Below are 144,179 nucleotides of genomic sequence, written 5' to 3'. Positions count from 1 at the left end.
CAGCAAGCAGGATCAAGGAGGAACTTACTCCAACAGCCTGTCAGCAGTGCTCCATAAGAATTTCTTTGACAATGTATGAGTTACTGCATTTGTTTTCCGTGATAATTCAGGTAGTTACTCACTCTGAATTCTCTCTGGCATCTCTGATAAGCTTCTTGCAGAATAGTTTTCCTTTTCTTGATTTGAGACTTATAATTAGGACCTATTGTTTATTTTTCTGGTTAAATTAACTTTAAGATTATTTGAGGAAACATTATTTTGGCATATCCTTAAAGTAAAATTTAATGCACTTCCTGAAAGTTTTTATTTTTGCTATTTAAATAAAACATTCTCTATAATAAAGTTTGTAGAACACTATCTTTGCTGCTATTGATTTAGATAATTTTTGTCATAGGTATAATTCTCCTGCAGACAGGAGCTAAATGATTCCTCTTTTCCATGTGTAGTCTTTTCAGGCTATTAAATTACTATTTAGTGTTCTGAAATATAATTTTCTGAATGACACCCTGGTGGCCTAGAAATGTTAGTGCAGATTCCAGAATTTCCACTGAATAACGTGTGCACTGGATTGAGAAAACCTTTTCCAATATATATCTAAGATAAACCCAACCTAAACGAAATAATGTATATTTACTAATATTCTTAATTTTCTTTTTTTCTAAAACTCTATCCTCAGGCTAAAGCTCTTTGAGAGCAATTCAGCAAGTTTAACATGTACATTATGAAATAGTACTTAAAATCTTTCAAAATGTATGTCAAGTTTCTTCCTTGTTAAATCACTTCAAATTGATTTTGAAGTGAGCTAAGTACATAGATTAAAAACAAGTTGAAGGTCATAGAAAAGATAATGCAGCTGTCATTTATTAATATTAATGAAACATTCCCAAAAATAATCCCCATAGGCTCATACTTGGTTCAATGTCTATATTATAAATCTAAAGAGTGAAAACCCATAATGTCATAAAGAAGTAATTAAACTCTAGGTTGTTGAATCATCAATGAGGTTAAAATCAAAGTACTTGAAAAGTCCAAAGAAGAAAATAGGCATTAAAAAGGAAGGAGAAAGACAGTTATAAAATATTTGCCCTAGCCGGTTTGGCTCAGTGGATAGAGCGTCAGCCTGCAGACCAAAGGGTACTGGGTTTGATTCCAGTCAAGGTCACTTACTTTGGTTGCAGGCTCCTTCCGGCCCAATCCCTAGCTGGGGCCTGTGCAGGAGGCAACCAATCGATGTGTTTCTCTCACATTGATGTTTCTCTGTGTTTTTCCCTCTCTCTTCCACTCTCTCAAAAAAATTAAATGGAAAAATATCCGCGGGTGAGGATTAACGAAAATTAAAAAATTTTCAACCTGAATAGTTTTGTGTGTGCAGTGTAATCTATTAACTGTACTGAAAGAAGCAGAAAAGCCTGGGTTGAAATGTGGGATCAGCTCCTAATTAGGTTATTTTTGGATAATACCTTTTATAACAATGGTCTATTGCTAATAGTAATACTTATAATAACAAACAATAGTTAATCACTTATTAAGTGCTTTTTGTTGGCCAGACATTGTATTAGTGGTGTCCATGTATTATCTCATAATTATCCTAACATTCTATTTATAATATTATCATTTTATAGAAGAGGAAATCAAGTTATTGAAAGTTAAAGTAACTTGCCCAAGTGCATAGAGCTTGATAGTGGTAGAACAAGAATTTAACTTCAGATTGTATAATTCCAGAAACATTCTGAACTTCTAGATCATGCTATCTCCTAGTTATGTAACTTCTCTGAAGATCAATTTCTTGACTTGTAAGTAAGAATTATAAATTAAAGTGTGTAGGAGTGTTGTGAAGTTCGGTTTTCAATTTTAAAAATATTTGATGAATTCCAACTATGCACTGGTAGTATATTATGTCTGGGGATACAATTGTTCCTTACTTTTATGTGATTTGTGGTATGTGAGCAATAATGATAAGCAAAAATGTAATTAAGATGAAATGTGATAAACCACATTTATAGTGTTCCTCTCTTCACACCCTTATCCAATTAACAGCATTTTTTTTTTTTTTTGGTTCTACTTCACCAGATAATAAATCTAATCACTTACAATCTCTATTCTAAAATCCTAGGTCAAGACAAAATCAATGTATTCTCCAGGGTACATAAAAAAGATTTTTATCCAGCCTACTTGCTTTCCTATTTCTTGGAAACAGGTCAAACTAATATAGAAATGAGTGTAAGGAGAGGAGAGCCCAGCATTAGCAAGTCAATACCTAAGAGAGTCTACAATAGCACCCTCTGCCTGTGTGAGATTTAACTATGACAAAGGATTCAGGAGGGTCACTGTTTCAGGAAACGTAAAACTTAACTTAAAGTGAGAAAGAAAATGTGGCATCTTAGTAAAACTAAAGCATTTCACTTTGTTGGAAGAGAACATCACAGGAGATATACGCAAAATGAAAGAGATTGGGTCAGATCATACAAACTCTTATAGCAGATATTGATGATTTTGTAAATTATCTTTAAAGTTATGGAATTTATTTAAAGTTTTAAACAAGAAGGAATGTGATAAATCTGAAATATTTCATTATATTAATTTTTATAATATTTGGGGTAATCAGAACATTTGCATGCGATATGAGTTTTGATATTATTAGGCTTCCATCTGCTGTGTACTATTTGTTTCTATTTTTTCAATCCTATCTTTGTTCCCCTATCCTTATCAAGAATTTAGCTATGCTACACTAGGGTATTTTTGCTTCCACATCCATTTTGTTTAGCCAAGGTTGACTGTGGGATCCTTAAACTGACTTTAATCCCTCATATAAGTAGATAACCCAGATAATAGCCCAGCAATGAATTAGAGTTCCTTTTTCCCCCACAATCTCTCCAACACCTATTATTATGTACTTGCCTTGTTTATAATAGTTATTGTAAAAGGGTGAGGTAGTATCTCATTGTAGTTTTGATTTGCAATTCCTTAATAGCCAGTGAAGTTTAGTATCCTCTTATATAACTGTTTGCCATTTGTATATCTTCTTGGGAGAAGTATCTGGTGAGGTCCTCTGCCCATTTTTTAATTGAATTGTTTGTTGTTTAATTGTATGAGTTCTTTACTTATTTTGGATATTAACCCTTTATCAGAGGTGTTCTTTGCAAATATCTTCTCCCATTTGTTGTTACTTTTTTTGTTTTGTTGATGATTTCTTTTGCTGTGCAGACATTTTAGTTTGATATAGTCCCATCCATTTATTTTTGCTTTTACTTCCCTGTCTTTGCAGTCAAATTCATAACATCCTCTCTAAGACTAAGGTCCATAAGTTTTACTACCTATGTTTTCTTTTATGTAATTTATTTCTTCATATCTTATATTTTGGTATTTAATCTATTTTGAATTAATTTTTGTATGTGATGACAAATAATAGTCTAGCTTTATTCTTTTGCATGTGGCTTTCCAATTTCCTCAGCACTATTTATTGAAGGGGCTTCCTTTTCTCCAATATATGTTTTTGGCTCCTTTGTCATAAATTATTTGTTCATATACATGTGGGTTTATTTCTGTGCTCTCAATTCTGTTCCATTAGTCTCTGTGTCTGTTTTTCTGCTAATACCATGCTGTTTTGATTATTGTGGCTTTGTAGTATAATTTTTTGCTGCTCCAGCATGGCCAAGGGTGAACCTGAGTGGGGGCGGTGAAGGAGTTAGAAAAGACAGACGAGAAGAAAGCTGGGTCTGGGTGGGACGCTGCCCTCTCTGATGGAGAGAGACAGCGCCACAGCCTGTAAGCCGAGTCTTTATTTTATAGCCAGATTCCACGAGGCAAAGTAAGGACATGGTTACAACATTCTTGTGAGTTTTGAATCTACTCAATTACATGCACCTGAACTCTATCAAGCCCACATCACTCAGGCACGTGGGGCCACGTGTTCAGACCATAGCTTCAAGCTTACAACTATAGCCTCTGGCTATAATTGTGCTGGGAGGGCTCTGACCTTCAAGCTGGGACTTGCAGGTGGCAATGAGAGGACTGTGCCCTCTCATTAGTCCCAGGCTTGAGCCTGTCCAAACACTGTAGCCGCTCTCCACATAATTTGAAGTCAGGGAGTGTGATACAGTCGACTTTGTTCTTTTTCCTCAGGATTGCTTTAGCTATTTGTGTGTGTGTGTGTGTGTGTGTGTGTGTGTGTGTGTGTGTGTGTGTGTGTTTCTATACAAATCTGATTATTTTTTGTAATGGTGACTACCAGACCTCTGCTCTGTGTCTCCAGGATTAGCCACAAGGTGTGCCTGCCTCTCAGGGAAAAATGCTCTGCCTTCCCAGTTCACTCAGTGCTACAGCTTATTCTGGGGCCCATTGCTCGCTCTGAAAGGGTGAGGGGAGGCAGCCAGTCTCCGTGGCTTTGTTTTTCTGCCTGACAGTTGTGGCCACCAGATAGCTGTGGCTACAGCTCTGCTATCCACTGGGTTCGATGGCAGCACCTATGGACCACTCAGGAACATTCACAGTGTCTCTTTGTTCCTCCAGGCAGCAGGGAGTACTGCTGGCAACCTGACTCTTCCCCTCTCCCAGTACCTACAGTGAACTATCAGCTACCTCTGTATTCCACATGTTTTTGAGACCTATTTTTACCAGGTAAATAATTCTAGGTTGACAGCATTTTCTTTCAGTACTTCAAAGATGTTATTCTGTTGTCCTCTCACTTGCATATTTTTTTATGAGGAATGAATTATCTTTATTTTTGTATATATAAAACATATTGTGTTAAATACATAATTTGGTAAAAGAAGATGTATTTTCCTCAGGCTGCTTGAAGGTTTTCTTTCACTAACTTTGAGAAAGTGGCTGTGTTGTTCCTAGAGTATTTTTCTTGATGTTTCCTGTGCTTGCGAGTTATTGAGATGCAAGTACTATGGGTTTCTAATTTCATCCATTTTGGAAAACTATTGGCCATCAATTCTTGAATATTTTTTCTGTCTTTCTTTCCTCCCATTTGATATTTCCTAATCTTTAGGGACTCCAATTGCACAGACATGAGGCCACTTGAAGTTATCTCGCAGCTCACTCATACTCTCTTAACTATTATATTCTCCTCTGCTCTTCTGTTTTTATTTGTTTTGGATACTTCCTCTGTTGTATCCTCGGAGTTTACTAATTCTTTTATCTGTAATGTCTAATCAGTTGCTAAGTATATTCAGTGTGTTTTTCATCTCACTCTTTGTAGTTTGCATTTTTAAAAGTTCAATTTGGAAGCCAGTCAGAGAAAGATAAGTTTCACACGATCTCACTGATATGTGGAATCTAATGAACAAAATAAACTGATGAACAAAATATCCAGAGACATAGAAGCATGGAACAGACTGTCAAACCTCAGAGAGAAAGTGGGGGAGGCTGGGTGGGTGGGAAGAGATCAACAAAATGTATGCATATATGCATAACTCATGGACACAGACAATAGGGTAGTGAAGGCGGGGGTTGGGGGGCCGGGATGGGAGGTGTGGAGGCGGGCTAGAAAAGGTCAATGGGTGAAAACAGGGAACATATGTAATACTTTCAACAATAAAGATTTAATAATAAATGGGAGTGTACATTTTTTAAAAATGTTCAATTTAGTTCTTTTTAAATAATATTTGATGTCTCTACTTAACTTTTGAAACACATGGAATACAGTTATAATAACTGTTTAAGTGTATTTGCCTGCTAATTCTAACATTTGTGTCAATTTAGGGTCACTGTTGGTTAATTTTTTTTCCTCATAATGATTTTTTTCTTTCACACCTTATCATTTTTCTATTGGATCTGAGACATTGAGACTTTCAAGTACTTATGCGTTGGAGTTTTTTTTTAAACCTAACATGTTTTTAAGCTTTTTTTCTGGGATGCAGCTAAATTACTGGCGTTGACCTTAAACAAATAAACAGCCAGATACATTTTGCAGAAATATAGTTTATTCAAGAATAATAAAGAATTACAGTTTAGGACATGTGGTCCAATGACAAATCACATAAACTATGTGCAAATCCTGAGAAACAGAGGAGAGGAATGTTTTTATATAGAGGAGAAGAGGAAGATGGGAGAGCTGTTATAAACAAGAGTATTTCTTTGGGTACTGTGATTGTTGTAGTTCACGAGAGTTCCCCCTTCTGGCCTTCTGGCTTTATTTTATACTAGAGACCCGATGCACAAAATTCGTGCAAGAGTAAGCCTTCGCAGCCATGGCGGCTGCCTTGATCCTGCGGCTGCAGCCGGGCTTCGTCCAGAAAGACATCTGATCTAATTAGCACATTACGCTTTTATTATTATAGATGAGGCTTCTGTTTATTAATTTTTACATTTGAAAACAATTTTATCCTTTGAGATCCTGTTTTTAACATTTTAAAAGTAACTGGAGTTGTGCTAAGTATCGTTCATGGCTAAGGAGAGCTAGATTTTACAGGGAAGATTATTAGAGAATATAGCATGGCATATTAGCCATATTAGCCATGAACGATACTTAGCACAACTCCAGTTACTTTTAAAATGACCCTCTGTATACTAATTCTCCATGTCTGAGGCATGACCCTCTGTATACTATACCCAATGCTCTGTGAGGCATAAGGTTTTCTAGCCCAGCTGATAGGAACAGGCACAATTCCTGACCTCTGTGAGCACTAGCCACTGTTACCTTCAATCCTTTCACTTGGTTCATTCACAAGTCCAGGGCCGTTTCTACATATGTGTACATATATTTGTATGTTAATTACAACAAGGGTATCCTTTGAAGCCCTCCATTGTTGTATCTTTATGCCATGCTATATTCTCTAATAATCTTCCCTGTAAAATCTAGCTGCCTAGAAAATTCTAGTCTCACGTTTCTCTCAGGTCCACCTTTTCAAATCAGGGCATCCTCCTGGGTCTGGATAGGTTACCCCTCCAGCTCTGTGAAATGGAATCTCTGACAAGACAGTCAGCTGGGGAAGTTGTCTGGCTGACTTCACATGATTTGCATCTCTTAGGTCCTTCATTCAGCATCTTAAAACTTGCCTCATATATTTTGTCAGTTTGCTGCTTTTATTGCTGTTGTAGTTATTATTTTAGGCAGGAGGATAACACCCATCCCTGTTACTCCTTTTTGTTCAGATTTAGAAGTTCTTTCCTCCTGATTTTAACCAGCTACATGGTATCTAGCTAAAGACTGCACATCTCTTTGCTGTTATAGACTGGTGTGACCATAAAATAACTGACCGAAGGGATACAAGCAGAATGTGTGCGCATTCTGAGCACTGCTCGTTAAGATGCCCTTAGACGTCCTTCATCCTTTCCCCTAGGTGGCTGATTGTAATAATGAGAATAAGAGAAGATACCTGGAGGTAAAGAAGAGCAGAGCTTCTCAGACTCAAGACTGAGAGAGAAAATCTTATATTTTAATAAAGCCACTGAAGTCTTGAGTCTTATTTCTGTAGCACAATAGTCTATATACTAAATAAGAGCAAACAGACATTTTGAAGGTAAACTATAAATTCAATCTGAGGATTATTGAGTTTAATGCTCCTATAAAGATAGATGTCAGTGTAGAAGCTTCTGAAGCCGGAGGCAGGTGGTGATGGGGACTGATTATGAAATTACAATGTGTGATTGAATGTAGAGAGGTTAAGATAGTCTTAAATTAGTTGCACTTTGGGAGAAACTAGAGAGCTTAAGGAAAATATATGCAGGGTGCTGGCAAAAGTATGTTTACAGTTGTGACTACACGAAATAATTTATTCTTTCATTATTATTTATTAACTATTATATTATTTACTTGTATTACAACAACTGTAAACCTACTTTTGACCATCCCTATATTTTTTTAGGTTTTATTTACATTTTTAAAATTTTATTTTATTTTATTGTTGACATTATTACAGATGACCCCACATTTTCCCCTCTTTGCCCTCCTCCTTCCAGCTCTGCTCCATCCCAAGCCTTCCCCATACTATTATTTATCTTGGTTATGTATATATGTATATGAGTTCTCTGATAAAACTCTTCCCATCTCCACCCCACTCCTCTCTGAGATATGTTAGTCTGTTCTATGCTTCTGTGTCTCTGGACCTATTAAGTTCGTCAGCTCATTATGTTCATTAGATTCCACTTATAAGTGAAATCATATTATATTTGTCTTTCTCTGACTGGCTTCTTTCATGCAGCATGATACTCTCTAGGTCCCATCCATGTTGTCGCAAAAGGTAAGAAATCCTTCTTTTTTTTACAGCTGCATAGTATTATATTGTGTAAATGTACCACAGTTATTTTATCCACTCATATACTGAAGGGCACTTGGGTTATTTTCAGATATTAGCTGTTGTGAATAATGCTGCTATGAACATAGGGATGCATATATTCTTTCTGAATGTCCATTTAAATTAAAGGTTAATAATGGTAGGTACTTACTTATTGCCTTTTTTTTTAACAACTTTGTCCTCTCTCTCTCTCTCTCTTTCTCTCTCTATTTTCTTCTACTTAAAGCAATTCCTTTAGCACTTCTTGCAATGCTGGTTTGGTGGTAATGTATTTCTTTAGCCTATTTTTATCTTGGAAACTATTTCACCTTCAATTTTAAATGATAACCTTGCTGGATAGAGTAGTCTTGGGGCTACCCCCTTGATTTTTATTATTTTGCATACTTTATGCCACTCCCTTCTGGCCTGAAGTATTTCTATTGAGAAGTCTGCTGACAGTCTGATGGAAACTCCTTTGTAGGTAACTTTCTGTCTCTCTCTTGCTGCCTTTAAGAGTCTTTGTCTTTAATGTTTGCCATTTTAATTATGATGTATCTGTGGGGGCCTTAGTTTATCTTGATTGAGACTTTCTGTGTTTCTTGAACTTGTGTGACATTTTCCATCACCAGGTTAGGGAAGTTTTCTGTTATTTCTTCAAACAGGTTCTCTATTCCTTGCTCAGATTCTTCTGCTTCTGGTACTCCTATGATGCAGATATTGTTAAGTTTCATGTTGTCCCAAAGCTCCCTTAAACTATCCTCCAGGTTTTTAATTTTTTCCCCCTTAATTACTGCTATCACCAAGTGTTTTTTTTTTCTACCTTGTATTCTAATTTTCTGACTTGGTACTCAGTTCTGCTAGTCTACTGTCAATCACTTCCAGGCTATTCTTTATTTTAGCTATGTCATTCTTCATTTCAAATTGATTCTTATTCATGGTTTTTACATCTTTTTTTATGCTGATATAGTTCCCACAGTTCCTTGTAGTTCTCATTAAGTTACTTGTGGTTCTTACTAAGTTGTTTAAGTATCTCTATAACCATTATTTTTAACTCTATATCTGATAAATTGCTTGCCTCAATTCTATTTACATCCTTTCCTGGCAATTCCACTGTTTATTTTATTTAAGGGTTGATTCTTTGTTTCCCCATTTTAGTTACCTGTTTGTGTTTGTTTTATGTTGTTGGGGCTGGTATTGGAGCACAAGATTGCAGCAGTGGGTCATATCTTCTAGGGGTGCCAGGTCAAGTGCATTGTGTGATGGGTGGCATCAGCTCTGTGAGTTTGGGGGCTTTGGGTTGTGGCAATAGGATCAGGGGCACAGGGGCACTATGGCTGGTCCATACATCTTGGCGCTGCTGGATTGCAACTTGGATCTGGGGTGCAAATTTGTAGTGGTGGGGCAGGGGATGCTGTTTTTGGATGTAGGCTGGTTGTCCAGGGGTGCCTGGTCAGGCACACCAGGTGGCAGTGGCAGGTCTGTGCATCTGGAGGCTTTGTTGTCACAGTGGTGGGGCTGGGCATGTGGACTTGGAAGGGCTGATCCACCATCTGGGCACGACAGGTCATGGTTCGGGGCATTGGGTCAAGGCTGCTCCCCACAGCATCTTCCCAAGGAGGATCCTGTGGATCTGCCAAAATAGTGCACTCACAACTCCCAAGTGGCAAGCACCACCCAGCTTAGCAGTTGGCCATGGGGGCTCCCCTGCCAGGACTGCCCCATTGGCCCACCCTTAGTCCTCGCATCTACAGTCAAATGCCCACTCACACCCACATTCACGCACGTTCACTCTCACACATGAGGTGACCCACTCACACTCTCACCCTCACTCAGGACTTGCCCACCACCATGTTCTCCCCTCTCCCTGTACATTAAATCCCGGGTCTCTCCTCCGGGTATTCTTGTTTAATTACTGTAGAGTATGATTTGGTTGTCATGATATCTAAAATTCTAAAAGGTGATTCAAATATGTAGCTAAAATTGATAACTGCTGCTCTACAACATATAGAAGATAGAAGATATGCTGACAAAGAAGACTGGAAAGGAATAGAGAATGTGATAGTAGGAAATCTAGGAGAGTGCAGTGCTTTGAACCAATTTTGCATATAATAGGCACCAGCAAACAAATGTCTGTGTTCCAATTCTATATTTCATCATCATATATTATAAGAAAAACTTGGTTTGACAATGTGTTTACTTGAGTAATCTAAAGCAACTCACTGAATCAGAACCTCAACACAATCATTTATAAAATGTAGATAATAATCCATCCTATTTCACCTTATCAATGTAAGTATAATAAGATATTTGACAGTACCTTGCAAACAATGTTATACAATTCCCAAGTGAAATATTTGAAGTCAAATTATACTTCACTCCTGACTTCCTATATTTTTTTACTTTTATAGGAAAATTAGGCATTTGTTGAAGAATAGTGACTCAGGAAAGGGAAATTCATGGTGAATATAAATAACAGGTAGTTGTTTGGGTTTCCTCCTTGTGGCATAACTTCATCACCACTATAACTGCTATAACAGACGTGTTAATCATGTTTCTGATGAAATTGGCAGTTAGTAGCAAGGGAAGGCAATGTTAGCAGAAGCAGTAGGTTTCCCTTTCATCATTGAATTGAAACTAGAAATTGAGAAAACTTTCAAAAGGAACCATCATGGTTCATGCTTGGGACATACTGGATACTGATAAGAGTATATGATTTCCATTCCTTACAGAGAGGTTGTGCCAGGTTCAGTCCTAGAGTGGAAGTGTTATCAGACACTCCTATTGAACCCCTTTAAAGTTCAGATTGATGCACAAAAAAAGAAAAATATACCAAGAGGAATAACATGCCCAGTGAAAACATTAGAGGGGTGACTTAGCAGTTTATTTGTACTCAGGTTTCAAATTTCTGTCCTATAGGACAGAAACAAAAAATATATTTAATATTAAAAAATAAGATATAAATTGATGCAGATAGCATAATCTATATTATAAAAGGCCCGTGGCCCTAACGCCGTAATGACCAAAGATCAATGCGGGTGGGCGGGGCTGCGTGATTTCACGTGCTGGGCTTCTAGTGTATGAACAAAATTATATAGGTTGGAGATACTATTTACAAACCATGCATATAACAAGTAAAACATCCATATCTACAGTATGTAAAGAACTCTCAAACTCAGAAATATAAGCCAAGCAATACAGTTAGAAACTGGGCAAAAGTCATGAACAGATAATTCAATGAAGAGGATGTACAGATGGCATATAAGCACAGGAAAAGATGTTCAGCATTATTAGCCATTAGGAAAATACAAATTAAAACTATGTGATATCACTACATACTAATCAGAATTTCTAAGTTAAAAATAGTGACAACACCAAATGCTAGTGAAGATGCAAAACAACTAGATCACTCATACATTACTGGTTAGAATGGAAAATGGTACAGCTCTCTGGGAAACAGTTTGTCAGTATGTTACAAAACTAAATGTGCACTTAGTATATGACCCAACAATCACACTCGTATCCATCTTTTCCAAAGAGATAAAAATTCATGTTCACACAAAAACCAATACATAAAGTTTCATACTAGCTTTTACTGTAATACTCCAAACTGGAAATAACCTAAATATCCTTCAATGTAGGAATAGTTAAACTATAATATATAATATAATATACCACTATGCAATAAAAAATGAATTATTGATACACACAACTGGAAGTGATCTCAAAGCAATTAAGCTGATTTTTTAAAAAGCCAATGTCGAATGGTTAACACAGCATGTTTCCAACTATATAATATTAATTAAGTATCAAAATTATTGAGATAGTGAACAGGTTAGTATTATCCAGTTATTAGGGATGGGTAGGGGAGAAGGGTATGTGATATAAAGATGTAACATGAGGGAAACTCTGGTTAGTGAAGGAGCAGTTGTGTATCTTAAATGTGGTTATGCTTACAGACTAGTAAATCTGCACATGTGATAAAATTACACAGGACTTTACACATATCTGTACAACAAACAAATGAGTGAGTATAAAACTAGTGAAATCTGAATAAGCTCTGTGAATTACACCAAATTTATAGTTTGATACTGTACCATATTTTTGCAAGAAGTTACCATTTGGGGGAAACTGGATAAAGGGAGCATGGGATTACAGTTTTATTTTTGCTACTTCCTGTGAATCTCTAATTATTTTTAAATAAAAAAATAAATGTATGAGTATTCAGATTGAAGAAACTAGAGGTAATCCTATCTAATAAAAGAGTAATATGCAAATTGATCATCACTTCAACACACAAGATGGCCACCCCCATGTGGTCAAAGATGGCTGCCCCCATGTGGACACAAGATGGCTGCCACAAGATGGCTGGCAGGAGAGGGGAGTTGTGGGCGATCAGGCCAGCAGGGGAGGGCAGTTGGGGGTGATCAGGCCTGCAGTGGAGGGCAGTTGGTGGGGACCAGGCCTGCAGGGCATGGAAGTTCGGTAAATAGTGCCAGCAGGGGAGCAGTTAGGTGTCGATCAGGCTGGCAGAGGAGTGGTTAGGGGGTGTTCAGGCTGGCAGGCAGAAGCAGTTAAGGGCAACCAGGCAGGCAGGCAGGTGAGCAGTTGGGAGCTAGCAGTCCTGGATTGTGAAAGGGATGTATGACTGCCCATCAGTTAGAAACTGGGCAAAAGGATCGGGCCTAAACGGGCAGTCGGACATCCTTCGAGTGGTCCCAGATTGGAGAGGGTGCAGGCTGAGGGACACACCCCCCCCCTTACACAAATTTTGTGCACTGGGCCTCTAGTTTCATATAAAAAATGGAAAGGAACTTTAAGAATAAAAAGGATTTAGCTTTTTTAAAGTGTTAAGGGCTCCACATTTAAGATAGAGAGGCCTAATAAAGAATGTATTTAAGTGCAAGTGTTTATAACATAGAGATTACATGGAGGAGTAATTCTATGGGAATTAGTGAGAGGTAAGTTTGGAATGTAGGTATGGCTTAGACCAGTGATTTTCAACTGGTGTGCAGCAAGCATTTTTAAAACATGCAATGCCTGACTATTTAGTCAAGGACACTGACCTCTTTTCCCTTAGATTGTCAAATTTAAAAAGTGACAACGGCCAACATATACCTATTTTTTGTCAGATCAGCAAAAAGATATCTTTTTTTCTTGTGCCACAGAATTTTAGTAATTACTTTATATGTGCCATTAGATGAACATGATTGAAATTCACTGACTTAAACAATACATAGGGTTTCAAATGTTAGACTAAGGAGTCTGATATCAATAACTTTGAAGCCGGTAGTCATAGAAGATTTGTTAGATATTAAGTAAAATGATGAAAGCTATGCTAAATGGATTCAATATAAAGTAAATAGAGGCAGAATTGTGTAAAGGCTGTTTCTATAGCACAGGTAACAGATAATGAGGTTATACTGAATCAGAATATAGTATTTGGTGAAAATGAAATCTATTATTTATAAGAATTAATTGGCTGTAGAGTAGATAGAAAAGGGGATTCAGTTTGTGATTCTCGAGTAAGTAGATGAGGATGTTGATGAGTATAAAAGCTTCTTTGTTCTGTAAATAGTTTGTATTTGCTCTTCTAGAAGTAGTTTCTAAAGGTTCATATAATTTCACCTTTTAGGAGAAGGCATTTACTGAACCAACATAAACAAATATATATCAGTATGATCTTGAATGAAAGTATCATTATTTCAAAGAGGAAAAGATAAAAAGGAAATGAAGAAAAGCACATATTTATTTTTAACTTATGCTTTGAAAATATACCAGAGAATAATGAAATTTTACTCACTTTATATTCAGATGTAATCTATTAGAAAGGGTATTAGAATATGTTAATATTATGAACTTTTAATATGTGCATTTTGTCATATTTAAGTATTAATTATTTGCCTTTGAAAGCAGTGTGAAAACTATCTAAACATGTATTCTAAAATGCCATTTTGGTATGTATGTTTTTGTTGGAGGTAGAGGAAGAGGAATAGTGGTTTTTCAGAAATAGATACTAATATCCTATTCATCTTTAGGTTGTTTAGATAACACACTCTATTTTCACAATATTATGTACAATAAATGTTAGTTTACTGTTTTTGAAGAACTCTTAAACAAGCTTCTTCTTGTTACAGATTAATATTTGATGTAACCACTATGTTTTACATATCTGTACCTTTATTATATTTATGATAATTCATTCTCTTTTCCCAAATCTTAAGGTCTACATGCAGGCTTCTGCAGACCACTCAACATAATCTATGTTATTTCCCAAAGCAACTACTTGAGGAGAAATCGTAAAACTCAAAACCACAATTTTTTCCACAATTGAAAGCATAGGTTAAAATAAATGAAAACCTTTCATAAAATCAATGCAGTCTAAGCAGTATATAAAGGTCTGCTGTATTTTTATTTTCATGGATAATCTGCCAGTTCTCACACATTCAAGATAAACGTAAACAACTATGGCTCAGAAAAATCACATACAGTGGTCCCCCCTTATCTCCAAGGCGTTCTTTCCAAGACTCCCAAGTGGATGCCTAAAGCCATAGATAGTACTTGAATCACCTAATATATACATTTTTTTCCTATACACACATACCTATGATAAAGTTTAATTTATAAATCAGGCACATAAGAGATTAACAACAATATCTAATAATAAGAGAGAACAATTATAACAATATGCTGTAATGAAATTTATGTGAAAGGTCAGGGATTCATTATTAAGTATAATGAAGGTTACTTGGACACAAGCACTAGAGTACTGAGAGAGTTGATCTGGTAACCAAGAAGGCTACTAAGTGACTAATGGGCAGGTAGCATATACATCAGGGATGTGCTGATAAAAGGGACAATTCACATTCTGGGTGAGACAGAGCCAGAGAGAGTGCATGGCGGGAGATTATGCTACTTAGAATGACGTGGCAATTTAAAATTTAAGAATTATTTATTTCTGCAACTTTCCATTTAATATTTTGGACTGCAGTTTACAATGTGTAACTGAAACAGTGAAAAGACAAATTTCAGATAAAGTTTTTTTTTTTTGGGGGGGGGCTGTTGTATACAGTTGTGCAGAATATTGAGTAAGTATTACTGCTTCGTTCATGACATATCATCTTAATCAGTTTGCACAAGTTCCTCCTCTTGCTTTTAAAATTATTTATTTTGTTTTATTTCCATATCTATCACATTTCCTTCTCCTGTGGCCCATAATTCTAATGTACTCTTTGGCCTGTCCTGTCTCAAACTTCAGACTTTTCTAAAATATCTCAAACAAGCTGCAGCTGGCATCAGCATGCCCCAAATCTATCAGTAAGAGGCCCAAGACCTGGCACTAGCACCAGTCTGCCTTGCTTCACAGCTTGGCCTCTCCTGGGCACTTCCAAGCCCAATACAAGTAGCAATCATCTATAGATCTCTCTGTAGCTCTTGCTGGGTGGCCCCAGGCTATGGCTAACTTTGCACCTTCCAGGAGGCCCCAGAGCCAGTGCACCTGTTGGACAGCTTCAAACCATACCAGATTACAACTCTACACATCTACAAGTGACACATTCAAGGGGAGACTCAGGAAGCACAAAAGCCCCAACTGAAACAATTCCTGCTCCATAGGGGTGTCTTCTGCACAGCAATTCTTCCACTGTAGTCGTAGGTGGTCCTCACAGCCAATTGGCCTGGCATTCAATTACTCCCAGTGACAATGACAGCAATCAAGGCTCAACTACAACAAGACTGTGCACACAGTCCACACAGGGGCGCACTAAGAGAGCACATCTGAGGTGACTGGGGAGGCTGAACTACTGGGCCCTACAGGACACCTAATACACAAGACTGCTCTATCAATTCCATGAGACACAATAGCTCTATCTAATACATAAAAACAAATACAGGGAAGCAGCAAAAATGTGGAGACAAAGAAACGTGTCACAAATGAAACAAAAGGAAGAAAGCAAACTACTGGATACAGAGTTCAAAACTACTGGATAGGCTAATTAAGGACTTTAATGAGAGATTCAAGAGACTTATGAGAACTTCAAGGGACTTAGTGAGACTTTCAAGGATCTTAGTGAGAATTTCAAAGACATAAAAAAGGACCAGTCAGAAAGTAAGCATATACTAACTGAAATAAAGAATCATTTATAGGGATTCAACAGTAGAGTAGAAAATTCTGAGAATCAAATCAATGATTTGGAATATGAGGAAGCAAAAAACACCCACTCAGAAGAGCAAAAAGAAAAAAGAATCCAAAAATATGAAGATAGTGTAAGGAGTCTCTGGGACAACTTCAAGTGTACCAACATTCGTATTATAGGGGTTCCAGAAGGAGAAGAGAGAGCAAGATATTGAAAACCTATTTGAAGAAATAATGACAGAAAACTCCCACTACTTGATGAAAGAAATAGACTTATGAGTCCAGAAAGCACAGAGAGTCCCAAATAAGAGGAAACCAAAGAGACCCACCTCAAGAAAAGTCATAATTAAAATTCCAAGGGTTAAAGAAAAAGAGAGAATCTTAAAAGCAGCAAGAGAAAATCAGTTAGTTACCTACAAGGTAGTGCCCATGCAACTATAAGCTGATTTCTCAACAAAAACTTTTGCCAGAAGGGAATGTCAAGAAATATTCAAAATGATGAATAGCAAATACCTACAACCAAGATTACTCTACCCAGTAATGCTATCATTTAGAATTGAAGGTCAGATAAAGAGCTTCACAGACAAGAAAAAGCTAAGGGAGTTCATCACCACCAAATCAGTATTACATGAAATGTTGAAGAGTAAGAAGAATAAAAAATATGAACAATAAAATGGCAATAAATACATATCTACAACATTTGAATCTAAAAATCAAAATAAATGAACAAGAAATCTAATTAAAAAAATAAATTGATGGATAAAATACAATCAGTGCCATGGAAACATGGAACAGAATGAGGAATCTCAGAAGGAAGGGAGTGGGGTAGAAGAGATTAATGAAGATCTTATATGCATACTAGAGGCCTGGTGCATGAAATTCACCTGCCAGCCTGGTCACCCCCAACTGCCCCCACTGCTGCCTGGTCACCCCCAACTGCCTCCCCTGTCAGCCTGGCCGCCCCTCATGGCCCCCCTGCCGGTCTGGTCACCCTGCACAGCCACTTGTTCAATCGTTTGGTCGTCCCTCACTAACCCCCCAGCTGGCCTGGTCGCCCCACATATCCCGCTTGTTAAGTTGTTCGGTCGTCCCTCACTAACCCCCCTGCAGGCCTGGTCATAGGCAGCCATCTTGTGAGGGTGTGATAGTCAATTTGCATATTACCTATTTATTATATAGGATATGCATTATCTATGGACATAGAAAATAGGTTGGTAAATGCCTTGAGCATGGGAGAAACTGGGTGGAGGGGGCAATGGGGGAAAAAGAGGGACTCTGTAATACTCTCAACAGTAGAGATTACAAATAAAAGGAGAAAGCAGACAAGATAGGACCCCAGAAACAAAGAATAGTGTGATGATGAGTAACCTGAGTTTTGTTTTTTGTCTCATATATATCAGTCTTCAAACAGAAGAAGTCACAAAACTGAAAATGTTAATGAGTACAGACAAAAAAAAAGCTCCAACAAATGGCTTTCTTTGTCAAAAATACTTGGTAAAGAGCAACCTAGCAAGACATAAAACTTTTATACAATAATCACCCTAATCCATACAAACATTACAGATATATAATAGTACTCTAGATGTTACGTAATATATACATAATAAGTGAAATATATATAGTTTGTTTGTTTACATCTTTACCCTCCCCAATTAATAATTTCCTTAACTATTCTATATAAATTGGAATAAAATCAATCAGTATTATAATTTTTTTATGCAATGTCAATAATTCAGAGAACTTATGAGAAACAAAAGTTATATTTTATTTGCCGACTTTTTGCTGACTCTTTTCTTTCTTCCTCCCCAATAGTACATGTTTTCTTCATCTTTTGCTTGGTTTCTTTTTAGAGAAATTTCTTTATCCATTTTTTTTTTTTTTTGGATAAAGGTGAGGTATTTTTCTTTAGAAATAATGGAGGCCAGAAGGAAGTACACAGTATTTTTCAAATACTGGAAGAAAAAAAAACTGTCAACTCAAAATCCTATACTCAGTAAAATATCCTCTGGAATGGAAGGGAAATCAAGGCATTCTCACATTATTGAAAACTAAGCGAATGTGTCACCAGAAGACTTAATCCAAAAAAAAAAAAAAAAATGGATAAAGAAATTTCTCTAAAAAGAAACCAAGCAAAAGATGAAGAAAACATACTATTGGGGAGGAAGAAAGAAGAGTCAGCAAAAAGTCAGCAAATAAAATATAACTTTTGTTTCTCATAAGTTCTCTGAATTATTGACATTGCATAAAAAATTATAATACTGATTGATTTTATTCCAATTTATATAGAATAGTTAAGGAAAATCCATGGGGAGGGGTATGGGATGGGAATGAGGGGATGAGGACAAATATGTGACACCTTAATCAATAAAGAAATTAAAAAAGAAAAAAAGAAGAAAAAAAAAGAAAAATACCTCTCCTCCCAACCATCTTTCCTCTATGTCATTTAGGATATCATTTCTGAAGTTTAATGATAATATATATTGGTAGCATGGATATCTTGAGATTTGTTGTTTATTCAGCTTCTTAAATGTGTATGTTCATGTCTCTTGCCAAATTTGACTTTTCCTCTACTTTACTTGAAGTAAAATTTATGTCCCAGTCTTTTTTCTTGTTCTCCCAGGATTCTGATTACACAGAATTTAGATTGTTTGATGTAGTCTCACAATGGCAATAAAATTGAGAAACATCGAGCAAGGCTAAAAAACAGAAAGAAAAAAAATTCTCAATACCAGATATGAACATGGATAGCAATACAGACACTGAAGAAGTTAAAAAGATAGAAACAAATACTAAGAACAGCTTTAACACATGAATTTGATACTAGACAAAATAGACCTGTTCTTTGGAAAACTCTACCATGACTTACCTAAAATAAAATAGATTATTTGAATAACTATAGTGATAAAGGGAAAAGATTTATAATTTGAAACGTTCTGAAAAATAAATCACCAGGTCCAGATGGCTGCTATGAAGAATTCTAGCAAACTTTTAGGAAATAATTAATACAAATTCTACTCTAAGATTTTTCAGCTTTTTAAAGATGAAGAAACATGTCTTAATTCATTTTTGAAACTATTATCCTAATACATTATACCACACAAAGAAGGCCCTCCTACAAAGCTTTACTAAGTAATATCACTTCTTAATATAGGAACAAAAATCTTTTACAGAATATTAAATATAATTCAGCATTATATAAAAATTATACACCACGACCCAGTAGGGTTATTTTAGGGATGCATGGCTGGTTTAGTATTTAAAAATTATTTAATTTTATCTACCTTAATAATAGGGATAAAAAAGAAAATTACATGGTTATATTGATCTAGGAAGAAAAATGTGAAAAAAATTCAATACCCATTTATGATAAAACTTTCAGAAAAATAGGGATAGAAGTGAATTCCCTCAACTTGATAAACAGCTTCCACAAAAACCCTACAGTTTATAGTATATTTAACAGTGAAAGACTGACCAATTGACCAGTAATTTCAACATAACCAGGAGAAGCACAAAGATTACCAGGGATATAGGAACCACTGATCCTGAACAGTTTTGAGGTCCCCTTTAACTCTATGGTTTAAAAACACTGTAAATGACCCTCTCTCTCTATTTTTTTTCTTTATTGATTAAGGTATTACATATGTGTCCTTATGCCCCCATTGCCCCCCATCTCCCAGCTTATGTCCTCACCCCCCCTCAGTGTCTGTGTCCATTGTTAAGGCTTATTTTCACGCATACAAGTTCTTTGGTTGATCTCTCCCCTTTCCTCCCACCCTCCCCTACCTTCCCTCTGAGGTTTGGTGGTTTGATGGATGCTTCACTATCTCTGGATCTGTTTTTGTTCATCAGTTTATTTGTTCATTATATTCCACAAATGAGTGAGATCATGTGATATTTATCTTTCTCTGACTGGCTTATTTCACTTAGCATAATGCTCTCCAGTTCTATCCATGCTGTTGGAAATGGTAGGAGCTCCTTCCTTTTTACAGCAGCGTAATATCCCATTGCGTTGTGGATTTTCTAATCCACTCATCTGCTGATGGGCACTTAGGCTGTTTCCAAACCATAGCTATATTTTGAGACTAAGAAGGGTGATGCCGGATTTTGAGACACTGAACCCTTCACCAGTAGAAACTCTGAAGTCATGCAAAAGAAAATTTAATTAGTTGTGGGAGAGAGTTGTAATAGTGTCCTATAGCTGCTGTAACAACTTGAAAACAGCTCAGTTTTATTACCTTATGGTTCTGGAGGTCAGAAATGCAACCTGAGTCTTACTAGGCTAAAATCAAGGCAGTAGTGGAGCTATGTTGTTCCTGAAGGCTACAGGAGATGATTTATTCTTGCCCTTTTTAGCTTCTAGAGGCAACTTCATTTGTTGCCTCAGGGCCCCTTCCTTCATCTTAAAATCTAACAGAGTAAAACAGCTTTAAGTCTCTCTCACTCTAGCCTTCTGCCTCCCTTTTGTATGGATCCTTGTGATTTCATAGGATTCACTGGGAAAAAAAAACACAGGATAATCTCTCCCAGGCAAGATGTTTAATTTAATACATATGCAAAGTCCCTTTTGACATGTAAAATAACATTGTTACAGGTTATAGAAATTGAAATATATTTGAAGGAAGGGCATTATAATGCTACCACAAGAGTTGAAGTTGAAATAAATCAAATATATACAAAGGATAAAATTTATCACATTGGACCAAAATTTCACATTACTTGCTTATTTTCCATTTTATCAAAGAGGAGGCAAATGTTTTAGAATAGAGAAACTACATATTTCTCAGCATATCTGAGGATACCAATTTTCTCATTCTGTTGCAAGTTTACTAAAAAGCAAAAAAACAAAAAAATAACAACAACAAAGGTCCATTATTTTCTGTTTTGTACAATATCCCTGGCTTATATAATGTCACTAAAATATGATAATTACACACACACTCACACACACACCATGAGACTGAAGATTATTCTAGATGGAGTTTAGGGTTGAAGTTATTTTTCAGACAAATTTCCCTAAGCATTACAAGGTTACAGAATAAAGAGGACATTGGTTTTCATCAGATTCATTCATTCTACAATTATATGTTAGCAACCTACTTTGTTGAAAATTGGCTAGATGATACAGAGATACATGAGTAACGAAAGCACATGTCTGATATTATAGTGCATTTAAATCAACAAGAAATCTTCTCAATAAATATATCACCTGGAAACAATAGTTTAGCGCATCAGGGGAAGTTAAAAGTTTTAGGCAAAGGATAGATTACTTTGTAGGAGTAGTAATTGTCAATATTATGCAAGACGATCATCTACACCAAGATTATATGATTATTGCAAGGATGTGAGTCAGAGTTGATTAAAACCCCAGGCTCCTCTTACATTTTCTGATAGTTATGTGTGCACAGTGTTGTGAAATAGAAATCACAAAGTTTTCCCCAGTACTGTTTGCTAAAATTTCTTGGAGCCCTAGCTGGTTTTGCTCAGTGGTTGGAGCATCAGCCTGCAGACTGAAGGGTCCCAGGTTCAATTCCAATTAAGGGAATGTACCTCGTTGCAGGCTGGATCCCCGGCCCTGGTCAGGGCACATGTGGGAGGCAACCAATTGATGTGTCTCTTTCACATAGATGTTTCTCTCTGTGTGTCTCTCCCTCTCCCTTCCACTCTCTCTAAAAATCACTGGAGGAAATATTCTTGGGTAAGTATTAACCAAAAAAAATTATTTTTCTTTTAAAAACTACTGGGTAATTAATTTTCTTTTATTGAACAAAGCAAACTTTTAATCTAATGGTGGCAATTTAACAACCATATGATTTCTAGAAACATATAGTTGTTGCTATATTAATTTCAGATAGATAACCAACTCCAATACAATATCTATTGTCCTATTTTTTTCTCATAAAATGATCTCAGTTGAAGTAGCTAGGTGCACAGCTCAAAACATATAGCCTTTTTACATTATCCAGCAGCAAAGTCTGATCATGTGATAGAGTTGTAACCAATAATATGAAAGTGGAATTCTGTAAGAGGCTTCAGGAGGAGTTTTAATGCCTCACTGATAATAAGTTACACAAAATTCTCCCATTTTCCTTCTTCTGTCTGCTTGCAATACAGGCTGCTAGCTATAGAAGCATCTCTCCACTAGAGGAAAGATTAAACCCTCTTTTCTAATGAAGCCACTGATATCTGGACTTTTTGTTATTTGGAACACAGGTATTCCTAATGCAATACTTGCAAGTTGTGTTTTAAGTTGTGAAATTTTTTGTATATTTAAAAAAATCTAGTGCTGGTGTACTCAATTTTTGAAATAAGTTCATCACTACTGTTGTGTTTAGTAGATAACATGCAACTGTTGTTTTTCCTATTAATTCTCTATATTTAAAAAAATATTGAATCTTCTGAACTGTTGCTCTGGGCATCCTTTAGGCATTTGTTTTAAAATAGGGGTAAGACTCTGTCTGGATAATCTTCTGATAGTTCAAGAGAGTTTGGGGAAACCATCATTAATTATGATACATTATACCAGTTATTATTTCAGAGAAAATCCTGAATTAAAAATCTTAAATAAAAATTTTAGATAGACTTTAGTCCTAAAGAAATGGAGAAATAATGGAAGACCTTTACTACAATATGTGCAATTCTAGGTTTGTTTCTCAATGAAGAAAAATGATTATATAGATGAATAATTGACTTTAACCACCCAATCTTGATCCCTGAGTTGCTCTTTTATTCTCGGGAATGTCATCTTGCCTTCTTCCACATTTTCCAAGATTTAAAAAAAAAAAACTTGTTACTGTTTCCTCTACTGCAAGGTATTTTTAGCTTCTCTTCCTGAGTGCTTTACGAATCTCTTTATTACAAACAAATTGGATAATACTTAGCAACGGGTTGTTTTTAAAAAGATGGTTCAAGGATGGAATTAACAGGTTCCCAATTAATTTTAGAATAAAAAATGTTGAATCAAGATTTATGATCCTAAAATCCTTATGAAAATGGATAGAAGTTATGATGGTATGCAGACATAAGAACAGAGTAATACAAAAGGTCAGTTTACAAATAAGATACACATGACTCTGGGATCTCATTCAATATCAAATTTTACTGATAATTTCAAAGACATGGAAAACTGTGAAGCACAGAAGAGGCTTGAAGTAATCCAAGACTGACAAGAACACTCCTCACATCCCACCTTTTTTTATTTTGCACTGTGTCTGATATAGATTTAAAGTATGCATCCTAAACTATTCTTGGGGGGTACCACTTACACAACAGGGAAATTTTTTAAAAATATATTTTATTGATTTTTTACAGAGAGGAAGGGAGAGGGATAGAGAGCCAGAAACATCAATGAGAGAGAAACATCGAACAGCTGCCTCCTGCACACCCCCTACTGGGGATGTGCCCGCAACCAATGTACATGCCCTTGACCAGAATCGAACCTGGGACCTTTCAGTCCACAGACCGACGCTCTATCCACTGAGCCAAACCGGTCTCGGCAACAGGGAAATTTTTATTTTTATTTTATTTTATTGATTTTTTACAGAGAGGAAGAGAGAGGGATAGAGAGTTAGAAACATCGATGAGAGAGAAACATCGATCAGCTGCCTCTTGCACACCCCCTACTGGGGATATGCCCGCAACCAAGGTACATGCCCTTGACCGGAATCGAACCTGGGACCCTTGAGTCCGCAGGCCGACGCTCTATCCACTGAGCCAAACCGGTTTCGGCACAACAGGGAAATTTGCGAGTTATGAGATATTTCCATTTATACCCTGAGCATTATTTATCCTACATGACATTTTCTAAAGAGATATACCATGTTTAATTAATTGAGATGGGGCAGGTACAGCATGTGTTTGGGCTAAAATGTGTTCCCCAATTTTATGCTTTCAAACCTTAACCCCCAGTATCTTTGAATGTGATTATATTTGGAGATAGTGCCTTTAAAATGCTACTTAATTAAAAATGAAATTAAGAGAAAATCGACACCACTAAGGTAGCTTTAATGCAATCTGATGTGTTCTCATAAGAAGAGGAAATTTGGACACACAAAGAGACACCAGGCATGCAGGAAAACATAGCAATGGCAATGCAGAGAAAAGGCAGCCATCTGCAGGCTGAGGAGAGAAGCCTTGTGAGAAACCAAACCTGCACAACCTTGATCTTGGACTTCTAGTCTCCAGACCTCTGAAAAAAAATAAATCTCTGTTAAGCCACCCAGTCTGTGTTATTTTGTTATGGCAGTCCTAGAAAATCGGTAAAGCCTTCCAAAATATTCTAAACGTAAGGGCTTGCCCACTAGAAAATTTCAGTATGTATTTTGCAGAAGGCCAGGCATTCATGTATTTATAAGATAATTTGAGTAGAACATCTTTCTGTAACACACGTCTAGATAGATGGGAAAAATAGATTGTAGGTCTGTTCTTAACCCTATCCTTCCATAAACAGTGAAGTTCCACTTGGTGTATCCAAAGACATTATCACATAGGCATGCATGAGGGAATTTGTTCAAGTAAGATTTTTGCAGTGAGATTTGTTGTAGCAGATTGTAGATCATTAGACAAGTATACAGTTAGCTTTGATGGACATGCATCATGGAACACTAGGCAGCAGTTAAAGTAACAGACTAAATATGGGTACGGTGACATGTATATTATCTTCAAAACCTAATGTATAAAGGGGAAAATAATTATTTTGAAATTAGTTATGTTTCCATTATGTAAATTAAAACACAAGTACTGAACATAAATTCCAGTTTTAAAAAAATACACACCAAAAAAATGCTTCCATATTCAACATTATAGAGTTGTTTTCATGTAGGGTATGGTAGAGGGAAATGCAAGTGGGCAATACAAATAAAGTGAATAATAATAATAATAATAATAATAATAATAAATAGGAGAGTTTTCTGACAGACCAGTGATGATGATGTGCCATGAACTGAGGAGAGAGTATTATTTACTCAACACACTGCACCTGAATTCCAACTTTAAAATCAAATTCAATAATAAAATTCATACAGAGAAAATCCCAAATTAAAAATCTTAAATAAAAAATTTAGGTAGTCACAAGTATAAAGACATATTGTACACACTATACTAAAGTGAAGCAACCTAAAAAATAGGACAGAAGATGTAGTTCATTTCAGAAAGCTCATTATATAAAAAGAAAAGAAAACCAATAAAATAATTTGAATAAATATAAAATAAAATAAAGACTCAGAACTGCTATTCATTAAAAAATATGTATTAAACATGACGTTAGTGGTTGAAAATCTCATAGCAATGGAAAGGAAGAAAACAATGAGGAAATTGCCTCAAATTTCATATATAAAATTTAAAGATTTTAGTGACTTACCTGTTATTTATACAGGGTGGACCAAAAGTAGGTTTACAGTTTATATGAAAAATAATACAATAATTAATAAATAACAATACAAGAATAAACTCTGTGTTTTGAATACTCACAACTGTAAACCTACATTTACCCCACCTGGAGAGGAATATAAGAGAAGTCAGAGATGGCACTGAGGTAAAAAGAAGAAAAGCATAAAAAGTATAACGAGTAAAAATAAGCAATTCTTATTCTGGCCAGTATGGGGCACTGGTTTGAGTGTGGGCCAGCACATTGAAGGATTGCGGGTACAATTCCCAGTCAAGGGCATGTACCTGGCTTGCAGGTTCCATCCCTGGACCTGGTGGAGGTGCATGCAGGAGGCAACCAATCGATGTGTCTCTCTCACATTGAATGTTTCTCTCTCTCTCTCTCTCTCTCCCTCCCTCCCTCCCTCCCTCCCTCCCTCCCTCCCCCCCCTTCCTTCATCTCTCCCTTTCACTCCTCTCTAAAAATCAATGGAAAAAAAATATCCTGCAGGAAGGATTAACAACAGTAAAAAAGAGCAATTCTTTAAATTACCTACTTATAAATTTACTAGGGACCCAGTGCAGGAATTCGTGCACCTTGAAAGAAACTGTGGGTTGGGCCGCGAGGCTGCAGTGGGCACAGGGGCAGGTCTTGGCCCATCCTCTGCGCCCCTGCCTGGCCCCTCCCGCCATGGCCTCCAGTCCCCTGTTTGCTGGTAGCCCTGCTCACATCACCGCCGCTCCCACGCGCTGATGGCACTGGCCCTGCTCGCACCTGCTGATGGTGCAGTGATCGGGGCCGGCGCCAGCAATGGGTGTGAGTAGTGGCTGCTGTTCCAATCGCCCCTCAGGAGCAGGGGGAGGTGGAGAAGCCCTTAAGGGCGATTGGGGCCGGCAGCTGCCGCTCACACCTGCTGACAGTGCCAAGCGATCAGACCAGCACTGGGCACCGGCAGTGGGTGTGAGCGGTGGCTCCAGCACCGGCAGTGGGTGCGAGTAGGGCCGGCCCAGGCAGCAGGTGCTAGTGCTGAGCGGGACCGTGGCGCGCAGAAGCAAAGAATTTTCAGTAACCACCAGAGGCTCGCCCCGATGACAGCGACCGGCACCCCGCCTTGGTCTGGCACCCCTGCTCACCTGCTTCACCATCCTGCCGCGGCCAATGCCTGCCATGTTCCATGCACGCCCCCTGGTGCTCAGCGCATGTCATAGTGACCAGTTTTTCGGTTGTTTGGTTGTTCTGTTGTTCTGCCGTTTGGTCTATTTGCATATTAGGGTTTTATATATATAGATTCCTTATCTTGCCCACAAAGCTACATACACTATGAAGGCAGAGATCTTGTCTACCTCATTCATCCCAGTACCCAAGCATGGAGCCCAGTGTTGATCTGTGCCTGAAACAATGGGTACCTAATAATGGAGGTATGTTTTGGGATGGAGAGCAATATAAAGAGGACAGTTTCACAAACTGGCATGGAAATTCTCTGCAGGCAAGTAGAACTATGGGGTGTTAGAAGAGCTGCATCTTCTTCCTAAACCACTTGTTTAACTTACTCTTTTAAATGTGACCAGGGGAGAATATGATTAACACATTCTAGTTCCTTATCTTCTCTGATTAATAGAAAGCATGGTCTCCACTCTTGTGTTTTCCTCATGCCGAAGACTAATGTATGCAATTAGACATATTATAATTTTAAAATCACCTTAATCTGTATAACCTTTCATGGTTGATTCAGAATGCATGACCTTTTAGATTCTAAATTTTCTGTTGAAATACTCACAATATGAGTGGCGATGAAAGGTGATGATATGTACATACACATGAGTGCAATCCTTCCAGTTATTTGGAATTAAACTTCTTTCCCACGCAGTGTTCCTCCCTGTCTATTTAAGATTGACAAGGGCATCTTTACTCATGTGGAGATAGATGCCCGTAACTCACTTCCACAGTATTGTGGTTTTAACACAAAAGATCAACTTTTGTGGATTTCTTTTTCATTTCCCCTATGATGGCTGCTTGGAGAGAATAGGGAGAATGTGGAGAGTAGCATTAATTCACAACATAAAATAAATTATTTCTGCATAATTATTCTGTGTTAGAATATTTAAAAAACCTCCAGTTACAATGACAAATTCACCAATATACAGTTATCAGCCTCTGGCCATTACCTAGTTTTGTTACCACGGCTATGGTTTTCTCTGGTGTATGCCAGATGCACACACATGCACACACGCACACACACATGTATTATGAGACAGCGTGTCTACTGGTTAGAGACTAGGCACTGCGATCACAGCTTTTTTGGATTAGAATCTGAGTACTATTATTTATTCACTATTTCATCTGTGAGTATAACTAACTTTTCTGTTCTTCATATTTCTCTGTAAATATTAATAAAATATGTATAGAAAAAATATATTTATAAAGACCAATATAATTCATATGTGTAAAGTCCTGCCACAAGTTTCTGACATAGTGTAAGAACTAAATAATGTATGCTAATATCGTGTGTGTGTTTTGTGTATGCATATATCTGTCTATATCTATCCATCTATATATATATACATAAAGATGATATAATTGCATATTGCTAACTTTGCATTTGGCAAAATTAAGTGGAAGCCTTGAGTTAAATTTCACTGAGGTTTAAACTGAAACATTTCCTTCATTCTATTTAATTACACACATCGGCTTCTCTTTGTAAATTTTACTTTCAATATATGAAAGTGTACAGATAAACATATATTATAAGCAAATAAAAGCTTTAGGTAAAAAATTTCTTTAGCCACTGAGAGAAAATGCTCCTGGCTCCATATACCTTATAACGAGGGCAACCATATCATCCAAACTAGGGCAGTTTAATAGGAAAAGGCATGTGCTTTTCGTAATCCCTCAGGCAAACCAGGAAGGATTATTACTCTACACACAACCTAAGAAAATGCAGTAAATGAGAAGCACACCTTTTGCATGTTCCAAGGACAGAAGGATTAAAAACAGTGGCACCAACTTCTCTTGGTGAAATAGTGTCATCTATTTATGCTATGTGTACAGCTCGGGTTGAATTTGTAACTCGGGTTGAATTGTCAATTTTTCATTTTCAGATTTTTGTTATTATTATACATAATGCCTTGTGTCTCACAGTTAAAAACAATTGCTCTAAAGTTCCAAGTGCTGCTCAAGTACAGCTGCCAGGATTTAGTGTGGATCACATTGTTGGAGGCTTTTTTTCAGCTGTCTGTTGAGTCCCCTGAAACTAATGCTCAGTCTATATTAATGTCTCGGTCCCGTGAAACCTCAGCCTATTCTCTCCTATAATTAATCTTGCAGGTACTGCCTTGACATTATTGGTTCACCAACAGAGCAGAACTGCCTCAGCCATCAATAATAATTCAACACATTAGAATGAGGCCTACGTAGGGGCCACAGAGGTAGCCAGATCTGCACAATCTCCTGCACTCTCCTCCAGTTGACAGGAAATTCTGCAATTGAAACTAGTTGTTTTGGTGGCTGGATAATTTGTAATAGAGGGGTCTTGGTGTTACTAATTGTTTTGCTTTATGCTTTTCTCCAAATGTAGCCACTGCTTGGCACAATGGGAGTGATTGTCTGTTTACTGAATCTTAATATTGAGGCTGTTACAAATTGTCTTTCACAGATGGTGGGAGCTTTTCAGATCGAGAGAGGCAGGGAATTTATTACTCAATATTTCTGTATTACTGATTGGGACGTGAGGAGCATAGGCAATCTGTCCTACTGCAGGGTTTGCCGCGTGGTTTTTTCCCTCTGCAAAATTATGGCTGGCTCTAGACGTTTTTCTCATTTTGTATAGATAGCAGCTGTGTAATTTCAAGCAGAATGTTTGCTTTGATCCCCCTTCCTTTAATTGAAATCCACAATTATGAGATTTGTGTTTTTTTATGTTTGCAAGTTTATTGGTTTAATCTGCAAAATGTGCTGTCTTGCTGTCTTATACAGTTAAAGGCTACAGCACATTTGGGACTTAAATGACAAACATTGTAAGGAGGGGCTTTCTTTTTCTCTTTTTGTTGGCTGTGGAAAGAAACCAATAGTTATTTCTCCCCTCAGATAGCAGGCTATACGACAACTGAATAAACTGTCATTCTGTAGAATTTGGAGTGGTCTCTGATATATAATTTCTAAAAATGTTTCAGAAATATTTCTAAAAATGTGTAGTATATGCGTGTATGTATGCATGTGTGTTTAGAATGGAAGGGTAGCCCACAGACATACCGGTAGAAACAGCTCTTTGATTACAGTAACTATAGATGGTCCCTGACTTATGATGGTTTGCCTTACAATTTTTCAGCTTTACGATGGTGGGAAAGTGATCTGCATTTAGTAGAAACTGAACTTCAAGTTTTGAATTTTAATCTTTCCTGGGACTCCTGGAATATAGTAAAAAATTCTCTCATGATGTTTGGCAGCATCAATGAGATGATTTTGTCCAACTATAGGCCAGTGTGAGTGTTCTGAGCACATTTAAAGTAGGCTAAGCTAAGTTGTTTGGTGAGTTAGGCATATTAAGTGCATTTCCAACATTAAAAAAAAAAAAGGTTTATTGGTATGTAATCATACCATAAACGTAGTATCATTTACAGAAGGTCAGCCTTATCAGTACATTTTAGAGGAGAGTGAAAGAATTATAATGTAGATATAAGAACAGGATTGCTTGGTCTCTGAGATAGTTTTACAACAAATAACTTCAATGATTATATGTCAATATGCTCTACCAAGGGGATGAGTCACAGTTTTCTAAATAATATATTAAGAGATGTTTGGAGTTACTTCTGATTAAAATATAAGGAAAAGAAAAGATTAAATAGAAAAGATCCTACTTAATCAAATATTTTAAGCTTTTATATTTTTTAAAACTTCCTAAAAATCAAATTCTAAGTAAAATCAGTTGACCTTGGACTAACTTGGTATTTTTTAGAGGGTCAATGAAACATTTTAAATATTTGGGGGGTTTCTCCTTATAAAATAGATATATTAAGCTAATTATTCTTATTTGATATATTAAAATACATGGGAAGTATTATCAAATTAAAAAAATGCTAAACTTAAAATATATATATATATATATATATATATATATACTAGAGGCCCGTTGCACAGAGATTCGTGCAATAGGCGCTCTTTCCCTTGGCTTCCAGCAACCAGTTTTCCTCCGGCACCCAGGACCCAGGCCTTCGCTCCGGCCAGAGTCTGTCTTCTTCATCTTTGATGCAGACTCAGGCCGGAGTCTGCCATCTTAGTCTTCACTGCAGACTCCAGAGTCTGCAGTCTTGTCTTTGCTGTGCCCATCCCTCTCATAGCAGGCATCCTGCCCCACCTGGCCACTCCACACCTGGAGCAGATGGGTCGTGGCCATCTTTGGCCTTCTAATTTGCATAGTTACTCTGATTGGCTGTGGGCATAGCAGAGGTAAAGTCAATTTACATGTTTGTCTATTATTAGGTAAGATATGAAAGTCACTAATATAATGTTTTTTTAGATTTATATATAAATTCCTGAAAATCTGATATGTCCTAATATAATGTTACCAGTCATATTTTATTTTTTTACTAGAGGCCCGGTGCACGAAATTCGTGCACGGAGGGGGGTTGTCCCTCAGCCCAGCCTGTACCCTCTCCAATATGGGACCCCTCAAGGGATGTCCGACTGCCCGTTTAGGCCCGATGGGATCGGGCCTAAACGGGCAGTCGAACATCCCTCTCACAATCCAGGACTGCTGGCTCCCAACTGCTTGCCTGCCTGCCTTCCTGATTGCCCCTAACCACTCTGCTGCCAGCCTGTTTGCCCCCAACTTCCCTCCTCTGCCGGCCTGGTCACCCCTAACTGCCCTCTCCTGCAGGGTTGATCACCTCCAACTGCCCTCCCTTGCAGGCCTAGTCCTTCTCAACTGCCCTCCCTTGCAGGCTGGGTGCCTCCCAACTGCCCTCTCCTGCTGGCCATCTTGTGGTGGCCATCTTGTGTCCACATGGGGGCAGGATCTTTGACCACATGGGGGCAGCTATATTGTGTGTTGCAGTGATGATCAATCTGTATATTACTCTTTCATTAGATAGGATACCTCCAAAGCACAATGAGTAAGAATCTGAAGGTTTATGTGGCTTCTATTTGGTTTCTAGGACAAAGTTCTTTCCTTTACCCACCACTCACTTCTCTCCTTTTACTCTTGAATGTTAATTTCAACATAATTTTTGTAACACCTCTTGAAAAGGATCCCACCAAGTTTTTGATAGTCCACATGATAAAACTTACAGAATAATACAGCATGAGACTTTCATTCTCTCACTAACTTCTTCATATAACTGTAATTCCTCAGCCTCTAAAGAATGAAAAAGGAAAATAAAAGTGCCTTCTCTCATTCCAAGGCCTTTCTCAGTCAGGCAACCACAAAAAGAAAGAATGAGCCTACAATTCATGTCATGAAATCTCTATCAGGCATAATTCAAATCAAATCCCATCATGCAAAGTCTGGGATACTTAAAATGTATAAGAGAACAGTGGTGACCTGGGGGAGAACTTATGAAACCTTGTCTCCTGCTTTTGCTGACTATTCTTTTCCTTATGCTAGACTCCAAGTCCCTATCGGGGACTTGGTCAGGCGGCTGTGGGTGCTAACCCACGCCACCTGGATCCGTGATCCGGTACCTGGGCAGGCCTCTGCGGGTGCTAACCCATGACGCCTGCCATGGTCTGTGATCCATGATCGTGGACCTGGGCAGCCTGCTGCAGGCTTTAACCCACGCTGCCTGCCCTGCTCTGAGATCGGTGATCACGGACCTGGGCAGCCGGCTGTGGGCTTTAACCCACGCTGCCTGACCTGGTCCATGATCCCTGATAGGGGCTTTAAGTCAGCTGCCACTGGCAATGGCTGACTCGAAGCCCTTATCCAGGACCTGGTCAGGCGGCTGTGGGCGCTAACCCAAGCTGCCTGCCCTCGTCCGAGATCGGTGATGGCGGACCTGGGCAGGCAGCTACGGGCGCTAACCCTCGCCGCCTTCCCTGGTCCGTGATCCCTCATCATGGACCTGGGCAGGCGGCTGCCGGCGTGAACCCACGCCGCCTGCCCAGGTCCGCGATCGGGGATGGCGGACCTGGGCAGGCGGCTGCCGGCGTGAACCCACGCCGCCTGCCCAGGTCCGCGATCGGGGATGGCGGACCTGGGCAGGCGGCTGCCGGCGTGAACCCACGCCGCCTGCCCAGGTCCGCGATCGGGGATGGCGGACCTGGGCAGGCGGCTGCCGGCGTGAACCCACGCCGCCTGCCCAGGTCCGCGATCGGGGATGGCGGACCTGGGCAGGCGGCTGCCGGCGTGAACCCACGCCGCCTGCCCAGGTCCGCGATCGGGGATGGCGGACCTGGGCAGGCGGCTGCCGGCCTTAACCCACGCCGCCTGCCCAGGTCCGCGATCGGGGATGGCGGACCTGGGCAGGCGGCTGCCGGCCTTAACCCACGCCGCCTGCCCAGGTCCACCATCATGGCTTGGATCTCACTGACATGGGTGCTGCCCTTTCCCCCGCCATCTTTGCTGGTTTAATGTGTATATTTGCTCCTGGTTGGCCGGTGGGCGTGGCCGGTGGGCGTGGCCGGTGGGCGTGGCTTATGGGTGTAGCGAAGGTGCGGTCAATTTGCATATTACCCTTTTATTAGATAAGATTTATTCTTTTTTAATTGAATTTATTGGGGTGACATTGGTTAATTATATGGGTTTGGTGTATATCACCTGTATATTGTATTGTGTGTTCACATCCCAAGTCAAGTCTCCTATCACCATTTATCCCCCTTTATCTTCTTCTACCTATTCCCACCCTCCTTTCCCTCTGGTCATCATCATACTATTGTCTGTGTCTTTCTTTTTTAGGCAGATTACATAAAAGGTAAAGAAAAATATTTGTTTATAATTTTTTATTAAGAGGAGACCATTGATCTAAGAAAATGTTGTCTTTTTAATGAGAGAAAACCAAATTATAATTTTGTATCAGTGTATTTTTTATATTAAATGCTATTAGAATAAAAAATACATGAAAAAAATGAGATTTTGTTTCCAGGTTTGCATTCTTTGACTCATAAAATGTCATGCATTCTAACTATGTATTTTTAAAAAATATATTGCTACCGTATTTTCCGGCGTATAAGATGACTTTTTAACCCAGGAAAATCTTCTATATGCCCAGTCGTCTTATACGCCGGAAAATACAATAATTTTTTTTTTCTAGCATAGTATGATGAATTTTAATTTGGAACCCTAGGCAATCTCTATAGAAAAGAAATCCCATATTTATTGGTGTTAGTTTGTAACTGAATTCAACTTTCTATGAAGCACCCTCATCTCACTTCAGCTCATTGAATTGGTTTCATAGCTCTGGTATGATTTGGGCATATCTCTTAAATGCTCATGAATAATTAATTCACATCAGCATTACAAAAACAAGGGATTCTTCACTTAATCCTTCAATTTGTTAATTTTTGTGGGGAGGGGGCAAACAAAACAGGTGATTGTATGGATATCTATATATATAAAAGCCCAGCAACTTTTATGGCGGAACAACCAGAATGACTGGTGGCTATGACGCGCACTGTGGCAACCAACCGGCCTGATCTGGGCCTGGATCGGCTCCCAACACCTTTGTTGTGAGCCTTTTAGTGAGCCAAATTAATAAATGCCCACTGATTTGATTAGTGAGTCAACATTCAGGTTCAGTCACCTACTGACTCAGTAAATCTGGCCGGAGGAAAGGAAGGGAAGGAAAAAAGGGGTGGGAAGGAGGAAGGGGTGGGGGAAGGAGGCGATAATCGACACAGCATCTCAAAGACAGGAGCCCTAAACATCTGAGTGAGGGTACCACGCCCAAGTCAAAAGCACATGAATGAAGTCAAGGAGTGACAGGAAAACCCAGGTTCAGTCTCAGAAAGTAGAGGTCAAATTAAGAGAATCACACCAACCACAAAGGGAGCTGCCCTCACCACAGCCAGCCCCACCCCTGATTGGCCCCCAACACCCCAATTGGGGGTGGGGCAGCCCGTGACCCCTCCCCCCAGCTGGCCCCGCCCCCAATCACCCCCACCCCGTCAGAGGCAGAGCTGGCCGGCCAACCTCCCGTGGCCCCTTCCCTAGCCAGCCTGGCCTGATGGGCTCCCATCAGGGTAGGCTGGCCGGACCCCATCCGTGTATGAATTTGTGTACCGGGCCTCTAGTTTTAAAATATTTAGAATATTAGAACATATTATAAATTAGATGTATCTCCAATTTACTGTGTGGCATTCTCATTATTATATAGTGAGGTCTAAGATCATGTAACTCTAATTACATACAGTATGTTCGTTAAACTGTATCTGTGTGGGTTAAGTATTTAGCATTCAAAGATATTTGAATATTTCATTATGTCCCAGGGAAATTGGATTCTAGGAAGAAAAAATATTCTAAAAATAAGCCATTTAATAGACTACTGCAAAGTCCTAATACAAAAGTATAAAAATTTCTTGGTCTTCTTTTTCTTGTCTTCTTTTATTGTTTAAAGTATTTCAAATAGTTGTACATGTGTCTCCTTTTCCCCCCATTGACATCCCCTGGTCTCCTCTACCCCCCGGCACATGCCCTCCTTCCTTCCCCCCAGTGTTTGTGTCCATTGGTTATGCTTATATGCATGCATATAAGTCCTTTGGTTGATCTCTTACTGCCCCTCCCCCCCCTGCAACACTCCTCTGCCTTCCCACTGTAGTTTGACAGTCTGTTCAATGCCTCTTTGACTCTGTATCTATTTTTGTTCATCAGTTTATGATGTTCTTTATATTCCGCAAATGAGTGAGATCATATGATATTTATCTTTCTCTGACTGGCTTATTTTGTTTAGCATAATGCTCTCCAGTTCCATCCATGCTGTTGCAAATGGTAAGAATTTCTTCTTTTTTACAGCAGCGTAATATTCCATTGTGTAGATGTACCACAGTTTTCTAATCTACTCATCTGCTGATGGGCATTTAGGCTGTTTCCAAATCTTAGCTATTGTAAATTGTGCTGCTAAGATGTCAAAATTCTCAACAAAATTCTAGCAAATCGAATCCAGCATTACATTAGAAAGATCATACAGCATGACCAAGTGAGATTTATTCTGGGATACAAGGATGGTCCAATATCCACAAATCAATAAACATGATACACCACATAAACAAATTGAGAGATTAAAAACCATATAATCATATCCATTGATGCAGAAAAAGCATTTGACAAAATCCAACACCCTTTCTTGACAAAAACTCTCACCAAGGTGGGAATAGAAGGATCATACCTCAACATAATAACAGCCATATATGACAAACCTACAGCCAACATCATTCTCAATGGGTCTCCTTCTTTTTTAATGCTTTTAATGATTTAATGGTTTAATTAAGTTTCCTCTCTTCCAAGAGTATTTGTAACAAAAAACATGGTGGTTTTATATATTTGCATTTTACACATAAAACATGAGGCTAATAGATCTTAAGTGACCTGCTCAAGATCATCTAGAAAACTAAGGGGAGAAAAAGCCCACAGAATTCAAACCCTGGTCTTTGGATCTTTCTATAAACTCTGCGTGTTAACTAACATGGCCCTGTTTTCCTAGGGCAGGTGGTGCCTTCATATTATGCAGTGAGGGTCTGTGAAACTTAAGGACACGGGTCGCCTAAAGATGCATGGAAAGGTGGTGAGAGAAAAGTGGGCTCTGGAAACAGAAAGGTAAAAATACAAAAGGAGACTTAAAAGTGAAGAAGGGTCAAGAAAAACTATCTCGTTCACAATGATTTTATGGACAAATTCAGTCCTAGGTATCCTTAAGGATAAAAAGTGTCTTTATGGATAAAGTATTCATTTTTTTCTGAGTCGTGCTCCTTTTTTCCTACATACAAGTAGGGTTTTACTTATTAGGTGGATCAACTCTTATGAGAATTTAAGCAGTAACATGCTCCAAACATGTTCACATTATTAGAGTAAATATTTTCTCTTGTTGTTTATAACTGTGGCTGATAGAGTCAGAAACTTCCACGCATTCCTCCAGAGAGTGCAGTGAGGAAGATAACTTTGTCATTTCTGCCCTCTTACTTCCTCTCCCCCAGAATGAGACAAAAAAGGTCCAAATATGTGCCTCAGCCACTGCTTCTTTGGGGAGCAGACTGTGTTCTGATTTCTGTGTTCCTCAAATGAGTGAGTTTACCTGGCAGGCTCTGTCACCTACCATGTAGAGTCCTTTGTTAGGAAATGGATATGTTTATTTCTGGGAATAAAGTGATTAATCTGGCCAGAGCCATGCTGTATTGTTTGATTCACCTTTGTTGCTAATAAAGCTGTGTTTGTTTATGACCTTTGCATTTATTTCTTTAGAATATGACTCTTAACTTGTATTACCCCCAAACACAGAAAGATATACTGGTATATCTCAGTTTGCATATTTTTCCAGGCCACTAGTTATATACATCCTGGTTGTTTCCAATGTGTTATAAATTGGAAATTTGATACTAAACAAGTAAAGTTACAATAAAACACCTTGTCAATGAGTTGTTATGCTTTAGAAGTGTTTTTGATTAAATTTTGAGATTAATGGTTGAGTCAAGTTACGTGTGTACACTCAATTTTGCTGAATATTACCACATTCCAATTACAAAGGTCATGCCAATTTATAAGGCTACAAATAAGAATAAAAAAGTGCTTATTTGTCCATACTCTCACCAAACCTTGTTTTAATAAAATGCTTTCAATTTTTTCATTGTAATAGACTCTTAACTCTTCTACCCTTTGCCATTTCTAATTTTCTTGTTATTTTTAACAGTATTATTTTGGCCACAGATATATGTCTTTGGCTGTAGAATTTCTCATTTAATTTTAATATTATTTTTGTCTCATTTATGCATTCTTATTTTACTGAATTATTGTTCTCATTGCATTTTTCTATCATATTATTCATGGGGCATTTTGTCATTTGTTTGATTATGTTATAGAATGAATTCTTAATATGCTGCTTGCATGTTCTTTTATTGCCTACTCTTCTTACTGTAAAATGACTTTACACTTAACATGATATTCAGGCTTCTATGTAAGAGAGACAGCTCTTTTATGCTGTTGTATTGTGGGTGAATTTGTCTCCACATTTTTACATTGAGCTACAATTTGAGGACTGGGTTTTGAAATGTGTCCATCTAGCCAGGCTGTGTGGGAAACAGGCAGGTGAACTGACTGGTATGCAGCTTTGGTTAAAGAGCCTGGACTCTTGTTCTCGCATCTAAAATTTTATTAAAGCCCCAATAGAAGGGCTTGCTCCATCTTTTTAGGAAGAAGTTTTATTTCCCTGGAGAAATAGCCCTGCTTTTAAATCACTTCCTGTATTTAGCATGGAGCCACAAGTCTTGGCCTGTATCAACAAGTCATCTCAGACATTTCCACCTCCCCATTTCGCCAGTCTCTTCTCAGCATTTTCTTCTTCTGCTTTCCATTAGAAGCCTTATGGGGAATAAATATTTGTTTGAAAAAGGCGACATATGTAATACTTAAAACAATAAAGATTGAAAAAGAAGGAAAGATAACCTTCCAAAGCATATTTCCCCCAAAAACATTTGTCATGTTTCCTCCCAGGGGGCCAGGGAGGGCAGGGAGAAAAGGAGTATGGTTCCTTATCTCCTGTGCCAGGACATGTTCATTCCCAGTTTTATGTCCTTTTTGCTCTCTTCATTATGCCAGAAACATGGGTTCTGATGGGTGTTTATGATGGTGCCTCATTTTCTTTCTGCTTTCTAACTTGAAGACATCAAAATGATAAGCTATAACTACTTTCTGTTTGTGATTAGAAATAGAAGTTAGTTTTTCATGGAAATTATCAGGTGTCTCTCTACCTATGTAAATCCTCATTTTACTAGTCTTTATAGAGGCATTCATGAGGTGTTTCCTGAGTTTTGTCTAATAAGATGGAAATGAATGCCATATGCTCTCTCAAAAGTACATCCTCCATCACTATTTCTAATATATGGGTTTGAGAATTAAAGCCCTACTTGTACACTGGTTTGATTGGAGGCATAGTTCTTTATATACCTTTTTAACATTTTTCCTTTCTTTTATTATTTTTCTGTCACCATTTACCCCTCTGTACAATATTTTGTTATCCATCTCCTAGTCCTCTTTAAGGTGAGACCAAAGCTGCCATTCTCTCCCCTCTCTGCTTCCCACTAAAGTCCATCCTCCAATAGAATTGCACATACCTTACCGGAGTACATTGAAAACAAAACTCACAAAAACACAGCTATCAGAATCATTCAGAACTAGTTTCAAATCCTTGTTTGTCACCTGCTTATTGTCTGAAATGGAGCAGATTACTGAACAACTCTGAGAATGCCAAATGGGCATAAAGGTATGCACTTCGCCCTAACCAGTTTGGCTCAATGGATAGAGCATTGGCCTATCCAGTCAAGGGCATGTACCTTGGTTGTGGACACATCCCCAGTAGGAGGTGTGCAGGAGGCAGCTGATCAATGTTTCTCTTTCATTGATGTTTCTAACTCTCTATCCCTCTCCCTTCCTCTCTGTAAAAAATCAGTAAAATATATTTTTTTAAAAAGATATGTACTTCACAGAAATATTGTGATGCATAATTGAGATATTTTATCAAGGTAGTGATAAACACTTGAACAAGAAACACACTTTACTATATTTTCCATGTTTCTAAGCTAATTAATTTTTTAAATTAAATTTAATTTTATATATATATTTTTTATTGATTTCAGAGAGGAAGGAAGAGGGAGGGAGAGAGAGATAGAATCATTGATTGGCTGCCTCCTGCACGCCCGCAACCTGGGCATGTGCCCTTGTCCAGAATCAAACCGGGGACCCTTCAGTCCACAGGCTGATGCTCTATCTACTGAGCCAAACCAGCTAGGGCTCCAAACTAATTAATTTTAAGTACTGTGTTTTATTTTTTATAGTACTACTTTCATATTATATAAACACTAGAGGCCCGGTGCACACTTCTGCCTGCCAGCCTGATAACCCCCTAACCACTCCCCTGCCAGCCTGATTGATGCCTAACTGCTCCCCTACCAGCCCGATTGCCCCTAACTGCCCTCCCCTGCCAGCCTGGTCACCACTAACTGCCCTCCCCTGCTGGCCTGGTTGCCCCTAACTGCCCTCCCCTGCAGGCCTGGTTCCCCCCAACTGCCCTCCTCTCCAGGCCTGGTTCCCCCCAACCTCCCCTGCAGGCCTGGTCCCCCCCAACTGCCCTCCCTTGCAGGCCTGGGCCCTCCCAACTTCCCTCCCCTGCTGGCCATCTTGTGGCGGCCATCTTGTGTCCACATGGGGGCAGCCATCTTGTGTGTTGGAGTGACGGTCAATTTTCATATTACCTCTTTATTATATAGGATTTGTATACACACTATACAATCTGAAATGTGATATTTAAAACTTCTTTAAGAATTTAGAGATATATACTCTTTGCTTTTATTCTTATAATTTAGCTGATATGAATAAAAGTTTTAGATAGATGGAAATGAATTTTGCTGTAATCCATCTTTGGAAAAACATCTACAGTTTAGTAGAAGGCAAGTCTCTAGAAGGGTGAATTGCTCTGCCAAATACTTAAGAGAATAGATACTTTGATTGCAGACATTGACAGAACACTGACATTATCTGAGGCCTCAAGCATTTGATATCCAAGCAAATGTCACTTTAAGTTAGGTTTCTTAATGTTTCTGAGAATATTGTCAGGAGGGACTAACATTTTGTAGCAGATGTTTAAACTTTATTATTTTATTACACTAAGCTGATTTGATTTCTATGTATTTTAATTTAATTCATACCACGGTTATATGTTTGCTTCCATCAAGGAGGGAACATTGGAAATTAGAATTTTCACTGTAATGTTTCTCTTTAATATTTCAATTTTGTTTACATTTCCAGAAATTGCTTTAGAAAACAAACTTACTAACTTTTTGAATTTTATTCTGTATTTTTTGTCGTATATGCTTGGTCTACCCTCCAAAATTTCTCAAAATAGTTTGAATGGTGCCATAAAAATTTTAGATGAAAAAAATAATTCTTGAAGTAATTTTTTTGTTAATCCTCACCCAAAGATATTTTTTCCCAATTGAATTCTAAAGATAGTGGAAAGGAGGGTGGAGAGGGGGAGAGAGGAGAAAGAGTGTGAAACACTGATGTGAGAGAGACACATCGACTGGTTGCCTCCTGCACCAGCTCTAACCAGGCCAGGGATTGCACCTACAACCCAAGTACCTGTCCTTGATCAGGAATCAAACCTGTAACACTTCAGTGCTTGGGAAAAATACTCTAACCATGAGTCATGCCATCCAGGGCAATTTTGTAATCTTTAAAAGATTATTTTGAAAGCTGAATTAGGTGAGTTTCTGCAATTAGCATTTTTCCCCAAGAAAACAATCTACTGTTATTCTGCTAATATCCACTTTCACAATGGCTGAATGAAACTGTATCTCACAGAGGTCCAGGGGCTATTCATGGAAATCTGGTTTTAGATAACATTTAGCCATTTTAAATTTTTAAGTTTTGTGTTTTTTTTATTTTATTAGCATATAGTTATTTAAAACACACACACAATTTTGAGTTTCATTTGTTTTTAATATGAATATTGAAACCATTTAAAATATTGTCATGAAGGATAAGTTTGATTTTGGTTTTCTCATCTTTCTTATATGTTCTTTCTGTATTCTTCCTTTTGCTGTATATATTTTTTATGTCTTCTGTTATGACCTCCATTCATTTTACTATTTCTTGTATTTGTTAATTACTCTTAATATATGCAAATCAATGATATTTTGGCAAATAATTTAACACTATTTTCCCATTTCTCCTCATTTCTCCACTTTCTATTACATTTTAGAGTTTGTAACCAGACATTTCATTAATTTTTATACAAATGGTTTCTATTTCATGACCCATATATTATATAATATTTCTACATTATTTTTACCAATTAAAAAGGGCCTTTATATTCCCTTTACTTTCCCATTTACTTACACAGGAGCAAGGCATTTTGCATTTACTTTACCATTAGAGTATTTTCAGTAGAACCATCATTACATTTATTTCACACTAGAGGCCCAGTGCATGAAATTAGTGCACAGGGGAGGGGTGTCCCTCAGCCCGGCCTGCACCCTTTCCAATCTGGGAACCCTTGGGGGATGTTCGACTGCCGGTTTAGGCACGATCCCGGGCATCGGGCCTAAACCGGCAGTTGGACATCCCTCTCACAATCCTGGACTGCTGGCTCCTAACCGCTCGCCTGCCTGCCTGCCTGATCACTGCCCTAACCACTTCTGCCTGCCTACCTGATCACCCCCTAACCACTCCCCTGCTAGCCTGATTGACACCTAACTGCTCCCCTGCTGGCCCTATCACCCCCAACTGCCCTCCCCTTCTGGCCTGATCTCCCTCAACTGCCCTCCCCTGCTGCAACCCACCTCCTCTGCCGGGACCCACCTCCTGCTCGCAAGATGGTGGAGATGCCGGGACCGGCCTCCTCCATGCCACACAGTGCCATGGTACCCCAGGCCTCACCGTGTGGATTGGCCGCTGGGCCCTGCCTCCACTGTGCATGTGGCCATCTTGTGGCGGTCATCTTATAACTATGTCACGCGAGGGCGTGATGCCACCTAGGCTTTTATTATACAGGATTTCTAATTCTAATATGACATTGTTGTATTTCTTGAAATTGTGATGTCATTCACACCCTTTTCTAATTCATTCTGTTGTTCATTCTTCTTATCTTACACTTTTCTTATGTCTACTTTAAGTTTATTGAGGCCATATATTTAATTATTAAACAATTTCCTGTCCTGGCCAGTATCTCTCAGCAACTAGAGTGTTGGCCCACACACCAAAGTGTAAAGAGTTTGATATCCGGTCAAGGGTATGTACCTGGGTTTCAGGTTCAATCCCAGCCTGGGGGAAATGAAATCATGCCATTTGCGACAACAAATGCTAAGTGAAGATATTATGCTAAGTGAAATAAGTCAGACAGAAAAAATATCACATGGTATTATCTATATGTGGAATATTTTTAAAAAGTCAAACTAATAGAAAAAAAAAAAAAGAGTGTAGAAAAGTGGTTGCCAGGCTCTGAGGGGTGAAAGAAATAGGGAGGGGTTAGTAAAATGGTGCAAACTTTTAGTTATAAGATTAATGAAATCTGAGGATCTAATGTATAACATGATGACTTATAGTTGATAATGGAAATAGAGATATAATACACAGTACAGTGAATATAGACAACAATCCTACCTAATAATAGAGTAATATGCAAATTGACCGTACCTTTGCTGCACCCACAAGCCATGCCCACCAGCCACGCCCACCAGGAAACCGTTGCAGGGACGCTGGGGTTCGGCTGAGCCCAAGGCTGGGAAAGCCTTGGTTGGAGGCTTTCCGGCCTTGGGCACCAGCGGGGAGCCTGCACGGATCGCAGGAAACCACTGGGGGTCAGCTCCTGGATCCTTAGCAGGGAGTCTGGGTGCAGAGGAGCCCAAGGCCGCCGCCCGGACCCTGAAAGAAGGCAGAAGGCGGTGGCCACAGCCAAGGCCTGAGTCCCTGGTGCCGGCAGAAAACTGGTGCAGGAAGCCAGGTGAATGAAGGTCTATTGCACGAATCTTCGTGCAAACGGGCTGCTAGTAGTATATTATAATGATCAAACTTAAGAGACTAGACCTTAATTATTCCAATCACATAAAATAAATAAGAATTATGTGATGTAATAGATGTTTTATCACTACAATAGGAATGATCTATACTATCTAATAAAAGAGTAATATGCAAATTAACCATCACTCCACTACACCCACAGGCCACACCCACAAACCACGCCCACAAGCCAATCAGGAGGGAATATGCAAATAAACCCAACCAAGATGGCTCGGCCACAGAGAGCAGGAGGGAGGCTTGGGTTTCCCCTGCAATGGAGGAAGCCAAGCTTTCTGCCTGCCCTTGCCGGCCTAGGCCTTCACTCAAGGCTACAAAGTTTCAATGATAGAAGATACATAAATCCAAACAGAAATGGCGGTAGCCATGGAGCTGGAAAGAGCAGGAGGCTAGGGTTGCCCCCGGCAATGGAGGAAGCCAAGCTTTCCACACACCCTGGCTGGCCCAGGCCTCCGCTTAAGGCTACAAAGTTTCAATTATAGAAGATACATAAACCCCAACAGAAATGGCTGCCGCCACGGAGCAAGCAGAAGGCTTGGCTCCGCTCCAGGCAACAAAGTTTCAATTGTAGAAGATAAATAAACCCCAGATACCAGGGCCTCCACTTGGGTCGCCAGGGGGCGTGGCTGGCCTGCAAACCACCACAGGCCCCTCAGGCAGGCTGCCCCACTCCCCAAGGGAACCCCACCCTGATCTGGGACATTCTTCAGGGCAAACCAGCCGGTCCCCACCCATGCACCAGGCCTCTATTCTATCTAATAAAAGAGTAATATGCAGATTGACCATCACTCCTACACACAAGAAGGCTACCCCCATGTGGTCAAAGATGCTGCCCCATGTGGACACAAGATGGCCACCACCAGATGGCCAGCAGGGGAGGGCAGTTGGGAGGGACCAGGTCTGCAAGGGAGGGCAGTTGTGGGCGATCAAGCCTGCAGGGGAGGGCAGTTAGGGGTGACCAAGCCAGCAGAGGAGGGAAGTTGGGGGTGACCAGGCCTGCAGGGAAGGGCAATTGGGAGGGACCCAGGCCTGCAGGGGAGAGAAGTTGGGGGGGACCAGGCCTGCAGGGGAGGGAAGTTAGGGGTGACCAGGCCTGCAGGGGAGGGAAGTTAGGGGTGACCAGGCCTGCAGGGGAGGGCAGTTAGGGGCAATCAGGCTGGCAGGAAAGCAGTTAGGCATCAGTCAGGCTGTCAGGGGAGTGGTTAGTGGGTGGTCAGGCTGGCAGGCAGAAGCAGTTAGGGGCAATCAGGAAGGCAAGCAGGCAAGCAGTTGGGAGCCAGCAGTCCTGGATTGTGAGAGGGATGTTCGATTCCCCTTTTAGGCCCGATCCTACCTGGATCGGGCCTAAACGGGCAGTCGGACATTCCTTGAGGGGTCCAAGATTGGAGAGGGTGCAGGCTGTGCTGAGGGACACACACCCCCGTGCATGAATTTCGTGCACCGAGCCTCTAGTCTATACTATAAAATGCCAGTGGCCGTAACGCCATAATGCCGGAACAACCAAACGACCAGTCACCAGGTGGTGCATTGATGGGTCCCGCGGCGGCAGTGGGAGGGACTCTGATTCTTGCACAATTTCAGGTGCTGGGCCTCTGGTATTATAGAAAAGACTACAAGGCAAAGCAAGGAAATTATTTGATTGGATATAGTTTAAGCAGTTTTCTTGTTTGGGGAAGCCTAGTTGGTTGTTTGTGATTGGTTGTTCTTAAGTTTCATTTTCTCAGATTTGGGTTAATTGAATTTGGCCTAGGTATAGGTTTGCTTATGCAAGCTGCCAAGGCATTAGGGCCACCCTAGTCTAATGGCTTCCTCCTTTAATTATTTTAGCCACATCAATGTAGCTTGTCCCCACCTCCCAGCTATTACTATACAGAAAATCTATTCCAAATGGATTATATTATTAAATGTAAAAGAAAAATCCTGACTATTTCTAGAAAATGATAAGAGAATACATTCCTTGTGATATAGAAAGTTTCATTAAAAAGGATGCATAAAAAAGACTACCAATAAAGGAAAGGGATTTATATATTGAATTGCCTTTAAGGTAAAAACTTATCCTCCAAATAAAGCATTAAAAAAGAGTATACATGAAAGCTATAAATTGGGAAAAGGTATTTGCAATGTATGGAAACAAAAATAACTTAATCAAATAAACAAAACCATTCTGGTTCTAAAACATATTTATACCTGAGTTCAAACTGTATACATTTTCAAAGTTTTGGAAGAACTCTTACTTAACTTAGTTACTTCAGTTTTCCTAAAAGTAGATCAGAAGCAAGAGTGCAGATTAAATTGTATAATGAGCTAGCTGTTAATAACTTTTAATGACCCCAAAAAGAACGAATATATCCAGGACTGAAGCACTTTCTCATCTGGGGTCATAAAAGTCTATTTTATGTGCTATAAATCTCATGAGAGCTGTGAAGTATGTGTCCCCTCTCTCAGTCTAAAGCCTTGTGGCTTGTTTGATTGCCCTTTACGATGAGTGAGGTTAATATATCTTGCCTATAAAGTCCCTTGCCTATTTTATAAGAAATGCAGATAAAGATTGTGACCCAAATAATCACATTTGCTAACATACAGATATTTACTCAATCCCCTTTACTTAAAAATATCATTTAATTAAAAATGATCTTTTCCAAATTCTTTCTCTTCTTACAAAACAATCAACCTTACATTTCATGGTACATTTCACATCAAAAATTCAAGTTTAATCTCATGTGTAGTTAGTATAATTAAATGTTACTCACTTTGGGGAATGACAAATTCACATAACTGTCTGGAAATTATTTTTAAAAAGCATTAACACTTCTGTACATAAACAATCTAGTCAATTAAGGGAGAAAAACAGGATTTGTTTTACTCTAGGTAACATCTTTGTTTCTTTATCTCTGTTTACTTGTGTGGGCACTGCTTATGAAATTAAGCTAGCAAAAATACATGAACATCTGACACCAAAATCATACTGACAATTCTTTATCATTTTGTTTGTTAAGTACAAACATTCCATTAACTATAGGAGAAGGACAACAATCTAACAGTTTTAAAGTACATATCCTAGATGGTGAGAGAAAGCTCTTTTTTGGCTATTATGTCCCATAAAATCTTTTTAACTGTTGTTTATTATAGCTACCATTTATGATAATGCTGTGGTATGCATTATTACAGCCCTGTATTTTTAGTAAAATGTCCAATAAATGTATTTTTAAAATTTATTCTTTTCTAACTGTGTGAGATAAAATGGTGCTGTCATTTTACTGAACTGCACAAGCACATAAACATGGCAATAATAAATGTTTTAAAGTTTCTGGAGCACTCAGTGGTAGAAAATTAATCTGCATCATCACAGCCTCTTTCATAACAACATTTTTTTAATGAGTCAGATTCATCTACTCCATTTTGATGGCAAAAGTGGATCATTCCTTGAAGAGATATGTCAGCACAAGGAGCAATATGAATTTTCCCTGTACTTAAAAGGTCTGGAAATATAAAACTTTTCAATTTAGTACAGAATATAACTCTTTATCTACCTTGGTTGCTTCCAAGATCACAGATTCATCATTTAACCTAGAGCTAGATGTTCTAAATGAGAAAAGGGAAGCATTCTAAAATTAATGTTATAAAATGGTATTCGTTCCAGTGAATTTAAAACAATTCCCTTAATCAGCATATGTCCTGATTTTGCTGCTGCAAAGATGAAATGGAACAACCAAGGTCCTAAGAAATAATACTATTTATCACATTACACAGAGATTTCAAGTCAAGAAATATAGTCCTGACTAAAAGCTTCCAATATACTTCAAATATAATCACGTTATATAAGTGCTACATAGTAATTTTTGTACTTTGCCTATTTGAAAATATTCCTTTATTTTCCTGGTACATGCTTTTATGATGAAAGAATTCCTATTTACATAGCATATAAAACCTGAAGTGGTTTATCACAGGGGATATAGGCAGCATTTTAATGAACAACATATTTACTAATGACATATAGGTATTTGTATGTAATTATGTATTGAAAATAAAATCTATATAGCAAAGCTGGAATGTTAATTTGAATGGGAATAAAAGCTGATATACCTTGTACATAAGTGAAATTCAGCTTGGGCATTTTATTTGGTTTTGACAAATTCAGAGTTTCTATATGTAGTATTTATGGAGGATGCATTATATACCAAGAAATAGTCTGTGTATTTTAAGTACCAAGTAATTTAATTCTAATAACAAAATATTGCTGCATATTACTTTTATCTTCATTTTGCACCCTGAGAAAAATGAATTACAGATAAATTAAGTAATATGCCCAAGGTAAAAGAGGAGTAAATAGTAGAGGTAAGATTGAAACTCAGAAAGAATAATACCATATTCCGTACTCTTAGCCAGTAGGCTGTACAGCCTTGAAATATATTTGTGTGTGCGTGTACATGTCTCTGTGTGTATCTGTATGTGTCTGTGTTTAATATATGAATTACAAGGTTTTTTTTGTATAGTTCTTGCTACTAAAACATAACTGCAATACAGTAATAAAAACAGTAGTTATGGTAACAGAGATATGTGATGGACAGAGAGATATAATAGTGTGTGTACTGCAAAATGTATCTTTAAAAATAAGAGATATCTTCAAATATACTAACACAAAATAATTATCTAAACAAGTGTTATTTTATGCTGTGAGCTAATTCTACCATCTACATCTCTTAATCTACCTTCAGAAGATCAAAGAGGAAGTAAGTCCAAAATTAATCTAAGGTCTATCGATCTATTGTGTAAATCTTTATGACTGTGGAAAGTGGGATAGATATTAAGTGAGTTGCCAAGCATCTCCTCATGAGTATAGACAAAGGTTATTCAGTGCTAAACAGATAGCAATGAGCACGCTGCTTGTGAAAGAGCACTTATTTCCCAGTAACTAGAGAGACCGCATCACACTACACTAGCACTCCTGTTGAGTAGGTTTTAGTGAAAAGAATAAAGATGTTGGCAATTTGAATTGATCATGCAAAGTAATATGTTGAGAGATTGTTGTTCTCGACTAAAGTGCTTTTTTGGCCTGAGGAGAACATATAAGTAGAGAATCAGGCATATAGTAGCTAGTGAAGATGAGAAGTCGTTAAGTTCTTTCTACAGTATCTTAGGTTACATATAAGAAACCAAGTTGACAGGAAGCTCCAGGCTTTTATTTCCAAACAGAAACATTGCAAACACAACCACAGACTGACTAAAATAACTTTACAGGAGATCTGGAAGCAAGTCAGAAATCCACAGCAGCTCAGCAAATGCCCAAACAAGAAAAAGTAACATTCAAAATGGTAGGAAATTTCATGGCATTTTTTTTTTTATCATACTTGCTTCCCCACTTCCCCAGCACTGCACAATTGGGAAGTGGCTCAATTCTGCATTCCCTCAGACCAGAAAAAGTAGAGTAAAAAATGTTTATAATATTCTGTTTGTAATATTCTGTCTGTGGGCTGCCCGAGAGCCTGTTACCTATCTCACCTGACTTGGAAATTAGATAGGAATAGCAGCATTGTTAGGATCTCTGACTGGAAGCCCTAGAGGCATGGCAGGTGGTGCAGTGCATGAAAATTGAAGGAGGCATGCAGTCCAACAGATCCTGGTGCAAGAGAAGATGAACAGAAGACTACAACAGCTCATTCGAAATCCCGAGAAGTTTTTGGTGTTACTCTTTGAGAAATTAATTCCTTTAAAAGCAACAGGGAAAAATTGGGAAAAAAGGCCCATGTGCGTGCACAAGTGCACACACTCACGGATCCAGATAATACATATACCCAAAATATACAGTAAACCCTCAATTTTGTGAACATTGATTTAATGGACTTTGGATTTAATGGACAAAATTGCTAGGCTGTATGTCACATATGAAAATTAATACCCTGTTAATTTTAAAATGCTTTTAACCAAGATATGCCTACATTAAATTAACAGGTTTTTTTTTATTAATTTACTGTTATTTTTAATAAATTTTAGTGAATATATCATATAATGGAAAAAAACAATGTAGTAATTTTACTGACATAAATATTACATATCTACAACTGTAGTCTACATATTTAAATCTAAGAGCCACCACACATAAACAATGTCAGGTAAATGATTAGCACATGATCACACTGCATTTTTCATGGTAATTGGTTCTGTTGTCACATTTCATGACTTTATACAGCAATTTTAATGACTGCTGGCTGAAGTTCTGACCTCCACTAAGCCATACCCTTCCACTAAGCCACACCCAGCCATTTGCATTTGTTTACTCATGGTGACTGATGAATGCATACATTTATTAGATCTATTTAGTATAAATTTAAAATTATAGTAATACATGTAGAAAACTTTTCTGTGAAAGTAAACTTTTTATACAAAATTAATTTTAATTATACAATGTGTCCACATAAGTAAAAACAGGTAAACTGACTAATTTGTGGATTTTTAACATGCATTTGGAAAACTAATTTATTACATAATGGACTTTTGGCTTTAACAGACATCCGCTCATCCAAATTAGTCTGTTACATCAAAGTTTTACTGTATCTGAGAAGACTTAAACCTTTACAACAGGCTGATTTCAAGGCTTAGGAGCCTGCTAATTATTAAATGTCTTCCACACCAGACTGCAAAGACTGAGATAGTTTTTTCTTTTACTTCAAATGCCTAATTTTCAACAAAAGATTATAAGGCATAACAAACAAACAAAACAGGGAGACATTGTCCATTTAAATGAACAAAGCAAATCTTCAGAAACAGTCTCTAAAGAAACATACACTGGACATACCAGACAATGACTTTAAAACAATTGCCTTAAGTATGCTTAAAAAGCTTAACCCTTTGCACTCACTTGCTTTTTTCTTGATTCCTTTATTCTAATGCTAACCGTGTCGAGTCACACTCGACATCGGAGTGCAAAAGGTTAAGGAAAACATGGGCAAATAACTAAAGGAAATAAAACTATGGACAAAATGAGGTTATAAAAGAAGAGACACTATAAACATAAACAAAAAAGAGAAAAATTGAAAAAATGTAATAACTGAATTAAAAAATTTACAATCCAACAGAAGACTCAAACATGAAGAATCAGCAAATTTTAAAATACGTCATTTGGAAAAAAAAAAAAAAAAAGAAAAGTAAACAGTCTAGGAACTTATGCAACATCCTAAGGTCAATATACACATTATGGGAGTACCAGAAGGTGAAGCAAGAGAGAAAGAGACAAAGATTTTGAAGAAATAATAACTAACAACTTCACAATTTGATAAAATACATGAATAAAAACATCCAAGAAGCTTTACATACTCCACATTGACTAAATCTACAGACATATATTGAGACACATTATAAAACAATTATCTGAGAGTCATATCTTTTGCAAAACTGTCCAAAAATGAGGAATAATTTGACATTCCCAGTCAAAAACTGAGGAAGTTTACTACCACTAGGTCTTTTCTATAAGAAATGCTAATGTGAGTCCATCAAATTGAAATAAAGGGGCACTAGACAGTAATTTTAAACAAAGGGTAAGTACATGGATATAAATAAAAACAGTATTATTGTAATTTTGGTTTGCAACTCCACATTTTATTTTCTACAGCATTTAAAAGTCAAATATATAAAGAAAACTACAAATGTATGTAAATAATTGCACAGTATATAAAATTGTATTTGGTGAAATCAATACCATAAAATGAGGTAATGAGGCTGTAGTATTTCTGCATGCAATTGAAGTTATATGTATATCAGTTCAGCATATTATATGAATTTCCCCTGGCAACCACAAAGATAATGTATGGGATATACACAAAAATAAATTATAAGGGCATCAAAACATGTCCACCACCCCAAAAAAATCAACTAAATACAAAAGAAAACAATAATGAGAAAAAAGAGTGAACAAAAATATATAAGGCATATAGAAAATAACAACATCATAAAAGTAAGTGCTTACCCATCAGTTATTACTTTAAATGTAATTGAATTTAACTCTCCTATCAAAGGTTATAGTTTGGCAAAATGTACTAATTTAAGAATGCTGGATTCAAAATTATGTTATCACAAGACAAACTGTAGGTCTAAGGTCACACATAGGTGAAGGTGAAATAATGAAAAAATATTCCATGTAAATAGTAACCAAAATTGAATAGGGGTGGCATTACTAATATCAAGCAAAATATGCTTTGGGTCAAAAATTTTAAGGGACAAAAAATAATAGTATATAATGATAAAAGAATCAATTTACAAAGAAGAGTTTAAACATCTATTCACTAAAAATTGTAATCATTTTTGGAGTGTTTGACAGACCTGTCATAAATTGATAAGAGTCTTAAACTAAATAATAATGTATATTAAATAAATAATACTTTTTTAGGCTCATAAAGATAGTATTTCACTGAATTTGCAATTAACTTAAAATTATGAACAAATTTCTCATTGCATATTTACCTTTATGCATTTTTCATGATATCTTTTAATAGATGTTAATTAAAAGAAATGTGATACATGCATTTATACAAAAGTAAATCAGAGAAAAGCTATAAACTATATAAAAAGAAAAAAGCTAAAAATGAAATCAAATAGCACTATTAAAATTATTTATGCTTGTCTAATTAGGATAGAAATAAATCAGGATACATTAAATAGCATGCACAAAATGAATATCAAAAGGTATTTTTTATATCAATAAGTGCCTGCAGGACATTGAAAATAATTCCATGAATCCAAAAAGGAACAATAAGCAGAATACCATTTGTTCCTTTTTGGATTCATGAAATTATTGAATACTGTCTTATAGTTGTTTAGCATCTCTTTTTAAAGCAATTTATCTACATTAAAAAATCATATTCACCAATAAATGATACAAGCTCCATAAATAAAATATTAAAAATAACATTAAAATCGATGTCTTGGATATTTGTACATCTAATGTTGTTTTCTCCTCTAATATAAAGCACCCCCCCCCAAAAAAAAAATCACACATTAAAGAGCACCTGAAATAAATTTAAATATCTTTTGGGGAGAGTTGTTCTATGATTCATAACATGCAGATATTTGAGCTGCTTGAAATTTAGATTAAAATTTCCAAGATATTTTCTTCAGTGCTAAGAAAAACCCCTCACATTGCTTGTCAGCTAAATTTAAGTGAAAAGTGATTTTTTTAAGCTTCCATTTTGTGTCATCTGACCCTGCTAGAATATCTGTATTTCGTGCTGTGTAAATAGGACCTTTTTTGTACTGTTTTCCTCAACATTTTCTACATTAGCCCTAACTGGAATCCTAGCAACAGGCCACTTTGCTATGTGCTATTTCTCTTTTTGAGCAAATAGCTTTTAATTGTCAGATAGCAGAGATTCAGAAATGAATGTTACTGAAGGTTTGACACCAAAACATTTAGCGACCAGGATCATCTTTTTCTCTCTCCAGAATCTTAATGGAAACCTTATTAAGTCATTGAAACATATATTTAAACAATTCAATATAATTTCTATATTTAAAAAATGTATGCAACTAATATGTGAATTTATTCTGGAAAAAAATCAAGCAATACTAAGCAAAACTATGTGAATGCCCAACCTCAGCTGATACATTCCCTGTTTCCATATTCGACCACAGATCATTAACAATCGGTTTTTGTTAACTTGGTCCTTTCCCTATGGACTTAATAAACGTAATTATGCACATATATCTCTTCAAATACACATTTTTATTCATAAAATATTTTATCATTCTATATTCTAATTTGACATATTTTCTTTTAATATACCTTTGAGATATTTTCATATCAGTAGGACTTGACATAAATATATATTTAATAATTGTTACCTATAATTTTGTTACTATGTAATTTTAAAAATGGGGTACACTTACAAAATTATTTGTTTCTCTATCATGGGTTTTTTTAGAATATAATTGTGTGGATGAAAACTGCATTTGCAATAGTGATATGATATTTAAGATAATTATTAATGTGTTTACTCATTGTCATTTCTGACTACATAATATTTACTTTAGTTGGTCTGAGTATAATTTTTTTTTTGAGGAGTAGGATATATTTTGTTCATAGAAGATTAGCAATTTCCTAGAAAATTTGTAGAAAAAGCCTAACCTTCAAAAGTAGAATTTAGCAGTAAGTACATTAATATTGCAAGCAGGGTATTTTCTTGAGAGAAGATTTTCCAAGTTATTTTAATACCCATGTAACAATCTCAGGGTAAAGGGAGTAGGGCCACACTTGTACATTTCCCTTGTAAAATAGATAAGATGACCCAGTCATCTTCATCCATAATGCCTTGAAGGTGTGGTGTTCTACAATAAAAAGATGCAATTCAGAAGATGAACAAGGAAAACCAAACATCTTTCAAGATCTAGGAGTTGCAGAGCCATGGAGCTGACCAGATTACTGCAAGTCGGATTGGGAGTAGAGCTGCTGGGGGAGGATTATGTGATACAAATAAATCAAAGAAAATTTGCCAGCAAATGTTCAGGCAATAGGAAGTACTAAATGTTAGTGTATTGGTGTTTCTGACACCTTTAGTTCCATTGAGGAATGGAACTGAACCGGAAAGCTAAACATGGATCTTGGAACTTGTCAAAGGAGGGCACGCAGACAGGGTCTGGCTTACTTTGCACCTTCCTGTCTGGGACCAAATGTCATAGCCAGATCTTGCTGAAGTGTACAGTACTGCAAGGGGCTTGGATGCCACTGAGTCATCTGGGAACTCCCCCACCAGGCTCTGACCAAAAAAGAGCATGTTACATCCTTTGCAGATTTCAGTGTTAAATGCAACAGTGCAAGCAGAGGGAATACAAGAGATATTGCCCCTAGAACACAGGTAGAATTAGATAGTAAAAGACTATTTAGTTTTGAGATATTCCCCCTAAATATTATTTATTCATTTTTAATTTTAAGTGTTTCCTCAAAAACAAAGAAAAATAAGAAGAAACGGAGACTGAGCACATTTTAATCTAAAAGTGACTACCAGGGTAGCAGGGCTGGGTTAAAAATGTTAAGCAATGAAGCAAAAACAACAACAAAAAACCTCATAGACACAGACAACAGAATGGTGATTACCAGAGGGGAAGGGGGAAGGGAAATAGAAGAGGGTAAAGAGAGGATGAATGGTGATAGAAGGAGACTTGACTTGGGGTGATGAACACAAATACAATATACAGATGATATATTATAGAATTGTACACCTGAAACCTATATAATTTTATCAACCAATGTCACCCCAATAAATTCCATAAAGAAGTAAAAAATAGCCCAGCTGGCGTGGCTTAGTGGTTGAGCATAAACCTAAGATTCCAGGACGTCATGGTTTAATTCCCGGTCAGGGCACATGCCTAGGTTGCAGGCTCAATCCCCATTGTGGGGCATGCAGGAGGCAGCCGATCAATGATTCTCTCTCATCATTGATGTTTCTATCTCTCTCCCTCTCCTTTCCTCTCTGAATTCAATAAAAAAATTAAAAAAAATATATATACATATATATATACACATACGAGTGTATATATATATTTTTTAAAGTAAAAAAACAAAAGTAACTGTATAGGTTAAAAGTTTCCTTTTAATTGTTTAAATTAATATAATAGGAATATATATTATGTTAATTATAAAATCAGTTATTAATTCATTGTAATTATTACAATACTAGAGGCCTGGGGCAGGGATTCATGCACCCATGGGGTCCCTCAGCCTGGCTTGTGCCCTATCACAATCCAGGACCCCTTGAAGGATGTCGGAGAGCCGGTTTTGGCCCAATTCCCACAGGCCAGGCTGAGTCTCTAGGATGCATATAAGATCTTTGGTTAATCTCTTCCCCCCCCCCCTCCCTTTCCCTCTGAGATTTATCAGTCTGTTCCATGTTTCCATGCCTGTGTGTTGAGCATTTGCCCCTTGGTGGTCATTATGCATCATAGCTACTGGCCTGTTGGCCAGTTGCTTAGTCTTTTATATATATAGATAGTGCTATAATAATTATAATGAAATAAATATTAACGTTTTATTTTAATAATCGGTCTGAAGATAGTTTTAGCTGGATGGATATTTAGTTAACTTTTCCTATTAGCCATTAAGGTGATGGGTAAAGAGGAAGGCCAAATTATTGGAAGAAAAAATAGGATTTAAAATTTTCCTTGCACATCCTAATAGTAGCATGAGTGAGTCTAGGCAAGAATCTTTTTCCTTTTTTAAGCTTGCTGTTTCATTGTTGTTCTTCTTATTATTATTCCTGTTTATTGTTTTCTTTTTATTCAGGAAAGAGTTTAGGGTTTTGCAAATGCTTTTGTTTTAGAATTGTTTGTGATATAATAGACTTTGTTTCTACTAACCACCTTATATTTGTTCATCATTTCTTTAAATGTGCTTCCTTAACTACAATTCAGGAATATGTAAATTCAGTGCTCCATGGAGGAAAAGTTCCAGGGAGAGATACACTAGCTGAAAGGATGGTAAATAAGAGAGTTACATTTGAAGGATAATTGATTTTCCTTGATGATTCAGACTTCTTATGACTTTGGTTCATTCAGAACTTACTGTATGGAGTAGAAAAGTGTGACTATTCTATCAATAGGCATTGCTATTCTCTATCTTCTCAATCCTACCTCTGAGAGCTTTTAAAGTAGTCTTTGTTTAATGGAAATGCATGACTTAACAACAATCACAGTAATCCTTCCTACTCTATATACATTAGTAATAATACATTATAGGTTATAAGTATGTGATGTGTGTGTGTGTGTGTACACAGGGTGTCCCAAAAGGTTTATAAACATTGAATAATTATCAATTCCAATGGGTGAAATCTGAAAAGAAAGAAACAAGGAGCTATCAGCTATTAAGTGTGTATACATTTTTTGGGATGCCATATATATGTGTGTATATATAGAGGTAGACAAAATAGGTTTACAGTTGTGAGTATGCAAAACAGTTTATTCTTTTTTAATTTAAAATTTTTATTGTTTAATGTATTACATAAGTCTCCTTTTTCCCCATTGACCTCTCCCCAGCCCCCCTAACCCCCAGCACATGTCCTAACCTCCCCCCCCCTCAATCTGTGTCCATTGATTATGCTCATGTGCATGCATACAAGTCCTTTGGTTGATCTCTTACCCCCTCACCTCCCACCTTCCCTCATAGGTTCGACAGTCTATTCGATGCTTGTATGACTCTGGTTATATTTTTGTTCATCAGTTTATGATGTTCATTATATTCCACAAATGAGTGAGATCATGTGATAATTTTCTTCCTCTGACTGGCTTATTTCACTTAGCATAATGCAATTTATTCTTATACTAGTGGCCTGGTGCATGAAATTTGTGCACTTGGGAGTGGGGGGAGTGTCCCCGAGCCTGGCCTGTGCCCTGTCACAGTGTAGGAGCCCTGTGATCCATTGCCCCAAAGAGCTAGGCTCCGCCCACCCATCCAGGGCTCCTTGATGGATTGCCCCAAAGAGGTAGGCTGGAACCGGGGGTCCCGCTTCCATGCCACATGGAGCCGAGGGACCCCCAGCCCCAGGCCTCCTAGTGAGGATTGTGACAGCATGATGCAAGTCCATGATGCTACATGTCCCTGCCCACACACGCCTGCTGCACACACAGCCTGATGATTGGTTGTTACACATGAGGGTGTCCCAACCATTTGCATATTACCCTTTTATTAGTTTAGATATTCCCCATGTATATAATACCAGTTTCATAATCTGTATTGTTTTATAAACATAGTCTCCCAAATTTTAAAAAAATATGTAACCCTATAGTATTAAACTGAACAGGATGTTTCTAACTTTAACAAAGTCTATAATAATACTGTTATCAAAATTGAGTAAGAAAAACAACAGGGGAAAAATTATTTCATTTCATTTGGGATTCTGGGTTTAATAAAATACTCTCTATCATTCTTTCTTGGCATATCAACCCGATTTTCTTAAAAAATATTTTAAATAATAATTAAAGTTTATTGAGTCTACCAGGCTGGATATATTTTTACATGCATTATCTAATTTTTCTACAACCCTATAAGGCAAATATTATTATTAGCTCATTTTACAGGCATGGAGACACAAATGCCCTAAGCTTTAGTTCTTAGAAATAAATACTACATATTTAAATTAAGCAAACAATACAAACAAAAGAATTACAAATATTTTCTTTCAAAATTCTTTTAAGTTCATATGGTTTATATTTTTAGAGAGGGGTTAATCCTCACAATTGTTTTTTCTTTATTGATTTAGGTATTACATATGTGTCCTTATCCCCCCCCATATCCCCCACACTCCCCATTCATGCCCTCACCCCCCTGTAGGCAGCACAATTATGGGTCTTGTTTTTTTATTCATTCAGCCACATTATGTCTTTTGATTAGGGCATTTAGTCCATTTACAGTGAAGTTAAAGTAATTAGTGATCAGCATGTACTTATTAACCACTTTATTAATTGTTTTCTGATTGTTTTTATAGTTCTCTGTTTCTTTCTAATATTCTTAATCTATTCTCTTGTATGTTGATGACTTTCTATAGAGTATGACTGGTTTCCCTTTTCTTTATATCTTGTATAACTCTTAGAGATTTTTGGTTTGTAGTTACCATGTACTTCATATATATCAAGCTATGTTTACAATAGTGTATTTTAAATTGATGTTCACGTAAGTTTGACCCCATTCTAAAATCACTACAATTTTACTCAGTTCCTCCACATTTATGTTTGTGTCATTCTTTTCTACTTCTTTTGTGTGTGTATTTTATGTGTATCCCTTATTTTATTGTAACTAACAGTATACATGATTTTCCTACTTTTGTCTTTTAGCTATTGTACTAGCTTTATAGTTGGTTGATCCACTGATTTTACTGTTTGCCTTTGTCAGTGAGAATTATTTACTTTCCTATATTTTCTTATTCTTATTTTTTACATTTTCTCTTTAAAGAAACCCCTGTAAAATTTCTTCTAATACTGGTCTGGTGGTGATGAACTCCTTTAGCTTCTTCTCTGGAAAGTTCTTTATCTGTCCTTTGATTCTAAATGATAGCTTTCCTGATAGAGTAATCTTAGTAATTGGCCCTTGCTTTTCATCACTTTGAAAATTTTGTGCCAATCCCTCTAGCCTGCAAAGTTTCTGTTGCGAAATCAGCTGACAGCCTCATGGGAGCTGTCTGGTAGGTAATCAACTGCTTTTCTCTTGCTGCTTTTAAGATTTTCTTTTTGTCTTTAACCTTTTTCGTATGGTGTATCCTGGAGTGGACCTCTTTGGGTTCATTTTGTTTGGGCCTCTGCACTTCCTAAACGTGTATGCCTATTTCCTTTGCTCAGTTAGGGAAGTTTTCAGTCATTATTTCTTCAAATACATTTTCAAGTCCCTTTTCTCTCTCTTTTCCTTCTGATAGTCCTATGATGCAAATAAATGTTGGTACCCTTGATATTGTCCCAGAGGTCCCTTAACCTATATTAATTTTTTAATCTTTTTGCTATCTGATTGTGTTTTCTGCTATCTTGTCTTCCTAATTGCTCATTCTATTCTCTGCTTCATTCAATTGAAATTTATTCCCTATAGTATAGTCTTTACTTCAGCTGTCGTATTCTTCATTTCTGACTTGTTCTTTTTACTGTTTTCTATATACTTTTTTATGTTTTCTATCTCTTGGTGAAATTATGACTGAGTTGATTTACTTTTCCTATAAGTTCATTGAGCATCAACCAGTGTTTTGAACTTTGTATCTGGTTGATAGCTTATCTCCATTTCATTTAGTTCTTTCTATGGAGTGTTGTCCTGTTCTTTCATTTGAGACATGTTTCTTTGTCTCCTCATTTTGTCTTAATCCCTGTGTTTGTTTCTATGTTTTAGCATATGTGCTACATCTCCCAGTCTTGAGAGTGCCCTTATGTAGAAGGTGTCCTGTGCGGTCCATTGGAGCCATCTCGCTGGTCACCTGTGCCAGGTGCTCCAAGGATTATTTTCCATGTGCTATGTGTGTACCCCCCTGATGTAGTTGGGCCTTGATTACTATTGGCACATCGGTGGGTGGGGTTGACTGTCTGTGAGGGCTGACCTCACAAAGTGGCAGTCACGTTTAGCCGGGCTCAGGTGACAGCTGAGGCCACTTTCTGAGTGTGTCAGTTGTGGAGCTGGTTAGTCAGTGCTCTGGTATTGTCTGATGCCGGTCCCTGGGTGTGTTATGTCTGGAACTTCCTGGGAGGGACTCCAGTGCAGGCCAATGTTAGCTGCTACTTGTGCTGGGCTTAGTGTCATTTAGTAGGGACTATAAACTTATCTGTGGTTGATTGCCACTTGCACTGAGTTGGAAGTATTTGGGAGAGTTGACACAGTGAAATGATGCCACCTGTCTCTTTTCTGGGCTTGGGACTCTTTGCTGGGCACCACAATGCAAGTTGAGGACAACCGCCACTTGTGCCAAGTTTGTAGCTGTTTATTTGAAACTGTGTTCCAGGCTGAGACTAGACACTGCCTATGCCAGCCATGGGGCCACCAGTTTCTACATGGATTTTTCTTTATATCCTCAGTCATAGTAATTCTGATCAGCTAATTTTCAGTTGGTTCTAGATGATAATTGTTCTATAATAAAATAGTAATTTTGGTGTAATTGTGAGAGGAGGTGAGCACAGAGTTTACCTACTCTGCCATTTTGACCAAAAGTTCTAAGTGTGCTTTGTATATTTCAAGAAGTCCTTTATTAGATGTGTTTTTACAAATATTTTCCCCATCTGTGGCTTCATATTTTCATTCTCCAACAGTGTCTCTTACAGAGCAGAAGTTTTTTTCTATTTTTTTTTTTATTTCAATGAAGACCATCATATCAAATTTTTCTTTCATGGATAATGATTTTGGTATTGTATCTAAAATATCATGCCATGCTGAAGGTCATTATGATTTTCTTCTATGTTACCTTCTACGAGTTTTACTGTTTTTTATTTTACATGCAGGTCAATGGCACCGTTAGAGTTAATTTTTCTGAAGGATGTGATGTCTGTGTCTAGATTCATACTGAAAGGCGTTTTTAGGGGTAAAATAGGCAGGTTTAGGAGTTCTAGAAATAAAGGAGGTCCACGGGGGAGGGCTGTAAAGCTGGGGGACTGGGAGCTGGCAAAACTCATACATTCACAAAGAAATAAAGGGGCCACAGCCTAAAGGGAGAGGAAGATAAGGGGAAAGTCACAGGAAGTAGAAAAACAAAAGGGAGAAAGAGGAAAACAGATTTCACAGGGAACAGAGGATTCCACCACAGGAGGGGGAGAACAAAAGGAGGACCCCACGTGGGGTTTGAGCTTCACAGCCACTATAGTGACTAATCAGAGGAGAATATCAGGACACAAGGAACTGCAGCCTTTATAAACCGTAGAAAAGAGGGACTTAGTGGGCTATCCCTTCAGAACCCCCTCCCCTATGTGAGAGTCTGTGCCTATTTCCCAATAAATTTCCACCTTCTCCTGTACCACCTTCTGTCGGTGGCTTCATTCTTCGAATCCACCTGGACAAGGACCCAGGAAGGAAGCCACCTTTGCATCCTCCTCAGAAGAAAATCATGCATTTCAGTTTAATTTCTGCGGTTCAGTATTTTTGTGTGTGGATATCCAGTTGTTCTGGTACCTTTTATTGAAGACAGTCTTTTCTCCATTGCATTATCTTTGCTTCTTTGTCAAAGGTTAGTTGACTATATATATGTGGGTTGATTTCCAGTATCTCTATATTGTTTCATTGATTAATTTGTTTATTCTTTCACCAATTTCACACTCTCCTTAGTTAGTCTTTAAGTTGGTTAGTGTAAGTTATCAGTCTTTTTTCTTCAATATTGTGTTAGCCGTCCTGGGTCTTTTGTCTCTCCCTATACACGTAAGCATCAGTTTGTTGATATCCACAAATAACTTGCTGGAATTGGGGTTGCATTGAATCTGTAGATCATTTAGGGAAGAACTGACATGTTGATGATTCAGAGTTTCTATCCATAAACATGGAATATCTCTACATTTACAGTGGAACCTCATTCTCAAACTTAATTTATTTCAGAAGTCTCTTTGAGAAGTGATTTGTTCAAAAACTGAGTCATTTCCCCCCACTAGATATAATGTAAATTGAATGAATCCATTCCAGACCCCTAAATGATTCCCTGTTTTAACCTTTCTTTTATACAGGACATATTTAATGTCCCGTTTAATCTATAGACAAACACGTCTTTTCTTAAATTTATAGAACCACCCTTACTAGCCTTAAATGAATAATTTCAGTACTCATTCCAGGGATGCAGCATCTTTGTTTTTTCACATATCATTGCCTCTTAAATGCTGTCACTGGCTAAATACTTTCCGTTTATCCAAATCAAGAACAGTTTTTCTACCTCTTCAATTGCCTGTAATCATTGCTTTGTGAGCAATTTCACACCCTTAGCAACATCAGCACACTTTATAGTCTATGTTTTAAAATTGTGCTAATCATCCATTTCACCAACAACAGAAGCAAGCAAGCAAGCAAGCAAACAAACAAACAAAAAACACACAAAAATATTCACAGCACAATTTCCTAAGATGTTAAGTTGGTGTTAGCTATAAACTGACTTGCATTCTCTCCTTTGTTTGTGGCCTGAGAGACTCTTTTTGTCAAGCTGATGTATCAGCATGAACAGGTTGTTAGATCCAGAACTGAAGTTTTGTTCAAAACACGGAGACATTTTTTCTGTGAACAACTTGGTCCAGAACAGAATTGTGCAAGATGGGAGACATCCAAGAAAAGAGATTTGACCATAGTTATTCTTTGATTTCGTTCATTTGAATTTTTCAGTTTGTTTCAAATAGATCTTGTCCATATTTTGCTAAATTTATTCCTGTTGTTCATCTTTTTGAATGCTAATGTAAATGGTAGTATGTTTTTAATATTTCAAGTTCTACTTGTTCATTGCTGATATATATGGAAGCATTTTGTTTTTGTGTATTAACTTTGTATCGTGTAACCTTGCTATTATCACTTACTAATTCTGAAGTTTTTTGTGTTATTGTTAATTCGTCTGGATTTTTTTACATAGACAATCATGCCTTTTTATTTTAATTCTCAATATGCATATTTTGTTATTTTAGTTTCTTGCTTCATTAGCTAGGATTTCTATTATGATGTTGAAATGAGTGGTAGAGGAAACCTTCTTATCTTGTTCCTGAGTTTGATGGGAAAAGTTTCTTTCCATTAAATATGATATTCGTTATAGCTTTTTTCTTTTCTAGATGTTCTTTATCAGGTTAAGGATGTATTCTACTGATTCCTAGTTTGCTAAAAGTTTTTATTATGAATGGGTGTTAGATTTTTAATTTTTTTTCATCCATTGATATGATGATTTGATTTTTCTTATTTAGCTATTTGATCTAAGTTTCTGAATATATAATTTTTCTTATCTCTAGACAAACAAACTCTCTCAATTTTTGTTTGTTGAGAAAGTGTTTATTTTACTCTCTTTTTTTTTTTTGAAGGATAATTTCACAGGGTCAGACTTCTAGGTTGCTGGATTTTTCCCCCATAAACACTTTAAATATTTCACTCTCTTCTTGTTCACATGGTTTCTGAGAAGTTGATGTAATTCTTTTCTTTGCTCTTCTAGAAGTAAGGTGCTCTCTTCCCCTCCTTCCAGCTTATTTCAAAATTATTTTCATTAACATATGTCTCTTGCACTTTGAATATAATATGCGTTGATGGGTGTATTTTGGGGTGGGGGGCGGTTTTATCCTTCTTGGTAGTATCTGAGCTTCCTGTATCTATAGTTTACTGTCTAACATCAATTTGGGAAGTTCTCAGTCATTATTTCTTCTGTTTATTTCTCTCTTTCTTCTATTTCTAGTATCACCATCCCACAATTTTTGGATTTTCTGTTATGGATTTTCAGTCTTTTTTCTCTTTGCTTTTCAGTTTTGGATGTTTCTATAAAGATTTTGCAAGTTTAGTGATTCTTTCCTCAGGAATTTCTAGTCTAATGAACCCATTAAAGGTATTCTTCATTTATGTTAAAGTGTTTTTGACATTTCTTTTTTATTCTTTGTTAGAATTTTTATCTCTCTGCTTTCATTGCCCATCCATTATTGCATGCTGTCTATTTTAGCATATTAATCATAGCTGTTTTTTTTTAAAATTTATCTTTATTGTTGAAAGTATTATAGATATCCTCCCTTTCCTTTTATTGACCCCCATCATCCCACACCCACATCCACCCTAGGCCTTCACTGCACTATTGTCTGTGTCCACGGGTTATGTATATATGCATATAAGTTCTTTGGCCAATCATAGCTGTTTTAAATTTCTTGTCTGATAATCCCCACATCCCTGCCATATCTGACCCTGGTTCTAATGTTTGATCTATCTCTTCAAATTGTGTTTTGTGCATTTTTTATGCCTTGTAATTTTTTCTTGATAGTCAGACATGGTATTCTTGGTAAAGATAGCTATGGTAAGGAGGCTTTTGGTAATGTGGTGGTAATATGTGGATGAAGAGGAAACATTCTATAGTCCTATGATTAGATTTCAGTCTTTTAATGAGCCTGTGCCTCTGAATTGTGAACTTCATGATTGTTTCTCAGTTTTTCCCCATTAGGTGTTACAGAATGTCTAGAGTAGACTAAAGTTGAGTGTTTCACACACACCCCCGCCATGGTTGACTTTGAAAAATCTCCAATAATTTAGACTCTGATAAAATTGTTTCTCTTGAGTGTAGGTCCTGATAAGGAAAAAAAATAATGCTCTTGCATATTTCAAAATCTTTTAGCCTTCCTCTGTCTGAAGCACAAGGGAATTTTCTCCAATGTTGAACCTGGTCAAACTCATGGAGGTTAAACTCACAGTAGTATGGGGGCCCCTGATGACTGAATTCCTCCCACTGGAATTTTTAACTTTCAGGTTTGTTCACAATCAACCTCCAGCAATTTGTCAATTACAGCTTTGATTTTTCTATTCCAGCACTGGTCCCCATAGATGCTCTTTGCTTGTGGGTGTCTGCTCTGGTGAGGTTTAATTTCTTGTATTCACTTACATGTCTCTCTATTTTGTCACAGCAGATTGCCTGTAAGATTGATTCTCTGAAGTATCTAAGAAGCATTGTTGATTTTTTTTTTAGTTTGTTCAGCTTTTTACTTCTTGTTAGAATAATATGCTTCTGTTGAGGTTTCTTTAGCTGATCCTAGTCACATTGGCAAATCTTGCTGCAAGGGAAAGTGGCAATCATATTTTTCATTAGATTCATTTCTTCCTGGGTAGGGAAATGACCTCTGTTAGTAAGAAAGAATAGAATGCATATAATGCAGACAGCTATACCTGCCAAACCAAAACTGTGTGATATCATTAAAACTATGATAAGAACATATTGTCTGAGCCAGTAATGGATTAATTGTATGAAATGATATATGCCATCTCCTAAAGAATTTGGATTAATTATGCATTGAATATCTTGTTTTTACTCCTCACCAAAGGAGAGAGGATATTTTTCCATTAAATTGATTGGGGTGACATCGGTCAACATGAACATATAGGTTTCAGGTGTGAGTTTCTATGTTACAAGATCTGTATATTGCACCAGGTGTCCACCACCCAAAGTCAAGTCTTCTCCTGTCACCAAATATTAGGACCCTCCTCTCCCCCCAACCCTCTTTCCTTTCCTTTTTTTTTTTTTTTGTTTTTTTAGAAGGAGTGGAAGGGAGGGAGGAAGGGGGAGAAAGGGAGAGAGAGGAGAGAGAAACATCTATGTGGCAGAGACACATTGCTTGGTTGCCTCCCACATGCGCCCCAAGGTGGGGCAGGGATCGGACCTACACTCCAGGTGGATGCTCCTGACTGGGAATAGAACCAATCAATAGCTTCTAGTGCTTAGACCGACACTCTAACCACTGAGCAATGCTGGCCAGGTCACATTTGAATGTCTTGAAATATCATTTCCTTGAAACTTGTTTATGATTCAATTTTTAATCCTACCAATTGGTTGTTCCTCTGTTAGTTTGACAAGTGACATGTCTGTGTTAGTGACAGTTTTTTTTATTTATTTTATAGACTGTTGAGGGATAACCGTCAATGGCAAAAGCTAAGGCGATACATATATGGGCATTTAAGCACCAAATCATTTTTTCATGAAAAACTTTTCTAACATGCACAGTGATCCTATAAATTCATATGGTTGAAGTACTTTACTTCATTTTAAAAATGCTTGGATTTTATTATTTGAATTAATGTACAGATATATAGACAGCATTCAAGGTCAAAATGGCAATGAAAGTGTCTCAAAACAGATGACATACAAGAATAGGTTTCAGATTTATTCTTCCATATCATCTGCCAGTCTGGCAGCATAATTCCCAATCCTCTCGACAGAAAATTTTTCATTTGGAGCCAGCTTCTGTTATGTGATCTTTTCCCACTGGCAGCCGATGTGTTAAAAATGTACTCTCTGGGAGATGGACCAGAGGCAGGTGCACAGGTTTTGATGTGGAAGGCTGGGCAGGTGTTACCCAGAATGGCATGTATTCTCCTCAGAGGGACCCATTGAAATTAGATGTTGATCAGAAAGACAATGCTCAAATTATTCTAACATGCATATAATTATTTCTTATTGTGACCTTGCTGTAATTTGCATACCAGAAAATACATTTAAGCCATGCTAACCATCTGAACTATGTTGTTTCTGAATCTGTAAAAACATGAAATTGTATTTCTAATCTTTTGCTGTACTTATGCAGTTAGTGAGAGAGTAAATTAGCTGCCTCAATTTAAAGGAAAACACAATAGTAGCTAAAGTCACTTGTCATTTTCTGCCGAATAAAATACCATTGTCTAGGCATTTTGCAACATGGGTTCAGCTCTTCCTTTCATCATTTTCACAATATGTGATTTCCTTTTCCAAGCACATGTCCTCTGTGCAGAACTCACTCAGCTTATCCCAGTTTCATACTTCATCTTTCTTAAGGTGATAAAGTTTTTCAACTTTTGGGATTCAATTGGACTTCTACTAAGTCTGCTGCTAGCATGTCGCATAGATTATGTGGTACACATTTTAAAATCAATAAAGGAATATGTAAATGAAGAAAGACATTTGCCTTACTGTGAGGTAAATTAGCCATTTTTTGGTTTGCTTTCCTTCTTATATTCTCCAGAATATATCAGGCTTTGTTTAGAATTCAAACTAGGTTAAACCCTTTTAGCAAAAATTATTATGATTTTACATATTTTTTCATTAACATTTGCAAAAATAATTATAACAAACCCCAAATTATTTGGTATGTCATAATTAAAATTGTAGTCAAATCATTGACAACAAGTTTCAGTAGCTCTTCATGAACAAGTTATTGACAAAAGTCCTGGTTAGAATGCAAAGCACTTTGTCATTTCGATTTGTACATAAACTTTTAAAGGTCAGCAAATATTTGCATAAGCTATCAAAAGAATATTAACACATACTTTTTATGTCTTTTCATTGTATAACTAAGTTTCTATTTGTTTAACCAAAAGGGGAAAATGGTGCCTGGCCAGTGTGGCTCATTGGTTGAGTGTCAACCTATGAACCAGGAGGTAATAGTTCGACTCCTAGTTAGGGCACATGCCGAGATTGCGAGCTCAATCCTCAGTATGGGGACTTGCAGGAGGCATCCAATCAATGATTCTCTCTCATCGTTGATTTTCTATCTCTCTCTCCCTCTCCCTTCCTCTCTGAAATCAATAAAAATATATTAAAAAAAATAATAAAACAGGCAAATGTTTTCTGAAGACATTGAATAGATGCTTTAACAGTTAACTTCCATTGTGTAGCTGTACCACAGTTTCTTAATCCACTCATCTGCTGATGGGCACTTAGGCTGTTTCCAAATCTTATCTATGGTGAATTGTGCTGCTATGAACATAAGGGTGCATATGTCCTTTCTAATTGGTGTTTCTAGTTTCTTGGGATATATTCCTAAAAGTGGGATCATCTACACAATGGAAAACTATGCTGCTGTAAAAAGGAAGGGACTCCTACCATTTGCAACAGCATGGATGGAACTGGAGAGCATTATGCTAAGTGAAATAAGCCAGTCAGAGCAAGATAAATATTATATGATCTCACTCATTTATGGAATATAATGAATAACATAAACTGATGAACAAAAACAGATCCAGAGACAAACATCGATCAGACCATCAAAACTCAGAGGGAAGGTAGGGGCTGGTGGGGGTATGGGGGAGAGATCTACCAAAGCAAAGGAAAAATATAACTTGTAAACCCAGACAACAGTATGAAGATTACCAGAGGGAAAAGATGTGGGGAAAGTTAGAAGAGGTAAAGGGGGGATGAATGATAATGAAAGAATACTTGACTTGAAGTGGTGAACACACAATACAATATACTACAGATGATGTATTGCAGAATTGTACACTTGAAACCTGTATAATTTTATTAACCAGTGGCATCCCAATAAATTGAATAAAAATAAAAAAGAAACATTTGTTATAATATTTATTTTAGAAAATGGTGTTTATTTACTTAAACTTGTATAACATGGTTTTTGTCATTAGAAGTTGAATTTTCTTACTTATTTTGTGATAATTAAATCACTCAGCTAATCATAACATATTTAGTCAGTATATAAAAACTATGCATCCTCTTCTAAATTAAGGATGTTCTTGCCCAGCTGGTGTGGCTCAGTGGTTGAATATCAACCCATGAATCCGGTCACTGTTTGATTCCCAGTAAGGGCACATGCTGGGTTGCAGGCTTGACCCCAGTAGGGGACGTGCAGGAGGCAGCTGATCAGTGATTCTCTTTCACCATTGATGTGTCTATCTTTCCCTCTCTCTTCCTCTCTGAAATCAATAAAAAAATAAAATACATATTAAAAAAAGAATGTTCTCATAGAAAACTATCCTACATAATAAAAGGGTAATATGTAAATTACCATCACTCTGCTACGCCCACGAATGGGCCAGCGGGAGGCGCAGGGGGCGGGACTCAGGGTGGCCGGGGTCACCGATTGGGCCGGCAGGATGCTGAGCTTGTGTCGCCAGCAGCAGCACTAGCTCAGCGTCTGGGCCATGGCTGTGCTGCAACACAGAAGGGGCCTCTGGGACAGCGAGCCCACATCCTGTTGCGGACCATCAAAAGCAGGGAGCGAAAGTGGGGGAGCTGGCTGTCTGTCCGCTCTGGCAACAAGCCTTTCAAAAGCCTCTGCCGCACTGGAGGCTTTCGAAAGGCCTGGTGCACCAGCGGACAGACAGCCAGCTCCCCGCGATTGAAAGCGGGGAGCTGTGTGTCCACTCCAGCACCAGCGGACCCCCTGCCATCAAAAGCGGGAGCAGGCTGCTAGCAGTGTCCGTGGAGCGTGCTAGGCTTTGTGGGGCAGTGGATATGGCCTGGATGGCAGGTTAGGCCTAGGGGACCCTACAAGTGCATGATTTAATCAAGCATTGGGCCTCCAGTTTTTTATAAAGTTTATTCCAAGTCAAAATGTAACACCTGACTCTTAAAGATTAATTTTAAAAATACCAAAACTTTCACTTTTCCAAAGTATGGCATTTCTGGGGTTTTGTTGTAGTTGTCATTAACAAAATATTTTAATGTATTCAAAAAGGCAAATAAACATGTTCTTTTGGGAGGGACTTAAAATTTCATAAGGAAATGTATGGCTTGCATATTCAGCACTAGTCCTTACCAGTTCTTCCTTTGGAAGCTTGTAGCCTCCTTTCCCGTTTATAATCAATTTTAAAATATTATGCTAATTCTCTTTTCCATATCATTTCCAGCACTTGCCAATTTGTCTCTTTTCTGAAGCCCAGAGTAGTGATTGAGGAGAAAGAACATTATCACTTATTTCTTTTCCATCTTTATTTCTGTTTTATTTGTTTTATATTTCCTTTGATCCTCATGTTTGTATCTCATATGTGTGGGTCTGGTTAGACGTGCTTATTAATTATAGACTATGAGGAAAATATGACTTTTTTCATTAGCGTATTCTGATTGGTCAACAAAACTAGAAAACTTACAACTCTTTAAAATGGAATGTGTTTTAAAGGCCAGCAAGTGGCCAGTAGTGAGCATTGCTATGAATTGAAATTCATAATATTACTAATTTACAAATAGGTGATCAATTACTTCATAGAACCCCCATGGTTTTACTTTCTGAGATTTCAGTTACCTGTGGTCAACTGTTGTCAAAAAGTATTAATTGGAAATGGCCGCATTAAACAATTCTTAAGTTGTAAATTGCATGCTGTTCTGAGTTGCATAATGAAATTGTATGCCATCTGCTCCATTCCACTGGGGAACATGAATCATCCCTTTGTCTAGTGTATCCACGTTGTATATGCTACCCACTTGTTAGTCACTTAATAGTCAACTTGGTTAGCAGATTGACTGTTGTGATATCACAGTATTGTGTTCAAGTAAACTTTATTTTACTTATTGGTGGCCCAAAACCATTTACATAGCTTTTATTACAATATATTGCTATAATTGTCCTATTGTATTATTAGTCACTAGAGGCCCGGTGCATGAAATTCTGCACAGGGCAGGGGAGGGTCCTTCAGCCCGGCCTGTGCCCTCTCACAGTCCGGGACCCCTCCGGGGATGTAGCAGTGTGCCAAGCAGCAGGCGGCCAGGGAGGAGTCTGAATTGGGGCCGGGAGCTGCTTGCACTCATTCTGGCCTGCTGTGCCTGCTGCCGCGGTGTCAGGAGAGGCTCCAACTGTCGCAGTTGCACTCGCCGGCTGTGAACCCAGCTTCTGGCTGAGCGGCGCTCCCCCGTGGGAGCACGCTGACCACCAGGGGGCAGCTCCTGCATTGAGCGTCTTCCCCCTGGTGGTCAGCATGCATCATAGCGACTGGTTGTTTCAGTCATTCTGCCGTAACAGTCACTTAGGCTTTTATTACATAGGCTAGAGGCCTGGTGCACGAATCTGTGCACCAGTGGGGTCCCTTGGGCTGGCCTGCGGGATCAGGCCAAAATCGGCTCTCTGACATCCCCGGAGGAGTCCGAGATTGTGAGGGCACAGGCCAGATCCAGGGACCCCACCGGTGCACGATCGGGGCCGGGGAGGGACGCGGGAGGTTGGCCAGCCAAGGAGGGACCACAGGAGGGCTCTAGGGCATGTCCGGCTCATCTTGCTCAGTCCCGATTGGCCAGACCCCAGCAGCAAGCTAACCTACTGGTCAGAGCGTCTTCCCCCTGGTAGTCAGTGCATGTCATGGCAAGCGGTTGAGCGGCCTTAGCATATCATTAGTATATTACGTTTTGATTGGTTGAACAGCCGACCAGTCGACCAGACACTTAGCATTTTAAGCTTTTATTATATAGGATTGTTGTTAATCTCCTACTGTACCTAACTTAAAAATTAATCTTTATCATTGGTATCTATGTATGCATAGGAACAAATATTGTATGTATGTAGGGTATTGTAGTATCCGTGGTTTCAGGCACCCACTGGGGATCTTGGAATGTATCCCCAATGAATAAGGAGTACTACTGTATAAGAAATCAAATAATAATTGTATCAAAAAGAATTAAAACAGGAAGGGGATTATAGTAGTCAGCTTCTAAAACAGCTCCCAAATATCCCCATCTCCAGTAGTCATGCTTTTATGTCATCTCCCATTGAGTGTGCACTAGACCTAATGATTTGCTTCTGGTAACTAGAATGTGATAAAAGTGATTGGGATGTCATTTCTAAGATTAGGTTATTAAGACTCTGTTTTCTCTCCTGCTTCCTCCCATCTCTTGCTCTCTTGCTCTCTCTGATGATAGGCAGTTACCATGTTGTGAGTGTTCCTATGGAGAGGTCCAAATGGCAAGTACCAAATGGGCCTCATGCTAATGGCAATGAGGAGTGAAAGCTCTCAGCAAGAGAAACTAATGCAGGCACATAAGACCCTACTCCATTGTTTGTAGACAAGAAAATAGTTTATTTTGGATTTTGACTTATTTTGTTTAATTGCCTTAGTCAATGTATGCAATTAACTTGTGTTAATTTCAAGTTTATATCAGTCTTTTGGTATATTATAGGATTTTAATAGGTTTTAAAATTATTCTATATTTGACAACTTTTTCTTATTTTTGACTAATAAACAACTATAATACTAACAGCAGCATCAAAACACTTTTAAGAATACTTTTTTAGCCTCTAGGTTTAATTGTGCAGACTACCCTTTTTTTGTATTTTATTTTATCTATCAGACCGAGTCCTTTGTCTAGACTCTGGGGAGTTCTGACTGACACAAGACAGGGCCCAGGGGGCCCTGAAATCTGGAGCAAGATTTGAGAGAATATGGGAGATGAGATAGTGAATTGCTGGTAAAACACAGTAATTCCAGGGAATTCACTCAAAAGCTTTATATTTTATGGGTCCTCATGCCTTTACATATTTAATGTATGTGCCTTTACAGTCTTGTGAAGCTCTGAAATATATTCCCAGTGGGTGTATGAGCAGAGGAGAAAATGGTGCCAAACCAAGATGAGATTCCTGGGTGGACACTGGACTAGGTACCGACACCTCCCCAAGGAAATTGAGGATACAGATGAAAGCCAACCGACTGCTTTGATGAAGGAGCCAGCAGAGTGCTGCTCCACAACATCCGGAGTTGGGGGACAAGGGGTATACGATGGCTTAACATGGAGTATATACGTGTCCTGTGGGAGAGAGAGCCAGTGTGAAATTGCCTTGAGTCATTTCTAATAGAGCTACCAGATGGCCAAAGACCTTGGCAGAAAGTAGTAGGATTTGAGATTCCTGAACTAAAGGAATTGCTACATTGAGTTCAGTAGGGACCTATACAAAGGAGGAAACATTTCCATAAGAATAAAGAAGGCTGCCTGGCTGGTGTGACTCGGTGGTCCAGCATTGACCTATGAACCAGGAAGTTACAGTTCAATTCCTGGTCAGGGCACATGCCCAGGTTGCGGGCTTGATCCCCAGTGTGGGGCGGTCAGGAGGCAGCCAATCAATGATTCTCTATCATCATTGATGTTTCTATCTCCCTCTCCCTCTCTGAAATTATTAAAACATATATATATTTTTTTTTTTTAAAAAAGAAGGCTGTCTTTAAATACCTACTGAAAGACATGGTTTCTTCTGAGCAGGATGCAAAGGTGATTTCTTTCCCGGGTTCTTCTCCAGATGGATTAGAAGAATGAAACCACGAACAAAAGGTGGTATATGAAAAGGTGGACATTTATTGGACCAAGTACAGACTCCCACGTGGGGAGGGGGTCCCAAAGGGGGTAGCCCACTAAACTCATTTTTCCTAAGGTTTATAAAGGCTGCAGTTCTTTGTCACTTGATGCTCCCTTGTAATTGGTCACTGTAGCAGCTTCAAAGCTCAAACGCCATGTGGGTCCCCCTCTCTTTCTCCCCCTTCAGTGGTGGAATTCTCTATCTCCTATGAAAATCTGTTTTCCTCTTTGTCCCTTTGATAGCATTTCTCTGTCCCCTGTGGCGCTTTCCCTATCTTCTGTGAATGGGTGTCTTCCTCTCCCCTTATCCTGTGGCGCCTTTGTTCTCTCTGAATGTATGCCTTTTGGCAGCTCCATAGCCCTCACCTTTGTTACCCCCTCCCCCCCCCCACCACCATGGAGCCTCTTTATTTCTAAAACTCCTTAAACCTGTCTATTTTGCCCCTAAAAAGTCCTTTCAGTACCACCATTAGGAAGGGTAGAACCAGCTTAGAAAAATTTGGCACAAGTGAGACTTTAATATCCCCATTTCCTTTCCCTGCCCTCCAAATGCCAGCACCGGAAAGAGTTACAAGCTGGGAGAAACAAACAAGAAACAGAAAAAGCAAATTATATACCCCTGTCTCACAGCAGGCTTTCGGCCTGAAGCAGGACCACGCAGGGGAAAAGAAACAATATAATATTTGGTCAAGTTTTGTGTTTCAATTATTTCATGGGGCTAAACATTCTAATTTTTTAACAGATTATTTCTGACTTAATGTGATAGTAGAACTGTCTATTACCTAAAAGTGAACAGAAAACTTGTGGGCTTGACAGAGTTGAAATCTAATGGCAGGGTAAGATTATTGCCACTGAACAAAATTTAATGGGATGACAAAAGAAAATCATGCCGAAACCGGTTTGGCTCAGTGGATAGAGCGTCGGCCTTCGGACTGTAAGGTCCCAGGTTCGATTCTGGTCAAGGGCACGTACCTTGGTTGTGGGCACATCCCCAGTGGGGGGGAGGGGGTGTGCAGGAGGCAGCTGATCGATGTTTCTAACTCTCTATCCCTCTCCCTTCCTCTCTGTAAAAAATCAATAAAATATATTTTTAAAAAAAAGAAAATCAAATTGCATTTTGATGACAATCCATGTGTCAGGTTTATTCAACATAAAAGTTTCACATGCTTTTCTTTCTTTTTTTTTAAAGATATATTTTATTGATTTTTTTACAGAGAGGAAGGGAGAGGGATAGAGAGTTAGAAACATCAATGAGAGAGAATCATTGATCAGCTGCTTCCTACACACCTCCTACTGGGTATGTGCCCGCAACCAAGGTAAATGCCCATGACCAGAATCGAACCTGGAACCCTTCATTCCACAGGCCGACGCTCTATCCACTGAGCCAAACCAGTTAGGGCCACATGCTTTTCTACTGTCTTTCTATACTACCCAGTAGGAAAATTCATCATAACACTTATTACTGATTAACTTGTCTACCCAACTTAGAAAATGAATGATAAGATAAAAAATAAACAACAATAAAAACCCCAAAACATTCTAAAGAAAAGCCAGTAATAAGAAAATAGTTACGCTTCATAGAAAGTTTTCTATCAGGAATCAAGCTGTTTGAAAACAGGAAAGAAACTATGATCTGCAGACATTTGTAGTTGAAAAAAAAACACAAAAAAACACACACACAACATTTCATGTATTTGCAAGAATACAACACAAAAGGAATTTTGAAACCAATGGCTAAAATATTTTTGTTTTTGTATAAACACTTCCTAATACACAGCCTTAGCCTTAAGCATTCCTCTAGCAATTGTTCTATACCCTTGTTTATGATGCTCAATTCAGCATGCATTCATCATTTGATATTGTATTTAAGTTGTAGGGATAGATATATCAGAGTGATTTTCTTGGAAAGTTTTATGATCCATATCAAACTTACTTTGAGTTTCAATACTACTGACAACAACAAGTAGGAAAATGGAAAAAAATCAATGATGCAAAATCTTCAACATTGTAAATAAGTTATTACATGTTTAAATCATTCTGAATACTTGGAAATAGCACAATGTGTTACAAACAAACAAAAAGGACTCTTCAGTGCTTTTAACCTACCTTATTTTGAGATGAATTACTTCATGCATTTATTTGTTGGTATACTTACAATAATGTTCTATTAAAGGAAATGATGACCTCGAGAGAAGAGTAATCTGTTGAAGGTTGAATTCTTCAGAATTAGACAGGCTGAGATGGGGTGGGGGAAGGTAGGATGAGGATTAATGTAAGAACGTCCAAACCTGTAGAGAGATTTTATGAGTTCATTTGAGCCAAACTGATGACAATTCCTGGGAAGCAAGATCTCAAATGCTCTGGAAAATGACAGTTTTGTAGTTTCTTTTATGCATTTGAAATCAAGGAGGGAATATAAGGAAGATCATATGGAGGTGGGAAAAGCAAGTTAGGAATTGTATTAGGGGATGACTAACAAGATTATATGTGCTCTCTTGAAGGTGATCACTATGTCTATTTTAAAGGCAAAGATAAACCTTTTACTACAAATGATATATGACTGGATTGTTACTACCCACCATGACCTACCCAGTTAGGAATGTATGATTAGATTAACCTGTAAGGTTACTTTCCATAGAACCCCTTTATTTATCCACAGAAGGGAAGGGAAAAAGCAGGGTTAGGCAGAGGCTGAAATCAAATTGCAATACTGTCCTGACAGAGTCAACCCTGGAGGAAACTCTGGAGCATGTATTGACCATCAGATTGCCTCAAATTAGGCCAAATGGCAAACAGCTTATCTCCATTTTGCTTATTCAGCAAATATGGGCTGCCTAGGGAAGGGTGTGACCTCTGTAGGCAGTTCTCTGCAGTTGTAACTGACTGACCCTAAAATAGCTGACAGCTAACAGGTTATTTGCTGACCACCATCTTTGCAGCTGGTCAGCAAGTCCTTTCTTGATGAGGAGTGGGCAGTGCATCTACTGTATTATCTGCTGTAAATTTGGTATGTAGGAAACTTCACTAGCATAGACATGTGTTTATTGAATATATTTCTGTGTATTCAGCACTCAATAATTAGCATGTTCTATGAGAATAAAGTCTTATTACTTAAAACTAGTAGTCCTGCACACAAATCTGTGTGCCAGTAGCTCTCTGCGGGGCCTGGCCACTTCGAGCCCCCAGTGGCTCTCCACAGCCCAGAGGCCCATCCGCGGCTGGGCACGGAATGCTTGCCTCATTACCGTGGCGACAAAGCAAGCATTCCGCCAGGCCGCTCATGCTGCCTGCTCTCAGCAGCCGCGCGCCCAGGACTGGGGGACTCAGGCGGGGCTGAGAGGACTGGGCACCTCCATCTTGTGGCTATGGGCGCCGCATCTTTGTGATGGAGTGATGGTTAATTTGCATATTATCCTTTTATTAGATAGGATGTTCATTTCGGGATTATTTTAAAAATGCGTAGTTTAATCGATCTCCTCTAACTCCCTAAGATTAAGGTTTTCATAATTTCATGATATATTTGCTCAATGAAAAACTATTGTAAAGTTAAGAACATTTTGAAAAACATTTAATATTTAAAATATGGATTGTCACCACAGGCCATCATTATCATATAACATGACATGTACATTCTAAAAATTATTGTTCTATGCAAAATAGCACAATAAGAACTACATGTATCATGGAAAAAATGGGGTTAGGGACACAACACTCAAAAAAACTTCATCAGTGACACATTAATATGGTCTTGAGTGTTTGTGTTCCTCCAAAGTTCATGTGTTATAATCCCCATCCAAAGTGATGGTATGGGAGAGATTAGTGCTTTTTAAAAGTGGTCTGAGAAAGCTTCTTCATCCTGTATCTTCCTCAGTGCAGTCTGCACCTGGAAGAAGACCTTCACAAGAACCTGACCATGCTGGTCCCCTGGTCTTAGGCTGCCAGCCTCCAGAACTGTGAGCAATTTCTGCTTTTCATAAGCTGTCCAGTCCATGGCATTTTGTTATAGCAGCCTGAATAAACTAAGACACATACATAGACACATGAAGGTGAACCATAGTAAAAACATTAATGTTATATATGTCACATGATTAGGAAATGTAAAAATATACTACAATGAATATGGCACTTTGCCTCAAAAGAGACCTGGTTTGCTGTGAATGTGGTCATATAAAGAATGGCAGTTTGTGAGTTACAGATCAGTAGTGGAAGAGGTAATCAGAGATCAGACAGAAAGTCATAACACCAGCTGTGCCACACACACACACACACACACACACACACACACACACACACACACGGTGTGTTTGGGATGGAAGATGTTATTCCTGTGTGACTAGGTTTAGTTTAGTACACTTTTATGCATTCACCTACTACTTCTCCTGAACTAAATTATGTATAAGCAAGTTCAAAATTTGTTTTATGCTCAAATTTTTCCCAAGTATTGGAATACATTTGCATTTCCAAAGCATGCATTATAGCAGAACAGACTGTACTTTTAAGGCATGTCATTTCCTCTGTTCTGTAATGGAAAAACATAGCAAATAATGTGCTAGGTGTCTTTATTTAACACTCATTTAATCATCTCATTTTATTTTCTGGACAGCCTTAAGTGGTAAATGTTATTGTCTTCACTTTCATAGATGGAAATAAATTGAGAGAGGTTAAGGAAATTTCTGAAAGTATTACAATCCATCAGTGTGGGGGCAGAAATAAACTCACATCTGTCAAATTACAAAACCCAGGTTCATTTGTCCAGATTATACAAAGTCTCCATTATTTAAACAAAGAGAATCGTGGAGCAAAAGTGGTAAGACTTTTTATTTTCTATTTGTATGGACCTACATTTTAGTGCAATAGGTAACTGTATTTTTATACACTATAAACATTTGCATATTGTTATAATTTTATGTTCCTTTATGTTAATTTGACTATTTCCAAAGAGGCTGCTCTTTGCCCAGATAACATTAAATATTTTTCTGCTGAAAATGCTTTTCCTTACATACTCAATTTACATAACTCTTGAAAGCAAATGAAATTATAGGCAATTTATAGGATTGTAAAAACAAGGAGAGTCTTGTATCACATATAGATATTTTCCTCAATTTTGAGACATTATAAATAAGTTTTATGTTATACTGAAAAAACACTGAAAGAGGGCACTTTAAAACTCATTAGTACAGTTCAAAAGACTTGCAAATTTCTTATTTGTTACTTCTCATAATCTAGTCAATGAAATATATAACACCACTATTTTATAGCTAGCATCATTTCTTATGTGCCTTATGTGCATGATTTTAAGAAATCCTAAAGCACTACTTTATATTTCATTTGATTCCATAAGCGATTGTTGAGGCCATAGTTGTATGCACTGTTTTGCTGCAGTGCCAGGTCACAACCTCAGAAACATTCTTTTCCTCCATATGTCAAAGTGCTTACATATGCTGCTTCCACAAGTGCCCTGCTCCTTCCCCAAAGGGCAGGCATATAATTGGACAAAGTTTGGGGTCATTTAGAGTATATATTACCAAGAATACAGCTGAGACTTCTTGTTTCAAAAGTAATTTAAAATAACTGACAACTATACTGCCCTAATTGATATGTTCATCTGAACAAATAAATGTATGTTTGTTTCATTAAAAAATTCTCTGTATAGGATTAATCTAGTAAGTGGCTATAAGAAATTAATATATTTATGTGTAAACTAGAGGCCGGGTGCATGAAATCCCTCGAGGGATTTCCGACTGTGGATCGGGCTTAAACGGGCAGTCGGACATCCTTCTCACAATCCAGGACTGCTGGCTATCAACCGCTCACCTGCCTGCCTGCCTGATTGCCCCTAACCTCTTCTGCCTGCCAGCCTGATAACCCCCTAACCACTCCCCTGCCAGCCTGATCGACACCTAACTGCTCCCCTGCCAGCCTGATTGCCCCTAACTGCCCTCCCCTGCTGGCTTGGCCACCCCTAACTGTCCTCCCCTGCAGGCCGGGTCGCCCCCAACTGCCCTCCCCTGCTGTCCTGGTAACCCCTAACTGCCCTCCCTTGCCAGCCTGGTCACCTCTAACTGCCCTCCCCTGCTGGCCAGGTAGTCCCCAACTGCCCTCCCCTATAGGCCTTGTCGCCCCCAACTGCCCTCCCCTATAGGCCTGGTTGCTCCCAACTGCCCTCCCCTGCTGTCCTGGTAACCCCTAACTGCCCTCCCTTGCCAGCCTGGTCACCTCTAACTGCCCTCCCCTGCCGGCCAGGTAGTCCCCAACTGCCCTCCCCTATAGGCCTTGTCGCCCCCAACTGCCCTCCCCTATAGGCCTGGTCGCTCCCAACTGCCCTCGCCTGCTGGCCTGGTCACCCCTAACTGCCCTCCTCTGCTGGCCTGGTTGCCCCCAGCTGCCCTCCCCTGCAGGCCTGGTCCCCCCTAAACTGCCCTCCCCTGCTGGCCTGATCGCCCACAACTGTCCTCCCCTGGAGGCCATCTTGTGGCGACCATCTTCTGTCCACATGGGGGCAGTCATCTTTGACCACATGGGGGAGGCCATCTTGTGTGTTGGAGTGATGGTCAATTTGCATATTACTCTTTTATTAGATAGGATACTTCAGACATCTCTCTCTTTGCCTCTTTTACTGTCAGTTTGTTTTTGCATTAAAGTCCATATGTATAATACATAACCATTACACATATACAAACTGTTTTGAAACTGCTTTTCATTTGCAATACATTATGATAATCTTTTATGCCAATATATTTTCATGTTTAACATTGTTTCTATTGTTATTATATTGCTGAATATTATTCTACTACAGTTGTCCCTTGAAAAACATGAATTTAAACTATGCAGGCCGGTCCGCTTATACATAGATATTTTTCTATAAATATATAATAGTATTATAAATATACTAGAGGCTTGGTGCAAGAATTCGTGCACAGGTGGGGACCCTCTGGGTGGCCTGCAGGGATCAGGCCAAAACCTGCAGTCCAATGCCACCTGCATCTCCTACCTGCCGCTCCCACTCATCCCATCCCCACTGTGCCTGCTGCGGGCTTGTGCCCAATCAGTCCCAATCAGGAGAGGCTCTCGCCAGCCATGAGCCCTGCATCTGGCGCCCTCCCAAGGGGAGTGGCCTGTGAGATGGGTCTGAAATTGGCTCTCCGCCATCCCCCGAGGGGTCCCGCATTGCGATAGGGTGCAGGCCAGGCTGAGGGATCCCACTGGGGCACGATCAGGCCAGGGAGAGACTGTGGGAGGGCTCCAAGGCATGTCTGGCCCATCTCTCTCAGTCCTGATTGGCTGGACCCCAGCAGCAAGCTAATCTACCGATTGGAGCATCTGCCCTCTGGTGGTCAGTGCATGTCATAGCGACTGGTTGACCAGTTGACTGTCTGCCCCCTGGTGGTCAGTGCATATCATAGTGAGCGGTTGAGCAGCCTTAGCATATCATTAGCATATTATGCTTTGATTGGTTGTATGGTTGTTCTGCCATTTGGTCTATTTGCATATTACCTTTTTATTATATAGGATTTTTTTCTCACTTTCTTAATAATATCTTCTTTTCTCTAACTTATGTTATTGTAAGAATACAGTGTAAAATACATATACAGTGGGTGTTCTGTGAATATTAGGTTATTATTAATTAAATTTTTAGGGAGTGGAAAGTTGCACAATGATTTTTTACTGCACGGGGAAGGTGTTGCATGTAAAAACAAACAAACAAGGAATTTATATAACTTTTAAAATTGTACAACCCATTATTAGTGATTAAGTAGAGAATGAATGGTCACATATTTATAGAAATATATTTGTTCAAATTAGGATGAGCTTTTTCAGAAATAATTGCAAAAACAACAAGAAAGTACAAAAGTACTTTGACCTAACAATTCCCTAGACCCTCATTGTTCAAAGGTCAGGTGTATAAGAAACACTATAATTTTTAAGCAAGTCTATATTTTGACAGCACCTCTATTATATAATTTTTTAATATTTTAGACAATACTATGCAGAATAACCAATAGTATAAATATTTTCACAAATGAACTCATACTTTTTTAAGCTAAATACAAAGAATGGAATTGTTAGGTCAAAGTACTTTTGTACTTCCTTGTTTTTGCAATTATTTCTGAAAAAGCTCATCCTAATTTGAACAAATATATTTCTATAAATATGTGACCATTCATTCTCTACTTCATCACTAATAATGGGTTGTACAATTTTAAAAGTTATATAAATTCCTTGGTTGTTTATTTTACATGATGCTTTTATTTTACACTAGAGGCCCAGTACATGAAATTTGTGCATGGGTACGGTCCCTAGGCCTGGCCTGTGATCAGGGCCATCTTCTCCAGCTGCTGGCAGCCAGCCCCGCCCCTCCCCCATGCCACCCACCCCTGGATCCCTGTTCGGCATTGGGGGATCGGAGCCTGCCGGCCAGGGGGAGGGATTGGGAGGTAGTCAGTGCAGTTCATAGCGACTGGTTGAGTGGTCATTCTGGTTGTTCTGCTGTTCAGTCGATTTGCATATTACTCTTTTATATATATAGATATGTTCCAATCCTTCCACTTCCAGGGAAAGGGGCAAAGGAGGGTTGCTGAAAGTGATAAGGGAGGCAGCAGTGTGAAATTATTTTTGGGGGGCAGAAGAATTTCCTCCTGATGAGGGGCTTCAAAGGACAGCATCCTACTTCTGCTACCCTCTGTCTCCAGAGACACACTTTCTGATTGGCATCTGGCAGGACAGAGCAGTTGCAGGTACAGGACTGGGAGTGCCTTTCTGTATGCAGCTCCCTGGAGAGTCTCTTCTGGCCAAGGAAAGCTTTGGTCTAACCATTTCTCCCAGAGCCAGGGCTGCTGGGTGGTGTGGGGCAGGAGGGAAGAATGGGGGTGGGCAGGGCAGGGCAGAAAGAAGTATGGGGTAGAAGACGGGGGTGGAGGGGTGAAGGAGGGAGAGGATGAAATCTGTGTGTGTGTGTGGGAGGGGGGAGGTTTGGTGCAGAAGGAGAGTTGGGGTCAGCATAGGAAGGTTTGGAGGTACTGGGGCAGTAAGAGGGACCAGCAGAGGCCAGAACAGGGGAAAGGATCTATGGAATCAGGTGGGGATCCGTGAAGGTGAGTATAGACTAAGTCCCCTCCCCAGACCCTGCCATCACAGGTGGCTAGTGGGAGGGGTCCATAGCGAGGTGCTGAGCCCCCTACACTTTGTGTCTGAGGCTCCAGAACATGTGGCCAATACGCCCCCCCCCTACTCCCCCACCGAAGTGCTGCCATTTGGAACACACTTGCAGACACAGGGATTGTTTTTAAGTTAATGCTTTTTGATTCACTCTGTTTCCCATTTGTTTTTTATTGAAAAGGCGGATGATGCTGGTGTGTGTTCCTTTGCAGGGGTGGCAGGGGTGTTCTCCATGGGCAGAGATCTGATGAGAGACAGAGACAAAAGGCCCAGCGAGACATAGGGAATGAGTAAACAAGATCAGAGAGCAAGGAACAGGGAGAGAGATGCACAGAGCAAGACAGACACAGGACACAGGGTGCTGTGGATGGGGATAGAGCTACCCGGCCTGGTGAGATGGCTCATTCCGCGGAGCAGCGGCTCTGTGGGTACATTCACCATGGGCACAGCTCCCAGTCCTAGAGTCATGGAACTGAAAGCCCTGGATAATTAAAGCTAATTACACGTGTGCAAACAGCCACAGCAGAGGTCTCAGGCCGGCCACCCCTCTCCTGGCCTTTCCCCTGTGATCCTGCCCCAGCAAAGGGGTTTTGCTGGCACAGCTGGGGCTGAGCACCTGGGGGAAGGGCGCGTAGGCAGAGAGCCCCTGGGGCCCAGGCGTTGGGGTGAGCCCTCTGTCTCCAGAGCGGCCCCCGCAATTACACACTCCAGTGTGTGCTGTGGCCCCGGGATGGCAGATCGCTACAGGGTTAGGAATTGGACCAGAACTTGGTCTGAGCTCCCCTTGGCCTTGTGCTGAGCGGGTCCGGGCGGCATGGGCCCCAGCACTTGGATCCTTAGGTTTCTATTATCTTGGCCTCCTGAGCTTTCCCGCCTCTATGAAGAATGAGATGGGGCTCTCCTTGTATCCTGCCATGGGGAGTGCCTGTCTGGAGCTGAGGCCGGGGATGAGGAAGGGACAGACTCGGGTCTCTGCCTGTATGTGCCACAGGACCCCAAGAGTGACTTTTCTGAGCTTTCATTTGCGTGTCCATGCCGTGCATGCCTCCTCTGAGACACCAAGTCCAAGGGGAAGGAGAAAGGTGCGAATTCCTCACGTGTGAATGAGGCTTTACACTTTAAACTGCTAGCCTGAATCAGTGATCTCATTTTGTGGTTTCAGGAGCCTTTGGAGGGTTGGGCTGGAGTGGTAGCGGGGTAGGTTTTATATTTCCATAGAGGCCCGGTGCATGGGTGGGGGCCTGCCAACCTGCCCTGATGGGGGCCCCTGATCGGGGTAGGGGTCCTTGCTGGGGGGCAGGGCCAACCAGAGTGAGGGGCTGGAGCGGTTTGCAGACTGGCCATGCCACAGATCGGGGTGGGGGTCCCCACTGAGGGTTGGGGCTGGCCAAGGGCCACGCTCGTTCTAGTTGTTGTGGTCGTTGTGGTCATTCTGCCGTTTCAGTCACTGGGCTTTTATTATATAGGATTTTACCTATTTTTACCTTGAAATTTCACCTATTTTTCTCATTGTTCTCTTTCCAAATTGTTTGTTTTTCTAAGTCAGTCTATTTGAATTTGCCTATTATAAACATTTCATGTAAATGGAATAATATAATCTGTTGTCTTTGAAATTGCCTTTTTTCACTTAGCCTGTTTTCAAGGTTCATCCATGTTGTAAAATGATCACTGATTCATTTCTTTATATTATAAATAATATTCCACTGTTGGCCATTTAATTTATTCCCCACTTTTTATTTATTATGAACAATGCTGCTATAATTATGATATGACCATTTAGGTAAAGTTTTTGCATGGAAATTATTCCACCCCCCCCCCCCTCTTGGTATATACCTAGGAGTGGAATTGTTGGGTTATATCTATGTGTTTTGTGTTTTTGTTTTGTTTTTTTTTTTGGGGGGGAGGGTTAGTCTTTCTACTATGTATCAAGTAGAATCATTTCAATTTTGATTTGCATTTCCCCACTAACTAATGATATCAGCCATCATCTCATGTGGTTGTGAGGGAACTTGTGAATCTCCTATGGAGCAATGTCTATTCAAATCTTTTGCCCATTTTTAAATTGTTTACTTGTCTTTTTACATTGAGTTGTGAACTTTGGTTATATAATCTAAATACAAATCTCTCATCAAATATGTTATTTGGAAATATTTTCTCCCCTTCAGTGGGTTGTCTTTTCCCTTTTTATAACCGGTGTCCTTTGAAGCACAAAGTTTAGTACTGGTGAAGTCTTATTTATCTATTTTGTTCTTCTGTTGCTTGGCATCATATCTAAGATACCTTTACCTAACCAGGTAAGAAAGACTTGCCCCTATGTTTTCTTACAGAATTTGTTTGTTTGTTTTTATCCTTTGGTTTGTTTGTTTGTTTATTTATTTATTTATTTATTTATTTATTTATTGACAGTATTACAGATGTCCTGCATTTTCTCCCCCATTGCGTCCTTCTACCTAGTCCCTGCCCCACCCCATAGGTTATGGGTATAGGCATATATGTTCTTTGATTTATACTAGTACTTCTAGCTCTTAGGTCTATGATCCATTTTGAGTTAATTTTTATATGTGAAGTAGGAATCCAACTTTCTTTATTTGACTGTGGATATTCAGGTGTCTCAGCACCATTTGTTGAAGAGACTATTCTTCCTTGATTACATTTTCTGACAGGAGAAAGAGAAACATGGATGTGAGAGAGCTATGTCAATTGGTTGCCTGCTGTGCACTCCCAACTGGGGCAGGGAACCTGCAACCCAGGTACGTGCACTTGACTGGAATCGAACCTGAGACCCTCCAGTTCATGAGCCAATGCTCTAACCACTGAACCATGTGGCCAGGGATCTTTGTTCTGTTTTATTAATATTGTTTTGCATATTCTGGGTTCCTTGCAATTACATATGAATTTGAGAATCAACTTGTCAATACCTGTAAAAAAAAATCAGCTGGCATTTTGAAAGGGGCTGTTCTGAATCTGTAGATCAATTTGAATTTATTGCTATCTTAACAATATTATGTCTTCTGATCCATGAATATGTATTATAAAAGATATAAACAAGAACTTTTGACTATAACATGATAAGTTCCAGAAGAAAAAGGTTTAATATCATATATGTCAGATTTGATAATTTAAATATAATTTGACATAATTCTAGTCAGAATTTTACTTAAATCATTTTAGGAGTTGGGAAATGCTTTTACTAGGCAGTGATTTTAATATTTAATAAAAGTTTGAGAATAATAAAAAATGTAAAAAGAGGGACATAAGGGGAGAGTTATCAGTTACCAAAAGTGGGTACAAAGTTACAGTAAGCAAATTGTATAATGGCTTAGGAATTAACTATATTAGAAGAATAGTAAAGAGACTGCAGAAAGTATACCTGAGACTTTAAAAATTGATAAAAGTTTTTTTATATAATTTATCTTTATTGTTGAAAGTATTACTGAGGTCCCCCCTTTTCCCCTCATTGACCCTCACCATCCCATTCCTGTTCCCTCCCCAGGCCTTCACCCCACTATTGTCTGTGCCCATGGGTAATGCATATATGCATATACTATATGTTCTTTGGCTGATCTCCTCCCCTCCCCCCCACTTCCCTCTGAGAATTCTCAGTCTGTTTCATGCTTCAATGTTTCTGGATCTATTTTGTTTGTCAGATTATTTTGTTCATTAGATTCCACATATAAGTAAGATCATGTGATACTTGTTTTTCTCTGACTGGCTTATTTCACTTAGCATAATAATCTTCAGGTCCCTCCATGCTGTTTCAAAGGATAAGAACTCCTTCTTTTTTACGACTGCATAGTATCCTATGGTATAAATGTACCACAGCTCTTTTATCCATTCATCTACTTATGGGCACTTGGGCTGTTTCCAGATCTTAGCTATTGTAAATAATGCTGCTATGAATATATGGGTGCATATATTCTTTCTGATTGGTGTTTCAGGCTTCTTAGAATATATTCCTAGAAGTAGGATCACTGGATCAAATAGCAGTTCCATTTTTAAATTTTTGAGGAAACTCTATACTCTTTTCCATAGTGGCTGTACCATTCTGCATTCCCACCAGCATTCTCTCTGATGATTAGTGACTTTGAGCATTTTTTCTTTTGTCTCATGGCCATCTGTATGTCCCCTTAGGTCCTGTGCCCATGTTTTGATTGAATTGTTTGATTTCCTTTTGTTGAGTTGTATGAGCTCCTTATATGTCTTGGAAATTAACCCCCTTATCATATGTATCATTGGCAAATATGTTCTCCCATAAAGTGAGTTCCTTTTTCATTCTGATGATGGTTTCTTTTGCTGTGCAGAAGCTTTATATTTTTGATAAAAGTTATACTTTCAGTTCAGAAAAGGATAACTTACATAATAAATTCATACAAATAAATTGCTATCCTCCTGCAAGAGAAGGACACAGTCCTTGGAATTTTTTAAAGTGAGTGATAAAGCAAACTCAAAAGCCAATAAGAGAACACTGAGGAAGACTAGCCCAGGAATTAAAATTCATTCAAATCATAATAATTTCTTTGAAAAATATTTAGTTACTTGGGTGGTGAGCACACAATGCCATATACAGATGATGGATTATGGAAACTTAATTCTTGTAACTAAAGTAATATATTTCCTATCTGCTCTTTAAGTTCCATTTAAAAAAAATAAAAATTCTGTAACTTGTACTTCTTTGTCATACATGATAAAAGAAATAAGAATAGAGAGTATATGGAATTAGATCACCATTCAGTTGCTCTAAGGCAGGGGTCTGGCCCAGAATAATTTTGGAAAATAGTCTCTACATTTATCTATTTAGTCATGTATAGGAAATAGAAGATTCCAAACAGAAAAGTTAATGTGAAAACATTCTGAACACAATCCTAAAAGCATAATACAAATTTTCATTTCATATAGTGAAATTAAATGAAAATATTTGTCTCAAATTAGCCCAGTATCTAGTTTTTGAACTTAGAATTTCAGGCTTTCTTATTTATTCCTAGATCTTTATGTATCTTTTAAGTGTTTGTGCCATCTTTCATAGCCATACCATGTCTGCAGCAAGCCCATTCTTTGGGACCGCAGGTGTGCATCCTGTTATGCATTTAAACAATGGTCAAAGCGCAGGAAGGTAAAGCATAAACAAGCTTATAAGGCTCATCTTATCAGGGCTCTTACATCAAAATAATTTTTGAATGGAAAGAGTTCTTTAAAATAATTCTATTTTTTAATCAATGGAAAAATTTTCATTTACTGTACATTTTATGGCTATGAATTTTCAATCTGACTTTCACATTAAGGCTGCAGTATACAGATTATCTGTAAAGATGAACTTCGGTAATTCATTTTTTTTGGAACAGTCATAAAAACTCTATCAAACTTGACTGAACTCAAAATAACAGTCACTTGTCTGGTAATCTGTAATCAAAATTATATGATGTTTAGGTTTTTTAAAAACTGATGGCTCATTTAATTCAAGAATCTGGTTTTATATTTCATTACTAATAATGCTAAGAAACTGAATAAAAATAGACTTTCAGATCCAATGTGGAGTAAGTAGATGTAGTTTTTTCTGCTTCTCCTTAGGCATTTAAATTTAAATTTCATCAATATTTTCTATTATAATAGTTGTTAGTGTATGAATAAGGTCCCTTCATTTTTTTCCATCTATGACAACTAAGCAAGTTAAATTCTTTTAAAAGCATAAATAAAGTCTTCAATTTTCTTTAAAGTATTTCAGAGTATTTTTAATTAAAGAATCATGATTCATTTAGAACTATTCAGTGATTAAATTACTGGAATTGAAAATGTTAATTTTCAGCAACTAGAAAACTGCTAATTTCAGACATAGAATATGCTAGGCAAATGTAATAAACCTTCACCCCACAAGTTAATAATTAATGATAATATCTTTAGTAGTAGCCTGTATCTTTCATGGTCTGGTCAAATTAAGGTCATAACTAAACTATTTTACAGGTCCAAAGACTGTCATGCTATTTCTACATCAGTGTTTTTGCATATTCAGATCTTTCTGTCTTGATTGCTCAAGCAATGCCTTTTATTTCAATTTATTATCTTTTTCCTGTCTGGATCATATCAATTTTAATGAAAAACATTATCATTCACCAAATATTTCAAAAATTGTAAGGGTGACTAGACATCCTGGTATGCCTTGTACAATCCCTTGTTGTCCAGTTATTAATTATTAATACCTCCTTTTCCTTTCAAAGGTGTTTCATTTACATGGCAAGCTATATGGCAACATAATCATCTATGATTATTGCAGAGCTAATAATTATATACTGTCGATGTTATATTTAAAGTGTATCTGGAATCCAGGCTATTCTTGCCATCTCTACTGCCATCATTCTAGAGCTACCAGATTCCTGAAACAGTTTCTATCTGCTCTTTCACCCTTCAAGTTTTTTGTCTACAAAACAGACACAGCAATCTTCTCAAAGCAAAGCAAATACTTGTTTGTAGTTGTTTCCATTATTCTTACTATAAAATCTAAACTTCTTGTCTTACTCTAAGTCCCTAACTATGTGAAAGTTTATTCTTGAATTATTATTTATTTGTGTTACAACTGTAAATCTACTTTTGCCCACTCCTGTATTTAAATATTGAACAGTATTTATATACTGTCAGGTAGATCTGTTGGCATCACCTTGCTTATAATAAATGTAATAATGGTGATAGTTGATGATAGCCACTGGCTATTATTATCTAAAATTTTCTATTTTTAAAAATATTTCAAGTTTTAGTTATAAATAGTCCATTAAAATATATATTTTTAAATATTTTAATTGATTTTTAGAGAGAGGGGAAAGGAGGGGGAAAGAAAAAGAGAAACATTGATGTGAGAGCAGAACATCCATTGGCTGCCTCCTGCACACTTCCTACCGGGAATCCAACCAGCAACCTTTCAGTACACAGGACAACACCCAGCCAACTAAGCCACACTGGCCAGGGCAGTAATTCATTAAAATATTTTAATGTAAAATGTGTGACAACTAGAAAATGAAACTGACTATACACATAGCCACCTTTGAAGTTTGTGCTCCTTGTAACTTCAAGTGTGTTTTTTAAAAATTTACTTTTTATTGAGGTAACATTGGTTAATAAAATTACATAAGTTTCAGGTGTACAATTCTGCAATACATCATATGTACTACACTGAGTGGCCAGATTATGACCTCTGAATGCATAATAATCTGGCCACTCAGTGTATATATACTGTGTGTGTGTGTATATATATACAAATATACACATACAGGCCCGGTGCATGAATTCGTGCATAGGTGGGGTCTGGCCAGCCTGGCCAGGGGGAGAGGACATGGGTGGTTGGCCGGCCTGCCTGCTGGTCGAACTCCTGGTAGAGGGGACAATTTGCATATTAGCATTTTATTATACAGGATATACACTGAGTGGCCAGATTATTATGCATTCAAAGATCATAATAATCTGGCCACTCAGTGTATATTGTATTGAATGTTTGTCACCCCAAGTGCTAAGAATAATTCAGAGTCACTTATTTATTTGTTGTCACAAATGTGTAGAAATCTAGACATTCAGCACTGAAGTATTACCTTCTGAAAACTGTCATAGACATCCCCCCCAACCCCTATCTCAGCTAATAAATGCAGCCTGTGGAATGATAGACATACCATAATACATTCCTAGTATCTCAGGAGGTATTTTAAAATACAAATATTAAAACAGCCACAAAAGTTCATTTTCAATTATAAGAGTGACTAAGGGACCAGTGCACAAATTCATGCACCTTGAAAGGAACTGTGGGCTGTGAGGCTGTGGTGGGCACAGGGGCAGTTCTCGGGCCATCCTCTGTACCTCCGCCCGGCCCCTCCTGCCACAGCTCCTGGTCCCCTGTCTGCTGGCAGCCCTGCTCCTGCCACGGAAAGTCTCACACACTGATGGTGCTGGCCCCGCTTGCACCGGGGATGGCGTGGAGCGATTGGGGCCATCGCCAGCAGCGTGTACGAGCAGGGCCGGCACCGTCATTATGTGCGAGTGGTGGCTGCCAGTCCCAATCGTCCCTCAGAAGCAGGAGCAGATGGAGAAACCCTGAGGGCGATCAGGGCTGGCAGCTGCCGCTTGCACCCACTGACAGTGCCGAGCAATCAGGGCCGGCTCCGGGTGCTGGCAGTGGGTGCAAGCACCCAGCAGGACCGTGGCATGTGGAAGCAAATAATTTTCAGTAACCACCAGAGGCTCGCCCCGATGACAGCAACTGGCACCCCGCCTTGGTCTGGTGCTCCTGCTCACCTGCTCCATCATCCCGCCATGGGGGATGTCCACCATGTTCCGTGCTCTGCCACCTGCGGCTGATGCCCACCATGTTCCGTGCACGGCCCCTGCTGGTTAGCACACGTCATAGCGACCAGTTGTTTGGTTGTTCAGCCATTCGGTCTATTTGCATATTAGGGTTATATATATATAGATGAAGCAAAAAAATGTTGAGTTGCCCTAGCTGGTTTGGCTCAGTGGATAGAGCGTTGGCCTGTGGACTGAAGGGTTCTGGGTTTGATTCCGGTCAAGAGCACATACCTTGGTAGCAAGCTTCTCCCCAGCCCAGGCCCTGGTCAGGGTATGTGCAGGAGGCAACCAATCAATGTGTTTCTCTCACATCAATATTTCTCTCTGTCTTTCCCTCTCTCTTCCACTCTCTCTGAAAATCAATAGAAAAATATCCTCAGGTGAGGATTAAAAAATTTTTGAGTTTATATGTGAATAAAGCTTTAGTGAATATGGAAGAAAAAAAGTCTCTATCTGACTTGGCTTCTGCCTCACTGTAGGCCCTTGTATTCTTACAGTTTCTCAAATACACCTTGCACTTTTCTGTGTTGAGCCTTAATACCTATGGTTCCTTCTTCCTGTAGAGATCTTCCCCCCAGTTTTAATATGCCTGCTGTATCATCCTTATGGTTTTTGTTGGTATTGCCACCTGAGAGGTCTCTGCTGATTAAAATAAACAAAAAACAAAATAGATGCCTTTATTATTCTCTATTATTTTACCATATTCATTTCTTTCATAATTTTATAATTTTGGGAAAATGTTTGTTGTTTTTTTGCTCATTTTCTTTCCAACTGTTGCTTCCATGAGAGCAAATTGATCAACAGAGCATGTTCAGCAGTGAGCAAAGGGTTAAGCACATTGTGGTCTTTCAAGTAACCAGCCAGTATGTTTTGAAAACCTAATTTTCCTAACACTCTTTCAAGTAATGGAGTATGGTAAGGAAGACAGCTGTAATCTTTACCCTCAATGCACATATCCCAGTGTAGTAAAGATAGATGCTACAAGGGATACACAGTGGAGTGCTGTATGAGAGAGAGGCCAGAAGAGAAGATTTGGCTTCCACTTCAGTGTTCAGGAAATCCTCAGTGAGAAAGTGTTGTTGGATGTGAGACAGATACAGTGAGTAGGAGAGGGAAGAACTTGTGCAAAGCCCCTAAAACCAGAAGTAGCTTGGCATAATGAAAACAGAAACTAGGTGAGTATGACTTCAATGTGATAACCTAACAAATAATTCATTCAATCTTTCATATAATTCAATAGATATTTATAAAACACCTACTGTGTGCCACTGATGGCTCTAGGCATTGGAGATACATCAGTGAACACAATCTCTACCTCTGTGAACTTTAAAGTATTGAGGAAAGAAGAGTAAATTATGATCTCTAATAGCAAAATCACTTGCATTTAAGAATACATATTTCTAGTGTCACTTCTGATACTCAAAAGTGAACTAAAAGTTAAATTATAACACATTGAACATCCATGTCACTTAATGACGGTAAGCCTAGAATATGGATTGACTTGGTTCATTAGATTATGACCTTATTCTAAAGGAAAGAACAGGTTTTTACTGTATGCATTATAAGCATTTTCTGAATAGTGAAATCTAATTTTATGTTCCCTGGTTTGCTGAATTAAATTCTTTTTACTAGTTTAGATATCTGTCATTTAAAGAAATTTAATGTAGTATAGCATGCTGATTTCTGTTTGATTATTCAAGAGCTAAGAAACTAAAGACAATTCTAAGGTTCATCCTTTTCCACAGGAGTATAAAAATAATGGTGTTATCCAAAGAACAGATACCATACTGAAGGGTCCTCCAAAGAGCAGTGAGAGAATTTATCTTAGATCTCTTCTATTTATAGTACTGTTATTCTTTTCACTCGTGCCTTGTAGCTTTAACCAAAGATTATTTGAACATAAATGAAAACTCTATTTTTTCAATGAGAAAAATAAAACCTATTTTTTTGTTTGTTTTTTTGAAATGGGAAAATATCTGTAGCCAGTCCTGAAAAACTTTAGAGCAGAAGTTATGACCTGATGGTCACAGCAATTTTTAGCCTGTACAATGTAAACAATGCTTTGTTTTCTGTTGTTATGCTTTTTATTGTAGCCATCTGTATTTTCTATTTCAGTCAAAACAATTATCTTGCAGCAGGAAAAGCGGATGTTGTCCTATATTTTCATACAAAATGATATCTAAAATCACCTTTTTGATAAAAATCTAATCTGGATTAAAATCAACAAAAAGAATGAATCTACTCACCATTCATAATATTCTGATTTAGCCCTCTCTTTCTAAAACTATGAGAATAAGATTGTGAGTGACATGCTTACCAAATATCTGAAATTTATGGCCCTGAAAAGACATAATGCAGTATTAATGTGACTTCCAAAATTATAATTTGGGAGGAACAAAGATGGCAGTATAGGTAAAGACCTGAACTTGCTGCCTCACACAACCACTTTGAAACTACAATTAAAAGGCAAAACGAATATCATCCAGAACCACAGGAAGGCTGGCTGAGTGGAATTTATACAACTAGAAGGAAAGAGAAAAGCACACTGGGACTGGGAGGAGATGCGGAGGTGCGGAAGTGAAGTGCAGAAATACAGAGGAATGCAGGAAAAGGCCTGGCAACTGGGTACGCTGTTGTCTTTTTCAATCAGGAGGGAGATACAAGCTCCTGACTGCTCTGAACTCCAGTTCTGGGCGAGACTCTGGGGACCCAGACTCATACAGGGAGAAACTGGACTGTCTGGCATCAGGCTGGAATATGAGGGTAGCTTTCTCGCAGAGGTGCTTGCAGTGATCATTGTTCCTGCACAGTGCCGTGGAACACAGAGACCCGGGGACCTCTTTGGGGCAGGGCTGATGGTCAGCCATTGCTGTTTGCTCTGCCCTGGTGATTCTCTGAGACCCCACCCCACCCCACCCAATTTACAACCCCACCCAAGCTGTGCACAGAGGCTTTTGCATATGAATGTCCTGGCCTTTTGCAATCTAAAACTTAACAAACTGCAGCTGGGTCAGAGAGCCCCAGAGCCTCCAAAAGAAGGCCCAAGGCTGGACAGCAGCTTGCATTGCTTCACAGCTGGGCCTCATCTAGGCATCTCCAAACCCCAAACAAAGAGGAGGAATCTGCAGATCTCTCTGTAGCTCCTGCTGGGTGGCCTCAGGCAGTGGCTGACTTTGCACCTCCTTGGAGATCCAAGAGCCAGTATATCCAGTGGTCAGAGTGAGACCATCCAGATTACAACTCTTCACATCCATAAGAGACACACTCATGGGGCAGACTCAGTGAGCACCAAAGCCCCAATGAAGCAAGTCTTATCCCATAAGGGTGTCTCCAGCACAGAAGTTCTCCCATTGTAGACACAATAGAGACTCACAGCCAATTGGCCTGGAGGTCAATTCCTCCCAGTGATACCAATAGCAATCAAGGCTTAACTACAACAAGACTGTGCACACAGCCCACAAAGAGGTGCACCAAGAGTGTCTACCTCAGGTAATTAGGGAGGCTGAGCCACTGGGCCCTATAGGACACCTAGCACACAAAGGCACTCTATCAACACAGGGAAGTAGCCAAAATGTGGAGACAAAGAAAAATGTCACAAATGAAAGAAATGGAGGAAAGCAAACTACTGGATATAGAGTTCAAAACCACAATTTTAAGGTTACTCAAGAATCTTCTAGAAACCTCCGAGAAATTTAGTGAGACCCTCAAGGATATAAAAAAGGACCAACTAGAAATTAAGCACACACTGACTGAAATAAAGAATAATATACAGAGATCCATCAGCAGACTAGAGGATCCCAAGAATCAAGTCAAAGATTTGAAATACAAAGAAGCAAAAAACACCCAACCGGAAAAGCAAAAAGAAAGAAGAATAAAAAAATATGAAGATAGTGTAAGGAGCCTCTGGGACAACTTCAAGCATACCAACAACTTCTAGGGGTGCCAGAAGAAGAGAGACAGCAAGATATTGAAAACTTATTTGAAGAAATAATGACAGAAAACTTCCCCTTCCTGTGGAAAGAAATAGACTTACAAGTCCAGGAAGCGCAGAGAACCCCAAACAAGAGGAATCCAAAGAGGACCACACCAAGACACATCATAATTAAAATGCCAAGGGCAAAAGATAAAGAAAGAATATTAAAAGCAGCAAGAGAAAAACAGTTAGTTACCTAAAAGGGAGTACTCATATGACTGTCAGCTGATTTCTCAACAGAAACTATGCAGGCCAGAAGGAAGGGAGTGGCAAGAAATATTCAAAGTGATGAATAGCAAGAACCTATAACCAAGATTACTCTACCCAGCAAAGCTATCATTTAGAATTGAAGGTCAGATAAAGAGCTTCACAGACAAGAAATAGCTAAAGGAGTTCATCACTGCCAAACCAGTATTATATGAAATGCTGAAGGGTATTCTTTAAGAAGAGGAAGAAGAAGAAAAAGTTAAAGATAAAAATTATGAACAACAAAGTGGCAACAAATACATATCTATCAACAAGTGAATCTAAAAATCAAGTGAATAAAAAAATCTGAGGAACAGAATAAACTGGTGAATATTATAGAATCAGTGGCATAGAAAGTGAGTGGACTGACAATTCTTTGGGGGAAGGGGGTGTGGGCGGTGCGGAAAGAGACTGGACAAAAATCGTACACCTATGGATGAAGATAGTGGGCGGGGGTAAGGGCATGGTGTGGGTTGGGAACCAGGTGGAAGGGAGCTATGGGGGAAAAAAGAGGAACAACTGTAATAATCTGAACAATAAAGATTTATTAAAAATTATAATTTGGATTTATATTTATTAGCAAAAATGCAATCTTTAGAGTAAAGAACGTAATAATCCTGCTCTACTGTTTACTAGCCAGGTTACCATTCTAGTATTATGTTCAGTTTTGGAGAAAACTCACTGTTTAATTTTTTATGTGTCGACTGGGCCATCAGGTGCCCAGATATTTGATTAAACATCATTCTGGGTGTGTCTGTGAGAGGGTTTCTGCATGAGATTAACATTTGAACTTGCAGACTGAGTAAAGCAGACTGCCCTCCCCAGGATGAATGGGCTTCAACTAATCCATAGATTTTCAACCACTGTGTGGCAAGAACTTTTAAAACATGCAATACCTGACTATTAAGTCAGGGGCACTGACCTCTTTTCCCTTCGATTGTCACATTAAACAATGACAACAGCTAACACAACAATAGCCATTTAGTGTGAATGAATAAAAATTATACCTTTTTCCTGTCATACTGGCAAAAAATATATTTTTTGTTGTGCCACAGAATTTTAGTAATTAGTTTCTGTGTGCCATGAGATGGAAATGGTTGATAGTTGCTGATCTAATTCATTGAAGTCCCGAACAGAACAACAAAGCAGAGTAAGGGAGGATTTGATCTCTCTGCCTGATTGTCTTTAAACTGAGATAGCCTTCTGCTGTTAGACTTAAATTGATAGTATATTATTGGCTTTCCTGAGTCTCCAGCTTGATGACTGCTGATGACAGGACTTCTTTGAACTGCATGAACCAATTTCATATAGTAAGTCTCTAGCTAGGTAGCAATTCTATTGACTTTTTTTTTCTGGAGGACACAAACTAATATACTCTCTAAGAATGGCGTTGGTAAAGTGTAAGTTATGTCTAGGCTATGTTGAAGATGGTTATGGGATATACTTATTATGGGAGTCTAGGCTACAATAACATAAATCTAAATTGTGTAATTATTTTAACATGATATTTTATTTATAGCTCTCATAAGAATTCAAGTTGATTGTAGAGATTGGTTTTAGTCCTACACATTCATTTAGAGACCCAGTTTGACAGAGGCTGCTGTTCTCAGTTTGAGGGATTCCGCAGTTAACCTGGGTATTGCCAGCTCAGGCAGCCAGAGGTGTAAAGTACGAAGGTGCAAACATAGATTCTCATGACCGTAGCAGTAGAGACATTTCAACTCCTATGAAATCTGAGCAGTGAGAGATTTCTCTATTTTGCAGTTGGAATAGCTCTAGGGATGAGATGATGTAGAAGTTGAGCCTGATAATGAAGTAAAATATTGCTTGATTGAAAAGAGGTAAGTATTCACAAAAAGAGACAGATACAAGGCAGGAAATCTGAACTTTATAATTTTGAAATTAAATTATGGTGGAATCAAAATAATATTGCTTTCCCTTATGGGACCCACTCAGGGCTATTTCATAACATTTAATATAAAAAACCATGTGAATCTTATGAATACTGATTTTCATCTCAACAATAATCAATCTCTCTCTCTCTCTCTCTCTCTCTCTCTCTCTCTCTCACTTTTTCATTCTCTGATTCATTAAGATGCCAAATCATTGGGCATAGAACTTTTCATATTTTACATTCTGTTAAGTCTTCTGTTGCTAGTGCAATGCCTCTAACATAGATGTTGTGAAAAAAATATTTATCGAGAGTGTCCTGATGTCTCATTATCCCCCAACACATACACACAAAATTCTGTTCCAGTTGATGCCTGCTACTTGAAATATATTAATAGATAGATAGTACCTCAAATCCTTCTACTCATATAGAAAAATTTTTAGCATAAATTAATAAAAGTCTAAATGATTTTTATCAACTCTTCCTTTAAGAAGGTTTTGATAAGGAGCTTATTTGGAGGGTTTTTGTATGAGGAGAAAGATGCAAAAAATTAAATAATGGAAGTTGGGGCTTAGAAGCCTTTGCCTGCCTCTGTTTAAACTCTAAGTCTTGGCTTAAAGACTTTATGATATTAAAATGAATCAGTTCTTGGCCAGAATATAGAACTTAGCTCCCTCATTGGTAAGTATGGAATAGAACTATCCAGCCATGTGTATGTTATAGTATCATATATCCTGCTAATCGTATGTCCTGTAGTATGTTATATTTATTAAGGGATGGCACTGGGATATATTATAAGTTTCCAATGGGATTTAGAAATATGCAAGGAAACTCAGAGCACAGAGGAAATAGACAGTAGTAGCAAATAAAAAAAGTTCCCTTTATTAGGAAACATGCTACATGAGAGAATATCTTATTAGATAAGTATCTGTTGATTATAAGTTCAAAAAATTGCAAAGGCATACTAGGGCTATCAAGCTTCTATTTGACTAATTTTTAAAGAAAGGGACTGTGAGTTGATTCCAATTCACTTTTGAATAATGTTTGTAATTCCTTTTCTATTGGAAAATTTAGAGCTATGTTTTTCCAGAAGAAAACAACAGGTTATTAGTGAATTTTCTTGTACTATTGGCCTCAAGTTGTTCTCTGTCGGCTGCCTCAGAGACATGCTGTCCTTCATTTATGCAGATGGTACAGATGACCCACTATCGGTAGGATTTTGCATCAATTAATGGTACATAATTGAGGAATAACAGATTGGGGTTAGGGGTGCAGTCTGTGATAGAGAACAGAGTTTTCCCAGTCAGAAGTATACTGCCCATATGGAAATTAAATTTGTGACCTTGACTTCAAAACCACCAGGATTTATTTGAGTTAACTATCTCTGTCACACAATGTCCTATTAATAACTAATTTCTTGTCATTATCACCCCATGATATCTGTTAATGTCATAAATCTCTAAGTTTTACTACTCAAATAATACTGATTCTAGGATGACATTTCTGATGATACTTTTTTTTTTTTTTCATGTGGTACAGATTTAGTATTTTCCTGGAATCACTTTAAACTTTTTAATGTTATAATTATTAAATGCTAGATGCCGGTGCACAGATTCATGCACCAGTGGGGTACCTCGGCTTGGCCTGCCGGGATCGGGCTAAAACCGGTTCTCTGACATCCCCCGAGGGGTCCCAGATTGTGAGAGGGCAGTTCTTGGGTGATGCACCCCGGAATCAGGCTCCCTTCTCTCTGGATCCGGGTGTGTCATTCAAGAACCTCAGCTGCCAAGTCACCACAGTTCGCCAGCTCCTGCATTGAGTGTCTGCCCCCTGGTGGTCAGTGCGCATCATAGCTACCAGTAGGATGGTCGAACAGTTGGACTGTTGCTTAGGCTTTTATAGATAGACAGATAGATAGATAATTTTAAATTTATAATTTAAACATATTCTTAAAAGACAATTACAGGAAGTATTTCTAAATTCTAATTCATAACAGGTAATGCAAAATTGTTGTTTGTTATTAATAAAATAATAGCTATCACATTGTTGGGTTTTAAGGAGATATAACACACCCTCACTTTCCTCATTGAAGTTCAGGAACCAATTGAGAAATAAGACACAGGAGTCAATATTAATCTTTCCATATAGGGGTGACTAGGGCAGAATGCCATTTTATTCTATAGGGTAATACAAAAGAGAAAATCTAGGAAAGGCTAAGAAGCTGAGTTTCTTCATTCACCCATACTAAGTAGAGTGAGGGATGAGGAAAGAATTCAAATTTTCTCAAACTGAATTCCCTTCACAAAGAAACTCAGAAAATGGAGGGTCTCTGTCTCCAAACACCATAGTTACATTCTCATAGCAGACGTGCAGCGTGTTTAATAATATGCTGAGCAGTTAACCCGGGTGGCCTCAGTTCATCTTCCAGGTGTGTCATGAGTCAGGGCTTATTATCTCTAAGAACAGCACAGGGATCGAAGGCCTGAAGAAGTTAGTTAACTTTCTCAAATAGTAAGTGACACATGATGATTATGAATTCAAGTCTCTCTGATTCCAAAAACTATATTCTTTGTTTCTATAATATTATGTAAATAAGTTATTTTTATAAGTAATAGCAGTAGCCAAATGCCAGGGAGATAGGGGGAAATCATCCTTTTTGAATGGTTGTGTAACTTCAGATGTGCAGAAATATGTTTTAAGCTGCTAATAAGTTATATAAATAAAATCTCCAGCTCCCTTTTCTTACCACCACTTCCTTTCAACCTTTCCAGAGTCAGGTCTAGGAAGCTCATGTTAGAGAAAATAGGCTCTATTTCTTTCACCACTCAGAACTACTTATTCTACATGCATTGTACAGTCATGCACTGATTAACAACTGACACTATAAATGGTGGTAGCCCCTTAAAAGTATAATGGAGCTGAAAAATTCCTATTGCCTAGTATGTGGTAGCTGTTCTAAAGAAATAGTACAATGCAATACTCACATGTTTGTGCTGATGCTCGTGTAAACAAAACTACTGCACTGTCAGTAATATAATAGTACTAGAGGCCCGGTGCATGAAATTCATGCACGGGGGTCCCTCAGCCCAACCTGCACCCTCTACAATCCAGGAGCTCTCAGGGGATGTCCTACTGATGGCTTAGGCCCACTCTCTGTGGTTCTCTGCTCTCTGCGGGCCTGGAGGTTTCGCTGCAGCCATGGAGATGAAGCCCCCATGCCCTGCTCTCCGCTTTCTGCCGGCCTCCCCATGCGCCATGTGAAGGAAGCCCCAATGCCCTGCAGTGTGCTGTGTCTGCCAGGCCTGGGGGCTTTGAGGACACCGACACACTAAGGAAGCCCTATGCCCTGCTGTCCAGGCTCTGTTTGCAGGGCCTGGGGCTTCCCCGCTGCCATGGAAGCCGCCATGCCCTGCTGTCCCGGCCCGGCTCTGTTTGCAGGGCCTGGGGCTTCCCCGCTGCCAGGGAAGCCTCCATGCCCTGCTGTTCTGGCCCAGCTCTGTTTGCAGGGCCTGGGGTTTCCCTGCTGCCGCCAAAGCATCCATACCCTGCTGTCCTGGCTCTGACTGCCATGTCTGGGGGCGGATCAAAAACCCCTCTGGAGGTGGATCCAGCTTCGCTGCTCCTGCCGACAGGCTGGACACTCCAGGAGCGGAGCTGAGTGGACTGAGCGCCGCCATCTTGTGGCTATGGGGGCCACCATTTTTGTCATGGAGGTACGGTTAATTTGCATATTACTCTATTATTAGATAGGATAGCACATAAAATTATAATAGTAGGCTATACTGTCTAGGGGTTTGTGTAAGTACACTCTATAATGTTCATGCAATGACAAAATCTCCTAATGTTGTATTTCTAAGACCATATTCCCTATCTATCTATCTATCTATCTATCTATCTATCTATCTATATCTATCATCTATCTATCTATCATCTATCATCATCTTTGTCATAGTTTATTATCTAGATTTAGCATTGAAACACATCTTGAGAAGAGCTTAGTTTTTTTTTCTTGTTATTCTTCACCTGAGGCTATTTATTCCATTGATTTTTAGAGAGAGTTGAAGGAAGAGGGGGGTGTGTGTGAGAGAGAAAAGCACTGATGTGAGAGAGAGAAAGACACATTGATTGGTTGCCTCCCACATGTGCCCCAAAGGGGCCTGGTTTTGAACCTGCAACCCAGGTACATGCTCTTGACCAGGAATCGAACCATGACCCTTTGGTGCACAGGCCAATGCTCTATCCATGGAGAACACTGGCCAGGGTGAGCTAAGCGTTTTGATCAATTAAGTCTGGTCAATACTTGTGATGTTATTGGTACTCATTTTGACTAATATGAGCAATCTGGAGTTTCTTAGATAACTTTGGTCTAAAAAGTCTGTCTTTAGGTAATCCTGACATTGGTTTTTCAATTAAAATTGTGTATTTTTATAAGAAGCCCCTATGGTCACTGATCTTAAGTTTCCTCATGGTAAAAATTAACTTGAACATACCATGCAACTCATAATTCCATTCTGAAAATGATGTTTACTTCACATCTCTCTGAAATTTCCCAGCTGTTCTCCAGTCTAAAATATTCTTCCCTTTTTGTGGGTCCATAAAACTCCTACTCTTTATTGAAGTCTCAAATATTAAGCTACTCATTAAAAATGTTTAACTCCTTTTTCCATTTCATATTGTATTTCTTCCATCATCAGTACTTCTATGTACTTTTCACTTCTATTTTTTATTGTGTACTAAAATGAAAAGATTACATCTCAATTATTTCTCTATTCTCCACACATATTTCTTCTGGTATATTTCTTGAAATAAAGTAGACATAAAACATATTTATAGAATTGATACTATAATAAACTTATTCAAATCTACCATTCGTATAAACATGATTGCACTATTTAATATACCAAATATAATATTTACAAATAAAAATGTTACACACAAAAAATCATCTGGTTTTGCTATAATAATTCACACCAGATGAATATATTTCTTAAATTATAATTGCTTTTTATTCTGTCACAGACACAATAATTATGTGTTTGAAGAAAGCTTCTGATTTTTAATAATTGTGTGTACTCTCTAATTTCACATCAGCTAAGTAATATTTGGTCAAGGTTATTCAGTAGATGTGTACTCCACATCTGTACTGTTTTATTGTCATCTTTTTAGTCCCTCAGCATTAGTATTTTCTTCCTATGGAAAATGAACTAAGTCATGTAGGTGTCTTTCTATCTCAAGATTTGAATTAACACTACTCAACAAGCCACCCCATATTTTACTGTTTCCTCAATACTTTATTTTCACCTGCATAGCCATTTATTATTTTTCTCTATGGATTTTAATCCTCTTATAACCTACTTATTTCTAGATTTGGCATTCATTGCCTAAATATAATTTGTTTTCTTTTATCATTATTCCTGTAAATAATATTTCAATACATTTTATTATGCGTTATTTAAATATAGCCTATTAATCTTACATGCTATCAGAATATGATAATCTAATTAGGAAAAATGCAGTACAATGTAGATACGATTAACTCATGCATTGTTATTGACTTCTAGGAAAACCTTGCAAAACATTGATCAGTATTTGAAAGGTGTAGTTTAGAGCAAATTATGGCTTACATTTCATTATTTAGAAAAATTCTTGCTGTATCTTAGTAGTTGATTTTACCCCAAAACAAGATGTTGTAAGTTTCTGTTGTCTACTCAAACACTGTCAATCTAGTCAGAAACCATTCATGTTAAAAAGTTATTGTGAATTGAGTTATTTCTATTATTCATGTATAACCACAAGGTAATTCTGTATAATCACAAACTCCAGAGGATTAAAATATATATCTGGGTTATTAAGGTGGAATTGTATTTTGCAAGACTCTTCAAAAGGTAATAGACCATTAAATAGGTAACAACTTGAAATGTTTATTTGCCACTTGCAAGATATATTTGCATGCATGTGTGCCTATATGTGTGTATACATGTATATAATTTTACTACATATGACATATATGTGCACAGTACTACATCAGTAGTGCATAGTAGTTTTGAGTGGGTTCTCTCATATCAGACTCCTTATATTTCTCTTTGTTCCATCACATATAAAATTTGTAAACTTGAGCAAATGATTTCATATTTCTCTATGCCATTTTCTTCATCCTTAAAATACAGAAAATGTCTTCCATTTTTATAAATATTTTATGAGGTAATACAAGTAAAGCAAGTCTTCATACACTATTAGATAATGCTATAGGCAAAGGGGACATGAAGATTAAAGCATAAAATTTGTCTTTCATCACTTAAATCTATATCTTCTCGTATAAACTGAAAAGGAAGTGAGAGACATATGTTGGAGAAAAAATAAATTGTATAATTGATATATGACAATATTTAAACCGCTTTTCATGTACTAGCTGCTATAATCTTCCTCCCAAAAACTTAATACTTTCTTTCAAACATGCATTTTAACAAAGCAATATAAATTACTCAAGTACTCAAAAGTTAAAAGTTTGAAGACTATCAGCATCACTGGCTGAAGTGTAAGAAATGTTCACATCAAAGTTTTGTGTTATTTACATGTTAGGTATTTTAGCTTTTAATATGTTATCATGCTTTATGTTAATATGGTACTTAATAAAGAAATTAGTTACTGTCAGTGGATTAAGGACCAAATCCCTGGCAAACTCCTCAAAGACAAAACTTGATAGAGAATGAGAGAGCCACAGGAATATGTGTTTTTTTCTGTTGACTATCTCATTAAGCCAGATGTGGAAAGAGGAGGGGAAAAAATGAGAACACGATATTGTGCCCAAGTCTGGTCCACCCTGTCAGTGTCAAAATCTAGAATAAATTAAAAAATAATGAAATTAAGGTTGTTTTGAAAGAAGAGGATTGGTAATTCCCAGTACATTTTTCTGACAATTTCAACAAATACTGCTCTCCTCAGTATTTTTCAAAATATATTTTTATTGATTTCAGAGAGGAAGCAAGAGGGGAAAATAGAAAAATCAATGATGACAGAAAGTAATTGATTGGCTGCCTCCTGCATGATCCCTATCCAGTCTGCAAAACAAGCAGGTGCCTTGACCAGGAATCGAACTGTGACCTCCTGGTTCATAGGTCGATGCTCAACCACTGAGCATCACTGGACAGGCAAGCTACTCAGTATTGAATGAATCCTTTACTAATAGGGTTAGGAAATCTGTATGCAGTTACCACTATTTTACTGCTAAAGAAATATAAAGAAAGCATGGCAACTTTCTGCCATTTTAACTCTATAAATTTTGTGCTTTTGAGCATGGATTTCTTCTCCTCAGAGGAATATGACATAGGACAGTTTCACAGTATTTCTCATTGGCTTTTGGCCTTTACTGCATGCCCCTTGTATGAAACTCGAAGGCCTCTGTGTTAAGGAGGTATTTATTGTTTAGTGGAACTTTGGTTAGTTGTAGAAAGTACTTTACCTATGGGTTTGTTTGTTTTTACCTACCATTCAAGATTTAGGTCTGTGCTTCTAATTATTTTGTTCAATGATAGTTAAAATTATTTGCTACTGACAAATTTAGGGTGAATAAGAAAGTCCAATTTTATTATATACTAGAGGCCCAGAGCATGAAATTTGTGCACTTGTGAGGGGGTCTTTCAGCCCAGCCTGTGCGCTCTCGCAGTCTGGGAACCTCTCGCAGTCCGGAACCCCTCACTCCTTACTGCCCACCTGCAGTGGAGTCAGAAGAGGCTCCCACCACCTCTGCTGTGCTCACCAGCCTTGAGCCAGGTTTCTGGCTGAGCAGTGCTCCCCCTGTGGGAGCACACTGACCACCAGAGGGCAGCTCCTGCATTGAGCATCTGTCCCCTAGTGGTCAGTGTGTGTCATAGCAACCGATTGTTCCACCAGTCATTCGGCTATTTGGTCGATTTGCATATTAGGGTTTTATTATATAGGATTTTATAATATATCACAGTGGAAAAGAACTCTTAGGAATCTAGAATTGTACACTAGAAGAGATGATTCTTTTCTTCTCAGTCCCATTGCTTGGTGATGGCAGTGAATTCCTTTGAGTTTAAGAATTTGAGCATCCTACCATCTTCTGCTTTCAAGTAAAGAGTTCTGATTATTTTTTAAGTAATGGTCTGATGATGTTAATATATAACTTCATGGATTCTGCAATGTATCTTGAGAAGTTAGTAATCTATAGCCATTGTCAAATGAGCAATGAGAAGTCAGACACAAGACGACAATTTCCTAGATCATTGGGAGAAGATTTAATCATCAGCTGAAGATGTAAGCTCAAGGCATATTTCCAGGAAGCTCAATACAGAGTGTCCAAAAGGTATTCCATGTAAGCTTAGTTCAGGACCTTTCCAGTAAAGTGACATCCCTCTATTTAATAATCACAGACTCTCTATGGTCTTATGGTAACAGAAAGAAAATAAATCATCTCTTAAAAAATGCAGGAGTGTTGACATTAAAAGAAAAGTTGATGTCATATCTCAAATATTTTACAAAATATAATGTCTATGTCCTATAAAAAGGAAGCCAAAAATAGATTTTCATTTTAAAGCAAAACAACTGCAAATATAAAAACTATATCATTATGTGACAAAATGGTAGAGTTCTATTACTTGTTCTAAAAGACAAATGTAAATGTGTTACTTATGTATCCCTCTTTTTAGGTCATACTAAGATGGATGATACTTAGTCTGAGGTACAAAGAATGCTGCTAGAAAACATCTCTGTGAAATTATAAGGAGGACTTTAAGTGGATGGTATCATAAGAGGCAGATATGGAGAATATTGTGATGATTGTTCTCTAGTTTGTACATATGCAAGTCATTGATATGGCCCCAATTCTAGGATAATGCTGGAGTAGTTTGCATATTAACAGAATGATAAAAGGGGTTGGGGGTTAGATAACAGATTTAATGGAAATATTGCAGAAGGCATGTGGGCACCAAACAGTTGTGACTGAGCAGCCTGATCTTATTTTTAATGAGTATAATTCATTCTAAATTTGTGTAGATGCTGAGTAGAAACTGATGAACTTCTTCTGTGTTGGGTGCAGAAATTATTTTTGTAGGAAATTCTAAACTCCTGAGTGGGTTTCCTATTAGATTTGTTTGAGGGGAAATGACAAAATCCAAGATATTTGATTGAAAGTAACATAATAAAAAAGTCATTTATAGATAGATTGTACAAATGTGACAAGTTCCAAATTATAATAAGCATTTCTACCTTTTCTCAGTGCTCACTCATTCAGGGTTATCTTTCTATTCGTCATATGTTACCTCAGTTACCAAGGGGAAGAGACGTTACTAATTGGCCTTTCTCTGCACATAATACAATATTACATTGTAGAAATACTTATTCTTCCCTAGTTGAGAACTTTTAGCATGAACTAGCTATTAAATATGGTAGAAGATTAACTCTCTTTTGGTTTGCTTACTGGTACAAGTTTTAAGTTAGTTCCTGCTTGTTTATGTCAACTTTTCCACATCTTTTTGCAGAATCAAAACACAAAAACCTTTAGGTCAAATTCTCAAAGTTACAATTCCCTATTTTCAATAACTTGTTATATAAATTTGACAATCCATTTATTTCTGACTCCCTTTCTCAACTTAGAAGAGGAAATAACTGTGACTCACCTCTATTCTTACTGACATTTTAAAGAATTAATGACTATAAAACACTTCCCAAATATAAAGCAATAGATGTTCTTTAGAAGTTTTAAAAATGTCTTTTTCATAATACAATTTACACTGCCTATTTGTATTTGTTAGGAATGTTTACTTATTTGTAATATATTTTAAAGAAAATGAAATTGTTTACAGGGCAAAAATAAATATCATCGTCAAAGAAATAGTTAAAAGCTTCCAGCTACAGTTTTAAATTTTATCCCTTTGTGTATAGACTGTATGCAATACTCCATACTTTTATTTATTAATTTTCATAACATTGACACATAAATGAAAGAAGTTAGAACTCATATTGTGTGCATATTTGACAAGGTCTAACAGAATTGTTTGCAAAATTTTATTGAAATCCCTGCTTTCATTTATCTTTGTTAGCACAAGCCTCAGAAATCAGTGGTATGGAATTCTTGTATAATTTAACTCAAAGAGAATTAAGTGTGCAGGTGTTCAGAGAATAGCCTATTTTTCTAAGTAAATAAAATCTTTTGGCAGAAAATATGTTATTTTTATTACCTTATGAAAGAATATTAAATTGGGTTGATTTATTTCTAAAAGAAAAAGCAAAAAACATATTGCAAAGAAGGAAATGAGAAACCAAGAAACAAAAAAATGCAATTATTTGCTAGTAATCTAATGAACTTGAATTAGTAAACAAGCTAAAATTGCTTGAACAGTTACAATAGGCGTTTTATAGCTTTCCAAGGTTGCTGTCTTAAACAATGGCATTTGCACCCTGAAGTTGATTTCAAAGATTTTAATCTCTGGTCATTCTTCTCCTTGCTGTGCACAGCAAATCCATAACACAACATTCACAATTTGGAGTGTGGAGGGAAACTTAGAAAAGATAGCCCTTGTAAAAACTTGAAGTCTTCCTTCCTCTCCACTTGTTAGGCTGGGCCTTATGTAAACTTTCCTAGACAAATGAGTTTCAAGTGCATTTTGAAAGGTCTATACAGAAAGAAATTTAGTACTTTCCATTTTCATGGCTTGCAGTCCTGATGGAATTTTTTTTTCTTTTAGCCAACCTAAATGCCTTATACAACATTTCAAGCTCACTTATTCTTGTTCTGCCCTCTGTGGCATTAGAGTACCGATCAGCACCTTCTATGTAATAATCCTTCATGTAATTGAAAACCAACTTGTTTCCCCAGCCTATTTTCCAACTTAAATAATATTAGTTCCCTTAACCTTTCCTCTGAGATTCTATTTTCCAAGCTATTAATCATGTTTATTGCTTGTCCTTAAACCTTCTTTGAGTTTTCCAAGGTCTTTTTAACTTAGTGAGTCCAGGCCTGTGCACAGCACTGTTATTATGCTAGAATTACTTCTCACATTGTATGCATTGTTCTTCTGCTTCTATGTCCAGATAATTTGAATTTCTAATTCACTTTTAAAATGAGACTCTTACACTGTTGTAGTCATTATTGTTGTTGCCTTATTCCCCCAAATCCATTCTCTCCCATACAATGATCAAAGAGTTTACTTCTAAATAAACTACATTTGTTTAATCCTGAAACTCCCTGGTTTCGGAAAAACAAAACAAAACACCTCACCTAACTTAGTATTTATTTTTCAAATTATAATGTGTTTGAGAGTTTAAAATATATATATGATTTTATATAAAAAAGACATTGGTATCAGATTCCCAGATGGCTGCAGAGTAAGTAGAAGTTATACTCTCCTGCTCCCAGTGCCAAACTGCATTTACAGCTAAATTATAGAGCAATCAACCTGAATAACCAACTGAAGGCTAGCTGAACTGAAATATAACCAAGGACTCACAGAAGAAGCCACATAGAGAATAGTTAAAAGGGAGGAGATGGGAAAATGGCTGGCGCCCACACCCACCTGCAATGACTGAGAAGCCAGAGGGATATCTTTGCTGCAAAACTCCCTTTCCCCAGGAGCTTGGGGTCTCAACCCCATTCAGGGATTCCCTACTTCACAGCAATAGAGATGGGAAGAGGAGCTCACATAGCATCTGGTGGTGAAAATCAGTGGGGATTCAGTCCTCCTGGGAGAGAAGTGAGTCTGCTAGAGACGCAGAGGCCACCTTCCTAAGATTGAGCATTTCTATTCTGATAGCATCAGCCTGGGGAGTGCACTGCCTAGTCCTCCAACTACTGGCAACACCACTCTGCTGTGCTCAGATCCTGCAGAAGGGTCTGCTGGCTGCACCCAGCAGGAACCTTGAAGCTCTTGGCGGAGACTCAGTCATTGAACTATAGCTTTGGAAAAGGGGTCATTATTCCCCACCTTGAGCTCACAGCTCCTCCCTCCTCCACCTGTCTAATCAGTTGTCCTCTCCTTCAACTCCCTGTGGTCCTACCCTGCTGAGTTCAGTACTGCAGGGGGCTCAGAGTGGCCCTCAGAGCTGGGACTTTTGGAATGCTCCTCCTAGGGAGGCTTTTGTCCAGAAATCAGATAGAATGGGTGGGAGCTGGGTTGTATGGCTACATTTCAGGAGGCCACTCCTATCTCCCATTGCAAGCTCAGCCTGTCTATTCTCCCAATGGGAGACTCATTTGACCTGGCTTTCTGGCAGCTGGGAGCCCCACCTTGCTGAGCCTAGTCCCATGGGGGAATCTGAGAGCTGTTCAGAGATGCAACCTTTCGTGCATGTCTGAGGCTCTTGCCTAGGAAGGGGAAGAGGTGCCTGCTCCCCTCCAACAGGCTTACTGGCTCCACTGCCAACAGGAGATTGTTTGGATCTGCCTCCCCAAGTCCTGGTGGCCCTGTCCTGCTGAGCTCAGCTCAGCTTGGCAGGGGGAAGGGAGTGCTGCTCAGAGCTGGAAAACGTGGAAGGTGTCTACCTCAGAAGGTGTCTAGGGCCAGGATGAACTCTTATCCTCCTCCTGCAGGCTCAGCTGGCACCACACAATGAGAAACTCTTTTGATCTGTCCTCCCAAGTCCTGGTGGTTTTTCCCTTCTGAGCTTACTCCTGCAGAGGGGTTAGCTGGCTGCACCCAATCTCAACCAGCTGCACGTGCTTCCTGAGGGACCTAGGGTTGGAGACTCTAGCAGAGACTAAGTGGCATGGCTTGGAAGTAGGGGCCACATTCCCCTCATTGAGTGCCTGACCATGTGGCCTTCAAGTAGGGAACACATTAGCCCTGTCCTCCTGACCACAGTCATCCTGTCCTTCCCTACTGTGCTCATGACCTATGGACAGGTCTGTGGGTGGCAGTCAGCCTATGTACACCCTACAGTCTTCCTTTGGAAGGCTCTGAAGAAGATTAGGCAACCTCATGGGGAGTTGGAGTAGCTGACAGGTGCAGGTAAACATCAAGGAGTTTCAGACCTTGTACAGATCTTCCCCCACCTCTAATCTGGAGGAAGTCAAATCTTGTACACAGATTGGCCCTTATATGCGCACCCAGTAGATGCAGCTACAAACAGTAAATAGTGTGGTAGCTCCAGCCCTTGCTGGTTTTGCTCAATGGATAAACCATAGGCCCACGGACTGAAGGGTCATAGGTTTGATTCTGGTCAAAAACCTGCAGGAGGCAACCAATCAATATGTCTCTCTCACATCAATGTTTCTCTCTCTGTCTCTCCCCATCCATTCCATTCTCTCTAAAAAAATATAAATGGAAAAATATTTTTGGGTGAGGATTAACAACAACAATAATTAGTGTGGTAGCTCCAGACAGGTAGCCCATGACCTGTTACACAAGTCTGATATCAACATAACCCACAAGAAAAATTCCTGGAGCACTGAGCTTGGGTGATCTGGAAAATTGCATCACTAAGCCCAACATGGCACCTACATCATAAAGTTGTCATAACAAGTTTGGGAGTCATAGAAAATCTACTGAATACACAGAGACAAAATGGGAAGACAAAGAAATATGTCCCAAGTGAAAGAACAAGATAGATCCCCAGAAAAAAATGAAATGAAATGGAAGCAAACAGGATACTAGATGCAGAGTTTAAAACAATGGTTATAAGGATGCTCAAGGACCTTAAGGGAAGAATGAATGATCTCAGTGAGGACTTAAACAAAGAGATAATAAACATTAAAAAGGGCACAGAAACCATAAAAAAAAAAACAGTCAGAAATAAAGACAACATTATCTGAAATGAATAATATACTAGAAGGAATCAACAATAAGATAAATGAAGCAGAGGACTGAATCAGTGAATTAGAGGACAAGATAACAGTGAGAACCCAAGCAGAGCATTAAAAAGAAAAGAGAACTTTAAAACATGAAAAGTCTCTGTGATAACAACAAGTCATAGGGGTACTAGAAGGAAGAGAAAGTAGGCAAAGGATTGAGAACCTGTTTGAAGAAAAAATGGCTGAAAACTTTCCTGACCAGATGAAGGAAAAAATTACACAAGTCCCGAAAGCCCAGAGAGTCCCAAAGAAGAAGAACCCAAAGAGACCCACACCAAGACACATCATAATTAAAATGGCAAAGGTTAAAGGCAGAGAGAATCTTAAAAGTGGCAAGAGAGAGAAAGTTAGTTACATAAAGAGGAGGTCCCATATGACTATTAGCTGATTTCTCAATAGAAACAGTTTAGGCCTGGAAGGGTTGGCATGAAATATTCAAAGTGATGAAAAGAAAGGACATACAACCAAGACTACTCTATCCAGACTTTCATTTAAAATTAAAGGTGAAATTAAGAGCTTCCCATATGGAAAAAAAGCTAAAGGAGTCTGTTACCACCAAACCAGTATTGCAAGAAATGTTAAAGGGCCTTCTTTTAGAAGAGAAAGGGGTGGGGGAAGGCATGGGTATAAAGAATAAAGTGGCAATAAAATAAGTAACTATCAATAATAACCTTACATGTAAATAGATTAAATGCTCCAATCAAAAACATAGGAGAGCTATATGGATAAGGAAACAAGAGCCATATATATGTGTCTACCAGAGACCAACCTCAGAACAAAAGATACACACAGGATGATAGTGAAGGGTTGGGAAAAAAAATTCCATGCAAATGGAAATGAAAAAGGTAGGGGTAGCAATACTTATATAAGACAAAATGGACTTCAAAATAAAGGCCATAACAAGTGAAAACAATGTAACTATATAATCCTAAAGGGATTGATCCAAAAAGAAGATACAATCCTTGTTAAAATATTTGCAATCAACATAGGAGCACCTAAATATGTAAAGAAAATCTTGATGGACATTAAGGGAGAGATTGACAGCTATCCATACAGACCTTAGGGGATTTTAATACCCTACTGACATCAATGGATAGATCTTCCAGACAAAAATTCAAAAAGGCAACAGTGACTTTAAAAGACACTGGATCTGATGGTTTTAATTGATATTTATAGAATATTTTATTCCAAAGGAGCAGAACATACACTTTTCTCAAGTGCACATGGAACATTGTCAGGAAGGACCACATGTTAGACCACAAAACAATTCTCAATAACTTCAAGAATATTGAAATCATTTCAAGCATTTGCTCTGACCGCAAGGTATGCAAATAGAAATCAATTACCAAAAAACAAACAAACAAACAAACAAAAAAATGCAAAAACATTCAAACCTGTGGAGGCGAAATAACATGTTATTAACAATGAATGGGTTTCCAGATGATATTTGTCTTTCTTTGACTGGCTGGCCTATTTTACTTAGGATAATCATCTCCAGGTCCCTCCATGTTGTGTCAAAGAGTAATAGATCCTTCCTTTTTACAGCTGCATAGGATTGCATTGTGTAACTGTACCACATCTTTTTTATCCATTTATCTACTATTGGGCATTTGGGCTGTTTCCAGATCTTAGGTAATATAAATAACACTGCTATGAACATTGGGATCCATATGTTCTTTATGATTGGTGTTTTGGGGTTCTTAGGATATATTCCTACAAGTGAAATCACTGGGTCAAATGGGAGTTCCATTTTTAATTTTTTGAGGAAACGCCATACTGTTTTCCACAGTGGCTGCACCAGTCTGCATTCCCACCAGCAGTGTACAAGGGCTTCTTTTTCTCCACATCCTTGCCAACACTTGTCGTTTGTTGATTTATTGATGGTGGCCATTCTGACAGTTATGAGGTTGTACTTCATTGTCATTTTAATTTTCATCTCTCTGGTGATCAGTGATGTTGAGCATTTTTTCATGTCTATTGGCCATTTGTATGTTCTCTTTGGAAAAATGTCTATTCAACTACTCTGCCCATTTTTTAATTGGGTTGTTTGTCTTTTGTTGAGTTGTATGAGTACTTTATATATTTTGGAAATTAACCTCTTATCAGGTATATCATTGGCAAATATGTTCTCCCATACAATGGGATTCCTTTTCATTTTGATGTTGGTTTCTTTAACTGTAAAGAAGCTTTTTAGTTTAATATAGTCCCATTTGTTTATTGTTTCCTTTATTTCTCTTTCCTAGGCGATGTATCTGTGAAAATTCTGCTATGTGATATGTCTGATATTTTGCTGCCTACTTTTTTTCTAGGACTTTTATGGTTTCACAGCTAATATTTAAGTCTTTTATCCATTTAAGTTTATTCTTGTGTATTGAGTAATTTGGTGGTCTAGTTTCATTTTTTTGCATGTACCTGTCCAATTTTTCCAATACCATTTATTGAAGAAACTATCTTTACTCTATTTTATGTTCTTGCCTCCTTTGTAAAATATTAGTTGAGCATAATGGTGTGGGTCCATTTCTGGGACAGACTGACAAATCTCAGAGGGAAGGGGGAAAGGGGAAGCAAGAAGAGATGAAACAAAGAGGTCATATGCACATATGCATTGCCCATGAACAAAAACCATAGGGTGATGAAGGGCGGACATCAGTAATACTCTCAACAATAAAGATTAAAAAGCAACAACAACAAATATCTGACTATTTTAAGAAATGTGTGTGTTCTTATGAGCCAAAGTGCTCAAACAATGGAAATGCTTAGTTTCATGCAAGACGTGTGATTCACTATTATTTGCTTTTGGTTTATTTCTATAGTTTGCAAAATAAAATTTAATGGAAGTATACTTTAAAAATACCAAAAAAATCCACTTGTTAACTTATATCTGGGAATTAAACCTTGAACAGGAAATAGGAGGAAAATAGCATTCTTCTTGAACTCTGTGTTCCCAGCCTGAGAGATGTCCCTGAGATTAAGCCATAGATGGTACCTGAGATCCAGGCTTAATGCTTGCAGGAGGAACATGTGGTCTCTTTCAGATGACTATAGCATCATAAATAAAGCCTTTTAGAACTTAGGGAGAAAAAAGTATATTGATGTATTTTGAGAGACAGCAATTAAACAAATGTGGCAAATGCTAATAATTTATGAAACTATGTTAAGATTATATTGAAATGCTGCAACTTTCCTGAAACATTTACTTTGAAAAACTTAAAAAATTTTATTAAAAATTAATCAGGGGAAAAACAATAATAAGATCAAAGAAGAAATCAAAAGTTACCTAGAGACAAATGAAAATGAAAACATACCCATAATCTATTAGACATGGCAAAAGCAGTCCTGACAGGGAAGTTCATAGCATTATAGGGCTACTTCAAGAAGCAAGAAAAATCTCACAAAATCTAACCCTGCACCTAAAAGAACTAGAAAAAAAAAAGAACAAACAATAAAACCCAGAGTAAGTAGAAGGGAAGAAATAATAAAGATTAGAGAGGAAATAAATAATAGAGAGATGAAAAAGAACAATACAAAAGATCAGTGAAACCAGGAGCTGTTTCTTTTAAAAGATCAACAAGATTGATGAACCTTTAATCAGACTAATAAAGAAAAAAATGATGACACAAGTAAGTAAAATCAGAAATGAAAGAGGAGAAGCAACAACTGACACCACAGAAATACAAAGGATTTAAAGAAAATACTGTGAACAACTATATGCTAACAAATTGGTCAACCTGGGTGAAATGGATAAATTTCTAGAAACATACAATCTTCTATAACTGAATCAGGAAGAATCAGAGAATCTGAATAGTCCAATTACAGCTAATGAAATCAAAGCAGTAATAAACAAACAAAACAAAACAAAACAAACAAACAAAAAAACCTCCCAGCACACAAAAGTCTTGGACCAAATGGCTTCACAGGGGATTTTACCAAACATTCAAAGAACTAACACCTATCCTTCCCAAACTATTCTAAAAAATTCAAGAGTAGGAAAGACTCCCAAGTTTTTAAGAGGACAGCATTACCTTAATTCCAAAACCAGATAAAGATACTACAAAGAATGTAAATTATAGGTCAATATCCCTAATAAATATAGATGTGATAATCCTCAACAAAATATTAGCTAACAGGATCCAGCGATATATTAAAAGGATCATATACCATGTTTACATAGAATTTATTCCAGGGATGCAAGGTTAGTACAATATTCACAATTAATAAATGCAATACATCAAATAAATAAAATGAAGGATAAAAACTATACAATCATCTATAAATAGAAGGATAAAAACTATACAATCATCTATCAATAGATGCTGAAAAAGCATTTGATAAAATCCAGCACCCATTTATAATAAAAACTCTGAGAACATTGGGAATAGAGAAATCATACTTCAACATAATAAAGGCCATATATGACAAACCCACACCCAACATCATATTCAATGGGCAAAAACTAAAAGCATTACCTTTAGGATCAAGAACAAGAAAGGGATGTCTGCTTTCACCACTCTTATTCTACATAGTAGTGGAAGTACGAGCCACAGAAATCAGACAATTAGAAGAAATAAATGGCATCCAAATTGAAAAAGAGGAAGTAAAACTGGCATTCACAACAGATGACATGATATTGTACATAGAATATCTAAAGACTCCACCAAAATCTACTAGATCTAATAAACTCAGCAACATAGCAGGATACACAATTAATATTCAGAAATTGGTAGCATTTTTATACACCAATAATTAACTATCAGAAAAAGAAACTAAGAAAATAATCCAATTTACTATTTCAACAATAAAAAATAAAGTAGCTAGGAGTAAATTTAACCAAGGAGATAAAAGACCTATACTCAGAAAATTATAAAATACTTTAAAAAAACATCGAGGAAGATACAAATAAGTGGAAGCATATACTATGTTTGTGGCTAGGAAAACATAACATCATTAAAATGTTCATAGTACCCAAAGCAATCTACAGATTCAACATAATTCCTACTAAAATATAAATGACATATCTCACAGCTCTAGAAAAAAATATTCCAAAATATTTGGAATTGCAAAGACCCTGAATATTTTCAGCAATCTTAAGAAAGAAGAAGTAAGTTAGATGTACTGGAAGTGCTAGCTATAGTGATCAGACAAGAAGAAGAAATAAAAGGCATCCAAATTGGAAAAGAAGTAAAATTGTCATTATTTGCAGATAACATGGTATTGTACATAGAAAACCCTAAAGATTCCATCAAAAAAATAATAGACTTAATAAATAAAAGCCCAGTGCATGGGAATACATATTTGCCAATGTTACATCCGATAAGGGCCTAATCTCCAAAATTTACAGAGAACTCATATAACTTAGCAAAAGGAAGGTAAACAATCCAATCAAAAAATGGGCAAAAGACCTAAATAGACAGTTTTCGAAAGAGGCCATACAGAAGGTTAAGAGACATATGAAAAAATGCTCTAAGTCACTGATCATCCAAGAGATGCAAATCAAAACAACAATGAGGTTCCATCTCACACCTGTCAGAATGGCTATCATCAACAAATCAACAAACAACAAGTGCTAGAGAGGATGTGGAGAAAAAGAAACACTTATGCACTGCTGGTGGGAATGCAGACTGGTCCAGCCACTGTAGAGAACAGTATGGAGATTCTTGAAAAAAATTAAAAATGGAACTCCCATTTGATCCAGTAATTCCACTTCTGGTAATATATCCCAAGAAACCAGAAATACCAATCAGAAAGGACATATGCACCCCTATGTTCATAGCAGCACAATTTACTAGGTGTACCGATTAATAATGCGTATTTTTTTTCAATAGATGGAGTTACAAATATGTTGATATATATGCAATTTGATATTTTATTGTATTGACATCAAGCTTCAAAACTTCATGTGTCAAATTTGCTGCAGGTGTTAACATCATAGATATTTTTACACTTATAAATGTCAAATTTTGTGCCAAAAAAAAAGAGCATTTGTGGGAAATTATAATTCATTTATTTTGAAGAAAAGTGCTGCTGAATCCTTTGGGAAGCTTATGGTGAACATGCTCCATCTCAAGATGCTTGTGAACGCTGGTTTAAACACTTTAAAAGTGATGATTTTGATGTGAAAGACAACATCCAGGTCAACCGAAAAGTTTGAAGACCAACAATTATAAGCATTATTGGATGAAGATGTGTGTCAAACTCAAAAACAACTTGCAGAAAGATTAAACGTTGCTCAGCAAACAATTTCCAATCATTTACAAGCAATGGGAAAGATTTTAAAGGAAAAAAAAATGGGTGCCACATCAACTGAACAAAAAACAAATGGAAAACCAAAAAGTCATCAGTAAAATGTTGCTTCTGCCGAAACCGGTTTGGCTCAGTGGATAGAGCGTCGGCCTGCGGACTCAAGGGTCCCAGGTTCGATTCCGGTCAAGGGCATGTACCTTGGTTGCGGGCACATCCCCAGTGGGGGGCGTGCAGGAGGCAGCTGATCGATGTTTCTCTCTCATCGATGTTTCTAACTTTCTATCCCTCTCTCTTCCTCTCTATAAAAAAATCAATAAAATATATTAAAAAATATATAAAAAAATAAAAATAAAATAAAATGTTGCTTCAACGGCATGAAAGAAAGTCTTTTTGCATCGAATTGTGACTGGCAATGAAAAGTGGATTTATTTTGAGATTCCCAAATGCACAAAATTATGGGTTGATCCAGGTCAACCATCAACATCAACTGCAAGGCCAAATCGCTTCGGAAAGAAGACAACCCTCTGCATTTGGTGGGATCAGGAAGGTGTGGTGTATTTATGAACTTCTAAACCCAGGTGAAACCATTAATACTGATCACTACCGACAACAAATAATCAATTTGAACCACGCTTTGATCATGAAATGACCAGAATGTTCCAGAAGACATGGCAAAGTAATTTTTCTTCATGATGACACACCATCACACACTTTAAAACCAGTTAAAGACACATTAAAAGATCTTGCCTGGGAAGTATTAACTCACCCGCTGTATTCACCAGACCTTGCTCCTTCAGCTTACCACTTGTTCAGATTGATGGCACATGCACTTTCTGAGCAGCACTTCAAAACATATGAAGAAGTGGGAAATTGGGTCTCTGAATGGTTTACCTCAAAACAAGAAAAGTTCTATTGGGATGGTATCCACAAATTACCTGAAGGATGGGGGAAATATGTAGCTAGCATTGGACATTACTTTAAATAAAGCACTTTTGATGTTTTTCTTGAAATTATTGTGTTTTCTTTGATTACAAAATCTGCTCTGATTAACTAATACACCTAGTATAATAGCTAAGATTTGGAAACAGCTTAAGTGCCCATCAACAGATGAGTGGATTAAAAAAAAAATGGTGGTACATCTACACAATGGAATACTACGCTGCTATAAAAAAGAAGGAACTTTTAAGATCTATTTTCCTAGAGAAAAAATGTAGATTAATCAAAGGCCTGATTTTGTATTCCTCACTTGTTTTACTTATTCTGAACAGTAAAAACATTTGGAATTCCTCTGAGTCTCTTTCTAATTCTGCTGAATCTTACAATTCTTGCTCTGGCTTTAGATTACAAATTGATCCCATCGTTATGTGCCTCTTATTTAGAGTCTTTTGTCGTAACTTGCTTTCCAAGAATCTATAAGGTATATGAAATTCTTAAAGCCTAAATACAAATTTGTGAAATTGTATGCTAACTAATTCATGGCATAATTCTTATGTTTATTTAATCTTCACAATATTTTTATATGAAGCCCTTAGGTATAAAGTTCAAATATATAACCTCATGAATACTCACAACAAGCCACAATTAGTTACTGTTATTATCATGTCTGTTTTACTAAGACATGAAGTGGTCTTGACTGTTTATAAAGGTAACAAACAAGTGGTGAAGCTGGAATTTCATTCCATGTACTAAGCCACCCAGCAAGACAGAAATGGTATTTAAAATGCAATTGATGTTAGAAGGCAAACCTAACTGATGCAAGATCAGCCATTCAATACATTGCTTGTTAATTCTCTTTGGGAAAAAATAAATGAAAGTCTTCACCAGTGTTTTTCTGCTACAATAATTTGTTCATTTTTTTAACAATTTATTGTATTATTAGTTTAAAAAATGTGGTCACATTAAGTGTTTACACTCCTTTTTAATTCCTCTAAAATAATGATGTATTAGGTAGGTTTAACCTCTATTTAAAAATAATACGAATTGACACATTACATTTCTCAACTATATATCATAAATAAAATTGTAAAACAAATACTCATGATGCATTATAATTTTAGTTATTTGTCAAAAACTTTAAAATGAATTCTCTTAAGCTGAATTTTTAATAAAATAATTCTCTTATGCTGAATTTTTAATAAACCATTTTATAATTAAGAACTCCTGAGAATATTCTAATACTTAGTTATAGTCCCCAAACTGTCTACCTTGCTTTTATCAAAGATTGCATTTCTCTACTTTCCATTCCAAATCTAAGACCAGGCTATATCAGTTCTGGCACCAATATTTATGATCATACTGTTCATGGCCAGAATAAACTGGAAGTATGTATATAAGGGAAATGCATGACCTTTTACTTAATCTTTTAATTTAGACTGTTAATATAGGGATTGCTTCAGGATTTGATGTGCATTGGCAGACCTATAGTGAAGATTTAGTAAATAATGTGGTCGCAGCAGCAGCTGGGTTTTGGGTCTGCCAACAATCAACCTAGAGCTTGGTAGGCAGCTGGGGCAGGTGTTAGTGATGGAAAGCCTTTTATTATATTGCAGTAGTTCTAGCAACCAGACCTATGTTCCTGCCATTCCAGTCCTGGTTCCCACTTTGTTTTCTCCAGTTTTCCAGCAGGTTTTTAAAAGTTTTATATCACCCCCAACAGCTTTACTACCATCTCTCTCTCCAGGCCAGATGAAGAAGTAATGCACAAAACTATAGTAGTTCATTTTGTGGTATACATTAGAAGCATAACCATAATTTAAACATCCTGCCAGTAGTTCTTTTAATAACAAAGTGACCCCAGCCATAACTGCAAACTCTACTCTGTTTTGTAATAAAAGGGATGTATTATCTTTTTCTCAAACACTAAATCAATAAAATTGATGGAGAGCCTGCATATAAGACATTTTTATAATAACCATTTAGAAGTAGTTTTCCTGTCTTTAAGGAGCTTAAAGACATTTGGGGAAGCGGGCTATAAACTATGAAATAAAACTAACAATGAATGCTAGCACTTGACCAGTGTAAATTAATGGTTATAGATACCAAGCGCTATAGAAGTTTCAAGGTGAGAGAAAGTATACAGAAAATTCACATAAATAGACTGTGGAGTTGGTAAGGCATAAAGATAATTAGAATTCAGATAAAACATAGTGTAGAATTTACATCTCTTCCAGTTTATACAGCACATGGCCTGTGTATGACAACAGCAGGAGATAATATGAGGAAAGTAATGAAGCAGTGGTGATGATAGGGTAACAATAATTATAGTAACAATAAAAACGATATTAATAGTTAAAATGTGGGAACTAACTTTGAGTTAAGCACTATGTTCTAAACAGCGTCTAGTTTAATCCTCAGAACACTCATATAGCAGGCAGTATGATTTTCTAAATCTTCAGTAGAAGGAAATGGAGGTGTAGAAAGAGTCAATATTTGCATAAGGACAGGTTTCCTTAGTGGTGAAGCCAGGGCTTGGCTGTAGCAAAGCCTTTGCATTTAGTAAGGGTTCACTTGATCCCCTGAGGAGCAACTTAAGCCATGGGGCCTGAGGACACAGCTAGGACACAAGGAAATTCTTTAAGAGGATTAATTTGTCAGATAGATATATAGGGATACAGATATATGTCTCAGATAGATATATCTATACCAGATAGAGGTACATCTGAGTGGGGAGAGACAAAAGTCATTTGGAGAACCATGGACTCCCACCTCCTCTTCTGCCACTTGAGCTTTAGAGCTCATTCTGGCCAACTTGTTTTTCCCAAATATGGCAGGCACCTTAGGGCCACTCTAGCGGTTGTTCCAGCTGCCTGAGATGTACATGTTATTCTTTCTTCCCCTGGATGTACACATGGTTCTCTCTCATCTCTTTCAAAGTTTTATTCAAATGGCACTTCTCAGGGGAGCTTCCGACACTTCTATTAAATTGTAACCAGTGGTGAAGCTGAGATTTCATCCTAGGTACTGAAACATCAGAGCTCATGTATTCTAACTGAACCACCCAGTAGGGCAGCATTGATATTTAAAATGCAAGTGAAGGCACACCTAAGTGGTCCTCCATCAGCTACCCAGTACATTGCTCGTTAATTCTCTTTGCACTTCTTATTAATTCCCTAGGCACTTCTGATCTCAATATGTTATTCCAATCTTCCCTTTTGTCCATAGCATTGTCACCTTTTAACATCTATAAATGTAAAAGCCTAAGCAATCGTTATGACCAGATGACCGGGCGGTAGCTATGATGCACACTGACCACCAGGGGCAGTGGTCCCTCTTCCTGGCCGGCCAACCTCCCATGGGTTCCTCCCCGCGGACTGGGCGAGACGGGCCCGTTCGCACCAATCACTGGCCAGGCTGAGGGACCCCACCCGTGCACAAATTCATGCACTGGGCCTCTAGTATTCTATAATTTAGTTACTTATTATGTGTATTTCTCATTGTCTCTCTCTCATCTCTAAAATATACACTCCATGAGGGCAAAGGATCTTTTCTGTTTTATTCACTGATATATCCAAAAATCTGGAAGACACTCAAAGGTATAAAGTTGCTCAATATTTTTCAGTGAATGATTATAATACTAAAATTTATTATACAAATAGCAAATACTCATTCTTTAAAATTAGAAAACATACAAAGCATAGTGAAACATTCACAATAACCATAATCTCACCAACAATACATATTATTAACATTTATATTATAATTGTATGCATTACTATATATATATTTATTTTAATTGATCTTAGAGAGAGGAAGGGGGAAAGAGAGAGATGCATTGATGTGAGAGAGAAACATCAATCAGTGGCCTACTGCACATACCCCAACTGGGGATCAAATTGGCAATCTGAGTATTTGCCCTGACTGGGAATCTATCCTGCAAGCTTTTTGTATACAGGCTGATGCTCCAACCAACCGAGCCACAGTGGCCAGGATCGCATTACTATATTTTTAGCATTAAAATTTTTTTCCGAATTTATTCATTTCAAAAACACAAAAGACCAAAAATAACTTATTGTTACCAAGATTATTTTGAGACTCTTTCATTTGGAAGAAATATTTATTAATGTGCCTTTTAATTATTCAAAGGTCAACATGACATGATTTTTTACAATTTAAATGTATTTAAAAATATTTATAAGTCTTTAATTTTGAATGCAGAGTACAATTAGAGATATGATGATCAGTAAGCTTTTGCATTGAACATGAAAGCAGTGTTTAAAAATATTATCCAAATGTTTATAATCCCAATGTGATTTCAAAGTAAAAGCTTTCATTACGATGTGTCAGAAAAAAGAGAATGTAAAAATGATGCCACTACTGAAAAACTCTAAATGTCCAGGTAGGTTAACTACTCAAACAAAAGCTTTTTGATATTTCCTTGTAACATTTATTTACCTTTAATATACATTCATCACCTAATCATTTATTATTTCTACATCTCTGTCTTATATGTCATTTCTCTAAATTATTCTCTGTATTGAAGGGAGTGATATATCTGATATAGCTTAAAATTGAATATGTGACTTCCAAATATATGTGAGCATTTACAATTTAAACTAAAAGAGTAATAAAACATAATAAATGCAATTTTATAAAAGAAAACAGAAATATTACAAACATTGGTGCTATGATTAAATGAAAAGGATGCTTCTATATATGAAATATTAAATATTGTTTTAGATTATGTGTTCAGGTAAAGAAAGCCTTTCTAAGCAGGCAAAATTTGAGAAAAGAACTGAAAGATGAGAAAAAATGTTCAGTCTATAGAAGAGATTTCTAAATCAACAAGTCTTTAAACGAAGAGCCTGAAGTGGAAAACCCAGTCTGAAAATATGCAACTGGAGCTCATTGAACAAAAGAGAGAGCAATGTGAGTTGAAGTTGGTGAAGTAGATGAGTGCAAGATTCATAATCTGTAGTAATGAGTTTTAATTTCACTCTGTGAAATTAGAAGTCCTTTTATCATTTTAATCTGAGGTGTTATATTATCTAATTTAGGATTTCAAAATTTTAATTTAACTGTTGCATATTATCAGATTGGGGAATGGCTGGGGCTGGTTATACAAAGGTAGAGGTTGCATATTATAATTAACGATACTGTATTATATACTTGAAAGTTACAAAGAGAGTAGATCTTACATGTTCTCACTACACACACAAAAATGATAATTATGTGGTTATGTGAGATGATAGATGCATTGACTAACCTTATTGTAGTAATCACTTTGCAATTTATACATGTATCAAATCGTCATGTTAATACCTTAAACTTATACAATTTAATATTATATATTATCCTATATAATAAAGAGCTAATATGCAAATGGTCATCATGCCCTTGTGCCAGGGTCAGGGGACCTGAGGCCGCGCCCCAACACCCCAGCGCTGGGGCCTGGGGACCTGAGGCCAGGCTGGGGGACCTGAGGCTGCTCCCCCCACCCAGCACTGGGCCAGGGGACCTGAGGTTGCGCCCCCTGCACTGCGGGGCTTGACAGGGGTGGGGCCGGCTGGGTCTGGGACTCTTGTGATTTCAAGGTGCGCGCGAGTGGGTGGGGACTTGACTCTGGGTCCCACAGCACACCCCAGACTCTGACAGAAGGGAGATTTTCATATACATACATTTTACTAGTTTTCTTTCATCTCTAACACTTCTGTTATAGAGAAAGGGCAAATAGCAATATTAAAATATTTCCTCTAATTAATTCCCTCTTTATTGTGCTCAAATTTTGTGCACCGGGCCACTAGTGTCTTAATAAAGCTGGGGGGGGGGGGGAAAGAGTAATTAGAAGCAGTAACCAGTGGGACTTGAATGATACAATCAGATGGTCTAACCAAGATTATTAATATTGAGGCCAAAGTTGAAAGAATTAGCATAGTTTAAATGATTTGGAAATCAGCATATTTTCATACTTATTATTTTTACATCATGTGAAAACATAATGTTGACAATTGTGTATAACAATTAGTTGCAATCTTTTAGCATTCTTTTAGATCAACTCTATGTTTTTATTTTTATTTTTAAAATATATTTTTATTGATTTTAGAGAGGAAGGGGGAGGGAGAGAGAGATAGAAACATCAGTGATGAGAGAAAATCATGGATCGGCTGCCTCCTGCTCAAGACTGCAACCCTGGCATGTGCCCTGACCAGGAATGGAACTGTGACCTCCTGGTTCATAGGTCAACATTCAACCACTGAGCCAACCCAGCCAGGCAAATCAACTCTGTTTTCAGATAATCAAATATTAAATTTTTTTAATGACTTCATCATTTGTGCATAAATTAGTTCATCTTTTATTGTGCAAAATATTGTCTTCAAATAAACTCTTCCATAAAAGTTTATAATGTTGAATTATTAAATAGTTTAAATATATTTTCAATTGCCTCGGCACATAATCAACTTAATCAGGTAAAGAGTCATTGGCATGTGTCTTTTCCCAGTTGACCTATTGGATTCTGTTTCTGAAGTTGTTGAGTTGATGTTGAAAAATAACTCAAATTATTTTTCTTTGTGGGTGACTTAGTTTCTTCCTAGACCTGTGTAGGTTTTCTTTTTTTTTTTGACCCTTGAAGTTTAGTAACTTCACAAAGAGAAGTCTTAATGCGCTCTTACATATTAAAACTTTATTGGTCAATGAGCTGTTTTCTTTGGTAGGCCAGAGAAGAGTTTTGCTGTAGTTCAAACTTGACTAAACTGAATAATGGCAGCTATTTAAACAAATAATTTAAGTGTTTTATATGCATGCTGGACATTTTTACCAGGAGGAAAAGAACACTTCTAATTGTTCATATTTCTAATTTAAAATTTAAATTTATAAATAAGTATAAAACTAAATATCTTACAACCTATTAAAAGTAAACAATAACATTGTTCAAATTATTCTATGAGTAAATACTTTCAAATGAGTGCGAGAAAATTATAAACTGGCATTTAGCTTTTAAGAAGTTAAAAGTGATTGTGTGTGTAACTATTCAAATGATTTTTGATGGTGGTTTTATAATATTTTGAATTTTTTAAAAATTTAAAATAAATATGCATTTTATTTCTAACTAGAGGCCCAGTGTACGAATTCATACATGGTGGGGGTCCCTCAGCCTGGCTGGCGATCAGGGCTGATCAGGGCCACAGGAGGTTGGCCAGTGTGGGGAGGGGCCATGGGAGGTTGGCTAGTCAGGGGGAGGGGCCACAGCCAGCCAGGGGAGAGGGGCTGTGGGAGGTTGGCTGTAAGAGCACACTGACCACCAGGGGGCAGCTCCTGCGTTGAGCATCTGCCCTCTGATGGTTAGTGCACGTCACAGTGACTGGTCAATTGGTCGTTCCATCATTCAGTCATTGGGTTGCTTAGGCTTTTATATATATATATATATATATATATATATATATATATATATATAGAGAGAGAGAGAGAGAGAGAGAGAGAGAGAGAGAGAGATTAGAAACTATAAAGCTCATGTTCAGGAATATCACAAAATTGTCTTTGAGATAGTACAGTTATTTATAATTTTTGGCAACAGTTTGCCTGTTCAAATAAGTTTTGTGACTTCTATGAAGTTAAGCACTGGCTCACTAAACCCTAAGTCAGTGATGGCGAACCTATGACACACGTGTCAGCACTGACACGCGTAGCCATTTCTGATGACACGTGGCCGCTGAGGCGGCCGCATGCCGAGGATGAAACATTTGCTGCTCCTGAGGATGAAACATTTGCAAAATAATGTTTTTTCCTCAAAGTGACATACTACCTGAGTTATGCTCAGTTTTATGGCGAAGTTTGACACACCAAGCTCAAAAGGTTGCCCATCACTGCTAAGTCATAGTCATAAAAATTAAGCAATTAGTCAAAATGAAATGAAATAAACTAGTGCTTTCCAATTCCCTTTTTTTTATGTTTCCATGGAAATCAGTGGTTCAATCTATTTGAATATTTAAAAATAAATTAGAATCAGTGATCTGATGCTTAAAACATTTACTGGATATCAATTATATGCTAATTAAAGAAAAAAACAGTACATTTTTCCTTGTTTTAACGTTTTTGAGAAGAAAAATCTAATTAGCTAGTTGCTAGAATTGATTGGAAGGTAGGACATTAAAAATCCTTTTGTGTGGTCTTAATTGGAACTTTGGTCGTAAATTCACTTGACCAATGATTATTAAGAAATGGAAATTCTTTTCAAAATATCCATTTGTAGTTATGAATACACTATTGCTATTATGATTGCTTATAAAATGTTTGACCAAAATATCTGTAATATTAGCTCCATATGTACTTTGCTCATTTGTACAGGGAAAAATTTTCTCCTGCTAAGGTTTCAGGTATATGCTTTTATTTATTTGCTAAATTATACCAGTTGGGATTTTATTCAGCTATGGTGAGAAAAACACAAAATACCTGTGATTAAGAGAAGATAAAAGGCCAGAGGTAGATTCCATTCCAGATCTGGAGTAGTTTTCTGTGGTGGTAGTTTATGAGACTTGTTTTTTGTATGCTCTACTGTGCATATATTTAATTTCTAGAGCCCATTCATGGTCCAGGGTGGTGGCTCCAGCTCTGACACTATATATGAATTTCATGAGCAAGAAACATAACACTTATGTTTACCTCCCACTGGCCTGAGTATAGTCACATTTCCCTATCCTATCAAATAAAAGAGTAATATGCAAATTGATCATCACTCCAATACACAAGATGGCTGCCCCATGTGATCAAAGATGGCTGCCCCCATGTGGACACAAGATGGCCGCCACAAGATGGACAGCAGGGGAGGGCAGTTGGGAGGGACCAGGCCTGCAAGGGAGGGCAGTTGGGGGTGATCAAGCCTGCAGGGAAGGGCACTTGGGGGGGTGGTACCCAGGCCTGGAGGGGAGAGCAATTGGGGGGACCAGGCCTGCAGGGGAGGGCAGTTGGGAGGGACCAGGCCTGCAGGGGAGGGCAGTTAGGGGTGACCAGGCCTGCAGGGGAGGGCAGTTAAGGGCAATCAGGCTGGCAGGGGAGCAGTTGTTAGGCATGAATCAGGCTGGCAGGGGAGTGGTTAGGGGGTGATCAGGCTGGCAATCAGGAAGGCAGGCAGGCGAGCAGTTGGGAGCCAGCAGTCCTGGATTGTGAGAGGGATGTCTGACTGCCTGTTTAGGCCCGATCCATGGATGGGGCCTAAATGGGCAGTCAGACATCCCTTGAGGGTCCCAGATTGGAGAGGGTGTGGGCTGGGCTGAGGGACACACACACCCCGTGCATGAATTTTGTGCAACAGGCCTCTAGTCTAGTTATAAAGTACAGGAATAAATGCAATCTTTAGACTGAATGAAATGTATTCTACCAAAAATATAGAGTCATATTTCTATGGAATCTGAGAAATTGATATGGGCAGCAAATTATTTGGCAAAGACCTTTTTTAGATACATATGGAATTTGCTACTATCTTATTTCTATACATAGAACACTTCTCCAATTATATATATATATATATCTTTGACCACATGGGTATCCTACCTAATAATAGACAAATATGCAAATTGACCGTACCTTCACTATGCCCACGATTGGCCAGGAGGCGTGGGGGGACGGGACTCGGAGTAGCCGATTGGGCCGGCGAGACACTGAACTCGCGTTGCCAGCGGCGGCTTGAGCTCAGCGTCTACACCATGGCTGTGCTGCGGCACAGAAGGGGCCTCTGGGGCAGCGAGCTCACATCCCACCGTGGACCATCAAAAGCGGGGGAGCTGGGTGCCTGTCCGCTGGTGCACCAGCGGACAGGCACCCAGCTCCCCCGCAATCGAAAGCAAAAGTGTGGGAGCTGGGTGCCTGTCCACTCAGGCACCAGGCCTTTCAGAAGCCTCCACCTCGCTGGACGCTTCTGAAAGGCCTGGTGCACCAGCGATCAAAAGCAAAATCGTGGGAGCTGGGTGCCTGTCCACTCAGGCACCAGCGATCAAAAGCAAAAGCGTGGGAGCTTGGTGCCTGTCCACTCAGGCACCAGGCCTTTCAGAAGCCTCCGCTGCGCTGGAGGCTTCTGAAAGGCCTGGTGCACCAGCGGACAGGCACCCAGCTCCCCCGTGATCGAAAGCAAAAGTGTGTAGGGGACCCTACACGTGCATGATTCAATCATGCACTGGGCCTCTAGTATATATATATATACACACATACACACATACATGGATGGGGATATAAAGTATAATGTAGGAAAATAGTCAATATTATTGTAATAACCATGTATGGTGCCAGTTGAGTACTGAAATATCAGGGGGAACACTCTGTAAAATATATTATTATCTAACTAGTATAATGTATACCTGAAATTAAAACAAAATAACATTGAATGTAAACAGTAATTTAAAAAATCTATAAGGGAGTTCATCCTGGTTTTTCCCTGTGCTCCTACATCTTTTTTCTTTTTGCTTTTTCTTTTTTACAACTGCATAGTATTCCACTGTGTAAATGTACCATAGTTTTTTGTTTATTTTTTTTTAATTTAAAGTATTACATATCTCTCCTTTTTCCCCAGTGAATCCCCCTGGCCACTCTCACCCCTGAGGGCAAGCCACCACCACCCCAGTGTCTGTGTCCATTGGTTATGCTAATATGCATGCATACAAGTACTTTGTTTGATCTCTAACCCACCCCTTCCCCTGCCTTCTCTCTGAGGTTGGATAGTCTGTTCAGTCCTACCTTGTCTCTGGATCTATTTTTGTTCATCAATTTATCTTTTTCATCATATCACACATATGAGTAAGATCATGTGTTATTTATCTTTCTCCAATTGACTTATTTCACTTCAGATAATGCTCTCCAGTTTGATCCATGCTGTTGAAAATGGTAAAAGTTGCTTATTTTTTATAGCAGTGTAGTATTCCATTGTGTAGTTGTACAACTGTTTTGTAATCCACTCATCTGCTGATGGGCACTTAGACTATTTCCAAATCTTAGCTATTATAAATTATGCTGCTATGAACATAGGGGTGCATATGTCCTTTCTGATTGGTATTTCTGGTTTCTATGGATATATTCCCAAAAGTGGGATTACTGAGTCAAATGGGAGTTCCATTTTTAACTTTTTGAGGAAATTCCATAGTTCTCCACAGTGGCTGCACCAGTCTGCATTCCCACCAGCAGTGCACAAGGGTTCCTTTTTATCCACATCCACGCCAGCACTTGTTTCTTGATTTGTTGATGATAGCCATTCTGACAGGTATGAGATGGTACCTCATTGTTGTTTTGATTTGCACCTCTCAGATGATTAGTGACTTCAAGCATGTTTTCAAATGTCTCTCAACCTTCTTTATGTCCTCTTTCAAAAAGGTCTACTTAGGTCCTTTGCCCATTTTTTGATTGGATTGTTTATCTTCCTTTTGTTAAGTTGTATGAGTTCCCTGTAAATTTTGGAGATTAAACCATTATCTGAAATAGCATTGGCAAATATGTACTTCCATGCAGTGGGCTTTCTTATTGTTTTGTTGATGGTTTCTTTAGCTGTGCAGAAGCTTTTTATTTTGATGTAGTCCCATTTGTTTATTTTCTCCTTAGTTTCCATTGCCTTAGGAGTGGTATTGGTAAAGATATTGCTATGACATATGTCAGAAATTTTGCTGCCTATGGAGTCTGCTAAGATTTTTATGGTTTACCATCTTCTCCATTTAAGTCCTTTAACCATTTTGAGTTTTTTTTTGTTTATGGTGTAAGTTGGTGATCTAGTTTCATTTTTTTTCATGTATCTGACCAATTTTCTCAGCTCCAATTTTCCCAGTCCAAGAGACTGTCTTGACTCCATTGTATTAGTATGCTCTTGCCTCCTTTGTCAAATATTAATTGAGCATAATGGCTTGGTTCTATTTCTGCGTTCTCTTGCTCTGTTCCATTGGTCTATATGTCTGTTCTTGTGCAGTACCAGGCAGTTTTGAGAACCATGACTTTGTAATACAGCTTGATATCTGGTATTCTGATCCCCTTACCTTTGTTCTTCTTTCTCAGTATTTCTGTGAGTATTTGGGGTCTTTTTTAATTTCAGATGAATTTTTGGAGAGTTTGTCCTAGGTCTGTGAAATATGCCATTGGTATTTTAATGGGGATTGCATTGAATATGTAGATTGCTTTGGGTAGTAAGGACATTTTAATGATGTTTATTCTACCAATCTATGAACATGGTATGTTCTTCCATTGGTTTATGACTTCCTCTATCTCTTTTTACAATACCCTGTAGTTTTCTGAGTAGAAATCTTTGATCTCTTTAGTTAAGTTTATTCCTAGATATCTTAATTTATTTGGTGCAGTGGTAAATTGGATTGGTTTTTTAGTTTCTATTTCAGTGAGTTCATTATCCTAATATATAAAGATCCAGGGTCCATCATGACCTAAATGACCAAATGGACGACCAAACAGGAGTCTGCATGGGTTGACCAGGCTGGCGGAGGGGAGGGGGGGAGGGCAATGAGGGACGACCAAACAACTGAGCCCTGGGCCCCGGCCGGGGCATGGCAGAACTCAGGGTCTCCCGTGATCGGGGGCGTGGCTGGCCTTCAAACCCAGGGCCCAGAGCTCCCTGTCACCACTGCCCCAGCCAGAGCCCAGCAGCAGAAGGGAGTTCTGGGCCCTGGCAGGGGCATGGTGGAATACTGGGTCTCCCACAATCAGAGGCGTGGCTGGCCTTCAAACTCAGGGCCCAGAGCTTCCTGTCACCACCTGGGTGGGCACTCGGTGTGAGGTAGGAGGCAGGCTGCGGGAGGAGGTTGACAGGGTGTCAGTCTGGGTTCTGCCTCCTGCCGGCGTGTTGAGTCAGTCTGGGGAAACTTTCTCAGACTTGCTTGGTGCTGGGACTGGATGCATCTGAGCTCATGATAGGCTCTGCAGAGGTTCCTGCTGGACGAGGGTGCAGAGCCAGAGTGCAGGTGTGTGGGTGTATGCATGAGCATGGACCCGAGCGACATACACACACTCACACACCCATGCCCACACAGGGTGCATGGCCGCGCCACCCACACCTCCCTGAACTTCACCCTCCAGCCTGGATCCCCCTGGTCCCACGCCCAGTGGCCTGTCTCCACCTAAGGTTTCTCAGTAACACAGCAAGCAGGATTTGGGAGTCAGGACTGGGAGCGATGGCGTGGTCTCCCCACCACCCACTGTCCCTGCCCGCCCATCCAGGGAAGGGGACAGGGAAGGACACCAGGGGCTTGGGGATGCAGACAGAGGTGATATGGCCAAGCTACCCCACCCTGCCCTGCAGCCCGCCCAGGGCTGGCCCCGCCCTAAGTGCCCCACCCCAGCTCCGGAGCACAGGGAGCATCTGGTGCACTCCCCACCCCCAACCCCTACTGGGAGGATCCCCACTACACTTCCACCTCGTTGGGAAACTTTGCTTTTCCAGCTCCGTCCCTGCAGGAGAGCCGTAGGGGCGCCAGATCCCTTTCCTTCCTTCAAAAGTGCCCTGGAAAGCTCACAGACAGCTATGCAGTAAAGGGGTCACACAAGTTCAGCAAGAGTTTGCGATTTGCCAAAGGCATGTTGAACAGTTTTCTCTTACCCCATTTATGGGAGTGTAATCTGATTTAAAACCTATGGACTAAACAAACAGAAGCACTTTCTAGAAAGTCAGTTTGGAAATGTGGATCAAAATTCAAGTGAATTAGCTTTGGGCCAGGAGTTCCATGACTGTGAATGTGTCCTAAGTAAACAGTCAAATAAACAATTATGTTTACTGTAGTTATTGATGCCATGGGAAACCAGAAGCAACCTGCTCCAGAATAAAGGGTTAGTGAAGTAAACCATAGTAATGTCAAACAGTGAGGGATAACACTGTAGCCATTAAAAATTATGTCTGTACATCCTTCTTCTGAAAAGAAGGCTATAGCCAAATATTAAGTGGAGGGCAGGGGAAGCTCAGAAAAGGGCATGTATATTTATATGTATGTATATTTTATATGTCAGGGAAATAATCGTTTTAAAAATAGTGATTCTTCCTGAGCACTGCAATTGTGAGTGTTAGCAAATTGTGTTTCAGGTGTGACAGGTGTCCTTTGGTGTCCCATACACACAGACATCCTTGCCTGTGGGACAGCCTGAACCTTTGCCGCACCTGCCCCTCTCTGCTGTGGCAACAGCCCAATCAGACATTCCCTTTTATAGGGCTGGTTTCCTTTTCTCCTTTGCCCAAACCACGCCTTTCCAACAAAAGAATATTAACCAAGCAATCCTAACAACAAGTTTTGTTGCCGACTTCAACTTATGACCATCTATACAAATGTTGTTGCTTTCAAGCCTGCCAGGTTGAATTTCAAAACTTTTATTTTTCTGCAACTTAACCATTTTTTATTCTCTTAATATATTCTGGAGTATTTTCAATCTAACCTAATAATAGGCAAACATGCAAATTGACCGCACCTTCGCTACGCCCACAGCCAATCAGAGCGAACAAGATGGCAGTTAATTTGCATATGCGGGCGCTGAGCAGCCTGGGTCCCGTAAACATCCTCCGGACCCAGGCCGATCAGAGCCTGCAGGCCCGTGCTTAGGTCCTGAGCGGCAGGGGCCCAGAACACCCCCTGGCCACTGGGAGCCTTGGCGGGCGGGAACATTCCGTGTCGCCATAGCGACGTGGGAATGTTACCGCCCCCAAATACTTGCAGCAGTCTGGGGTCTGGGACCTAAGCCGCTCAGAGCCTGTAGGCCCGCGCTTAGGTCCTGAGCGGCAGGGGCCCCAGAACGCCCCCTGGCCAATGGGAGCCTTGGCGGGGCGGGAACATTCCCGTGTCGCCATAGCGACGCGGGAATGTTCCCGCCCCCAAACACTTGCAGAGGTCTGGGGTCTGGGAAACATCCTCCAGACCCAAGCCGCTCAGATCCTGTAGGCCTGCGCTTAGGTCCTGAGCGGCCTGGGTCCCATAAACATCCTCTGGACCCAGGCCGATCAGAGCCTGTAGGCCCACACTTAGGTCCTGAGCGGCAGGGTCCCAGAACACCCCCTGGCCACTTGGAGCCTAAGGGTGCAGGCGCCAAGGGGCTGGGTCCCGCAAACATCCTCAGGACCCAGGCCAGTCCGAGCCTGTAGGCCCCTTGCTTAGGTCCTGAGAGGCAGGGGTCCCAGAATGCCCCCTGGCCACTTTGAGCCTATAGGTGCAGGAGCCAAGGGGCTGGGGGCGGGGCGGAAACATCCCCTGTCACCATAGTGCCCCCAGCCGCTTGGGAATGCTCCAGCATCAAGAGGCAGTTTGGGTCCACGCCCCCAGCCTGGTGCACATGATGGGGGGCTGGCTGCTGGCCTCTGGGGTGTGTGGAGACCCTTGGCGGCCACTGCTGCGTGCGGCCCAGGGGTCCCTGCATGCCCCCCAGCCTGGCACCCATGGTCAGGGCTCATACAGGAGGCAACCAATCAAAGTGTCCCTCTCACATTGATGTTTCTCTCTGTCTCTCCCTCTTTCATCCACACTCTAAAAATCAATGGGAACATACCCTCAGGTGAGGATTAAAAAAAAAAAGCATATCCTATGAAAGACACATCTTGAAAATGCCTAAAGAAAGTTGTCATTTTTTCTTGGTGAAGGGACTGGAGTCCGTGTTGATGAAAACACCTTGGTGGCTGTGGTGACTGGTAGTGGCTGCAGCAGCGGGGTGATGGGGCTGGTGCCTTCCCCTGATCAGCCCGGTTGCCTCCCACAAAGGAGCGTGGGGGAGCGGGCCTAAGCCATCAGTAGGACATCCCCTGAGGGCACCCAGTATGTGAGAGGGGGCAGGTTGGGCTGAGGGACCCCCAACCCCAGTGCACGAATATCGTGCACCGGGCCCCTAGTACATATATAAAAGTAGAGAATAATATGACAAATACTTATCTATACTAATAAAAGGGTAATATGCTAATTAGACTAGACATCTTCCAGACATCCTTCCAGAAAAAGCCACGGTGGTGGGGGCTGTGGCAGAGGCGGTTAGGTGTGACCAGGTCGGCAGGGGAGAGCAGTTAGGGGCAACCAGGCTGGCAGGAGACAGCATTTAGGGGCAACCAGGATGGCAGGGGAGGGCAGTTAGGGGCAAACATCCTGACAGGCAGGGAGACAGGTGAGTGGTTAGGAGCCAGCAGTCCCGGATTATGAGAGGGATGTCCTGGAATGGAGAGGGTGCAGGCTGGGCTGAAGGACCCCTTCCCCCATGCACAAATTTTGTGCACCAGGCCACTAGTTGATGGATAAAAAAGCCATAGATTTCTGGGTGTTAACTTTGTATCCTGATACACTGCCGAATTCATTTATTAATTCTAGTAGTTTTTTTATGGAATCTTTAGGGTTTTCTATGTACAATATCATGTCATCTGTGAATAATGACAGTTTTACTTCTTTTCCAACTTGGGTGCCTTTTATTTCTTCTTCTTGTCTGATCACTGTGGCTAGCACTTCCAGTACTATACTGAACAGGAGTGGTGAAAGTGGGCATCCCTGTCTTTTTCCTGTTCTTAGGGGAAATGGTTTTAGTTTTTGCCCATTGAGTATGATGTTGGCTATAGGTTTGTCATATAAGGCTTTTATTATGTTGAGGTATGTTCCCTCTATTCCCACTTTGCTGAGAGTTTTTATCAGGAAAGGGTGTTGGATTTTGTCAAATACTTTTTCTGCATCAATTGATATGATTATGTGATTTTTGTCTCTCAATTTGTTTATGTGATGTATCACATTTATTGATTTGCAGATATTGTACCATCCTTGCATCCCCAGAATAAATCCCACTTGGTCATGGTCTATGATCTTTATGATGTAACTAGAGTCCCAGTGCACGAATTCATGCACCCTGTGGGGTCCCTCGGCCTGGCCTGTGGGATCGGGCCATGACCGACTCCCCAACATCCCCCAAGAAGTCCCAGATTGTGTGAGGTCGCAGACCAGGCTGAGAGACCCCACTGGTGCATGATCAGGGACAGGGAGGGACGCGGGAGATTGGCCAGCCAGGGAGGGACCATGGGAAGGCACTGGGGTTGCCGGCCTATTTCGCTCAGGCCTGATTGGCCGGAACCCAGCAGCAAGCTAACCTAAAGGTCGGAATGTCTGCACCCTGCAGTCAGTGAACATCATAGAAACTGGTCAACCAGTCAACTGTCTGGCCCCTCGTGGTTAGTGCATGTCACTGTGAGCGGTTGAGTGGCCTTATCATATCGTTAGCATGTTAGGCTTTGTTTGGTTGAACAGATGACCAGATGACTGGACACTTAGCATATTAGGCTTTAACTATATGGGATGCTGGATCTGATGTGCTAGAATTTTGTTGAGGATTTTAGCATCTATGTTCATCAGGAATATTGGCCTGTAGTTCTCTTTCTTTGTGATGTTTTTATCTGGTTTGGGGATTATGATAATGCTGGCTTCATAGAAAGAGCTTGGAAGTGTGCCTTCATCTTGAATTTTTTGGGAAAGTCTGAGGAGGATAGGTTTTAGTTCTTTGAATGTTTGGTAGAATTCCCCTGTAAAGCCATTGGGACCAGGGCTTTTGTTTGCTGGAGGATTTTTGATTACTGTTTCAATTTCATCAGCAGTTATCCACCTATTTAGGGTTTTTAATTCTTCCTGATTGAGTTTTGGAAGCTTTTATTTTTCTAAGAATATGTCCATTTTGTCTAGGTTGTCCAGTTTGTTGGAGTAGAGTTGTTCATAATATTTTTTACAATCTTTCATATTTCTGTGGGGTCTGTTGTTAATTCACCTCCTTCATTTCTGATTTTGTTTATTTGGGTCTTCTCTCTTTGCTTCTTGGTGAGCCTGGCTAGAGGTTCATCAATCTTGCTTATCCTTTCAAAAACCAGTTCTTGGTTTTGTTGATCTTTTGTATTGTTGTGTTTTTGTTTTTTTGTTTTGTTTTGTTTGTCTCTGTGTTATTTCCCTCTCAAGACTGCTTTCACTGTGTCCCATAGATTTTGGATTGTTGTGTTTTTATTGTCATTTGTTACCAGGATGCTTTTTATTGCTTCTTTGATCTCTTTGGTAACCCAGTTATTGTTTAATAGCATGCTATTTAGCCTCCATGTGTTTGATTTTTTAATTGTTTTTATTGTAGTTGATTTCTAATTTTATGCCATTGTGATCTGAGAAGATGTTTGATATGATTTCTACCTTCTTGAATTGGAAGAGACTTTGCCTGTGTCCTAAAATGTGGTCTATCTTTGAAAATGTCCCATGTGCACTTGAGAAGAATGTATATTCTGTAGCTTTTGTAGTTCTGAATATGTCAATTAATTCCACCTGATCTAGTGAGTCATTTAGAATTAATGTTTCTTTGCTGATTTTTTGATTAGAGGATTTATCCAGTGTTGTCAGTGGGGTATTAAAGACCCCTACTATGACTATATTGTTGTCAATTTCTCCCTTGATATCTTCCAGAAGTTTTTTTTTATGTATTTGGGTGCTTCTCTATTGGGTGCATATATGTTTATCCGAGTTATACCCTCTTGTTCAATTGCTCTCTTTAGTATTATGATGTGACCTTCCTTATCTCTTGTTATGGCCTTCACTTTGAGGTCTATTTTGTCAGATATAAGTATTGGTACCCCAGCTTTTTGTTTCATTTCCATTCACCTGAAAATTTTTTCCATCCCTTCACTATCAGTCTGTGTGTGTCCTTTGTTCTGAGGTGGTTCTCTTCTAGACAGCAGATATATGGCTCATGTTTTCTTATCCATTCAGCTACATTTGTTTTTTGTTTTTTTATTGGAGCGTTTAATTCATTTACTTTTAAGGTTATTATTGATAGGTACTTATTTGTTGCCATTTTTATTCTTTATGCCTGTGTTCCTTCTTCCCTACCTATTTCTTCTTTTTACAGAAGCCCCTTTAGCATTTCTTGCATTGCTGGTTTGGTGCTAATAAAATCCCTTAAGCTTTTTTTGTCTGTGAAGCTTCTGATTTCACATTCAATTTTGAATGATAGCCTTACTGGTTATAGTATTGTTGGATTCAGTCCCTTGCTTTGCATCACTTTGTATATTTCATTCCATTCCCTCTGGCCTGATGTGTTTCTGTTGAGAAATCAGTTGATAGTCTAATGTGAGATCCCTTATAGGTAACTTTCTGTCTCTCTCTGGCAGCCTTTAAGATTCTTACTTTGTCATTGGTATTTGCCAATTATGATGTGTCTTGGTGTTGGTCTTTTTTGGATTCATTTTGTTTGAGATTCCTTGAGCTTCTTGGACTTGTGTAAGTTTCTTCTTCCCAATATCAGGGAACTTTTCTGTCATTATTTCTTCAGACAGGTTTTATATTCCTTCCTCAGTTTCCTCTCCTTCTGGCACCCCTATTATGTATATATTATTTTGTTTCATGTTGTCCCAAAGGTCCCTTAGGTTCTCCTCTTATATTTTAAGGTTTTTTTTTTTCCAGTCCCTGTTCTGGTTGGGTGTTTTTTCCTATCTTGTCTTCTAGCTCACTGATGTGGTCCTTAATTTCTTCTAGTCTACTCTTGAGGCTTTCTATTGTGTTCTTTATTATAGCTATGTCATTCTTTGGTTCTTCTTTATTTCCTCTTGATTCTTACACATGTTGTTGAATTTTTCTTCCATCCTCTTCAGCGTCCTTATGACCATTGTTCTGAATTCTTTCTCTAACAAATTGCTTGCCTCCATTTCATTTACTTCATCTTCTGGTGATTCCACCTTTACCTTTGTGTTGGGGCTGTTTCTTTGTCTCCCCCTTTTTCCTCCTCTCAGGGTATCTGGTTATGTGGCTTTCTCTCTACCACATTGACCAAAAGGCACAAAATAGAGCTCAAGAACACATGACATAGAGGGAACAAAACACAAATGTTTCACGACACCAATAACCCCAAATAAAGGTGACAGACAGAGAAAAGCTAATTAGAGGAGAGAAAAGAGCACAAGAATAATATTGAGAAAAGGTATGGGAGGAAAAAAAAAGAAGGGGAAAAATATACATATAGGGGGAGAAAATTCCACAAAACCAACAACTAAAACAAAATATACAAACAACAAACAACAACAACAAAAAAGGGGGGAGTTGATTCTGATGAGGCAGAGTTTATTTCCAAAATGTAAGTTAAAGGAATTGAATGAATGGGGGAATGACCACAATTTAGTGTAGAGGAGGTAGAAAGAGAATCCTCTCTAATAAAATGGTAATATGCAAATTAACCATCACTCTGCTACATAAGCCACGCCCACCAGCCAAGCCACACCCACCAGCCAATCAGGGCGAGTATGCAAATTAACCCTAATCCAAGATGGCTACAGCCACAGAGAGCAAGGTTTCCCAGGTAACAGAGGAAGCCAAGCTTTCCATAGCCGTTGCAGGCCTAAGCCTCCACTCAAGCTACAAAGTTTCAATTATAGAAGGTAAACAAATTCAAACAAATGGCGGCAGAACGGAGCTTGAGAGAGCAAGCCAGGGTTGCCGGCAGCAACAGGGGAAGCAAAGCTTTCCGCACACCCTGGCCGGGCTCAGCTTAAGGCTACAAAGTTTCAATTGTAGAAGGTGAATTAACTGCCACATAAATGGCTGCCACCCCGGAGGGAGCCCCAGGCTTGACTCTGCCCCAGGCTACAAAGTTTCAATTGTAGAAGGAAAATAAATTCCAGATACCAGGGCCTCCTTTTGGGTTGCCAGGGGGCGTAACCAGCCTGCAAACCACCACAGGCCCCTCACTCAGGCTGCCCCACACCCCAAGGGAAACCCCACCCTTATCTGTGACACCCTTCAGGGCAAACCAGCTGGCCCCCACCCGTGCACCAGGCCTCTATCCTATCTAATAAAAGAGTACTATACAGATTGATCATCACTGCAACACACAATATAGCTGCCCCCATGTGGTCAAAGATCCTGCCCCCATGTGGACACAAGATGGCCACTACAAGATGGCCAGCAGGAGAGGGCAGTTGGGAGGCACCCGGCCTGCAAGGGAGGGCAGTTGTGAGGGACCAGGCTTGCCAGGGAGGGCAGTTGGAGGTGATCAACCCTGCAGGAGAGGGCAGTTAGGGGTGACCAGGCTGGCAGAGGAGGGAAGTTGGGGGCAAACAGGCTGGCAGGGGAGCAGTTAAGCATCAACCAGGCTGGCAGTGGAGTGGTTAGGGGGTGATCAGGCTGGCAGGCAGAAGCGGTTAGGGGCAATCAGGAAGGCAGGCAGGCAAGCAGTTGGGAGCCAGCAGTCCTGGATTGTGAGAGGGATGTCCGACTGCCCGTTTAGGCCCGATCCTGGGATCGGGCCTAAACGGGCAGTCGGACATCCCTCCAGGAGTCCCAGATTGGAGAGGGTACAGGCTGGGCTGAGGGACAACCCCCCGTCGTGCACGAATTTCGTGCACCGGGCTTCTAGTGAGTGTATAAGAAGAAAAGCAAAAAACAAAATACTCAACAACAACAATGATAATAATAATAAATAATAATTAAAAATATATTAAAGATATATATATATGTATATATATATAAATTTTAAAAATTCCCCTTTCTTTAATCTATCTATATATTCACCTATTTTTGGTAAAGGAGAATAGAGTAGAGAGCAGATAGGCCTGAGTTTGGTGAGTGAAACTAATTAAGCTATTAGTAGAAGAAGTGAGCAAGCATGGAGATGAAAAATAAATGAAATTAAATTTAAAAAACAAAAAAACAATCAAACAAACAACAACAAGAAAAAAAAATTGCCTAGCAAAGAAAGAGAAAAGAGAAGTGTTCATGGACTTGGAGCAGGGGAGAGGAAATTAGATATGTGAATAAGCTAACAGAGTCTACTATAATAGTAATGCATCAATAAATCAGATAAAGAAGATCAATTTTTAACAAAGAGTAAAAAGAAAGTAGAGAGAAAAACTAAAGCAGGAACAGGAGAAGAGAAACAGGATGAAAAAGGGAAAAGTGAGGAAGAAAGGGTTGGCATAAAGGAAAAAATGAGATAGAATTAAATGTTAATAAAAATAATAATACAAATAGAATGTAGAACACTAATCCAAAAAAATGAAAGGATAAATAATAATCCTATATAATAAAAGCCTAATATGCTAAGTGTCCAGTCATCTGGTCAGCTGTTCAACCAATTAAAGTGTAATATGCTGATATGCTAAGGCTGCTCAAATGCTCGCTATGACTTGCACTGACCACCAGAGGGCAGATAGTCAACCAGACAACCATTTGCTATGACATGCACTGACCACCAGGGGGAAGACACTCAATGCAGAAGCTGCCCCCTGGTGGTCAGTGGGCACCCACAGGGGGAGTGCCGCTCAGCCAGAAGCTGGGCTCATGGCTGGGGAGCACAGGAGTAGGAGCCTCTCCCACCTCTGTAGCAGGCAGACATCCCCCGAGGGCTCCTGGACTGCGAGAGGGCACAGGCCAGGCTGAGACCCCCCCCACCCCCGAGTGCATGAATTTTGTGCACCGGGCCTCTAGTTATAATAATAATAATAATTAAAAAAATAAAGAAAAGAGAGAAAAAAATTTAGTTTCTTAAGTAAAAAGTAAAAAATAAAAAAGTGTAGTAGTGACATTCATTCACTTCAGCTGAGTTTTAATGTCCCGTGGGGGCTGGTTTAAGACCCCTTTCTACTGTTCTGTCTACCACATCTCAGTTTCCTGTTAGCTAGTCAGTACTGTGTTGAATTTCCCAGTGACCCACCGCTCCTCTGTGTCAGATGCCACAGTCTTGGTTTCAGTCGTATTTACACAAGCACCTATTTCTGACACGGTGTCTAGGTGGCTGCCACCATTCTCCTACATCTTATTTTCAACACAGCCGTTCTAGTTTTTGGGACCAAATGGCCCCTCAACCCAGTCCCTGAGGGTTTCTTGCGGGTATTCAGAATCTTTGTTTCCCTGCTGACCTCAAGGCTAGATGTGACTGCCCTGCTAGGAGGGGCCTGGTCTTCAGGAGGAATCAGGCTGTCCCAGAGCTGGCTTCCTCATCACCTCTCCCTATTTTGCTCCGCAGCTTCCACAAAACCACTTTTCCCTGCACTGCAGCCTCAGTGGATGTTTATAATTGAAAGATCCTATGCATTGGGTTTAGCAAGTAAAAACAAGAAAATCATAAAGACAGTACAACCGTGCTGCTGTGCATCTCTCTCCCCCTGGCACTGCATAGTCAGTGCAGAACTTCATGCTGCCTTTCTGGGCGTAGCTCCCATGGCTGTGGGCTTAGATCTAGATTCACCCACTGACAGCAGCCCTGTGGACCCCCTTCCACAGTTGAGTGCTACATGTTTCCCCAAGGGACAGGGACTTGGTGCAGTGCAGTCTTCCTCTGACACTCTAGTCCCTGCTGCACAAGTATCTCCCTCCAGCCCAGCTCCCCATCTCACTGCTCTCCAGGCAACCTCTGACCTTTCTGTCGATGGATTATCTCACCAGCTGTGCTTAACCTTTTGCACTCAGATGTCAAGTGTAACTCGACACAGTTAGCATCGGCAGCAGCTCTTTTTATACTCTTTGAATGTATCAATAATTTGAAATATAAAAAAAAAATACAAATAAATACGTTTGTATGAAAAGAAACTCCAGTTTTTTATTCTGTAAAATCTGGGGTATTTAAAAAATTAAATCCCGAGTAGAATAAATGAATCAAGAAAAAAGCAAGCGAGTGCAAAGGGTTAATTCACTAATTCTGGATGGATGTATTCGATTCAGCTGTTTCTTCTATCTGTGCCATGAGAAGGTGCAGGGCCCATCTGCCTATTCGGCCACCATTCTCCTACATCTTATTTTCAACACAGCTGAGTAATCATATTAAAACGTAAGGTGAATTATATCATTTCTCTTCAGTAAACTTCCAGTGGCTCCCATCTCACTCAAAATAAAATCTATTCTTTGCCATGACCCTTAAGGCTCTCCATGGTATTGGCCCTCACTATTTCACTGACCTCTTAACAATGAATCCCCGCTCAGCATTTTGTTTAACTACCTTGAATCCTTTCTATCTCCCAAATAAAACAAGAATGTTTCCAAATTAGGGAATTTTCATACCTTGAGAGACACTGTCCTTGACTCCCAAGTCATTCTCAATCACTTACTGTTCATTTATCCTAACAGAAATATCACCTACTAAAACATTAAGTATTTTTACCTACTCCCACTAAAATGTAAACTCTGCAAGAGCATGGAGTTTTGTTTCCTCTTATTTTGTGTCTACTATAATTATTCTGTTCCTTTAAATAATTGCCATACTTCTATCTATCCTCCTAATCAGATATGAATAATATTATTTTTCAAAATAACATTTTAAATACTGAGATGTATTTTTCTTCAACCATGGCACTTTAATTTACTTCCCTCTCAAAAGAGAGATATGATCTTTATAATAATTTTACCTTTCTCCAATTCACTAGTTTTCCTCTCCTTATTCCATGATACCTTTAGAATAAATTTACTTAACTTCCTCTCTCTCTCAACCATCATTTTCTAGTGTTCTTTTTCTTCCCTGATTATTAGTATCTAATAGAAATCTTCCTAATCTATGAATCCTCTAATTGAGGAAACTTTTTAAAATATTTTATATTTCTACAGAGGTTATCATTATAAATTAAAAACCTATATATCAAGATTAACTTCTTACTACTATTTCCTCTGCTGTTTATGTTTCCCTATATTGAGGTCTCTGTTTCAGTTTCTTCATTATTTTTGGTGAATTTTTTTTTCCTCAAGTAGGAGAGAAATAAGGTTTTTCAATTTAAAAAAAAGCCATATATATATATATATATATATATATATATATATATATATATATATATAAATTTAAAAAAATATATATATATATATATATATTTCCCCCATGACAGGTATTGTTGAAGTGAAGTCTTTTTCTCTCATTTGTCTGGAGATCTTAATTCATTTTTTTCTCTCTATGTTTTCAAATGAGTTTAATTCTAGTTTATTTGTTTTTTAAATATTTTTTAAATAACATCTTGAGTTTAACACCTATGTTTTAAATATCAGTAATTTTATACTGAAAATTTATACTCAAGAGGGAAATGGATGGCAGATACCTTTGAAGAAGACTTCATGAGGAAACTGTGATTCTAGAAAGCAAAATGAAAGAATCTATGAAAATATTGTGAAGAAATAAATCACCAGGGGTAGATGGAATACTAATATAATTATTTCAAGTGACAGACAGAATCTGTCAAAATCATAACAAGAATATGTCAAGCCCCAGCTGGTTTGGCTCAGTGGATAGAGCGTCGGTTTGTGGGCTGAAAGGTCCTGGGTTTGATTCCAGCCAAGGGCACATGCCTGGGTTGTGGGCTCGATCCCTAGTATGGGGTGTTACAGGAGGCAGCCGATCAATGATTCTTTCTCATCATTGATGTTTCTATCTCTCTCTCCCTCTCCCTTCCTCTCTGAAATCAAAAATATATTTTAAAAAAAAGAATATGTCAACAAATATGGAAAACAAAACAATGGCCTACAGATTGAAACATTCAATATTTATATCCTAATGTTCAAGAAAGGAGATGCTAAAGAGTGCAGTAATAATAGTACTAAATTCCCACCCAAGAAAGTTATTCTTGCCCTAGCTGGTTTGGCTCAGTGGAGAGAGCATTGGCCTGCGGACTGAAGTGTCCCAGGTTCGATTCCGGCCAAGGGCACATGCCTGGGTTGTGGGCTCGATCCCCAGTAGGGGACTTGCTGGAGGCAGCCAATCAATGATTCTCATCATTGATGTTTCTCTCTCTCTCTCTCCCTCTTCCTTCCTCTCTGAAATCAATAAAGAAATATATTTTTTTTAAAAAAAGAAAGTTATTCTTAAGATGATGCAACAAAAGCTTCTTCCTTATGTGGAGCAAGAAGTACTGGATATCCAAACCGGATTCATAAAAGGAATAGACACTCAAGGTATAATTGTGAACATTAATTGGTTCCTGGAGCACTTCAGAGAATTTCAGAAGAAAGTTTGTCTTTGTCTTATAGACTACAGAAAGGTCTTTGAGTATGTGGATCGTGAAAAGCTATAGTTTGCTCTGAAAGAAATGGGCTGCCTCAGCACTTGATTGTTTTGATATATAACCTCTATTGTGGATAGGAAGCCGATATCAAGACAGGATATGGAGAGACAAAATGGTTTTATATAAACAAATTGTTCAACAAGGGTGCATTCTACCTCCCTATTTGTTTAATTTGTATACAGAACATATTACATAAATAACTGGGCTAGAGTCAGAGGAAGGAGGGGCAAAAGTTGGTGGAAGAAATTGCAATAACTTAACATATGCATATGACATTATCTTTTTGGCATAAAGTAGCAATGCTTTGAAATGACTTCTGATGAAAGTGACAGACGGAAGTGCCAAAGCAAGACTGTATTTGAGCATCATGAAGACAAAAATTCATAATTACAGAAGAAATACACAGCTTCAACATAGACAATGAAGACATTGAAATTAATGATTATGTTAACAATTCAAATGGGGACTGTAGCCAAGAAATCAAGAAAAAAAAACTGAGACTCAGAAGGGCAGCAATGGAAGAATTAGGATAGATCAGTGAGAGCAAAAATGTGTCATTAAAGACCTAAAGTTAAGATCATCTACAGCCTTGTAATCCCAGTTACTATGTATGGATGTATAAGTTGCACACTGAAGAGGCTGATAGGAAAAAATTGATTAGTTGGAAATATGGTATTGGAGGAGAATTCGACAGCTACCCTGGATCGCCAAAAAAATTTACAAGTGGGTCCTAGAGCAAATTAAGCCTGAAAACATCCCTCGAGGCAAAAATGACAAAACTGAAGCTGTCCCAGTTCGGGCACATCATGAGAAGGCAGGGTTCTTTAGGAAAGACAGTAATGCTAGGCAAAATGAAGGGCAGCAGGAAAGAGAAAGACCAAATATGAGCTGGATTGACTCCATAATAGAAGCCATAGGCATGAGTCTACAGGAGCTGAGCAGGGCTGGTGAGGACAGGACATTGTGGACATCACTCATTCACCTCGTCTCCACGAGTCAGAGCCAACTCAATGGCATGGAACACACACAAAGATGAAATCTTCCATTTGGTGAAAGGCAAAAAAGATAATGGAT

The sequence above is a fragment of the Cnephaeus nilssonii genome, assembly GCF_951640355.1.
Source record: "Cnephaeus nilssonii genome assembly, chromosome: 4".
Classification (NCBI taxonomy): domain Eukaryota; kingdom Metazoa; phylum Chordata; class Mammalia; order Chiroptera; family Vespertilionidae; genus Cnephaeus; species Cnephaeus nilssonii.
The sequence above is the reverse complement of the archived record's forward strand: the minus strand, read 5'-3'. Positions refer to the sequence as shown.